Here is a 109,977-nt window from a genome sequence, read left to right on the forward strand (position 1 = left end):
CGATGATTCTTGTTTTGTCTCAATTTTTGTTTTCACTTCAAAGGAGGTGTTGACAGGTTGTTTTTTATTCCAGTCCAGAATGAAAGCAAAATTTCCAAACATTGCTGTGTCTTTTGAAGCACAAACAATTCCTTATCTCACAGCAACTACCGGTCTTTAGGAGGCTGTAGTCCTCGTAGATCCCAGTACAGATAGGCATTTGCCACAAGAGCCCAGCATTGGAACGCTTCCAGCCTCCCTGGGGGCTCCCTGTAGCTGTGCTGTCCCATCTAGATGGGTCCGTGGTGTCTATTTGCCAGGAAAATATTTGACTATATCCGACAGAAAGGTGCAAAACATTCTCTGAGAGTTAGCTTCTTCATGGTTACAGGTGCCTGATCATTAGGAGAGGAATCTCTTCTTGAAGCACTGGGAAGGAAACCACTTGAAATTAAATGATCAATGGTTTGTGTTAAAGCTGATAATATGTCAAGATTTACTGCAGTATGAAAGTCCCACTTTTTTTTTTCCATTACTGGTACTTCATTCTCAGCTATAAATGTCACAGACATGCAGAGTTATCTCTACTAGGATCATACTTACAACGATGAACGTAAAATCTTATTTGAGCTCCATTTATACTCAGCGCTCCATGTGAACACGACGGGGATGTCTCCTAGCGTCAGTCGTGGCTGCAGCCAACAAGGTTCATACTGATCTAACAGACCCAGCAGGACGGCAATGAGGACATGGAAATCACGGTTCAGGTCCCTTCCTCTGAATCACCAGCAAGGGCTAAATGCCCATCTGGTTTGTTGTCGTGCCCCTCTTACTTCTGCCCGCCCTGTATTTAGGAAATTTTGGGCATGTTCTCCCCACAAGTTTCAATACTGACTGAAGCCATGCTTGCTAGTAAAAATTCTTGGATGAGGACAGCACTGCCCAGGCTGAGTATGGGGCATGTAATGAACCACCACCCAACTACACACTTCCCAGGCCAGAAATGAAGAAACACTGTACAGAGTGCTACTGGTTTACAGCCAGCCTTACCTTTCCTCATGAATATCAATGGGAGTTTTATTCTTGACTTCAAAGAGTGTGACTGAGCCCAACATACCACACAGTTGAGCAATTTGAGCAAATGAGAAAACAATTTCATCACCAGGCATTCAACTAGTTTGGCTGCAGAGCCAGCTCACAAGCTCCTGTCACACACAGGTGTTGCCGCAAAACCACAGACACTGCAGCAGTGACCACACCGGAGTGTCAAAAAACAAAACAACAATACAAAACAAACCAGAAGGAAAGAAGGGAAGGCAAATGATGCTAAATGCCCAAATCCTTGAAGTGCTGCAGAAGGTAGTAACCTCAGTTTCCTCTGAGACTAGGTTCCCAACTCTGTCACCACAAAACAACTCGAGTGGAGCAGGACTCATTACCACTTTGATGAAAGTTAAACGTATGTATTTGTCTCATTCAATGATACATCCAATCTAATACTCCTTCACTATGGTAAGAGTAATATGGTAAAAGAGGAACGGTAAGCCCAGTTTTCTCTGCTCGATGCAGACAGACCATATATATGCATGGAGACATTTCAACCAGTGTTGCATCTCCCTCTCCACTTTGCTCTCCATTACTTCATCAAAAGCCACGCGGCCAAGTACCTTACCTTGCTGGTGGATTTTTGTGCTGTACTGCAAAAGCCACACATTTTAAACGCAACAGTGGGTGGAGAGAAGAAAACACCTCCCTGAGGCCATACCTCTTTTACCTTGAACAAGAAAAAGAAAGGCTACAACAAAGAATAGAGCCGCATTGAAAGCAAATTTAAAAACAGACATCACTGAATTCTAGTGTCAACCACAGATAAAGTAACCAACTCTTCAAAATGGGCATGGACAGAAACGCTACAATGGACAGTTAACAGCACTAGTACTGAGCTCCATCCCAACGAGACCCAGTACACACACACACTTAAAAATATACATAAATAAAAATACAGAGCTTGCTTAAAATTTCATTTATTTGTACGGTAAGCCAGAGGATCTTAATCAACACAGAAATGCACTGCTATGCCTCCTTGGGAGCTATAAACAATTGGTGCACTTGTCAAATAAAAATACACAAGAACCCGATGATACAGAAAAGGTACACAGCTCTGTACACACACACTCCTGCTGTGGAGGTAAGCACGCACACACAGCAGTTTCCAGTTTCCTCTTGTAAGAAAAAAGAACTGATAACAAAGCTATCTAAGCCTCCTTTGTAAAATACAGGCAAATAACCTAGAAAAGCTCTCACGTTATATAAATGATGCAACCAAGTGCTTCCCACTCTGGCAGTTCTTTGTTCTACAACGTGCATTTGTAACCTGACACTTTCTTAAATGGCTTTGGGCGAAAAGGAGGTGCTCAGCAGCTCTTAATATAAAGCCCCTATTTATCTATTTTCAGCAAGTTCAAGTATAATATAGCAAATTTAAAACCTGAATATTTGACGCTGATACAGCAAGGACTTGGTTACACACTTAACTTTATGCACTGCATATAAGCCTACTGACTACAGGCAGAATTCAGAGTATCAAATGCTCGCTGGGTCCGGGCTTACCTTCACCTAACCAGGGCACGGCTCCGCGGGCTGCACCCTATTGCTTCCTTCTCCATGTTAAAGGTGATTCTTTGTTATCAACACATGCAGCGTGCTGGAGCGTCTGCTCCTTTACAGAAAACTATTTTGGTTTTCCCTTCTATGTTATGACACACCGCTAAACGTGTTACATTAACAAAGGTGTTTTGGTTACATTATACCGCTGGAAATAACTAAAATATGAGAGGAAGCAGAAAAGAGGATACAAGGTCTATGTAAGTATTTACATATCCCATTATTAAAATAAATGAAGGCTAATTTACATGAATTAGCCACAAGTACGAAATACGAAATGAATGAAAAATGGTTTCTAAATAAGATTAATACTAGAACCAACTACTGTTAAAACCAAAATACAATATGGTTTTGAAAGCTGTAATAGAATATAAATTAATAATTCTAACAACAGCAGAATCAAAGTTACATAATTGTTTTAATACACTTTGGAGAGTTCAAATTATAGCTTTTTTTTTCCCTCTCAGAAAAAGCTCAGCGGGGGGAACTCCCCCATTCTTCCTGCACGCTGATACCGTATGAACAGACTTCTCCATGTTAAAGCATATACTTCATACATTTTAATAGCTGTTGCGAACATAACACAGTTCTTTCTAAAAATAATGTAGCACCTCCTGTAAACATAAAAAGCAGTTTTAAAGTCTAATCATTTTATATGTAATTACGCCTTTGTTTTGTGATTAATTCCATTCCTTCATTTTAACGCAGGGTTTTGCTGAATCATGGCTTACACAATCACAGCCTCCTAAACTTCAGAGACTTACCATCGGTATTGCAACTGTCTGGGCAACAAGACTTTTGCTCTGCAACTTTCTGTGGCTTCTAGATACCATGGAAATGAGAAATTCAGAGAGCCCAGCATGCATCTCATCTATCCTCATTTGACCTACAGGCAGCTTTACCCTGATACTCAAAAATAAAGATCAAAAAGCAAGCTAAGATTTCTACAAGTTCTCAGTATTGCTAGCCTAAAAGGTTTGCTTATGTTAGCCTTACATTAATTTAAACTTTTTAAAACAGCATGCTGAGTTTTCCTTTCATTGCCTTCTGGTTTTGAAGTCTTAAAGGTCCATTTGCATTATGTTTTCAAGCTTTGCTCTATCTAGGAATGTAGTGTTTTTTAATGGCAACTAGAATTTCAGCTGAAATAGAAAATACTGAGGCGAGTTGTGTGAGAGAGCAACATCTAAGCTGAAGCTTCAATGCCTCTCTGGTTCCCATTAGGAAATTCTGAGCTTTCCATCAGAGCAGATGCAGAAGGGCCTCTGTCCTTTACAAGTCAATTTACACTTATGTGGCAAAGACTGTAAGATAATGTCTCTGACTCACAAAACATGCACAAATTGTGGACTGGAATTTGCAGCACAGAAGCGCGAACAGCAGACACGTCTGCGTGTCAGGCCCGCTTAGGGCTAGCACAGGCCTGCAGCGAAATTGCCAGGACTGCACACCCCCTGCTTTAACACCCCCTCTTTTCAGACGATTGGGTAGCGATGCAGTTTGCCACGCCGTGTCATTCACACATCACGCTCAGGGATGTGTCACAGCCACTTTCACACCCCGTGCATTCGGAAAAAGTTTGTCAGCACTTAATCCCGCGTGCAGCCTATCTGGCAGCCTGAGATGCCAGCAAGGTCTGTGTTTTCTCTCCTCTTGTGAGCTGCCACACAAGGAGAGGTATGTGCGCGCTACGAGTACCTTCTGCTGGAGGCTGGTTTTTATGAAGCTGTGCATCTGTCCTGCCTGGATAGGGCAGCAACCTCCAGAAGTACAGTTCTTCAGAAATCCTACTTTTTAACTTCAGAAACACATCCTACCCCTCTTCCACACACAACAGATATTTATCTCTAATAAATGCGTGTTACGTATACAGGATATGCAAACTGTATCCGTTTTCTTTTCCTTAGAGGAAAGCTTCATGCATCTCACCTTCCTCACCCCTCTCCTACTTGGCCTGTGAGACATAAAATGCAGTAATTTCAAGGGTGAATTTCTTTTGCTAAACAGACTTGGAAAGTAAGATAATTTTCTGCTGTTTTCTACATGCTCCCACCTACATGCACCCATTAGGGCTTGCTTACACTTAAAAGATGCTCTCTGAAAGTCTGCTCCTGTATCACTGCTCCTGAGGAATGTCCTTACTTTCTGTTCCCCAGTAACTTCTCCCTATCACCTCTCGGCCACTGCAAGTTTTAATAAGTTCTTGTCTGTGCATATCGTACGATGATCATCATACTTTTGACATCTAAACTAAATGAAGTACTTTAAATAGACATCAAAGCCTTCTTGTATCCCCTTTTCACTTTGAAGCTATCCATTATGATCCTAGCATAGAACCGTACCTCCAGGAGGGAAAGTGCCAGGCAGTCACATTTCTACGGCCCGGGCTTCTGGCAATGCCGAAAGCAGAGGTCACAGCCGGCATTCTGTCTCCCAACCTAGGTACAGAACAAAGGTTCTCCGTGGCATAGCATTGTTACTGCGCAGTAAATAGCGATTAAAGAGGATTAATTAAAGAGGATTGATTAATTAAAAGCAGATCAATAATACCTGATTTTGGACTCTTCATTCACAATATTCTTGTACTGCATCTAAAGCAATGAGCATTACCGAGTTAGGGCATACATTCTTAAATCTGTAGGAGAGTGGAGGGGAAGACCAGGCCTGTACTCCATGTAAGAAAGGATTCTCTTTCTGTTGTGCATTACCTGTGCAGGTGCCACAGCTTCCACTGCATCACCTTCCCATTGCTTGTATGCTGCTTTGCTGTTTATGCTGTAATTATTTTCCATCTATTTCCATTGTGAGAAGCCCTCATAAAACTACTGAATAGCAAAGGGTAAAATTGACAATCACTAGACAAGAAGTGCTGTAAAATAAAGTGGACACTTCTATTCCCCTAATCTTTGTAAGAGAAATCTCAGGTCCTATGTGTGAAGAACAGCAAGTAATATACCTTCAGACAGAACTTCAATTTTAAGCAAATGCTTTCCCTATACTACAGTAAATTTTAACTCATCATGTGACAAGAGTGACCTTTGCTGTAACTTAGCATTTTCATGACAGCCAAGATTATTTGCCTTATCATTTCAAGAGTTATATCCCATACATATTAAATAGCTCAAATTGTCACTTCTTTGTTGAGCTTAAGTTCAGTACAAACTTCTGCACAACTTTAAAAAAAAAAAAGTACAGTGAATACAGCTGTTCTTAAACAAATAACCAAACTCACTGAACAAAAATGAGAATCACCAACTCTCTGTGTGGCAACCAAGAGCAATGTAGGAAGACAACAGAATGCCTAAAAAAGGACAGTTTAGGTGGATCTCTAGGATTTCTTCTGTTTTTGTAGTTTGAGAGTTATTAAGAAATTGGATATGGAAAATAATACATTTTTTTCTGAGTAAAAGAGGTCATATTCTTCATTTAAATGCTTCATGATGTCTGAGTGCAAGAATGAAATACTCCAAGTAAAAAACACAGCTACGTTTAGTATCTGTGGTTGGCCCCCAGGTAGACAATGACACGATTTTCGTACACCTTCTTCATAGTTTTCTCAATTTGCTTCAAAAATACTTGTGGAATTCTCCCACATAAAGTGTGCACTGTGTCCAGAAACTTAGACTGAAGAGGATAGTACAAAGACTGGAAGAGATTGTCTTCAAATGGAAACTAAAGAAAAGAGAAAGAGAATTGTTAGTTTTCAGTAGCTATAAAATAGCTTTTTAGAAGTTGCTGTAAGACCTTTTATAGGGTGGGTGATGACCTGCACCTCACCCTTCCAATGTGCCATTAAACTTCAAACATCTGAAGTCTGGTCCGCTTTAGAGTGCTTGTTTTCAGAAAAGTTTGTCTGGGCATAATACCCGAAACAGTCAGCTTCCCAAAACTGCATTTCTAGAGTCCGTACTTCAAGGAAGGTCGCTAACAAGGCACACTGTTATGAAACACGTTTTAGAATAGAGTTGTACATGTACAAGTGAGGCAGTTACTTAAAGAAGCTTATTTGGAAAGCAAGAGCTGAAATCCTTTTGGATGGAACTAAAACAGGATGAAAACATCCTGCAGGAACATGCTTTACACATTCCAACTGCTAACAGGCTTCCAAGCCCATAGGACCAGTCCCAAGGCAGACTGAAACAAAACCTCTGAACACTCAGACTGCCAATACCAGGTCGTCAAAAACAGTTTGACTTCACAAGTGTGCTCTTATTGTGCAGAGCAACTTGCTGATACAGGCATGGCCTAAATCAACTCAGTCCTCTCCAACTCTCCTTACAAGACAGCAATGGATGGCTATTGCAGTGTTCTTCAGCAGAATTAGGGAACTTCAGCACAAATCCACGTGTCCATGCACATGCAGGTTATGCGTAACTACATTAGTTGGTAACTGTAAGTCTGTTATTTTCTATATGGCCCAGGCAGTCTACAACTTAAACTTTTCCTAATCAAAGACAAAATAGGGACCTGCGTGTCTGTACATGAGCCACTGAAATACTCTTCTGCATTCCCTGTGCCTTGAGGTTCCAGGTACTCAGGGAGTACAAGCTTTGGGCATTGGCATTTATGGACCAGATGTGCCGTGCCAGCAGAAAGAACTCCATTCAAACACTACTTCTACCTCCAGTATCACAGAAAAGCAATTTACTAGACATTTTGATCAGAAGTTTGTTGTAACATGAGGGAAGATTATTCAAATCATCTCAGTAAAACAGGACAGGCCACAGCAACCTCATTATCTGTGACCAAAGGGTATTCATGAATCACAGCTCTGCTCAGCCTGATCTGCTGCAATAGCAATCTGAGTGAGCTGCTTAAAGCCAAAATCTACATGGAAAAAAAAGGACTGCCTCTATCAAAAGAAAGAACTTACATCACGTATCACTTCATAGAGTGCCTTGAACGTAGGCTGTTTGTCATCATGGTAGACACCTCTATTTCCATGCAAAATAGAGACACCTTCTTCTTCTGCACCTTTGCAGTTACTTCCATACATACAGTGGTCAGGCCGGTAGTTCCACTGACACGGAAACACGTAGAGACACTCTGCCAGTGTCAGTTGGGGGATTGGGAGGAAAAAAAGGAAAAAGAAAAAAAAAGACACATTAAATGAGTTACAACTTAAGCCACATTTCTGTGGAGAAGCTGGGACTGATGATCAGAAAAAATCAGTTACTTCTTTTACAAAGATCCAAAGCAAAACTAGACACAGAAGCTTCCCTTCCTCAGAGGATGGCTACGCCCCTCTCAGCACTGCTAGACTGGAACTGATCAGAAAAGAGGGGAGAGCAACGAAAAGGCTGGGTGCAAATATAAACCAAGAGTATATTTACAAGGTTAGAAATGACAGAATCAAACCCAGAGAGTATGAGATATGTGGCACTATTCAGGCTCTTCTGCCACGGGAGGAAGTTTCCAGAGTTCGAGAAACGATGGGGGAAGAGCACAGAGCACAGATAGGTATGCAAAATCCTGAATCCTTCTGGAGACAGCAGGGGAAGCTTGTAAAGTATATCCAGTGTTTGCTGCTGAAGCTTTCATTGAGGCTATGGCAATTTGTTAAGCTGAGACACAGCAGAGCGTAAGAGGCACTGTATTTTATCCATAGTCTTCCTAAGAGTTGTCACCCATTAATTTCAAAGGTCCGGATTATTTTAAAGATCAGATGAATTTCTCAGAAGGGCTTCTAACCTCATTTCCCCTACTGACTTTTTTTTAAGCTTTCTCCATACACCCACAGTATTTGTAACACGCTTACAATGAATCATGCCACTGCCTGTGACCTTTCTGCTACAGAAATGGAGCACAATGAATCATTCCACTACGCTGGCAGGTCGTGTCAGAAGCGCTGAAGATTGAAGTTTCCACTTGGCCTTTCCTAGCTTCCCAAGAAATGTGCAGCAGGTCCTGCATGGTTCTTGAGGAAGCGCGAGAAAATGTTTTTGAAACAGCTCTTCCCTAAGGGCGTCTCTAGCAGGAGATTGCTCAAGAGAGGGTAGATTATAAACGGTCTCCTTTCAGTCTGACCTACCACACATCCAAAATCACTCCTGGTGTTGCTGGAAGGACAGGGAGGGCTGTGATTCCCCAATTCAAACTCTGATCCGGTTAACGGGGACTTTCCAGGAAGCCTGAGCAGATGTTTGCAAGTACAACCGCTCAGCAGGTCACTATGGGGAGAGGATGTCATCAGGTGCTTATCAGCTTCTGTACATGTTACTTGAGTATTCTCGATCTTCTCACCATGATGCTTTTGCACATTTTTTGCTGTCACAGCTGGGCTTGACCTCCAGCTGCTCTACGAGCCTTCAGATACATTAATCATCAGAACAGCCTTGGGAGAAAGGAAGGGGGCAGCTTTCCAGGCCCCAGGTAGCACAGTTCTGTGCAGTTTTAAGCCAATGCATCTATAGAAAGCCATCTGCGACAGTCTCAACTGATTCCTTCTTAGGTCAGTTTCAACAATCCAGCAGTTTAAAACCTCAGGAAAGTCTAGTTTGCTGTTTTAGTTGTTTCCAGTTATTTTGTTTTCTTTCCCTTGTGCAGTCTGATGTTACTTGATTTGTAAAAAGTTATTTACCAGTTACAAGGAAAAGGCAGATTATGGTGCAGAACAGAGTCTCAACATATGGATCTGATAGAGAACACTCATTGTGCTTTTTTTTTTTTCTCTCCACGCTTAAATTAGCGACTTGAGTTTGACTTTACGACCAATCTGGCTTCATCTTTCTCCAGAAGACCCTATTCCCGTAATATTTATGTCTTTCTGGAAATTAATTTATAATTTCTTTATGAAGATTTCTTCCACGTTGTCTTTCCCTAGGATTGAGTCTAATGCACAGTGTATCAAGGACGCTGATGCTTGACATCTGTCTGCAATAAACAGATGTTAACTTCCCGCTTTGCTTTTGCTCTCCTGTATTTTTGGCTGGATTTGAGTACATCCAATTACCTCCACTATGACTCCTTAGAGTAAAAGGAAAGGGGACAGAATAAAGAAAGATAAATCCAAACTTCTGTTGTTCTGATTTCAAGCTCACTTAAGGGAATACAAGGTCACACAGGAAATGAGGAAAACCAAATAAGGATGGATGCTTAGCACATTCCGAAGTGTGAAGTAAGGTTCTCAGCTTCTTTGGAAAGCACCTACTATGCTGCAGTTTTGAAATCCTTGCATTTCTCAGATGTTACTGTTTTTGGAAGAGCTTGAAGTCATTTCTGCGTGATCTTCAAGGGAGCTGAACTTCCAGAAACTGCCTCAGCAGTTGTGGAAAAAAGACACACCCTTTTAACATGAAGAAGCTTTCAGCTGCCAGTTCCTTGGAAATGTACACTCATGCAAGTAAGACTGAAAAACCAAGAGGACGGTAAGGACAAGCCAGAAATGTTGCAAATTGTTTATGGAGACATTGTGCAAGAGTGACAGGAATCTGATATATTATTTTGCTGTGCTTACAAGTATATACTGATTGGTCATGCTAACCCTCTGTTTGAGCCTGGATAGGTGGGGTACGCCGTCTGACCTCTGATAATATCTCGAGAGACAGGAGGTCCTCTAGAGCTCCTCATAGCACCAGAGCAAGCAGAATGTAGGAGGAGTAGAAAACACACAGCTAAACAGCAGAATATAAATGACACCATTCTGGGGCTTGCTGAGGCTGAGTCATTCAGGTGAGAGGCTAGAAGCACGTTTCTAAAAACGTAACTTTCAGTGAAGGAGGGCAGCAGGTTTTAAAGGAGGTATTTCAATGGCTGTTTCTGTTTTCTGTTTATAGGAACACAGTTAGTTATTTGCATAAGTGTCAGAATTCAGCTGGATTTCAGAAAAATAGACCATAATTCTGAAGAATGTTTGGCAACCTCATGCTCAGATAAACATCTGAAACAAAAATATTTTTCAGCTAGGCCCTGGTCCAGTGAAGCTCTTAAGCACATATGCAACTTAATCTTTATTTCTGCATTTGATCATGAAACTAACGTTATACTTATTTTCTCACAATCTCCAGAAGACAAATTTACATATTCATTAGAGCCAAGTATGAGCCTCATTATCCTCACCACTTTCAGAAGTATTTTTATAGGTGGTAAATCCTACATGCACGTTAACATGATCTTCATGGCAGAGTACACTATGCATATCAAAAGTAACAAACAGATTTTTTTTTTTTTAATTTAGTGAAGTCAATACATTTTCTCAGCACAGATAATCATGACTCCAAGAATCCTTACTTACCTGGGTTAAAGTAAAAAATAATATTTAGTAGATCCTGGTCTCCCCACGTAATGTAATTTTTGTACTTTTGGTATAGTGGATACAGCATTTCCTCCCAAGTCAAACCACTTGGTATCATGCTGTTCTGCAGGAAGAAAAACAGAAGCAATGGGTTAATCCTGGGTACAGTGATGTGATGTGTGACTCAGAGCGTGGCACCCACATATTCTTAAGTCTGCTAAGCCATGTCAGATACCTAGAAAAATGAAGAACTGCTAGGAAACATTGACCCGGATAGGGTTGGAAGAGCGGAGCTGACTGTGCTCTGTTAATCTAACTGAACAGGAAAGCAAGGTCTCCTGGGTCTAGCTCTGATGTCAGCTCCTGCTATTGAGAATCTTCCTATTCTGAGCAACAGGAGGGAGAAAATGTGGAAAAATGTAAAAATGCAGGGACGAGGTGAAAATTGAGGTATAGAAGTGAGGAAAACACAAACTGAAAATGATCTTCCCTTCCCAGGGATTTTGATATTAAAAGGAAGTTTGTTTATTTTCTTAAACAAGCTGTTCCTGTAATGGTATGAGTAACCCCTGGCCGTGACTGAAGAACAAGACCACTCAGGGGGTAAATAATGTTTTTAAAGAGATTACAGAATACATGCTCAACAGAGCAAACAAAATTTAACGTGTCAGGCCTTTCACAAAATTGGAAAGATGTCAGTTTAAAGAGGGAAAACATTCCCTTTTCATTTATATCGATTCACAGAATCACTTTATCTGCAGCAGGATACAAAATTTTATTTTCAGCAGATGCAAACAGTTACTAATATAACTGGATATTTACATCAAGCTTCTCAATTTTAAAACAACATAGTGACCACACTGAAGGTCCTTGAATTTCTCCTTTTATGTACCTGCAAAGGGAGAGCGTGAACTGTTGAAGATGATGTTTTCTCTACTGCTAACAGACTGCTTCATCTGCAAGTTCTCAGTGCTCCAGCCCCATGTAGATATTTCACTTGTTTTAGTGATCATTTTCACAATAATTGGGTTTAGTACCCACGTATGCATTCCATATTTTTTAGATTCTTAATAATATAAACTTTATATAATTACCTACTAATATTAATTCTCAATATATCTCTGTTTCACTAAAAGACGTGACAAATCCGTAAATCACTACTTTCTGCAACAGCTGCCTTTCTTCTCACCTTGAACTGAGTGTTGCGTATCCGCGTTAAATTCATTAGCATCACTCCGGAATTGACTCCAGTTGTCCCGTAATACGGGTGACGCGCAAATCGACTGTACCAGCCAATCTTTGGTATTTCGTGTTCTGGGGCCATAGCAGCTAGCTGCGTTGAGTTAAATTCTTTCAGGATGTGCCAGATGTCATCGATGGGCCTCAGGAAGAGAACATCAGTGTCCACATAAAGGAGAGAATCCACATCCTTTAAAATAACCTTTTGGGTTTGCACAGTGAGGAGAGGAAGACAGGAACCAAATAGACAATAAAAATGAAGATTATTGGCAAAAGGTCAGTACTTCAAACTGATCATTTAAAAGAGCTGATTTATCAGCTAAATGCAGTTACATACAGGAACAACAGTTATAACTTGTTTGTTTGTTTCAACTGCAAAGCAAAAGAGCTACCAGACCACAAACGCTGGACTCTAAACTTCATATCCAACAATAATCCACTTACCTCTCAAAAATATCTGCAAGGCCTAATTAGTATCAGTTCAGAAATGAAATGCAAAGAATATATATTTACATAATTTTGTTAGCTCTTTTAAAGAACTGTGCTATGCCTGTACAAAAAAAAATCCTACAAATACATTAACCAGTTTTAGAAAACATGTCATTTTTGCACACTGTATGACAAGGATTCTGAAAGGATTAGTATTGAAAATTATATACCATACAGTATAACATACATCTGCTACTCTGTATGTATGGAAAAGATGCTTTCAGAATCAGTCACAAAACCTAATTTGGATGGTCATCATGCAGTCAGATTGGCTACCACGGACCTTGATGAAACATATAAGCTTCCACCACAGACAGCTCATGTAAAAGAAAGCTTTTCATCTCCATTTGGGATTATGTTTTTCCTATTACAACCTTGTGTTCCTACACAAGGAGAATTACATTCAATATTAGTACATAAAAACGTTTTACGTTAAGACTACTAATCACAGAAATGCATACACATCCTCCTGAAGAACAAAAAATTGCCTGGTGAATAGAAATGTCCTCTTAAGACTTAGCAGGTCACATTCTGATCTCTGTTATCAGACTCTACACCAGGAATAAGCACAGTACAGTTAGTCAAGTCACAGGGGTGTAAATTGTAAATTAGATCCAGGATATTTAATCTATTCTTGTTGACAATGTTCCCCCTTGTGGCTGTCCAAGTGCTTACACGCTCATTCATTAATTTTTGTAGGGCAAATTATATAGTGCTTCAACAGCCTGAGAAAACTGCCTGGCTGTTTGCACCAGCTATTTGTAATGCTGTTTGTTAGGTAGCAAATACCATTAGCTAAGGTTCACCATCAGGTCCAACTGAATTTTTGTTGCTCTTCTTCATTAATTCCTAAAACTGTCCAAGGATTCCTCAAGGACTCAAATTTTCTTACTGTGGTCTCAGCCAAAAAGGCCACTTCTCTCCCTCTCTTTACTTGAAAGGCAAATCCAAAGGGCTATTGATTTACACCAGGCTGTGGAATGGAACCACCAGTCACTCGTCCAACTGCAAGGATACTAACATCAAATTCTCATATTTATGCAGATGTCTTAATACTACCAAAGAAATTGAATTTTACATGAATTGAAACGTATCACAATTAAAGATTACCTGTGAAAGACAGAGGGAACAACAGGATTTTGAAAAAGTGAAAAAAACCTGCTTTTAAGTATGCTCAGCAGGCATCCATTGAGATGCCAAACATGCAAGTACAGATTTGAGTGAGATTTTTCACCTGACTGCACACTTTGGGACTCCGACGGACATTTAGCCAAGTCTAACAAATTCCTGACATAACTGTATGTTCTTCCCACATAGCAGAACAAGCAGGAGAAGGCAAACGTCTGTACATCTGCTTACAAGAAACTGCACGTCAACAAGTCCAACAGTCAGAGCACTCTGCTGTACGGAAGGTTGTAACAATACACCTTCAGGACTTCTTTTTCCACATAAAACAGCATGTGAAGGTACCAATAATGAATGACACTAGCAGCCCAATAACACACTACAGAGCTGAAGTCCAATACTATAAAAAAAAAAGATAAATCCCAAAAAGATAGCTACTTTAAATCAACAGAAGACAGGTAGTTGAAAAGATGAAAAGGATGTTTAGCTTAAGGACATTCTGGATATTGCATGCTATTCTGTAGCACTGACATGCCCTAATTCATAGGGACCCAGTATGTGAATTCAAATAAAGATGAAAATACTAAAAATAAAAATTCCCTCCAAATTTAGTGTGAGACAGGTGATAACATTCAAATATGAAGAGCACGGTAAGAAGCTATTTGCCTGATGGACCCACGGCACACTGCAGACCAAATCAGGATTTTTATTTTTTTTTAATATATATATATATATATATATATAATATATATATATGGTAGAGAGACAAGTTGAGGCATTTCCTAGCAGAGGGTTAAGGGGGGAGTTTAAAGGGTGCATATAGGAACTCCTCTCAAGCATAACTGACAGTGTCAGCACTGCCTCTGCCAGCAGAAAATATTCTTTCAGTAACTGCAAACATACACAGAAATTTAAGCCTGTGGAAGGCTTAAACGGACTGTAACAATTTTCCAATATATAAACGGATTCAAGCAAGTATTCCAGTTCTTTGTCAAGCGGGTGCCTACAGGCATTCGACCCCATGCCTTCCGCCTTGTCTTCCTCCACTTAGATTCACAAGCTTTTCTTTCCTCATCTGTCAAAAGATTGCTGCCTCTCTGCAGTCTGAGGTGCTGCCCTGCAGGGACACCCAACAGGCTGAAAGAAAAGCTGCTCTCCTCCTTCCAAGCCCTTCACACTTTCCTCTTTCGCATGCGAAGTGTTAAGACTTATTTCAAACCTACACATGTCAGTCTGAATTGATCACATCCCTGTCTGGCTGTGCCTTGGGTAGAGGAATTTAATTTCAGAAATCACGTTTGTAGAGTTCCTTGCATAGCTCCCTGGATATTAATGGAGTTACACTGGGAATCAAACTTCATTTAAATACCTCTGGCATTCCCAACATCCCATAGGTTTCAGGCAGCTCTGTACCCAAGCTAAATAAGAGTTTTCAGAAAAATATGTTGTGCTTTACACAGACCTTAAAACAGTATTTATCCTTTACTTATTCAAAAGCAAAGGAGAGGACAACACGCATTTTTGACTGCTGCTTTTCAACATCAAAAGCAGGTGAGCAGCAGGAGGCAGGCAGCAGTAGGAGACCTTGCTCCAGCCGGCTCTGCAAGAGCAGAGCAGCACTGAGCCTGCTGGGGGCTCACCGGGGGACACGCTGGAGAAGATGCACACCCGACCTGCAGCATAAGCAGCACAAGATTGTGTCTGGTACTCCGAGTTTACGCTTGCTAGCACGCACCATGTAGACATACCTGACAGACTGTGATTTTTGAAACGAATGGTCAGAAATATGGGTTGACTGCCTTGTCTTCTTCCTCGCTCTGCTGGCACTTGCAGCTCAGAAGAACTGTGATTATTTTTTTTCTTATTTGCAGCTATACAGTATTCTTAGCAAATCTGTCAAAAAGTTCTGCACAGAACTTGCTATATTTAGCCTGACACTTCACTTAAACACTCAATTAACTGCAATTTGATTTCACAACTTCTGTCTCTGTAGTTAGCAAGGTTGGCAAGTAATAACACACGACTGTGTAAACACATATTGGCGTATCGAGAAGCTGCGTTACCTAATGGTTTGCAACAGCCAGCGTGTCAATTTAGTAGAGCTTTATGCAAAATTAGGGACGAATCACAATTAAGCTCGCATCTCCATGCTAATGTAGCAGTACCATAAAGTTGAGTTACTAAACTTAATTGTAATTAGCAATTAACTCAAGCTACAAGAGAGAATTTTGTCTACATAAAGCCCTGGCCTCTATTCCTAGCGCTGTCACAGATCCACTGGGGAGGTTACTTCAGCATCCTCCAGAGGACATCTATAGAACAAGGATAATGTTAACCTGCCTTAAAAGCTCTTAAGTAGATTCAGTGTTTTGAGAAAGGTCGTAAATGTTAGTTACTATTCGAATTAAAATCATCCAAAAATCCCTTAAGCATTTTATGATACTTCAGCCGGTTGTTTGGGTAGCTCCAAAGCAGCAATGCAGAGCCAGCTGAAAGCCAGCTCTGTGGCACACAGCATTCATGAGAACAGACCACAGTTTTTCACCCCGTTTTAACATCCATGTCAATACCACCAAACGCTTTCAATGTAGCGATTGTGCTCTCAAAGGGGAAAAAAAACCACACAGATATTTAGGATTATCCTCAGTGATCCTATGGTCCAGTCGGACTAACAACCCCCACAGACATCCAGAACACTGAATAAAAACTGGCTTTGGATGATGATTTATTTATTGGAAGGAAGGGGGGGAAGGCAGGAAGGAGAAGAGAATATAACCAACTTGGCTTACAAAGGTGATAGAAGTCTTAGCCTCACACTTTCTGCATGACTTTTGGAACAGAGCATTTCAGGGAATTTTTCAGTTTCCACATCTGTGAACCACACACAGCACTGAGCTGTATCACAGGGCTGTGTTCTGCCAATCTTCCTAACATTGCACAATAGCTGTCTCGGTTTGTATATAGCTGCCAACTGCCATAATGTCCGGGTACCTGGAATTTGATGGCACATGGACAAAAATTCTACTTGATAATGAAGATTTTACCACCCTACCTTCCTGTTACCAGAGATGTCAGGTAGTGACTGCTGAGAGCATTATCCCCCTAGTTTATTTTTAAGGTTTCATCCTGTGCTGATGATGATCCACATCTTTATTCTGCCTTTGCAGAACCCATTGACGGTTTTTTTGAAATACACTGCAGGAAAAGATTTAGACTTGTGAGATCACATGGAGCCTCTGTGAGATTACACAGCAGCCACTTCCCCTGCCTCTATGTAGCAAACATAAAATCAGATGTCACAGAATGCCTCTATAAAATGTAGGATGCCATATGATCTTCCTTAATATTTTAGTAACCCAAATAGATTCAACAAATTGAGAATGTGTCCTTCAACCTGTTACTCAGGGCAGAACACTTCATTACTGCAAGCTGTAGGATCACATCCCATAGGCTCTAGCTTTATCAGCCAGTAAAACCACAGAAAGATTTTCACACAGTTTTCCTTTAACACATTCCTCGCTCCCTCCTGTCCACTTTCACATGCCTGCTGTCGCTGCCGAAGAGACTGCTTTGGCAGGAGAGGCACTTGTGAATCAAAGGCTCGCATTCCACTCAGGCTTCGCATTATCAGGAACAAGACAATTTGCACAACTGAGGGCTCAACAGCTGATCAACTCAACCACTGCTCTCCTGGGGTCCTCCCGAAATCCAGGCACATTTAGAAATGTAGAAAATGCTTAGGGCCGGGAAGGAAGGGAGGGGGATAAAAAGGATATTGACATCCTGTTGATATATTTAAAAAGTCAAAATATTTCACTACACAACAACACTAGATACCCTCTGCTCCCGCTGCGTGCGGACTGGACTTCTACAGCTCTGTCTCATCCAAAGGGGACATCAGAACCTAGTCATGGAGTAACAATAAACGTAACGGTGGCTGAAATTACCCAGAATAAGGTTCTGGCAGGTTGTGAACTTGAGTGCAGAAGGCCAAGTGGACACTTGCCACCTCCGCTCTCAGCACAACTTAGTTTCCTCACTACCTTCACATCAAAGTAGTGTCAGCAGCAACTGCTCTGGGACAACCCAGCCTCCTGAGGGTCAGACACCTCGGCCTGGCCACACATAACACCTTGCAATTGCCCCGAGAGAAACAAACATTTACAGTCAGGCTGCCTCACAGTTTTCCCAAGAAAACACCTAACAGTCTAATCATTCCCTGCAAGAAGTCGCTGGGGACACCAAACTTCAGCAACACACAAGTGACAAAAAAGGAACCCAGAAAGCACTGCCCAGCCTCAAGGAATTGTCATCGATACATAACCCTTTTCCTGTCTTCAGGCGGCTGATGACAAATATAAGCCAGGCCATTTCTGTGACAAGCGTCTCTACCAAAGTGACAAAAAATACCACAGTCACAGGAAGAGCAGAGAATTGTGTTTTCCTAGTGAAAACATCCCCATGGGAGTAAATCCTTACAACTGATCTGTACAGAACAAGCTAACACTTGGGGATTATTTTCCAGGTGATCTAAATATTTACTCAGGGAGCAGAGGATCCCTGCTGAAGCTGGAGTTACTTCCAGCCCATCTGGCCTTTGTGCATTTGAAAATCTACCCCTAAATGGCAGATAAACAGAACTGCTGACAGCACATATTTTCTCACATATGTATTCATAGGCTAACGTATCCGGACGTGCAGCTGTCTCCTGATAGTTTCCATCTGAGAAAGTAGAGATTTCTTTGTCCCCCCATTTCTCATTAGACAGCAATGAAGAAATCTGGACCATGTGAGCAGCATGTCACTTCACTGGAGTCACCCCTGCCAACAGCAATGCACGAGATAATTTGTTGTTTGTTCTCAATTCCACAGAAATTGCTTTATGCAAAACTTCTTTCAATTTTGCATATTTCTGCATATGCAAAATTGTTATCAACACCTTATTTCTCTCCAGCAGCCTTACATAGTTTCCAAGTTTACGACTCTTAAGAGCACACTGGAATTATTACCTTAAGGGCAAATCTTACAGTCTTGGAAAAAGAAGTACAACACAAGAAAAGGGATTCCTGAAAGCATCAGTCTGAGGACTAACATATGGAAAGGGAGATACTGGATAAAGAGGATATGATGACTGCGCGCTGAAAAGAATGTTATTTATGGAAAGCACGCAGCATCTACCCTGAAAGAGCTCTCGTGCTGAGTCTTAAGTGGAAGTTCCACTGAGAGACTAGTGGAACTGCACACAAATAAGAAACACATTTTTTGCTAGCATAAAAAAAAAAAAAAGCAAGGTTGGATTTCTGGTTTGTTGTTTTTAAGTGGCAACAGTGCAGGTTAAAATATCTTTAAGCAGATATTTTAGCCCGAAAATCATTTTAATATTATATCAGCGAAGCTTCCCTTCTGTGGAATTAACCTTTTCTTGAAGCGAGCTACTCAGAAAGCCAGGTGCCTTACCGGAAGAAAAAGGCGCTGGGCAGCACATGGTTTGAATAACTTTTTCCATTCCTGAGCATTTCCTACTGAGAAGGTTATTGGATAAATGTTGTATTCAAACTTCTTTGTGTATGAGGAGGGCCATTCCCGTAACTAGAAGACATGAAGGGAGGAATTATACAATACATGTTATATTGCTTTTCTTTTTTAATATGCATGTGTAATGAATTTAGAAACCGCTTACAGTAACAAAGTACTTACTTGCTACTTGTTGATGTCAGGGTAATTTTGCTCCAGGATTTGCAGCATATAAGTGACTCATGTATTTATTTACCAAATGACAAAAAAACTCACCTTCTTCTCGAATTCTGGCTTAAGGGAATCCTCAGAAAAAATGTGAAAACAGAGCCTCCTGTTGCTGAAGAGAACTGCTGATTTCAGCATGATTAGCGTCTCTTCCAGCCGGTCCCCACACGCCACAACTGCCAGATGCATACATTGTAGAGACGAAGGCTCTTTTGAATGTTTTTGTTCTCCAGCTTTCCTGAAAATTCATAACAGGCATATAAAAAAATACTGAGGTAAACAAGAAGATAATTTTGCACCAACGAGAGATGAGGGTTTTTTCTTCCTCTCCATGATGTAGGGGATCAGAAAGGTTTTTTTTCTGATTAGACACCCACAGAACATGCAGGTGAGAGGCCAGATTTTGTTAATCAAGACAAATCAGGAATCTTAAAATTACAAGAAAAAGAAATACGCTATTCCCAGAAATTTATCTGGGTTTTCCTACGTTTCTGGGCTGGCATAAATCACAGCACTATATCCACACACAAAACTAATTCAGTAGCACCTCAAAGCAGATAATGGCTTGCTAAGTGCAAATGATAGCTTTTCTCTCCAGCTTGGAGGTTACAAAGCCAGAACGGGCTTACTTCTACCTAGCCAACCTTCAAACAGAGTGGAGGTTACAGAACTATATCCAGTAATTTCATTCCAGGACCGTAACTTCTGGCTAGATTGGCACAGGACAACCAATCATATATAAATAAATAACTCACCCATCCATATGCAAATTATTTTAACAGTTAATTAATCTGGCTTTTAAAAATGCATGCCTTAATCCTGGCCTGAAGGTACTGGCGTAGCTTCAAAGGACTGCTTTCCATTTCACTGGATGGAATCCCTGAGATTTTACTAAAATACAGATTTTTTAAAAACAAACACATTTATTTGTCCCAGATGAATCAGTCTATATTCCGCAAGCACTGTAAGGCCAAGCTAAGGGTTTTTCACTTAACACCCATCTGTGTGGATGTTACAGAAATTTCAGCCAGACCGCAGGAGAATCTGCATGTAAAAGGCATATTCAGGCTACTTGCTACTCAGAAAAATCAGAGGTTCCTTTTTGGGACCTGAAGACATTCTGAAAACGGGGCCTTTTGGCTGTGTCCTCCCCCCCGCAGTCAGTACGGAGGTAAAATCACATCCTCCAGGAATGCTGCTACTGTATTGTATTCACATTCCAACACGGATTGCATTTATGCTCCGTTAGATGGATTCATGGTGACAAAGGAACTAAATCACGAGCATCGGAATCGTTCTAGTAAAGTTCAAAAGGCTAATCGTAGATCACTGCCAGCTCCTGACAGACCGCCTAGCACAGGACATCAGCCCCTGCCTGCTCTCTGCACACAATTACATACGTACAATTAATCACTAAAGTTAATACTATAAACAAAAGTTCTAAATAAAGAGAAAAATTACAGTTAATAAAGCTGTCATTATCCTTTCCCACACATTAAAGTGCAGCTCAGTGTAACGGCAGCGCTCTGTACCATGGGGTAATCCACTTCTGCGTTGAGGAATACCAGCCCGGCTAGACAAAGCAACATGTTTCATGAATGGTTTAAAGTCTTGGGCTTTAGTCTTAATTAAACCCCAATTTCATCAGCGTATAAATAATAGAACACTACATCTATGTGAAGTGGTATTTACTTACCAACCTATTAGTGTAAAAACCGCTGAATTATTAAAGTGAATAATTAGCTGCTCACACAGATCCTGCTTCCCCCCATGCTACCCCCATCCCTTTAATGTTTCCTCTTAATTGAGTCTCTAAATCAAGCCATATGCAGGATGAGAACTGCTCTGATACAGCTTGTGGCAGTGGAAGTCACTGGGAGAGGGACTAAAGCTTTGTTTGTGACATTTCCAAACCCTACACCGAAGCGCTACGACCTTTTGCCAACATTAGGCACAGCGAACTCGTCGTTCTGCAGCTGTTTTGTGTTTTGTACTGAGAAACCCCATACACGCAGACGGGCGCTTCCAACAAACAGACTCAGCAGAAGAAGCCCCTCGATGAAAGCAGACAGCCCCATAAGCCCAGGGGAGGCGTGGAGGAACAGGAGGCATCCCGGCTGCCAACACAGACACCGTCCTGGCTCCGGAGCGGAGGAGAAACCTGGGCCTTGCAGTAATTATCAGTCACGAGGAGCTGGACTGAAAGCATTCAGGAGCTTGCAGTGGTCTAAGCAGGAATAAAAAGCCTGAGAAAAGGAGCAGGAGGTAGTGTTTGAGCTACCTCATTAGTAGTCTGGGACACCGAGGGCAACAGTTAGCGAACAAAGCTGCAATGAGGAGCAGAGGGATGTTGGAAGATGACAAATAGCACAAGATTTTGTCTTTTTCTAAGTACAACTCACAGCTTAACGACAAGGCCTTCTCTAAGATGAGATTTCATATGAGGCCCACTCCTGATTCAATGCTGTCCATCTCCTCTCATCACAAACGCTCACCGTGCAGCTACCGGTGGGTGACGCAAACCGACTGGGCAGCCAAGGGTTTTCTGAACCTGCCTGCTCAGATGCTCCTAAACGCTACAAGAAAAGGGACAGACCAAAGATGCACGCTTTGTTTCAAAGGATGCAGCACGTCAAATACTACAGCAAGCAGTGCAGAGGATGCAATTAGTTACGCAAAATAAAAACCAGCTGGCAAGCAAGCAAGATTATACTGCTAGGTTACGTGCACCAAAGACACTCGTACGCGTTTGAACCAGAGAAGTACTCGGGCAGTGGCTGAGGGTGAGCGAGCACCATTTGGGGCTGTTTCAGTAACTCAGCCCCTGCAAAGCTTGGGGTGAGTCGTTAATTCCTCGTGCTTTAGTTGCTCTGCCTGTAAAAGTAGGAACGGCTGTTACAGTACTAACAGTTGCCTACCTCTAGAGAATTCCATACATATTAAAAAGGGCACACAGATCCACAGAGAACCATAATTATTGTTATTAGCAAATTCTTCCTAACATGCACACGGGCTTTCGTTCATTTATAGTCCAACCTACTGGTTACAGATACAGTCTATAATTGGACTTTATGGCCTAAATTAAATGTTTAAATGCATCTAACGCAATACAATGACCTGGTCCTTAAAATTTAATGTTTGACCAGAACAAATAAAGAAATTACATACACTAGGTCTTTGCTACCTTGCTCCCCATCTTCTCATTTCAATACATAAATGTAGTTTGTCAATATATTAGCAATCTAACTAATATAACATTACGTCAAACCCTCTGCTCTGTTCCCTGTTTTACCCATCTGTTCAGAGAAAATAGCTTCCTGCTTTCCCTTTCCTTCTGTTCCCCATTATTATATGACTTTAAAATTAAGCACTGCTGCCTAGGATTACGCATTGCAGAAAGCCTAGCAAAAATACCAGCAGAATAGATCCCTGTGAAACAGCTGAAGCCAGACTTGGTAGGATGTAGCACGACAAAATACTTGTAGCAAAGGTCTCCCACCAATACAAACCAGCTCCTACCCAGATGCCCAATGGCATTTTATTTACTGCATACATTTTTTCCTGACAGGCATGCTTGTTGACATCACAGAAGAAGCCTGAGTGCTCCAGCACAATAGCGTACATTTCTAGGCCTTAAAGTTTGGATTACATGCAATTTTCTTATTAGTCACAGCCAAAGTGTCTCAAACGTAATTAACCCAAAACCTGTCTAAATCAATCCAGATCCATTCAAAATAATGCATTCCCATCTCATTACGGAGCCTCCTAACCCATTCAAACCTTCAAATTTATTCCAGGGAGAAAGATAATGCATGCAGATTCTTACAAAATGCAATATAGTTGTTAGCTTTTGAAACCTTCTTCTTATTATGATCTCATTTACTCCCGCAGCATAAACAAGGTTAGATTTAGGCAATGTATCAAAACGTGATTCACTGTATGGGCTCCCTTCCTGCGCCTCAACACTGAGTCAATGCCCCAACAGTGGCTCCGTTACATGAAACACTCTCTCACACCTTAAAATATAAATCAGAAAGGCTCAAAATGTTTAAAGTTTTCTCACTTTAATGCAGTTGCACAAAACTGACTGTAGTCGCTGACAACCAAAGAACTGTTGAAACCTCTTCCTACCACTCAGACAAAGGGGGGAAAACACTCAAAAGCAGAACGGATGTTTGCATCTTCTTCTTTTATCAAGGGTGCTCTTTGTTAGAGAAGTATGAGGTATTGGGGCCGCCACCGCAGTATTATGGGCCATCAACCTCAAGCCAAACTTGCACGTGTGCACACAGGCTGCAAAGAGAGAAAAAGTGTCTTGACTGGTTGCCACATAAGAGATGTTTTGCTTTGGGAAAGTTACTTCCAGGGAAGCAAACATCCTGGCAGAGGTTCACTTCCCAAGCCTTGCCGCGCTGGTTTAATAGAAAGTGTGGTCACATCTGCCCTTCAAATGTAAAATAACCCTTTTGCTTTTTGATGCTTTGCACACATCGGTCTGGCACGTACTTGTACTTACGCACAGGAAGAAAATCTTACTGAAGGCCCAGGACTTCTCACTTCCGAGAGGAAGGATCAGTAAACCGCATCAAAACCACACTTTCCAAGCTAACCAGAAACTCAAACGTAACGCTTATCTCCAGACTTGCCAAAATCATCTAATGACCGAGGCAGCACACGTACCCCTGTTTCCTACTCCTTGCCAGGTCCCAGCCAGCTGGTACTACGTGGCCCATAGAGCTCTTACCACGGATCACTACTTGCATAAGGAGAAATTTCTTCAAAACTGAAAACGAATGCCTTCTGTTGTTCTCATGAAACTACAGAAAGCAGCATTAGAGACTCGGAGTTAAACTACATTTGTGAACCTGCAAAACTACCTTGCCTGCACCATGAGTGGTTCTTAAAAAACAAACGCGCGTTCTAGACTAGGCATCGATTATTTCTGAACTCAGACCAAAACCTGACTAAACTACACTAATCAACTCAGCAAAACTGAATTTAAACAACTTTTTACATTTACACAGACACAACTTCACTGAGGTTATGTGACTTACTCACACAGGCTGCGTATGAACGCATACACCACGGTCAGACCACAAGATCTTACATAGTCATAATCGGATTTTTTATCCTGCAGGAATCGGCTACATCACACATAGCCTTAAAATAATTTTGTAAATCTCCCTTGGCTTGTAAGGAGTAACTAAAATAATCACTATTTTTATGTTCGGAATGAATTGGCAATAACAACCTCGATTCAGCGTATCAGTTGGATGTGCTTTTCTGTAAGGACATGCCCAAGCAAAGCCTACTAAATGAACGGGAATACCCACTCCTGAAGTCAAGAACTAGTTCAATTATTGTCAGTTTTCCTTGGTCCAAATTCAAGCCCCCTGGAAACAGCCTCCATACAGCTTTCAGTATATTTTGGATCAGACTTTTTACAATAAGCTGATCCTCCCACCCGATACCTTCACCGTGCTAGTGCGGATGTGATCTGTACTAGCGTGGCACCTGTTAGCAGGTGCTGCTTCCTTTCCGAGAAGGCAGGCACCTCCTCGACTTGGACCATGCTATGTCAATGCCCCTAAATTATTTTTGTATGGATACCCTCATCAACTACATTTTATTTTGGTAGTACCTAATGCAACACGGTTTTTCAGCAAGGGTCGTAATTGGGCCCTTAGAATTGTGCTTCTCAGCGATGCAAACTCTTGCTGGTGTCAGTGGTGCAGCATCGCATGCTGCCAACAAATGTGAGAAAAAAACGAAAAAAAAAACAAAGTTGAAGAAAAGTTGAGATACATCACTTCTCTCTTTTGCTGTTGTTGTTCTGTGTTGCAGAACAAAAAAAAAGTTTACAACTTTGGTCAAAAATACTTGCAAAGTCATCAATAAATAATAGAAAAGTCAGATAACGTCAACTTTTGGAACATGAAGATGCTCGCTGAAAAGCTCATTGAAATGGAGCAGTCGTTTAACAGAGTTTCATGCTTTCCAGGCTCCTTCCCTCAGTGTTCTTCTCGATTTCCATGATAATCGCAGAGATATGCCTTAAAGAAAAATGACTTCAGGAGGTACAGTTGCTAGTGGAAATAATCCTGCTTTAATACACGCATTTGAATTCTGTCCATGACGCATTCTCAGGCACAGTAAACATCTCCTGCATTCAGCAGGGCAACAATGCTTGTAAGAAACCAACTGCTTCAGTAAGTTAAGGAATAAGAGCTCAAAAACCAGGAATAGTTTTCATTCAGAACATCTCTGTGAAATCACGAATGAAAGGCACAAAGACATACCAAGTTAATTAGATATATGAGGTCACACTGACCATAATAAAGTTGGAATGCGACGGGGAACACAGTCCTCCACCCACTGAAAGAACACGCTGCCTCTATCTTTTTCTGAAGTAGATTTTTTTTGTAAATATTCACATTTTTAAGCATTCCATCTGTGAGGTACTAGAAGAGGGAGTTGAAGACAGCACGATTTCAGTCCCTTATGATAAAGTACTTTACGTGTAAAGAGCAGTTAAAACAAGACGTGGACAGCTTAGAAGCTGTCGGCGAGCTGCTGGCTCACCCGCCCAGGACACGGCAGGACCACGCAGCAGTCACCAGCCACCTCGCACCTTCCTGCGGCACCAAGCCACCCTCCCCAGCCGCGGTTTCGGAAGTGACAGCACCTCCCCACGCAGCCCAGCCGGCGAGGCCCTCACCGCACCCCACCCCCCCCCCCCCCAACCCCGGGGAAAAGCCTCCCCTCCGGGGCACACCGCGGCTTTACACCCCAGCGGCCGTTCCGAGCACCCCCTGCGCCCCACTCGTGTCAGGGGCAGGCTCGGGGATGGGGGAAGCTCCGGGGCTTTACCTGGCGCCGGCTCCCCCGGCCCCGCTCCTCCGCGGCGGGCTCCGGCCGAGGCGCGGCTGGCGGCGGGCGGCGGGGCGGGCGGAGGGCGGCGGGCGGGGGGCGGCGTGGCGGCCGGCCAGCAGGTAGAGGAGCAGCAGCAGGCCGGCCAGCCCCAGCAGCGCCGCCGCCACCTTGCAGGACAGCCGCATGGCCGGGGGGGGGGGGGGTGGCGAGGGGCTAAGGGCCAGGGCTCGCCCCCGCCGCCGCCGCCGCCATCGCCCCGAGCCGCCCCGAGCGGGGACGTGGCCGCCGAGCCCCGGCCGGCAGCGGGGAGGAGCCGGGCCCCACGGCACGGCGCGGCCGGGAGGGGCCCGGGGCGGGACCGGCACGGGGGAGGCGGCTCGGGGTGGTCCCGCTGCCTCCTCCGGGGGGAGGAAGGCGGCCCCCGGTTAGCGGCCGGCCCCGCGGCTAGCGGAGGAAGGCGGCCCTCCCGTCAGCGCCTGCCGACGGGCTCGTGTCGTCCCGCCCGCTGCACGGGGTGAAGTGAAAGTTAGTGAAGGAACTCACGGGCGTACAACAACGGGAGTAGGAGCGGTGTCTGACTTCTGGGACTTGCGCTGGAGGGACTGAGCAGTCACCCGGCTGTGCGGCATCAGCAGGGAGAGCAACACCGCCGGCTTCGCAGGAGCACCAAGGTTGGGAAAGGCCTCCAACACCATCGTGTCCTGCCACCCTACCACCAGTATCGCCCACCAAACCTTGTCCCCAAGTGCCACGTCCAGCTTTCCTTAAACACGTTGGGCAACCCCCTCCAGAAATAAGCTTCAGAACTAACCTCACAGAAGTAAATCCTGCTTAGGTTTGCAAGCTAATTTATCGCCATTAAATGTGTAGTATGACAGAAACACAAGGATTCTTGCTGCCCCATGGGGCTGGAGCACACACTATTCAAAGAACAGTGGCACAAACACTGGAATAGGGAGCAGGAGCTGTAGCCTCACCCATCCCTCGTGGTCTTAGTGCTTGAGCTCAGACTCGTTTCAGCTCCAGGGAATGCTGTGCCGGACAACAACCGTGAGCTAACAAGCTGCACTGGAGCAGCCCCGGGGCTCATGCCAAACACAGTTCTCCTGCTGTCTCTCACCTCTCTCTGGAGATGTGCTCTCCATCAGGCTACTTGGTCTGCTAGTTTTAAAGTAAATCCTCAATGCTGCTGCTGTAATGTGAAGACCACCACAATGGCTGCAGTGCTACCGGAGGGAAAGCACGTCATCGCAGACAGGTAACCGCAGGCTGTGAGGCCAAAGCCGCTTGAACTTGCGGGTCAGGACCTTACCAAGGTAAGGATCAGTGTACAGTAAATGATGCACCTCACACAAAAGGGTGAATCTTCCTGCTGCACAGCCCTGCTCTGCAAAGTCATATTTACTTTGAGGCTAGGTCTCCGAAGAGCTGGTCCTTCACTACTAAAATGCATTCAGTGGCTGGCAAAGCTACACAGCTTGGCCCTTTTGTACCGATGTCACAACAAGTCTTCACCAATGGTATCCTAAAAAATACTTAGCCTTACTATCAATGGAGATGTGAAGAAAATGTACTGTTTCAGAATTTCATCCAACTTTGATTCTGAGCAGATGTCAAAATATAAATTACTTCATACAAGGAGAAAATAGCAATACTAAATGAGAAGCTACAGAAAAACCACAATGCATAACCATATGCTCTCTTCAGAGAATGTATGTACCACAACAAAACCCTACCAAACTTCCTTCCTAATAAAAATGATTATCAATAGCAATCCCACGAAATCCTCAACTGGTGCAGCGTATGATTTTATACTACTTATCAATAAAATTTATTTTATATGTAGGAGATATGCCAGCAATGTCTGTGTAAAGATACCAGGATAAACATTATGAAATCTGCAAAACATTCTAAGGGATTTTTGAGATTTTTCCCTTCATTTGTGTAATATGCTACAGTTTACACTTACCTGCCTATGTGCACCATTTTCTTTCAAACTTTCATTTGTGAAGATATCAATTCTTCTGGGCTACCAACATGCACTCTCAAACAAAATCAGTTCCATTACCAGAATGCAGAATTCCATGGCACAGCTTCCAGTCAGCACTGCTAAATCCACTGCACTCTCCAAACTCAACTTTGGTGGCAAAGCAATGGACTGGTCACAATGTGTAGTCTTCTTACATGACGGTGGCTATAGAGATAATCAAACTGGTGGCTTAGGTCTGGAAAAAAAAAAACAAAAACAACAACAAAAAAAAACAGTGAAAGCATGCTTTAAGTAAAACTTAACATACTTTAGGCTTCATTTGAATAAATTTATTAACACCAAGTGTGTTATGCATATTTTATATTGCAGCCACGGTACCATGACATCATATGTATTGAGAGGCAAATCATTCAAAGGCCTGTGCTATACCATAAGATTTATTATGTAGATCTGTAAGGAACTAATTTAAAGTACAGTTATATTTTGAGAAAAATTAAATATGGAGCCTTAATAGTCAATTTAACTTTTGGTTGATGTGCCAGTTTCCTTACTGAAATCAGCATATAAATTTTCTTTTACAGGCAAAGTACTACCAGTCAAAAAAGGCTAGAAGTTATTAGAGTCTGAAAAAAATAATTCTGAGGCAGTCTTGGAAAGCGTCAGTTAGACCAGAATGAGCTCTCTGATGAAACTTCTTATCTTTCACCGACTCATCTTATGTGAATTTGAACTTATCTAGAGAGCATGGTGTCTAGTGGTTCATAATTTAGCTTCCTGTCCAACACACTTACCATAGATTGTACTGGCAAGGTCCAAAAGTTAATTAGTGCTGAAGTTCTCTGGAAATGCATCAAAAGTTTCTGAGGCCTTGGTCTAAGTCAAATCAGCATCTGAAATTACATGCCATTAACTTCTTAATACAAAAAATGCATTCTATATACAATGCATCGCCAATTTCTGCATGTGAAAAAATGGGACATGGGAACATTTAGGCTGAATATTAAAACTGTCCATCCGTTTTAGATCATCGAGGAGAACGATCTATTTTGAAGCAAGTATTTGCTTTTTGTGCATGTCAACAAAACACTGCACAGTATTTAAACTGCTGTTTGAGTTCTGTATGAGTGAAGATGTTTTCTCATGAAGAGATGCCAGATCCTTTGGATTTCCAGCAAGAAGATCAATCTTTATCAGCATGGAAGAATGTCTGTCTATTTTGTTTTTTAAGCTTTGTCAGCAGAGGTTTTATCCCTTCAGGACAAACATTTGAATGCATTTCAGAGGGGACAGGAAGAAGAGAATCAGTAGTATTTAAAAATGTAGAGAATGATGTGGAACCAGAATACCAATCATCGTCTAATAACAGAATAATCAGATTAATTTTACATTAAATTCTATATTTAAAGAGTTGGCTTTTAAACAGACTTTTCTGCCTTTATCAATTTCCTTAAGCCTCTTGTATTTTGTCCCAAATGCTGTTTCCTTGGCATCACCAGGCTCTGCCTTTATTCATACAATCTGGTTCACATCTGCCTGCTCTCCTGCGAGACACTTATGGAGCTGGGCATCCTGTTCCAGCAGTACTTGTGGGACTGATCTTCTGTGTTTTCCTGCTCCCCTGCGCTGCTCTGCATTTCAGCTTTTGAAATCACTTTATCCTTAATACCTTAATTCGAATTACATTAGGCCCAAACCTTCCATTCCTACTCACTTCTCGGCTTCCCTCTCTCCAGAGGTATTTCTTCTCACTAGGTGCTGTACTTATACATACAAGCAGTTGTATTCTGAGCCGTGGCACTGGATTTACTTTCAGCAGTCTGTTGTATTTAAGGATCAGTATCTGGCCACGTCCGATGCCAACACTTTCAGCTATCCCTGCGGTGATCAGAGGAAAGCGCTGGGGTGATGGGGGCAGCCTTCCCCCCACAGCACCCCATCCTCTGAGGATTTTGCCACGTTTCTAAGGCTTGCGGCGACGGTAGTTGATGCTTAGGGCCTTAACAACATCAAATACTGCTTTCAGTTGTTGAGACCGTTTACACAACCCCAGAACCAGGACGCCAGGGGCACCAAATCACCACAGTCAGTGCCGTGGCTTCTCTACGGAGAACCGAGGGGGGAAGAGCCCGCGCCATGCTGTGAGGGGAAAACCGAGCCCAGGGCCAGCATGGGAGCGCTCGCATCCCTTCCAGCGCCCTCCTCCGAGGGCGGGCAGCGGTTCGGAGGCGGCCTGGGAAGGACAGCCCTGTGAGGGCCGGGCTTGTGGGGCCTGTGCGGGCCGGTTCTGTGCGAGGCCGCCCCTGAAGGCGGAGCTGCCGCCCGGGCCCGCACATGCGCTGCCGCCACAGCTCGGCACGGGCGGCCTCGGGCATGGTGAGTGGCGGCGGCACGGCCTCGTCGTGCCTCGTCCCGTCCCTCCGGCGGTGCCCCGGGTGCGGTCGCCGGGCTCTGCCCCCGGGCTGCAGCCGGCCCCCGGCCGAGCCCTCGCCTCCTGGGGCGGCTGCGGGAGCCGGGCGGGCAGGCGGGTCCCGTGCGGCGCCCCGGGGGAGAGGTGCGATAGGCAACTGTTCACGTGCGCAGCAGGGCCGGGTTGTGTGTTTTTTTTTTTTTTTTTAAAGGAGAAAAGGCTGGGAAACTTAGTTATTCGGGAAAACCCGGCGTTAAGTTGGAGCAGGCGCTGCTGGGGATGGGGTGGTGTGGGGGGGCCAGCGGCGGCTGGGGCTGGGGGGCGGCACGGGGGGAGCCGCACTTTCCAGGTGGCGCTCCGCGGTTTTTTCTTTCTTAGGTAATTTTTTTTTTTAATTACAACTGTATTCTAAAATAAACCTAAAAAAAAAAATCCTGCATAAGGAAGCTTTCGAAGGGTGAGACAGGTTGTATATATCAGATGGGTAGTACTTTGTAAAGTCGTTCTCTCGTTCAAGATATTTACTCGCCCGTGTACAAACACACATCTGATGCTGTTAGATGACGATTTAAACCTTAAAAACACTCACTGAAGGAGATGCCAAGTACAGGTAACTTAATTCCGTGCAACTTGTTGTATTCAGGTGGTCTTTGGCTGAATCTTCAGGCGGAACTGACATTGAGCTGCTTCCTCAGGATTGCTGAAACTGATCGGAAAACTGCGAACTGATCAAAATAGTAAGTGTGCTTGCCTTGGACGTGAGGAAATCCCGAGGCTGTCAGTTGCTTGTGTTGCTGAGACACCTCTCGTGGCCCGAGCCCACTGCGCAGGAGCACCCCTGACTTGCCCTGCACGTACAGTCCCCGTGGCCTGTGTGGTAAATGTGGCACGAAGGGCAGTACGCTCAGGGTGTGCGCTCAGATCTCTGTGGGGTGTACTCAGTCTGTTGCTTGTGTTCTGGCTCGCGTGCGTGCCACTGTAAAGTACAGCTGTAGTTGTTATAAAATACTGCTGTTTTTCAACGTTTTTAATCGTGGTTTATGGTCAGTTCACTGTGAAATAGTAAACGACGGTTGCAAGAAATTGTCAAGTTTGAGGACTGAACTTGGTGTGCTTTTTATGACGAATGTAGTAAGTACTTTTGTGCGCTCCAAATGTTTGCGTTCTTTTATGATAAGTTTTCGTTATGGTGCAGCATGATGGTACCTTCATACCCTTGATAGGAACACATTTTTTGTTGCTGTTTTCTTGAGTATGTAGAAGATAATTCTGTGAGAATCTGAAATGTTTTTCAGAATTTTCAAGAGACACTATTTACTGTCATAAAATGGAAACTACAACATATTAACCTTTTCTTGTTTTCCTGTTTTGATAGGGCCGTATAGTCAGTGGTCGCTTTGCCTGCGGCATTCACCATGATAACTCCAGCTTTTGAGCTGAGCCAGGATCCGGATTTTCTTACAATAATCATTGAAGTACCTTATGCGAGAGCTTCAGAGTTCGACTTGTATTTTGAAGGGGAAGATTTTAAATTTTATTCTAAGCCTTACTTTCTCAGGCAAGTAGTGGAAACATTTAAAAAAAAAAACTTTGGGCTTCATCAAATATATAAAAGTCAGTAGAAAATGAACTTCATGTGCGGTATTTCAGATCATTCTTTATCTACAGCTCTGACATTCTTGACTTTGGGCAGCCCATCTTTTTGGAAGGAATTGTTTTTATGGATCCGTCCTCTTTCTTTCCAGACATTAAGTCACCTTAAAAGGAACTTAAATAACTGCTTTGCTGAGTTTATCATACAATAGAGCTTTAGTTGTAAAATGACAACACAGTTCTTTGGATCCATGTAAGTGATAGAGAGCCAGGTACAATATATTTGATGAAGAATGTATTTTGATGCCTAATAACATACGGAGAAAAGTCATGTGAGTACAGGTGGTAGGAATTGATGTTCCAGTCTACAGCTTGCAAGTTCCCCGCTATGCTGCAGAAAAGGAACAACAGGCAGTCTCAGTATGGAATTACTAAGGGAACCTTTGGCATGTAAGAGCTGATGAGAGTTGTTAACCCTTCTTGTTTTCTGTTTCTTGTGTTCTTGGATAAGCTTCCCCAATACATGTTAGCAGACCACAAGGGGTCTTAGTAGATTGGTAGAATGCAGTGAATTAGTTACCTCGTGTCAAGTCACTGTGGATTAGCTTGGAATTTTTAAATTACAGAATCTTCCAAATGCTGCATGTAATGCCAAGGATGTTGTTCGTCTCTGTGGTGGCTGTGACCCTGAACTTCACAGGGATTTAGCTTCATGGCTTCTGTTAGTATCAAGAGGAGTCATGTAGTTCAATTGTTTGTGCTGCTTTTGGAATGTGCCTTACGCGTCTGTGTGCTGAGATGTTAAGTTGCAGAATTAGTCGGGCATTCAGTCATCATCTCACTTCTTGCCCACAGGTTGACGCTTCCTGGAAGAATTGTGGAAGATGGCAGAGAAAAAGCATCTTACAATGCAGACAAACGTACGCTTAATGTTCTTAGTATATTTGTTGTTAAGAATGTTACTAACTCTCCAGTAACTTATACTTCCTTGCACTGGCATTGCATTTAGCGAAGTATATGATAATGTAAAAAAATTCAAAGCTTCTCCTATGTTATGTGGTATTAAAAAAAATTGCTGGGGATTTGCTGTACTTAAGCTATCATGAAGCACAAAAGACATTCCGTAACTGTCCTAATAATGAAAAAAATACGTACAAGTTCCCTTCAAGCCCACAGGGGCCAGACATGCCATTGTACAAAGATCATTATTCTAGCAAATCCGCAATGAAGTCAGATAGTACTAAGTACAAATGAGATAATCCTGAGACAGTCTCATAACAGTCTCTTAAGGTGGATGGTGTTTCTGGAAAACAGTATTTACCTTTTGGAATAAACTCATTCATAAACAAAAGGCTTGCAAAGCCTTCATTATGTACTGACTCGGAACAATAATCAGAATGTTGAATAGCTTCCTATGATCCGTTGATGACTTGATTGGTGGAAGGATTCAGAATAAACTCAAGCTTGTTTTCTGTTGGTGTGTTATGCAATGTGAGTCAAGAGACTGCAACTCATTAAATATTCTCTTCCGTGCTTTATCATAAAAATCTTTGATTTCTGTGAAACTTGTTAGGGGTGTTTAAAAACGTGCACAGAGATAGATGCACAATAAAATGCTACCTGCATGTATCCCAATTTCTGTGAGCCTTTTCCATTAGAGGAAAAATGCACATTTTTTGTTTGTCATGGTTATTTTAATATCATAACTATATTCTGACTTTCCTTTAAGGGACCTTGACAATTCGATTACCTAAGGAGAGTCCTGGGCAGTATTTTGAAGGACTGGATATGGTGACATCCCTTTTAGCACCAAAAAAATCAAGATCAGCAAAACATTTAGTGGAGGAGATAGGTAAGACAAAAAGTCTTAGTTATATTATCGATACAGATACATAATAAAATAGTTAGGAAAATAGATCTACCTATATTTATTTTATATATATATATATATATATATATATATATATATATATAAAAGAGTATTTCTACTCTTACCTAGTCCAAGGTACAAGCAGAGTATGAATGAGACTGGAATTACTAGTAAGTATTGAAAGGAATGTCTTGAGTTGAGGAGTTAGTGATGTATCTGTAGGCTTAGTTGTGATCACATTTTTTAAAATGTGTTTACTATCTGCTAATCCTCTGTAGATCTTTGTACCCCTCTAGTGGCTGTATACAGTGGACCAATGATTTCAGACTTTGAGTGAGTGTACTCAAAAAGCTTTAGTTTTCCTCATCTCCATTTTTGAAATTTGTTGAATCTAGAGCAGGATCTGTGATTATTGGTCTAATCATCTGCTTGTCTGAAACACTTTAGTGTCCAGTGAATGTCTTTTTTTCTTTGTTCACTAAAATCCTTTGTGATAGAGGCAGTGTAGTCCAGTGTGAACTGTGATACAGGCACATGCCACCCTTCAACCTTACGATGCAATTGGAAAAAAAAATGGGGCTTGTGTGTGAAAGCGATACTTTTGCAGGTTCCAGGTGACAAGAGTGATAATTTTTTGGAAGACCGCCCTTTGGGGATAGCGGCACAAGAAGTCCAATGAAACCTCACAAATTCTGAACATCCATATTTGGGAATTTGTGCGTTGCATCAACAGAAAAAAAAAGAAGCTTTTTCCTAATCTTTGTCTTTTTGCCTTGTTATCTATGAATCTAGTCTGTTACAGCTAATTTTAATTCAAACTGATTGGTTTATTTGGTAGGGAAGTTCTCAGGATGCTCTCAGTCAACTGGATAAAATAAGGGGAGATTTGGAGTTGTGCTGTTCACGTTTGTCTCTGTCTGCTGCCTCTGTTTTTTCCCCTCTTTGTTTTTCTGGAAGTTACAGCTGACCCAGTGTAGTAAAACATTTCTTAAAGACGTAACAATGAAAAATGCTTATTTTGTTATTGGTGTTTGCCTTTCTTTTAAGTCATATACACTTCCTACACAATAATTTTTTTCCTTTGACCATGCAATATATGCAGGTGCCTCTGCTGCGTTGTCTGAGGAGGAGGAGGAGGAAGAATTTGAATGGGAAATAGAGCAGACCCCTTATGAAGAAACTGCAGAAAGCTTTCCACCACTACAGTACTGCTATGGATTTGGGAATTTGCGTTCGGGGGTGTTCCAGCGGCTGCAGGTAGATGCGTTTTTAATTTTCTAACAAAAGTTCCAGGTAGCTTTCCTGTTGGATAGACTTTCTGGCTCATTCCATAGTCAGGAGGGGATTGTTAGGTAACAGATCTCCATTGTCCCATTCTGAGACATGCCCTTGCATGTAATAGTACAGACAGATCTTTGTTTTTCAGCGAAAATAGAGATGCTTGAGTGAGTTAATTGTGTATCAGAGTTATTTCATATTAGGTGATTTTTTTTAATTGAATAAATATTTAGATTTAAAAAAATGCAGAGTGAAGCCCTTCTACTGTTAGACTTGTAAAATATTTCATGAAGAGGGCAATGCCTAGCTATCTACTATGTTGAATAAAATAAATTGAAATATAACTAGGTGGTATTTACTGGTTGAGATCGTGATTCTTCAAGGTGATAGCCCACCTGGTATCTGTTAGATTTACTAGGGTTATGCTGATGCGCTGGAACTTTCTTTTGTGGATTAGTTGGCAGGGCAGAAGTTCTAAAATGTGGTTACTTTGCTATTGTACATTCAGAAGTTCTTTTATTTCATGAATAGATGGAAGGTAATCTACACCCAGTAATGTGCAAGGTAGGAGAATACCTTTCATAGTGTACAAAGATTTTATTCAAGTAGTAGTTGATAATTTATTTCTTTTTAATGTTCTGCTTAAGTTCTTACACCAAGCAATTTTGGCAGTAGGTGTTTAAATCATATAAGTGTAAGTTACTACTGCATGAATTGTAGGATTTTAAGGCCTTGGAGCAGAATGATTGCTATTTGCGGAGAAAGTATTTGCGTTCTGTTCAGATATATCCACTGGTTTATTACCATGAAATTTCTGAAGTACATTTCCCATCAGCATTAAAGTGCCACTGCTTAATGATATTTAAAAGGGCACTACAATTGCCTGTTAATTAATGTATGGCCACTTCAGAGTGTAGCAGTAATCTCAAGAGTCACAAGAACAATATCTGTGATTTTTATCTTGCCTTCTTGTGGTTGTGTGCTTTTGTTAAACATTACAATTGTCATCATACTGCAAAATAACCTGTCTGCCCGATGATAAAAAGGCATTAATAGAACTCATAGTATTTGAAGCTCCTTAGAATTTGTTATAATTGTAACTTGTTGGAATTTTGACGTTTTATTTGCATAGCAGAGCCTGGATTTGAAAGACTTGAAAGGGAGGTTGGACAGCATCTAGGCTTTACCCTGTAATGCTTATAAGCATCCTTCATAAACTTTTACTGAATGAATCTTGCACATTGTATCTGCAGCTTTGTCATCTCACTATTGATGCATTTTCAGGATGAACTCAGTGATGTTGTAGACATTAAGGATCCAGACAAAACTCCAGTATGTGAACGTAGGAAGAAACGCCTGGCAGCAGAAGCTGCCAAGTTCGATCCTGATCATTACCTGTGAGTACTGATTTATTTTACCTGGTCAAGTAAAAGTATCTCAATTGAAATACTCACTTCTTCTCTGGGTGCTTGGTTTTAAGAACACTTGTGGAAATAATAGCTTTGCTTCTTATCTGCCCCTTTGTCTCATCACAGTAGGCCTCGGTGGATGTTACTGAGAGCAGCCCTGAGGAGAAGGACACGGGGGTGTTGGTTGATGAGAAGCTTGGCTTGAGCTGGCAGTGTGTGCCCTTGCAGCCCAGAAAGCCAATCGTGTACTATGACTTTTTTTTTTTTTTCCCCAGAGCTGACTCTTTTGAAGATGAAGCTATTCAGCATGTTTTGAAATACAAACCGTGGTGGGTTGAGGCTCATGAAAAAATGACAGCCTTGCAGGGAAAAAGTCATCAGAAACACGACAGCAATACATTAGGTGAGGGCGTTTTATATATATATGTGTATGTACGCACCTATTACAGAATAATTGCTGTGAAGCCTTGTTATGTTCTAGGTTATCATCCTTAAAGGAAAAAGTATGGTGTTAGCCTACAATTTTTGGTCTGGCAGACAAGTATTCTGTTACTGTCTTGCTTCGTTGAAGGACGGTTGTATACTGAAATCGGCAAGAGTTGTATGTGGAGCAGTTCACAGTACATTATAAAGCAGTCATTTCATTTAAAGTATTTACCTGTTAGTTTGTGGAGTGTAGTGTGTGATCTGGTTTTGGTCTCCATAATAAATTTGGGAATTAACTGTTCTTGAAGGCCATCTTAGAATTTCAGGTATGTGCAGAAAAAAAAGTTTCCTTTTAAGAGTATGCTGGGACTTTTCAAGATTTTAAAGGAGCTGCCACAGTCAGCAAGTCACAGCGTCTGCACTCAAATGAAGCCTGTCTTTGTGTTGTCATTGTATTAGTTAGAACGTGAGTCACTTGTTTGTTGCTGGTGCTTTTCCGATTTTTCAGGTAATTGTTCCCCTTTTCTAGTTGTGTTTTGAAAGAAGAGATAGTCTAAACTGTATTTTGCGCCCACTTAAAAATGTGGTGCAGACACTTCACAGCAAGTTTTCCAACAAGCAGTTGTGGAAGACTCCTAGCCCTTATCTCTCTTTGATGGTCATGTTTTCTGTGGGATGTTTCATTTATACAGTGCCACAGACGTTCATGGTACTTATTACTTAACTGTTTTTATGGTTCCGAGAGACTTTTTTTTCAAGGGAAAATCTTTGTGTTGGTTTAGAAGCTAAATAGATGACCTTGTAACAGTACTGTTAACAGATAACTGAGATTACCTTTCTGAACACAATGATTGTAGAGACTATTACAAGTTACTATTATGCATATTCTTTTATTGTCCTTTCCTCATTTCCTCTGTAGTATGAAAATCCTGTGTTTCTGAAGCGGATAACGATAATCCCTTTAGCAGAGGTTCTGTAACAAATAAAATATTAGCGCGCTAATAATACCTGCACTTTCACATTTTCTACAGGGTTAGAACAATGGAATTTGGGTAAATGCTGTGTATTTTACTGCAAATGTAATCTGATCTTCATTACTGATCTCTCTTCAGCCTTTGAAACCAGAAATTAATTATATCCACCGTAAGCGTTTGATTTAAAAGGCGTTGGACAAAGGTACAAGAGGCTTGAAAATAGAATAATGAGGAGTTCTTTTGTTTGTTTTTACCCATTCTCTCCTTCGTGAATGAAATATTGATAATGTTTGTGTAAAGGAGTATAATGAAAATGAAGAGCTGCTGGATGATTTTATTGATAAAGAATAATTTTTTATTCCAAATTGAAGTTCTAAAAAAAAAAAACCACATGCATAGCGTTCTCGGACTTCAGGGGAAGCAACAATACAGAAGCTGCACAAAAGCCTGGTGAGCCTGCTAAGGAAAGTTATACAGAAATTGGGACTTCACAAAGGCTCATCTTTTCTCTAAAGCATTTGTTAAAACAGCCTTTTTTTGTAATAAGGATGATCAGAAAAAGCTTAGTGTGGCCTTCATATGGCAGAGTGAAGAGGCTCATGTAGTTTTGAGGATCTTGAGTAAATTTGAATAACATAAGTGTCCATCTGGTGTTTGGGCTAGGTAATGACAACAGGTCCCATGTGCCCTCCAGCTGAGAGCTCTGTTCTGGTAACTGAGTTTGGATGGCAACAGCAGCTAGCGATGGCAGGCAGCAGAACGGGGATCTGAAGCCATCGGAGGCTGCTAAACTGGAATGAGTTGTGGTAAAAGAAACCACCATGAGAGGGAGTACAGGTTCCACTTGAAGTTCTCTTATGTGGAAATAAGGGCAGGAGGGGGTCCAGGCCATTCGATCTGGAATCTGAGGATCAATAGGAGGATTAAAATGTTCTTGTATTGCTCTTACGGTTTATCCAGTCGAAGGGATTGGATAATCTGGGTTACACATCTGGTTTATCTGGGTTACAGATCCAGGAATTCTCACAAACTGGTTGCGATTTGATTGCATATCCGCATTAATATGTTTCCTAGTATGCATGTTGAGTAAATGGAAACGACGCAGAAAACACACGTAGAAGAAATAAGGACTGTGCTGAGTAAAGGACCTTCTTTACTACTTGAGAAACTTTGCATCATTTCCATTAGAAGTGGGGGGGAAATCTGACTGCATTCCGCCAAGGTGTGTTACGTACCTAGAAGGATGCGGAGACGGTCGCTGGTATTAGATGGTGCTTCTAGTAAGAAGCCTCTGAACAGCAACTGAGAGGGTGAGGTACTTCCATGCATACGGCTTGCCAAGAGACTACAAGTTTTATGGTGTTTAAAGCTGTTTACAACTCAGAATAGGTGTGCTACCATGGGCTGAAGGCTGGAGCAGCTGATTGCCAGAAGTCCTGTCTGACCTAGACTGCTCTATGGTTCTGCGAGTCTGACCACTGAGTTGGCTCTCTCTAGGTAGCACGTTATCTCAGTACCACACAGTAAGAAAGCACCCTCATCGTCCTGTTTAGAGATTAAATTGTACTTCACTGACAGTTGGGTACTGAGGAGCAATTTGAAATGTGTTAATGAGAAATGGTAGTTTAAAATAAGTAAATGAAGTGATTAAAAAAGTGAGGGTAGTCTCAGTATAGCAGTAGATTTGTTTATGAGATTAATTTGCACGATTCATTTAGATGTGCGTGTATGAATACACAGTCCTGTTGCAGCAGGAGGAGGTATGATTTTGGCAGTGACAAACATAAAATGCTTTAAAATCAAAGTTAAGTTGCAAATTTAGGATTTGATAAATAGTAGCAGATGCCGCTCTTCAGAAAGCGAATATGGATTGTTGTGGAGGCATCGTTAGATAAAACATTGGTAATGCCAATGGACAAAACACAGGCTTAATATAGCAGAAAATGTAATTATGATTTTACTTGTTCTGCTTACCTTGTACTATACACTTGTATTTTTGAATTAGGAAAACAAAGTAGGTGATGGTTTTGACATGTTAATAATTAGTTTTAGGCCTGGATAATTTATTCTTCAAGATCCTTAAGGAATTGATAGATCTTTATTTGTAAACTTCAAGTATTTTCTCCAGAGAGAAATTTTATTAAGAACACCTGGTACTTTGCAGTAACTAAGTTAATGAACATCTTGTAGCATTTACCTTTGGGATTTGTCTAGTCTTGCTGCTTCTTTGCTCTTGTCTAGTAGACTTTTTTCCGTGTTTATGGTCCAGTTGTATATGTTAAAATGCTTCAAGAGAGTTTGCATTTTAGAGGAAGAGAAGACTCATGTTGCATGAAATTCACAGAATTCACAATTTCTTTGCTTTCTACTTAGAACCATTGTTGACATTTTACATATACCTCTGGAATGTGGATTCTAGGGAATCTAACAAGTATTCAATAGTAGAACTAAAAATGTTTGCTGTCAGTGGTGGGCTGTTTCTTAACCTGGATGAGAGGTATCTCGTTGGTAGCTGTCGTAAGCTGTGAGACAAATGTCCACTTGTAGTCGTTAAGTCACTGATCAAGAACAGTGGAAGGTGAGTTCTCAGTGGTAGGTCCGGTACTTAATGTAGTGAGCATTTAGAGGTGAACAGAAGTGATCCCAATGCACGTCTATCTTGGCTGCTAATTGTAGCAAGCACAGTGAGATGGACCTAGAAATCGGAGAGTGCTGGGGTAAGTGTCTTGCATCCAGCAGAAATTGTATTCTGTGATATAATTCTTTCAAAGCATGAGAATCTTTAGTGTCTTTGTAACAAACTGCTTTACTACTGTAGTCCCTGGAAGTGATTTTAAGCTTTATGAATGTGATCTGACATGGGAGTCTTTGCTTACAGACTTGGGCTTTTTTCCTTTTTTTTTTCATTCAGAATTTCTTTTGCTCCTTTAGCTTTAGTTTCACCTCTGCTGTTTTCTGTTTTTCTTCAGGATGAAAGTGCCACTTGCATATGCTATTAATAATAAATTATGTTCTACTCCAGGAGAGGGTTTTTTGTAGAAGGCTTGCTGAAATTGGAAATGCCTTTTTTCTTCCCAATTGGATCTCCTAACTGTAAACACCCTGTTGTGATACCTCATTAAACCCACCCTACTGTAGCAACTTTCAGAATGGTTTTATGCTGTGTTTTTCAGAAACTAATTTTTTTCCAGTGTGCTACAACATTGCACATATGGTTTTATGGATAATTTTAATATGAATGATGGAGGTGACTCGCTGAACAATCAATGCATTTTAAGAACTTGCCAAGAAATTTGCTGATAGAATATAGATGTGCCATCTATATTGGTGATTTAGGGGATAATACTGAGCTGCATGGCATTAATGGGAAAACAGTCGAATTGCCACAGTCTCACTAAATTGTCATTTTGTACTAGATCATAGCAAATGGAAGAGATCGGCTTTCTTAAGATGACATAAAAGCTGGAATTTTTTTGTGGGAGCTTGTAAATAAATGGAGACTGGCTCGGCTCCAGAGAAATGTTTTAGCTCATAAAGAAGTTTCCATAGGAATTTAAATCAAGTATTTCATGGTTATGAAGCTGATAGAAACGTTTAAAAAGTTCATAAAGAAGAAACATTCAAAAATGTTTTTCTTAATTTGTAATTTGATGCCTGAATACGAGGTGTGTGCATATGTATGTGCCTTTGGTATCACAAACATTTGTTTCAAAACAGTCATAAAATTAGAAGTCTTGTAGAAAGCTCTTTGGATGAAGAAGTTCACATGTCCTACAGAGGGGTAACATCTCTGAGAATGTGGATTGTATAAATTATTGGAGGAGAAACGTCTCTAAGCATCTTTGTGATCATCATCCTTACAATAGAGAAATGAGTAAGGGATGTAAAAAGAAACATGTTTTACCAGGAATTGTAACCTCTTCTCTCTCTAAGCTGCGTTGTAAGCTCTCCCGAGGGATTTATTTGTGTTCCACGGGTCCAGGGCTCTGATATGTCCCAGCCTCGTAACCTTGGCTCACACTGTTGACAGCTATGAGAAAGTCCACAGAAAATTCAGGGTGGTAAAATTACAGGTAAGGTTGTGGAGATGGGATTGTTAGTGGCTTAAGGATTCCAGAGGTAAATGGTGATGTGGAAAATAGGGAGTAGAGGTGGGAATTGCTGGGTTATCAGGTCAAGTTGTTAGTGCTAATGAAGCTGGTGGAAGATGGCAGCTCACTAATATTTGAGGATCTGCCTTGGAGAGCTGCAGAAGCTGACCTTTCCCCTCTTGACTGGTGCCTGGCTACCTGGGACTCCAGGTGTTTTATCAGGGTGCTGAACCTACTAGCCAGTATCACCCCCCCATCCTGGTGTGTTGACCAACAATTGCTTTTTGTTTCGGCGTTTGAATGTTTTGCTTGCAGCCTCTCTCTGCCCCTAGCTAAGTATGGCAGAACACGGTGACTCAAAAGAGAGGTGGTAAAAGAATAATTGAAGAGAGATTTTAATATTGTAAGGTGTTGTTTTTTCTCCTTTCCTCAAATAAATCAAATTCAGTAAACTAAGGGGCACATGATGTATCAACCCTTGCACTTAGGGCTTGTTATGAAGGTGTAACTAGAGCGCTGCATTAGGCTTGTACCCATCTTCTCAGAAATCTCCCTAAATGAATAGCATCTTTAAACTCAGGCTGGTTCCAGTTTTGCCGGTACTCGCAAAAATAGCGGAGTGGGGCTTCTGCAATGCAACAGAGCATCAGCTGGTAACACAGCTTTCTCCTGTTAAGTCGCTTTGTGTCTGTAACTTTCTCTTGTGGTGTGACCAAAATGTGTCCGCCGCATCCATCCGACTCAGTAAATCAGAGCCTGTTGACACGGAACGCCTGCGCTCCATGCTGCCTGGATGAAAGTCTCTTAGCTCAGGCTTCTAGCTGTTTTAATTTTACTAAATGACTTCTCGATGTACTTTGAGTTTGTGCAGAGATGGCTTTTAGTCAGTTATCTCCTTAATCTGTGCTGTTATTTCAAGGTAATTTTGACATCCTTTCTGAAGTGCTTGAAGTACTCTTCAGGAAGTTTGCCATTCAGTATGCTATTTCAGCTATCCGTGCCTGCACCACAGATCCCTAGAGAAATATTTTGATGCATTATCGCAGCATGACTGCTGTGGTGGTGCCTTCCTCTTTGTGCGTCCCAAAGAGAAGGTGCTGGGTGAGGTGGTTTATTGCCTTGGCTCAGTATAGCTGTTCTTAACTAAATGAGGTACGCTGAAGGTGAGCAAAATGCGATGGTCACTGGCAGTGGAAACCATAGCTCTTTAGAAGGAATTGTAGCTTTCATACTGCCATTAGTGGCATAGGATTTCATCTTTCTTTGATCTTCCTTAAACACCAGGAGGATATTATCAGACAGTGTAAATGATGCTCCTAAATCCTGTATCTAGGTCCTGAGTCAAAATTTGATGTTCAGAAATACAAAATTGTATCTTTCCTTTCTTCCTTCCCTATTTATTTAGTTCTTACGCTTTCCTAAAATAAGAAAAAACACTTGTTTTCTTCTGTATTCTCCTTATCCCATACAACATGGACTTAGTAAATTAAAATTTCTCGAGGTCCCGATTATGCATTTACTGCTATGCGAGTTACCAACGCATCCACGGAAATCCTTGGTGCTTTCTGAGGGCTTCAAAATTGCTGGTGTATACATGCAATCCTTTTCAGGGCTGGAATTTCACTTTGCAAAGAGTATATCAGAGTTTAATACATAATAAAGAATGATTTAGGCTTTTTCTTGAGTGATGAGTGACTTGTAAGTAGTAATGCTTCTTTTTAAAGATACTGTCGAAATAGTGTTACCACCCGTTAAATCAAAGTAAATTCATAATCAATTATCCTTTTACTTTATGTAGTTGTCTTCACTGAAGAAGAGAGAGAGCAGCTGAGAAGGTTCACAAATAAATCCTATCTTCTGGATAAAAGAAGCCGTCATCACGTGTATCTGAGCTTAATTGATATCCTTCTGGCATATTGCTATGACATCTGTGTCAATGAAGGAGACCAAAATGTAAGTAATTAAAAAAAAAAGAAAAGAAAAGAAAAAAGGAAGTGTAATATCTCTTAGTAACCTGTTACCAGACCCTGTTCTGTTGTTTGGAAAACTTAACTTTCAAAGTGAACTTGGTTCCAAGTGTTTAAAAACACATAATTGACTAAGTTACAACGAAAGACATTCCATCTCTAGATTGAGCTGTTGGGATGCAATTAGGGATTATTGCAATTTCTAAATACTTCTTCGGGAGCAGAATTTTAGCTTTGGGAGCAAAGTGGAAGGAGATGTGGGAGATTACAGATACTTCCCTTTGGTTCTGATTTGTGATGTCTTGTTTATGTAAACGTGGATTTCATGAAAGCATTCCTATATAGACGGTTCTTCAGATTTTTTTTGACAGTTTCATAATAGATATGTATGCTGATTTGGATTCTGAAAAAGTATGGAAAATCATTAAGTCTGTAGGATTGAGACTATGAATTCAGTGTTTTATATAGGCAATCGGTACGTGCTTTTAACAAAAATGAATTTTTTTAGACTGATTCATTTTTATTTTTAAGCTTTTGCAGTGAGTATGAAAAATGTTTGAGGCACTCTTGAAACTGTTATTAGGCATTTAAAATCTTAAAATCAATACACATTTAAAAACAAAACAACAACAAAGTTTTTTTTCTCCAGTATTCAAATCCTGGGGGGAAGTAGGAAGGCGGTTTCCATTTTCAGTATTCTGGTGTTTCTGTCTCTTGCGCAGAACAGCAGCCAGCTTTATTTTGTGTTTTGTATCCTAGGCTTTTTGTAGGGTATAAAGAAGGAAGAAAATAACAGAAGTTTAGTATGGATTCTGTGCAGTTCTTTGGAAAACTTGTCTTTTTAAAATGGACCTGCTTTCCAGATAAAAATGTTAACATCTCCTCTGCTGATACTAACCAAGGAGATGCTTTCTGTATGCTTTTAATCAAAATACTGCAACATATAATCAAAACCATTCTGTTTTAATCAGACTGAATTGTGAAGCATGGATTTTAGAATTGCAGGCAGAACTGTGCAGACCTGCCTATTGAACAGAGTAATCGCAGGACTCCTGTATCATTTGTTAATGTTGCACAAAGATGCATATGTGTGAGGAACACATGCACAAATCTTCATTGAGCTTTGCAATAGTCATATATGGTATATGCAGAAAACACATTCTGTCTCATTTCTCTTTAATAGGAAGAACTAAGACATTCAGGCCACACAAATCTTTGCGAAAGTCAGGGTTATAGTTGAAGGCTTCCTGGCTTTTAGCCATAATCATCCCCCTAGACCACGCTACCACAAAAATATTACAAATCTGCCACATCTTAAGAATAATGACATTTTATGTGTACTGCTGGCTTTAGGACACCCTCTGAAAGCCAGAAGTCTTGAGCTGTTTTCATGAAACAAGGCATTTTAGCTTGATCTGTATTTATGCACTGTGCAGATTGACGTTTCTGTTGCTTGCTGAAAAGGGACAGAATTCCACAAAAAATAATTTCCTGTGATTGGTGTTGTATTTTAAAGGCTTTGTGCATGGGCTAGATATTCCCAATACAGAAACCATTTAAGATATTTTAACATCTGCACTGCAATAAAACTTTGAATGCTGTCCTGTGACCATTTCAATGCATATAATGTAATTACTCCTTCATGTTCACAAAGGTTCTTAAATTGCTGCAGGAATGTTATCTTAAATAGTTTGCCAGCTGTCTTGAATGTTGAATTAGATGATATTTGTTTTATGGTCTCCACTTAAAATCAGGTTGAATCATCTTGGAATGTCAGGAAACTGAGTGCAACATTGTGCTGGCTGGAGGTGAGTTCAAACTTTTGCTTTACATTACACATTTGCAGTATTATTTGTTCTTGGCATTGTACGTTGCATTTGAGGAAAGCTTACTTGTTCGGTATTGAAGCTCAAATAACTGTCTATCCACTTGTTGATAAATATTAGAAGAAATTGATTGTGACCTCTGGGCTCCCAGTTAGTGGTAGCCCCAAGAGGCTCAAGCATGACCTCTGGTCTGCCTCTTGGTGCTGGGCCTTGCTCTGGACTGTTGTGGAAGAGTTGAGCTCAGGCAGTACAAAAAAGCTGCTTATCTGAATGCTTTTGTTTCAGATTTCTTGCAAAGTTAGCCAGTTGACATATATTGCTTTATTCAATCCCTTCTTTTCAGCACTGTTGTCCCATTACTTGTGGGGATTTGCTAGCCCTTTGAAATCAGCATAGACTGGAGGGAACAAACTGTTTTTTTCTATTGTGTGCTTTCACATTGTTTACTGAAAGCTCACAGACCTCTGTAATTAAGTTGTCACACAGCTGGGAGTGGAAGGGACGTTACCTGGCCTGCGGACGTTTACTGCTCATGATGGCAGCGGGCTAGAAGGGTCTGGCCCTCCCTCGTTCCTGAAATTACTGAGCCACGTCTCAGTTTGCGGGATCGAAAATGAGATTTCTGACAGGCTATTTGGGTTCAGTCCTATGACCACTTCTAGTAGTGGTGAGAGATGTATTGGGTAACAAGAACTCGTGTTCACAACTGATTTTCCAGGTCGGTCAGTCTTCCTTTGTGTCCGGCTGGGTGTCCTGTGGTAGCTAGTCACGGAGTGCAGCTAAAATAGTGATTGCCTTAACTCCCGAATGTTTTCAGATCGATATCCTAACACAAGCAAAGGAGTTTGTTGCATGTGCTCATCCTATAATGTAGCAGTTCTTGGCGCAGCCTGCGCCAACAGTATACTTCACACCCAGGAAATTCAGTCTCCTGGCACCAAGCTGTTAATAACTATATCTGTTATACAAACCATGTAGAGGCGGGTGTTTTCATCAATCTGTAAACAAAATTGCCTCAGCTATGGGTTGTTTGAACTGACTGCCGTTTTTGAACTGATTGTCATGTGTACACACCTTAGACTCAAATAACAAAATATGATTAAAATGCTTATCAGCAGTCATTAAAGTGAAAAACGAGTTGAGGTGGTCATATAATACTAAAAAGTGCTCACTGTCAGCAAAGCACTTTTATTAATTTTAATAAATTGTGGATTCAAGGTGAAATAGGTATTTTTATTTGAATTCATAAATGGAATATTTTGTCTTTTGAAAAGTGAAAGCTGGAAAAGAAATCGCTCTTGTAAGAGAGTATGTAATAACTCATTAATGCCTCTGGTCTGAGTAAATTAGAGGTCTTCCTCACTCATAAAGGAGGACAATGAACTGCTTTCCCTAGGCAGATATATTTATCCTTGCCTCAAATGTCTATAATTTTCATGAAAGGCAGCGTCGTGTATCATTTTTAAAGTTCTTACATGTACACATGTATTTTGTTAATATCATGTGTTTTTAATTTTTCTTAAAAGAAAAAAAATCTTAAAAGGCTTTTTATAGCTTCCCTTTAATATATGTAATAATGTGGGGCAGATGGAATTTATTGCTTTAATCTAAAGAATGACAAAGTCTCAAGTTAGACGTTTTATTCTAATGTTCCCTACTCTTTTTAAATTCAAAACCACTGAAACGCATAGGACTTCTGTTATTCTGCTCTGCAAACTAACTGCACAGTCTTGTTTCTATTTAACATGTTGATTTTCGTGTCTATCAAAGTACAGATTTTAGATGCATAATACATAAACTACTTTTCATCTATGCTACTTCTCCTTATGTGTATAAACTTTTCCTTATATATATAAAAAGAAATAGTAGTTCTTTGTATTGAAAAGTACACAGACTAATTCAGATTTTTCATTGACATATGCAGTGTTTCTATGACATTCATGATGTTCTGGTATGTTTTGGAAGAAGAGTGCTCTGCTATCCACTGCACAGACATTTCGACTTGGTGACACGTGCCTTGAATGATACAGTCATGATACTACAACTAGGTAAGCGTTCAGCCACATTGTCTGTATGTCTGTTTAAAAAAAAAAATCCACACAGACAAAACAAAACAACAACAAAAACAACAACAACAAATACTTCCTAATCTTTTGGCCAGTTTCACCTGAACTTGATAGATAGCCACATTCCTGGACATCTGCTGGCTTTGTGAAAAGGGGACTGGGGGGTGAAGGGAATACAATTAGTGTACTTGCCAGGAAAGAGCCTGTGAAGCACCTCATTAATTAGGCAGCAGATAATGCATGCAGTTGGGGGGGAAATTCAGCTACATTATTCACACCAGAGAATCCACACAAGTGTTATGAATATCTCATCCTCAGAAAAACCTTTGATCAGAGCTAGTATCTTAATAAATCAGTGTAGCCCAACTGTGATTTGTAAAGCTTTAGGGAAAAGGTCTTCAGAGAAAATTACTGTAATTATTAACATAATGTCGAATTCTAAAGTATTTTTCTTTATATTGTATTTTTCTGGTTTTAAAGTTTTTTTTTTTCTGTTAGTAAATAACATTAATAAAGCTTTTTTATGGTAGGTTAGATACTATAATTGTTTTAGACCCTATTCTAAAGGTTTCTTATGTTTTTATTTCTGATATATTTCAAAGCAGAGTCACTTATTGCTACAAATGTAGCAAGAGTTCTGCTGTTTTGTTGTTCTTTGTGTTCAATTGCCTGACTGAAGTCCTGTTGAAAAAGACTAGAAGGATTTCCGATAACTTCCATGATTTGTCTCTATTTAAAGGAAGTTTTTAAAGCATCCTCTTCAGTTGTTCCACCTGTTCAGTTCATGTTCTGCTGATCACAGTTTTGCAGTGATGAATCTGAACAGCTTCCTTAATAGGATTTATTGTTTGGAAGATCAGTTCTTTTAATTTAACCCTTGTCAATCCTGTTAGGATTTTGACAGAAAGGAATTCTAATGTAACATTAAATTCCTGCTCTCCTTGCCAAAGGACAGACTTTCAAAACTGCGGTTATTCCAGCTTCACTTGTGCAGCTGTGCACAGCCACAGTTGTGTACCCATCAGTAACCAAAAGAAGAATAGATCGTGGATGTGCATCCTAACAAGGGTTTGGGATGGGGGCTCCAGCTGCCTCAGCGGCGCTGGAAAGGCACGTGCGAGCCTCACAAAAAGGGATTTGTGCTCGTTTCAGCCGGAGTTGTTAACAGCAGAGAGGAGGGCGATATCTTGAGCCTGAGCAGTGATTATCTCTGGGTGCTGTCCGGGAGGCTGACACAAATACGTGATTTTCTTCGTGTGGCTGTAAGGCTGTTGCGAGGGATGTTAGCGAGTTAGCAGCGTGGTGGTAATTGTAGCGATTATTACTGGCTCTTGTGAAAAGTCTGGGTTTTGTGCATCAAATTGGTCTTTCCTATTACTTTCCTATTATTGTGTGTGTTTAGAGTGAAAAGTGCTATGTTTTTTAAATAGCCAACTTCCAAAGTATTGGGAAAGATTAAAAAATGGCTATAATACCTGTCTGCAGTCAGTGGGGCAGAGGAAAAAGCGTCAGAAGAAATGGGTTTGCAGATAGTGCTTGTACTGCTGAGACCTCTTTGTTCAATGAGAATGTTTTTGCCTCCAGATTTCACTGGAAGTCAAGCCATGCTTTTGAGGGATTTGTTTTTACAGAATACTGGGCAAACTATGCAACGTGCAAAGCATAGCAATTAAAGACAGCATTAAATGCTCTGTTACCCTTCTTGTTTGGTGCACGGGATGCATCATCACCAGCCTGATTCAGCACTGTGTTGCAATGCAGGTGTGATGACTGCAGGTAAAAATGACTGTCAGCTAACAGGTAATGAATGCAGTTAAACAGGACCACAAAACTATTCCTTGCTATGCAAGAGGACAAGTGTTTAACTCCAAGGAAGTACTGGCTTGAGTTGACCACGTCCTTAAGTTTTCTTTTCAGGGTGCTGGTAACAGAAGATGGGATATATAATGTATTTGATAATAAAATCAGGTCATTTTGGATGCAATTTGGCTCAGGTGTGTTCATACATGTATTTATTAATAATGTGCTCAAAATCTTAGCTGCAGATTTGAAATTTTGTGTACCAGGACAGGAATAGTCCAAGTATAAAATGGAAGCAACTTAATAGACAGATGTTAGGAAAGTCATTTCTATTTGAAAGTTTTTCTGTACAATTTTTCCACTATTAACAAAATAATTAAGGAAAGAAATATTCAGCTTTTAAAAAGTTCTCGTATTCTAAAGAAATGAGCACAGTAGAAGAATTTATTCAATAATAGTAAAGAATTCTGATGGAATTGAACTGTTATATGTGAAGCTATTTGATTTTATTTTTTAAATGTTGGTGCTATCTTGATGTATCACTTCCAAAATACAGGGTACTTAATTTTTAAGGTATTAAGGACTTTGCATGTGGTTGAAACGCTTCTTAATTTGAATTATGACTTCCCACCAAAGTGTTAATCATAAGACAAAATGCATTAAGCTGATTAATATTAAGGTCTTTAGCAGATTTTCTCATTCTGTTTTAGTTAGCAATAATACATAAAATACTTCAGCACCGCTGTTCAAACCAGTGTTGTCTAGGATATGTGCTGTATTGTTCTTTGGATAATTAAAAAAGAGAATGAAATAGTGGCACGTACTAGCTACAGTGCTTTTTCCAGCAAAATCTGTATTCTGCATTTATGGAAATATATGGAGCCCTTTTTCAGGAGACTTCTAGTAAGTACGTGGCACGAGCTGGTTCTGTCAGTGTTTACTGCCATTGTGCTACCGTTGCCTAATGCTGAGTTGGAAGCCATCATCTGTGAGCTAAAAATAGGGGACTTATTTATCCTCTGTGACACAAAATATGCTTTGCCTCTTTCCACACAGAAGTTAACGCTCGTAGATTTAGGGTGAAATAATTATCGCTGTTGGCTGCAGGGTAAGTTATTGCCAGGAGATTTTCATTCAGAGGTAGGGAAGAGCCCTTTGCTTGTTTTTCAGAATGGCATTCTTCTCTCTGCTTAATGAGACCGCTGTTTGGTTTGTTTCTGCAGGTGAATATTCCTTCTTGCACATATGGAAAAATACAGGCTATAGGCAAAATAATGTAAAATAAAAGGATGATTTTACTTCTAAACATTCAGTATTAAAGCCAGTAGAGTTTCATGATTGTGTAAAAACAGTAGTTTTGATATCAAGTGGCAAATAGCTGGGGTTGAATTATATCAATTTCAAAAGTCATCTGTGGGAAGAACAGGATTTCTGAAACTATGCACAACTCAAGCTGTGGGCTGCCCCCTGCCAGCTGTTGTAGCAATGAACTCCAGCAGAACCCAGGGATCTGCAGCTGGGTGCTCTGACTTCTGGAACTTCGGCCCTGGGTGCTCAGCCTCTCTGTTCTTCCTCTGAGGCTGCAACTGTCCTCATCGTGTGCCCAACAGCAGTGGGATGATTCTTAAACGTCAGGAAAGGAAACCACCTTTGTCTCAGAAAAACGGTGGGTTAGTACTTAGGTTTGAGATCTCATTTTTACAGTATATCCAATTCCAAGTTGATGTTGTGCTCCTTTACCTCTAACACTGATCCTTAGGCTAAAGATAGAGGGTATTACCGGTTGTATTGTCACACACTTCTGGGTTCTACATCTTTAATTTTAATAGCTTAGAATGAAAAATACTTGACTTTCCATTACAGAAGTTGGAGTCTTTTTATATGTAGTTTTAAATATAACTAATGGGTTTTCAAATAGTCAGAAATAGTATCTGTACTTAAAAGTGGTGTATATTTATTGATCAGTATAATGTAGAACTGTAACTTTACACAGGTCATTCACGTTTTCCTGAGATTATTGAAGTTTCTTGTTCCTGACTGTAAACATTTAGTTCTTTTTTTTTCTAAATAGATTATTTTCCTTCCTCACCCTTGAACTTCAGTGCTTGCCTCTTCATGGTATGGGAAGAAAATGAAATTGGTTATGCTTGATACGTCTTCATGTTCTGTTCCATGGCTTTCTTAACTACAGTGTACGGTGAATTTTAAAAAATGAGAATTCTAGGGCTAGAAAATAAGTGAGACTTTAAAAATTAGCACGTTTTAAGTTTGCTTTGACAGGCAACGTTTCTGTGAGTGGGACTGACATCACTGCCAAAAAATTCCCGTACCTGTTCATCTTTTGGCTTCAGCAGTTCCCTGTTCCAGCTCGCTGTATGGTTTCACAAACGCTGCCACTGGCACATCGCAAAGAGCTGCGCAAAAGCGGGAGGTGCAGGAGTGCAGCGGGGTACTGAAGGCAGCGTGAGCAGGAATGGTGCTGGGTACTGAGCTGCAGCCTGAAAGTTAAGGCCAGATGCCTGCTGGAGACTTAAATAGGCATATCCAAAGACAGAACCTAAAGGTGTGGGATTTCACAAGAATTGGCTAAGAATCATCTGTGTGTTATGGGATACCCTACTTCAAGGCTTAAATAGTGTTTATTCTTCAGTGCTTATTTTTGATTCCTGCGGTAAGGAGTTTTTTAAAGACTTATTTACCAGGGACACGTGTAAGATGCATATTCTGAAAGCAGAAGTTTGTTTGCTGTGCTCTGTGTTCCTCCTGTGTAGTACTCCCTGTTTGATGTATTGCATGCATGTGCATACATAAAATCTCCGTGTGAACGTGTGAACCCAAGCAAATCCATTGAAGAGCCGTTTTTCTTTTCCATTTGCTTTCATTTTGTTTTAGTGTTCTGTCTCCTCAGCTGAAGATCATCATGCGTATGTTGCTGACACTTTCATCTTTTCCCATCTTTGTTACCACATCTGAAAACCATGTTTGTATTCCTTCAGCTATTTTATTGCTGTTGTTGATCAGCAGCGGTACCAGGCACTTGCTCTGAGTTCCCAAAGGCAAGGAGATGTGCTTCTGTCACTGCTCGGCCACCCCCTGCAGGGCTTCGGCTGCCTGGGGAGGAGGAGGGTGGCTGTTCGTAAAGGCTGCTGCAGTTGAGCAAAGGGAATACCTGTCTCCAATGTAACGTAACTGCGCTTGATATAACTTTCTGCTGACTTTCTTTAAATCAGTCTCCCCTGGAATGTCGGGACTGGGATGGAGTTGCTGATGGCAGTGTCACAGAGTCCTCAAGAGCCACATTTTCACCCGTGCTGTTCCCAACCTGCCTTCACCTTCTAGCATTCCCACTCGTGTGTCACTCATACACAAATTTATTTTTTTTATTCTCGTAACAGAAGAGATGTATGATCGTGAGAGGCAACACGATGAAAATTTAATCTACATTAATGTCGGTGTATCTTAGCAAAGAAGGGTTGAGCTGCCAAAAAAAGCAGCTGTCTTGTTTCCCATTCTATCTTGGTATGTGCAATGTGACTTAGTAGAGATCATTTCCACAATCTGTAAATTAAATATAAAGTTATATATTCCCTTTCCAGTGAAAGTATGGGGGGGGGGGGGGGAGACATGAGGTTATAGAGTCAGTATGTTAGTTGTAATAGCAAATTGTCAGAAGAGTCAGAAAAACACCCCAGACCATGAAGACAGACTGTAGTGCCCTGTCTCTGGAATGCTTTATCTGCGTACTTAAAGTCAATTTTGTAACTATAGTGTAATCTTCTGGTCATGTTTCACAAATGAAGTGTCCCGTACTGGTATACAAAATCATATTTTTATTACAAGGATGTATAGCATGTTTTAAATATATACAGGATTTGAAAGTGTTGTTCCAAGGCAGAGGTAAGGTAGGTGGTGGCCTTCACTGAAGTCACCTTTGTACAGGAGATGCTGGGGTTCACCCATGCGTGCAGCTGCTCACTGTGCAGCCGTGGGCTGAAAGAGGAGGTGCCTCTGCTAACCCGGGCACAGCTCTGGGGTTCCCGAATGTCCATGCTGAGCAGGGATTAAGGCTGGCTAGAACTGCAGCCTCTGTGAGGGCAGAGATGTTAAGCTACTGTAAACGAAAACTGTAATTAATGAAGAAGGACTACTTCTTTGTTGAGAATTAGTGTTCGAGTCACTAATTTACATAGGTACTTGGCAGTTGAGTAAATGTAGTGGATGTTGTAAATGGTTCAGGCTGGCAGCTTGACAGCTAGAACCAAAAAGTTGAGCAAAATTTTAATTCCATGTATAATTTCTTTTTGAAAGAGCATACTTCTTTGTAGTCAAAATAGTTTGGTTTGACAGGTTTGGTTTGACAGGCATTGATGGTGATGGAATCTGAAAGTTCATCAGTTATACTTGGGATTGTAATTTCTTCTGCATTCTTCCCTGACTTTTCTTCAGTTGCTTCTTTTCCAAAATAGTACTTTTGATGTACATTTTTTATTTTTGTTTGCCATTGCTTTGTGCTCTCCGTGTTCTTTTTTTATACTGCAGTCTTCCCCATCTTTTCACTTTCTTTCTCTGTCTATGTATTTTTCAGCATGGAATTACTCCACAACAACCAACAAACAAAAATTTTGTGCTCAAACAGCAGGGGGAGTTCTGATCTTTTTTCCTTTTTTTTTTAATTCTGTAAAATGTAATTTCATCCATGTTCAGGTTTCATAGCCTAGGAGGAGCCGGTCTCTTGGGAGAGGGTTATTAGATTCCATTTGCAGTAGTGGCTGTTTTCATTTGAATGTTTTTTTCCCCCATTAAGCAGTGAAAATATTTTTTTTGTTGTTTAGTGTTCCAGCATTTAACCCCTTAGCAACTTCCATCAGAAAACTAAAGGAGGAGATTTTAGTTAATTGGAATTTACATGAAGAAGAGAAGTTACTAATAAGAAATAATTGCATATGAACAGAAACAAACCGACCACAGAAGGATTTCTGGTTGTGGAATGAGGAAATGTTGAAGGCTTTATCTTTTTCTGCATTTATCAACTGTACGTCAAATGGCATTTTCTTGAGCCTGAAGTGAATTTTTCTTTCTGGAGGCTCCCTTTGCCAAGTTACTCTGTAACTAAGAGCAGTAGGAAAAGTTCTGCTTAATTTAAAGCAATTGTTAGCTGTTAGGCAATGGTATCGCTTACATGGGCTTACACAATTGCTGTGGCTTCTGGGTGCCTGATCTTGCTCTGGGCTGCGTGTTTCCAACCTTATTTTTTCCCAATGCAGGTGTTTGTGTAGGCATACAGAGAAATAGGCTTTATGTTTTTTTTTCAGCGGGGGAATGATGATGGGGCATAACCTTTTTGTTATTTGCGAGTCACTTTCCAGCTTGAGTGTTTTTTTGATGTGGTATAGAGCCATACAGTGAGAAGAAAGGAGAGGCAGGGGGAGGGGGCTTCTTGAGCTGTTGAGAATTACACGCATGACTGTGCCTCGAGGCTTTAGTCTTGCAGAGATTTTCTTGCTGAAGTCAGAGGCTCTGCATCCACAGAGATGTGGGAGCCGAGGGGCAGTCATCTGACTGCAATTCTGAGACGGTGAATCAACTTAAAGTTACAAGATGGTTGTAGATAGCTGTTATTAAAGTCTCAAAGGTGGGAAGAAGGTAAAAATTAGTCATTATGATTTCTAGTGAATTACAGAAATAAAAATCTATTTCCAGGAAGAGCTGCGGTTCTGAAGTGTCTGCTGGACATTCACAAGATTTTTAGGGAGAGCGACCCTGCCTACCTCCTTAATGATCTCTTCATTACAGACTACTGCGTCTGGATTCAAAAAACCAAGTAAGTTCTGAACTTGTTATTGACGTGGGAAAGTTTTTTAGCATACTGCATGTAGGAACAAATAATCAGTAAAACCAAAATACACGCTACATCCTATAAATGGAAATGTTTTCAGTCATTTCATTTCGTAACCTTGTTATCCAGGTATTCCTACAACATGGGGGAAGACATCCAGTTCATTTTTTATGTAGTGGCATCACTGGAGAAGGGAGGGAGGAGTTGCATTTCTTTTTTAAATACAGGTGTGAATTTTCATTGATTATTAATGGTTTAGGGGAAAAACAGCTTTAGGGGAATTTTCATGCCATTGCAATCCCAGGAGTAAGAGATTTTAGAGGACCTATGTAACATTTGGAAGATGGTTGGAACGAATTCGAGTTCAGCATTGAATTTACAACTTCTCATAGAATTGACAGCTTCCAATTCAGGTCAAATGCACATGCAGACCATTTAAATCTGTATGAAACAGTTGATTTATGAACTGTAGCAGGTGTACCAATTGATTATTAACACCAGAGTAAGTGTCTCAAATTTGTGTGCTGCATACTGTTGCCCCTGTAGTTGCTTGCCAGCTCACTCTGCCTGGCAATATGCTTTGGCTTCCACTTCTCTGGAGAGGAAACAGTGACTCTGCCACTTCCAGACTAAATCGGGGAATCATGGCCTTACTAATACAAATACAAAAAGTGCCATTGTCACGTTTGATAATACAGCAACATACAGATTTCCTAACAATGGTTAAACGTAGTCTTTGCCTTCTAGTTCACAATTCAAGAGGAGTTTTCTGGGGGTAAAAAAAAGTCAGTGTGCAAGGTACTGGAAGTGATGAGGGGATATAGAGGGAGCTTGGTAATTCTCACGATCAGAAAGGGTAGTGTGCAAGCTGGCTTACTTTTCTTTCTAAGGTTAAAGGCCTTTTGTTCGCAACTGCTTATTGTGTACTAGATGATTCTTACTCTTCTCTATATGTTAAAAGAGATCATGCTCCTGCAGGTGACGATGCACAAAAGCAACTACGGATGTTTCCAAAGTTTTTGATTGATGAAACCTGATTAGTTCCAAGAACAGCCAGTTCGTTCCAGATCTCCATTTCTGAGGGGTCTTTTTCACTCAGGCCTTAAATACAAGTATGGGGAAATTCATGTTCAGGTTGAAGTTGACTCGAAAAAGTAAATGAAAGAGAGAGTTATTTCATGATCTTTCACAAAGAAATGAGTCACAGAACAGTGATATCACTGCTGCCCATATCAGTGAATATAGTGATAAGGAAGTTAGTCAGAAAACCCAAGAATTTCTTTAAACATAGCAGAAGAAAATGTATGGTAGATATAAGTGACTGATACATTAACACATTTACTCCCAGACACATACATTATGTACCAGTTAAGCAGAACTGACAGCTTCTGGAAAGAGGGCAATTAAGCTATCTTGCTGTCATAATGACATGGCACAATAGTTGTCTGTCATTAGGAGAACAAGAGAAAGAGGAACAGTAGAAACCGTTGCCTATTTTTAGGAATGAATTTGCCTGAATCAGGAAAGCATTTAAGCATATGCTTAAGTCATTCCTGGTTCAGTTCAGCAGTGAGGCATGTGCTTGAAGTTAAGCATGTTTTAAGTGAATGGGGGCACTTTTTTTCCCCTTGTAAGTGTTGAAGGAAAGTATCGAGTCCACTTTTCACTCAGAAAATACCTAACAGATTTGGAAATGGTTGGTGAATGGTCTGGTAAGAACAAGGGTTCCAGCTCCCCAAGGTGAGTACGGTGTTGGGATGGGAGGGTGGTACACATGCCATTCCAGGGGAAGAAAGTTGTTACAGCTCTCTGATAATTGCCTCTGTGGGAAAGAGTTTTGGGAGGGGAAGGAATTTATAGGTTTCTTTAGTGGTCTTTTAATGAAATAATTTGCGTGCCCACTCGGTTTGGATACTTTCTCTGTTTTGTTTCTTAGCTATTCTTTGCTCTGTGCAAGCTTTATTAACCTCCTTTGTCTCCATTTTCTCCTCTCTATTCATAGTTGTAGTCCCAGGTTACCCTCAAAAATCTGTGAAGGGTTTTTCTTTTCTTCCTCTCTTTCCATGATATGTGACCCAGTCCTAGTGGAGGTTGGGGCCTCTTTGTTTAACAGTTAAAACAGATTGTAGGTTATTTTTAGTGAAGAATCTGGGCGCTTTAAAAACAGCTGGAAGCAAGATTTTTAGCTTACCTGTACTGGCAGAGAAAACTCTGGGAGTCATAGGTTTAGGGAAAAAAAACTATGGCACAGGCAGAAATGCAATGGATGTATCATATGGTAGTGAGAGAATAGTCAAGATAAAGCCTTCAGGAAGAGAACCCCACAGGTAGTTACTAGCTTTTAGATTTCAGAGTGGAAACAAAACCTTATAGCCAGCAGTGTGTCAATAGTAGATTACAAATTTGGTTTGAGATCATCGTTTGGCTGTGGCTGAATTAGATGAATAAGTGAATGTGTCACTGGGCTGGCAGAAGATGATTTATTTTAAGCACAGTGTGTCTGGAATTGGAAATGATTAAGCTTCTGAATAAAAACAAATGCAGGTGGCTAATAGTCAGTTGGATATGGTGAGTACAATCCAGTTCTTTAATTCTAAGGATTTTTTGAGAAACTGACTTTATTGAGGTACTTGCTACTAAAAGTGAATTCTTGAAAATCTTAGATAATAAAAGATATTAGCAAGTATAGCTGAAGTTTCATCTTTTCTTTTGCAGTCTTAAGTTTAGTTTTATCTGCTTTTTAGATTTCTAGCTTGCTTGTGAAATTAATAATTTGTTCTATGGTATCAAATGGCATGTAAAATCATTTTAACTTCATTGTGTTTTGAGGGAAGGGAGCATGTTGCTCAGCAAAACCTACCAGAAGAGAGAGAAGTAAAGGTTAAAAAAAGTTAACCTGGGTAACAAAAGCTAGACAAAGACCTATGCAGGCAGCCTGTAGTAAGTCTTGGCAGGTGGTGTCAACATTTATGTTGAAAAGCCAGATGCAGCCAGATGGAAAATTGCATCTTTAACCCCTGAGGTCATAATGACATGTCATCACTTCGTTTGATCCCCCTGCTAAGTGAGCTTATCATCCACCCTGCTGTCACTTCTGTTACTACTTTCATTTCCATAATAAAATTAAATTTAATTTGTCTGGTTTGCATGCTTTTCTTCTTTAGGTCAGAGCTTTTTACAAACCGCTATGATACATATGGCAGCCTCTCCAAAGTGAAGTTATAACTGAACTTGTATGACAAGTCTGAGCTTTTCTCTGTCTTTCGCACCATTCTGGTATAAAAAGCAGAGGAAGATGAGGGAGAGGAGATAGAGCTTTGGGGAACCACTGGTTGTCTCGTAGCTACATGTGGGCTGTGAAGAGCGGGGAATCAAGTGTGGGTTTATTGCAGAAAAACTTCTTTCCTTCCTTTCCTTGCTGGAGGATAGTTCTGTCTGTGACCCCATAGGAGTTGTTCCCCTTACAGACAGATGTCAGAGTAGTTCACCCACTGACTCTTGCTGTGCTGAGGTTCCTTTGTGTAGCCTGATGTCTTTCTCCAGTGCTTTGTACTCAGTTTGCACTGGTCACTGTTCGTAGCTCAGCCGTGTGATGCTGCTGGCTGTAAGATCAGTGGTGAAGCGCAGGGCTGAACAGCTTCGAGTCGTGGTGCAGGCAGGCAGTTAAGTGCATGCTGTTCTGTATCCCTGTGGAAGAAAACAATTGAGCCCACGCCGATTTAAAGTATGTTTACCTAACATTTAAATACATGTTTAGGTTTAAACATATACCACTTCATTATTGGTAAACGTATGTTTCCTGTGTTCCTGAAATGGATTTGAAGCTGTTAGGGGCGCTGGCAGTTCTCCAGGGGTAGTTACACGTAGGCAGCTTTATAGTTTATACATCTCCAAAGTTCATGGGTACAAGGAATGCAGAAGAGTAAGATGTTTGATCCCAAATAATTTGCATTGTATTTTCAACAGCACTGTTTTTATCTTACCATCTCATCTCTTTTCAGGATCTGTTCTATTGCAAAAAATTCTGAAGTCGTTACTGACATTGTGTATTGCTGTAGATTTGACTCACAGTAAAGGAGATCTGTTACGTTAAGAGGGATGAGCCACTAAATTGCTTCAGCATGTCCCGTGGAACTGTGCCTGCAACTTGATTTATGACACCTGCGTACAGGCTGCTTTGGTGTGTACATGCTCTGCAGTCACACCTTCTCGTTGCAGAGTGCATATACTTACACCTACGACAAATGTAATCTTGCTAATTTTGATGACTGTAGGTATAACGTGCCAGTTCAAGCATGGACTGTTTGCTTTAGAGTAAGCTTTAAAGAACCAGGATCTCTGGTGTCATTCGTGCAGCTCTGTAGAAGCTGGTATCTTTACTGGAACTAGACTAAAGCCAACTCAATATTCCTAAACATGTTAGGTTTGCTTCTGTTGATTTGCAGGTTAGACATACCCTAAAAGATATCCTAGATTCATAGCTCTGTTTTCCTTTTCATCTCTTTGTTATAATCAAAACCTAGTCCTTGTTACAACATAATTACCTAGTCAGAAGCCAGCAGGGAGTTGCTGCTTGATGTGTAGGGTGTGAAGTTCTCTAAATAAATGTAGGATTAATTACACTCACAGTATGTCATTGAGGTGATGAGATTGACTGTGATTGTTCAGCTCCCCTTTTCTTTTCCCTAGGCTTTGTGAATTACCGTTTTAATCAATACAGTGTATGTGGGCCTGAAGGTTTACGGGCTGCTGTTGCAAAGGCATCGAGGAATACAAGTCTTTCAGAAAAAAGTATGATCAGTGAGATTTAGGATTTTTAAGATTAGAAATGATAAAGACAAAGTGGGGGAATAAGGATCTCAGCCTTGGCATCATAGTTTCAGTCCACTGCTGTGGTTAAAGTTTGGTAGAGGGAAGATTTCTGTATATTGGTTCTGACCTCTTTTGTTGTCTTTAACTGATAATAAATATTTATTTTACAAGTGATCATCTGTTTATATTTGGGAAAAAAAAAAAGGCAGCCTACTAATGTTTTTTTTCCAAACATACATTTGATAATCAGAGTGGTGCTGATAGCTTGCTGTTGGGCCCATCTAAACACACTGTACCATTGAATTGTCAAAAGCCTCTTTTCAGTTTATTTAGCTGTTTGCATAGCTGTATATGTCTGTTATTAATGTACATTAAGTTCTCTACTCTGTGGAGCATCTTACTTGTAGTACTTTCCTTTTGTTTTGTTATGTCAGCTCCCCCATATACTCCCCTGTGCTTGCTTGTAGGGCAAAGAGCGTTTAAAAGCAGATCACGTATGACAGCCCTCCTGAAAGAACTGCTTCAAGCTTCGGCTAGATCTGGGAAAATATTTTTTATAACATATAACATCTTTAAGCTTGTGTAGTCAAATATTATGGTCTTTAGGTGAATATAAAAAGCTGTACGTTAAAAATTATTTGTGAAATCGATCATCTCATCTGCAGACTTAAAATTTGACCCCGTTACTATTTGCTGAGATCTGGAAAACTCTGGAAGGTTGTGTAGAAACTACTTTGTGCCATTTTTGCCTCTGTTTCTTGGCATTTTTGTTTTCTTCAGTGGTTTGGACCTTTGGAAAGATCAAAATACTTTAATAGAGGAAAAACAGACCTTACAAAATCTTTCGGTCTTTGCTTTTTTGCTACTTATAGGGTTAATTTTCATGAAGTCCTGTTCTCTTTTCGTGGCTTTGCAGTGTTCCTAGGAGTAACTTACCTGTAACATCCACCTGAGGACTGTACCCTCAAATGAGGGGTGAGTGGAGTAGATCTTGTTGACTGTGCACATCTGTGATGAAAATACTAAGTTCAGAAAGGAAGATTCAGGAACAAAACTTATCCGAACAGACTGTTAAATGGTATGCTGCTAGCAAGCTAGTTTATTAAATTTGCTGCGTGTGTGTGTCTGTGTGTGTGGGGGGATCATTAGCAGAGAAGAAGTATTAATCAGTGGCTCAAAGCATTCTCATGTTAGAAGAATATGCTAATTTTCAGCTGTTAACCTCTCAGATTCAGCAGCCATGATTCAGAAGAACAAAAGCATAAGCAGTAATATATTCTGGGTGAAAATCCTGTTTCTTGGTTCTGTGGGATTAAACTGATTGGTACGGTATGTTTAAAGCATTTCCTACAGTTAAGATCTTAGGAAGAATACAACTCACAGTATTGTATTTTACGTGAACTACACTTTCATGGTCAGCTGCGCTCTGCTTTGGCTGTAGCGTAGGTTTTACTTACCTTCATTACTGCCCAAATTAAGCTTAGTTTATTGAAAGATACGGTAACTTCAGGTTTGATAAAATTCCAGTACTCCAAGTAGATGGTGCAGAGAAAAGCAAAATTGCTTCCACATTGCTCTAAAAGCAGCCTTGCCATTAGCATCTGCTTTTAGCGTATGCTCTCATGTAGCTGGTTATATTATTTATTAGTCAACAACCTCCTTGCCACCATTACAAAATCCCTCCTTTTGATATATCATGTAGTTAGAGAACTACATTTTTCACTATCCTCCTTGAATGGTATTGTTATTTGGATACACTGAAGCCCCTTAATTCCCCCCCACACTCCATGTAAAACAAAACAACTTGTTGGACTGTGGGTATTGTTCTTTGAAGGTTATTCTTTCCTTTGCTGTTTCCGCTTCATATTACAGTCCATGCAGGTACCAGGGATAAAATAAATCTTGGTGCGCTGGATTGTGATTGCACTTTTTCAATGAATGAAGTAAGAAAGCTGTTTCATCTGGTTTCGTAGACTTCACCCTTACTATCCTGCGATGCCTTGCAGTAGTAGCTCACGATTACAAGCCTCTGTTACTGTATTTCCTTCTTAGCGGGCTTTGTAAGCTGGCATTACTATTGCTGGCAGCTAGTTCAGCATGCAGACTGCGTTTGCTTACTGCTTGAAGTAATCGTGCTGCTTTAGGTTTGCTTTTCCACCACTTCTTTGGTGGCCTGTAGTAGTGTGTTAACTTTCAGATGTTTCAGCTGGTTTTCAAAGTTTTACCAGTAATGGGAGTGGCTGCTTCAAACGGTATCCTGGCAGGCTCTTGAGGTTCATTTTATGCCTGTTTCAGTTTACGTACCACTGACCTTTGGAGTAACTGATGTGTCAGTATTCTAGGAAATACTGGAAAAAGGAAAAAACTGGGAAGGGACAGCATTTTTTGTTTCTTTATGAAATGGAGATCATCCATTGTCTTCAGAGTCTTTGTCTGAGTACTGGCTGATATCTTAAGCAATCTGTAAGAAAATACAGTGTATGTCTCTTTTAGATAAAATTTCTGGTGACATTTAAAATTGTTCTTTTTTTAAAGTAGGGAATAATGATTTGAACAGATGAGTTGCACAGACTGACCCAGATTGGCAACATATGCTTATTTGAACAACATGCATTTTAATACAATCAAGTATAAGATGGCACACTCACAGTAAGAGATTGTAGATCATGGTTATGAATTGAAGAGCATAAGACAGTTGAGGGCAGGAAAAATTGCTTGGGTCATGCTTGAGAACAGTTTGAACTTGAGTACCTATTCATCTCTCAGTAGGTAAGAGCGTGCGTACGGTGTTTCACTGAAGAAGCAGAATGGTATTGTTTAGGAGAAAAGTGGCACAACCTCAGACTGCATCATTTGTGAGCCTGCTAACAAACCGAGTAATTCTAGTGTCTACTTTTAAAAAATGTTGAAAATTGGAGAGAGTTACGGGAGAAAAAGCTCCATGAATGTGCATGTCTGAATGACCTATGTTATGGCAAGAAACTGGAAAACCTTAGTGGGTCATTCCTAAGAAAGATTGATTTTTTTACATGTCTGCAAGTATGCTGGGGCAGAGATTCGTTGTTTAGCCATTGTGTAATACAAGAGCAACAAAAAATTACAACTAAAAATCCATCTAATTGAATATGAAACAGGAAAAATTCAGACCAGCAATATGTTGACTTGCCTCATTCTCCCTAGGTTGTTGGGTGATTTTTGTACTGTTTTATCTGTTTCCATCAAGACAGCATAACTCATGGTTTGTACCTCAAGGCTCAAATACTGGCTATGGATATGGTGCAGAAAGTATTTGAGATTCTTCACAATTTGTTACTAAAATAGGCTTTTCTAGTCTTTTTTTTTTAAAGGGAAATGCTATCATTTGGCACTTAGACCTTAGATAAGGGCTTACCAGTTTATCAGAGTGCACGGGCTGTTGGTGCCTGAATTTGGTAGAGAACCCAAATTTTATTTATTTCCATGCCAAGTCATCTGCTTTTAATCCTTAGATCACAGTTCTTTGATTTAAAAATAGTAACTAAGAATTTGCAGGCACATTATGTGTTTGTCTCATCTTTCACTATTTTGATGTATGTTTTTAATATAGTTTCTCTTTGTTTACTGTCATCCTGAGCTGCCATGCTTCTCATTAAATATTGCATCTTATTTAAGGCCCGAGGTGTCGCTTCAATTGTCTGTAGAGCAGTAGGTGTACACGGAGCACTTTGTAAATAACAATACCCAAGTAATGTAATATACTGACTTAAGAGGCTTAAAGCAAAACAGTGTTTGCCCTAAAGGCTGAAAAATGTGATAGACAGGTGGGTATAATGCCAGAAATTTCCCTTTATATATGTTTTAGCAAGCCCTGTAAAGCATGGATTTCTAACAAGGGATTTAATCTCTCCTCCCAGCTGCTAGCTGCAGTTTCCTTTGATGTTTTCCTCTCCTTTCCTCTCTTGTTTTTTTTTCCCCTATTTATTCCATCACTTTTCTATAGCTCGTATTCCTTCAGGCTGTGTCTGCATGCACCTTGCTGTGGGTAGAGAAGGGAAAGAAGAAAGCCATTTTTTCCCCCTCAGGCCACTGCTTTGATTTCCCAAAGTTGTTGGGAGGCAGCTCCTGTCTGCCTGCCGAAGGGTCAGCGCTCGGTGCCACGTCTCTGCAGTCAGCACATCTCGGCTGGCTTCTGCTCTGACGGGGGAAGGACGGGCTCGTGTAGTTGTTGCCTTTCTGAGCAGGTGGAGCGTGCAGCTGTGATCAAAGCGGGGAGCCGATGAGCAGCCTGATAATGCCTTCCTGTTGTGTTTTCAGCCCTGTCAGTGTTTTGCCTCGATCTCTTCCGCCCGCTCCCACCCCTCGCGGTGATTCCCCTGTAAATCTCAAGACCAAACAGCGATGGCACGAGAGAAACCATGCTGAAGGAGCTGGGATGATCATTTAGCTTGGGGCCTGCCCCCACTATTCTGCGGGGACTCCTTCCCGCAAGGACCGCGGCTGCGGGCTGCACGATGGCCTGCAGGCCTTCGTGTCGTGGTGGGGAGCCAGGTGTGTGGCCATCTCGGTGGGATGCGGCCTCATCGTCACCAAAAGGCGTAGGAGGGGTGATCCTGCCCTAGGGCAGCCCATACGAGGTGCCCTGCAAGCACGGGGTGTTGGCAGAGGAGACAAGAGGAGGCTGTAGTGAGATACTAGATTGTGAGAGGCCACGGTGAAGCCCAAGCTACAGGTAACAGCAATTAAGAAATTTACAAGTGAGATGATGCTGATGTAGAACAAGTGTCAGCGTTCTGTTTCTGTCACACAGCCAACACTTGCTATCGCATCTTAAAATCTGTTCCTTTCTCTGTGTCTGTTCTGTGGCGAGTTCCTATTAATCTTGCGTTATTTTATTTACCATATAGAACTTTGGAAGCCGCGCAGTTGCTGGATGTTTAGGCTGGTTGCAACTTATTGAAGCTATTTTGGCAACACTGAGCTGTTTCTAAACTCAGTTAAAGCATTCTTAAAACATAAACACTGTTCAGTTTCTTTTTATAGTCCAGTATTAATTGTAAGTCTGTTTTTTCTTCTGAATATTTTCGTAGCATCATATACATAAGCTGTCCTTGATTTCTTTTATAATCTATGATATGTTTAGTTTCAACTTATCAAAAGACCAAGTAATGAAAGTAAAATGTTACACTGGAAAGCTTCATCTTTTTTTTAAATATTTATAAATGTGAAGTTCAGCTCATACAGTATTTAGATTCTTTATGAAAGAAATGCTGTGGAACTACAGAATAAATATGGAGGGAAAGTCACTTGAAATACTCAGATTTATTAACATGCAGAAGTCACTTAAATTGAAATGATGGTGCTGCGTTTTATATTTGATTTATGTTTAACAGACTGTAATACTTTAAGCTCTGTAGATAGCAGTTCGTGTTTACAAGACTGCGAGTTGGCTCCCAGTGTAAGTATATCGCTCTTAGCTCAGAATTCAGGCAATGCCCTTTGGAAGCCAGAGTTGCAGGATGAAAGCATTTTCTATTGCCCATAAGCCCGTTGGATTCTTCCACGTCAGCCTTTGTTTTGTGCTCAGGACTTCTGTTTGTCACCTGAAGACACGCGGTGGGTTTCTCTTGTCTCTTCTCCCTTGTAAAGGGAGACGTATTTTCCAGACTTCTTCCTGACCCAGTGCTCCCATTTTTATGGCGTGATTTTCTTATCTTTAAGGTAAAGATTCAGTGAGCAGCCAATACGTTTCCAGTCTCCACTTTGTCTGAGGTCTACAAAGGAGGAAGGGAGGAAAAAAAGTTCTGTAAACTTTGTACAAATCCTGTCCTTGTGCCCTCATTTCGTCTTATCCCTTGACACCTCCATGAGGCAAGAGGCAGCAGCTGGTCTGAGCGCTGGTGGGCTGGTTGGTACAAGCAGTTGGTATGTGCACGCTGTGGTCTCCAACCAACCCAGTACACCATGGTTGTGTTCTGCCTGCCTTTTCTCATGGGGCTGTCTATTTCTGATCTATTTCTGCTTATTTTCATGAAACATGCAGGACTTCAAAGATCTTTTTCAACCTGTAGTTGCTCTTAAATTTGATTGAAGTTGCCTGTTATTTCCAAAATTTGTTATAAAGGAAATAATTAACAGTAAGTATAGAGATAGTATAACTGTGTAGGCCGAAATTATTTAGGCTAAAAATCAGAATCCATTCTCTTGAGAAATGGAAAGAATGAATTCTTACCTGCACTTGCATGAGATACCCTGAATAGACTGGGCGCGTTATTTTATCAGCTGGCTTTTCATAAGGATGTTTATAAACTATGTGGTTTTCAGTGCTGTGTTCTGGAGACTTTTTTTTTTAACCTATAAAGATAGTGGTTAGTCTAGTACTAAATCGTGTGAACAGATGTTGCATTATTTGTGTTGTGTTTACACTCATCTGTCTTTCTTTTGCTGTAGATAATGTAGAAGATTAGTTAAAGTTTAGGTCAATTTTTAGCCGAGTCCTGAAGAAAATGGTCCTCCTTCACAAACACATTAAAGTCAGCTTTGTTCTTAGGTTAGCTTTGGTACGCATTGATCAGAGTTAATGAGATTTTAATGGGGTTATTTATTGGTTCTGCCTCTTACTATAAAATATGTAATAAACTAAGTGCACAGAACTGGTGAATGGTGCTGCTTGAGTTTATCTCACTGCCTGTTAACGATACTACCTTCTCTGTGATTCTTTCAGATCTCCTAAGTCAGGTGGGGTTATGATTGGCCACCTCTCAGATGGTACATCTCAGGAAAACAGATAAAATAACAGTAAAGGTTGGAAAGAGCAACTTAGTAGATGTTGTCTATTCCATAAAGGAATGGCTTCCTGTTTTACTGGTACAGTAAGAGGAATTTTGTGGGTAGATATGCCGTTCTTGAAGAAAGAAATGTAAAATTTTAGACTTCTGAACTTCTCTGCTCGTTAGGAACCTAAGGTATTGTCTGTGTATGGAGAGAGAGAGAGAAAAATAGTATCTGTATTCTTCCGAATGAGTGCATTTCCTTTCCAAGAAAAGGTTGCCCTTTGGCTCAGTTAATGTGTATTTTTCTTTTCCACTTCATGCCTCAGACTTCAGGGTAGTGTTGTTCTGCTTCGTTAAAGTTTTAGCTCTATTTCACAGTAGAGACCGGTTGTGTTCCCAGAACTGGATAAAATCTGTGTATAGTTCCCCAAGCCTGTGGTAAATTGGGGTAAAGGGGTATGTAAGGTAGTTTTCAGTAAAAACCATGTAAAGTTAGAGATTGTTCTTGCAGTTCCTAATAGAACAGAGTGTGCAGATAAGCAAGCTGTTTGTCACTGTTTAAAATTTACCAAGACTACAGACTGCTGTGAATTACTTTCAGAGCTTAGTTTGGAGGGGCGGGGAGGGGGGGGCTCACTCTTCGTGTATGTGTTACTACTGCCAGCAAATAAACACTGAAAAGTCTGGGCTAATTCTGAGCTTGCTTTTTCAGAACCATTTCTCTTTGGTTGGAGGTCACTGCATCGAGGATAAGTTGAAACACTCATTAGGAATAACCTTGAAAGTGGAATAAAATGTGGTGAAATACAGTGTCTCATATAAAACATGATAAAAGGTGATAAAAGGTATAATTGAGTCAGAGACTCTTATCTCCACGCCGATTCCGAGGCTTTAGGAGTAGTTTTGGCAAATGGATGGTGTGCTTAGTGTGAGGAGTTTCTTATGATCGCAGCTAAATGTCCGTTTGTAAGGATTATGTTCCTGGACTGGAGGATTTTTTTATCTAATCTCATTGTTTGACCATTTATGCTTTTTTGTGCATGTTGACTCTAGGTGTTTCTACATTAATGAAGTCTGCCTTTGCATTCAATGACATTTTTGTTATTGCTTTTGTGTTTTGCAGTCAGGGTCAATCAAACCTAGACTTCTTCATATCTTGAATATTTTATTAAAATCAAATCGTCTTTCAGTTCTCTATCATGAGAATTAAATCACTTTGTTTTTCTTATTAGCTGTTTGTTTTTCAAGTGTGGAGGGATGTTCGACTTTAGTTGGGTTTCTAGGGGAAGCATGCTACTCTTGGCCCAAAGCCCTGAAGTTTTAGTCCCGTTAGGGTAATTCAGGAGTGTGTCTCCCTCTCCCACCTCATCATCCACCCCTGGATGTCAGAGTATGCTTTTCCAGTGACTTACCGCGTTACATAAAAGGGTGAGCTCAGTTACCATCTTCAAGACATTCCCTGAAGATCACCACTTTGGTTGCTGAAGCAGCTGTGCAGGCTGGATGGAAGCTGATATCTAAATTTTAGGTGGAGGAACAACACATTTTCTTCTCAAGTGTACGTAAGAATAGCTGGGTGCTTGGTCAGCTGTGTCACTCTTGTATGAACTTTATTTTTGATGTGGTCAGCTGTAACTTACCGAGTCCTCTGCATCAAAGGAACTTCAGGAGTAGATTTGCTGCCTTAGGGAGGTGAATTTTCATCCAGATCATGGCAAAATTCCTGTAGGAAATCCATGTTGGCATTATCAATGGGCTGAACGTTGAACAAGGTCTCTTCATACCCCTTGTGTAGCCACGTAAGCCAAATAGGGCTTGGAAGACAGCGATAGATGGAATCTGGAGAGACCCCCTATGGGCAGGAAAAGGGCCAAGCTGCAGGGTCTGCAGCTTCGGCACCAGCTGACCAGCGACCAGAAGCAGCAGGTACGTTGGATGGCAGCCTGTCCTCTGCCGCTGGGGCAAGGCAGAGTTCCCTTATCCCTCAGAGCTTACCCAGTGTTCAATGTCGTGCAGATACTTGCACCTAGGTGCCCTCTATCTGAGCTGCTGGGGCTCTTCTTGGGTTTATATCTGGTGATGCCTGAGATAGTATTAACTCTAGGGTTGTTCTGATACTTACGGTGCCTCTAGCTAACAAGAAATTGTGGGAAACGGTAAGCAGTGCTGCCAGGTCTGTCATCTGAACACCTTTAAAGTGGTTGTACTGGCTGGGCATGCTGCTTGTTATCTTATCTGTTGTATCTGAGAAAAAGGACGTCTCTGAGGCTTTCTCTCCTAAGTCTGAATTTTGCCAGGCCTTGTCAGGAGAGAGAATTTAAATATAGACTGATAGACTGATATAGACTGATCTCCTTAAACTCAGTAGCTTCTCGTGGAGCCATCCCAGCATATGGAGGAGGTTGGAAGACCCGGCAGACGGGAAGCCTTTAGCTTAACGCAGCAGCTTTGCTGTTAGATGAATCCTAGGTGTCCAGAGCTCCTGTCAAGTGGAGATGAGTTATTTAACTGCCCTTTTTATATCTGTCAGTCCTGCTGGCTGGCACAGCATGCTGCTAGTTTGTCTTTGAATGCATCTCAGGGAACTGTAGGCCTACAGGGGGATGGCTGCTTAGCAATAAGACAGAGCTGCTCTCTTACTTGGTGGAGCCTACAACACTGCAAAGGCAAGTCTGCACTTGAAGTATCTACTATTTCTTTGAGAGTTGTTTATCTTGCCTGTAAGGCTTAAATATAATTAATGGAAATTGTTCTGCATTTAAAACGGGGCTTGTCGGCTCTGTAGAGCCAAGTTAGAGCATTGCTAGGGACTGATGCCCATTGTAACGCAATTAACAGGCCCAAGCCACATTTGAACAGCCTCATACAACAGGACTTGAGTTATAAATCTCGGTTCCAAGACCAGTTAGGTCGCATTCAAACACCAGGCTGGTAACCAAAGCTGTTGTCAGTGTTTTTGATATACAGGTTCCCATGCTTACTTGCTTTTGAGCTATTCTTGCCCAAGTACGACACAATCTGCCATGACTTTGTGCTCTGTGCACTAACTTGATTGTGATTGAGCAGGGGGAGACGAACAAGAAAATTCTGTTGTGTTATAGTTTTGCTATCTGTTATACCTAGTTTACACCACAAACTTCAGAAAAGTGGCTGCTTGTATACATCTGTAAAATGCAAAACCAGGCTTATGATTCAGTAGAAATAATTTTTCTATTGTTTACAAAAACAGGAGCAAGTTAAAGCTTGTACCAGTACAAGAAGACACTCTTCGTTCCGTAGTGAAACATTGCTGACTCCTGTTTTTAAAGGCTGTCATGCCAATTTGACTATTTACTCCTATGTTTGCAAATAGTTTGCCCAGCATTTTAGGTATGCAACTCACAATGCTGTGATCGAGTATGCAGTGCCACACGTCATGTAGAATGAGGAGTAGAATGCTGATTTTCATATTTTTCAAGTTCTTTGTTTTCTTGTTTGTTTGTTTTAAGATAGCCGAACTGCTAAACCAAGAGATTTGGATGCAAGGCAGATACCAGGCAGATGGAAAGGCCTGGCCCGCTAACACTTTTCCTTTAAACCTTTTCCTTTTGTAGTGCTGTTTCTGACTGATGAGCATATTATACAGAAGCACTTTTTTTTTTTACTTAACGTTTGGTGAATACTTGCTTGTTTTTTGTCCCCAAACAGAAAACTGTTTGGGGATCTTAAGTCTGGGTGTATCCCCCCAAGTCCTGTGGTCTTCACCTGCTGTGGCTAGGCTAACTCTGGTAGGTTACCTTTCCTTCCAGCTAACATTAAACGTCCCTGCAAAAAAATCAAGTCCCTGCAGTATGTCTTCCTCTGCGAGACCTCTTCTGGTACCGCCGTGTTCTGGAGATGGCAGCTGTCCTCATTCATCAGACCCCAGTGCCCTCTTCACTCCTTAACAGAAGGTAGAACCAGAGCCCGTCGGGCTGTAGCTGAGGAAGTCACGTCCTGCTTCCCAGACACCCCTCCTGTTGCCGGGCACTGCACTCAGTCCCCAGTGCTCTCGCCTCTCCTGGTGATCATCCTGAATGATCAGCACTACAGGAGGTGTGGGAGGGAGGGAAATGTAGGAAGGACCATCTCTGTTTTCTGAGAGGCCGCTGAGGCAGGAAGTACTCTTACAGTTCCTATACATCGGTGTTACTGTAGACTGTAGCTTATTCGAACTTACAGTTTTGTCTGTTGATTGGACCTTTAGATTGCCATCCTACACCCAGCTTTCCCTTCCCTGCTGCCATAATCCTCTTTTTTTTTCCTGTTTTATCTATCTCCCTTTATTTACTAAATCTCCTTCGATTCTTTGTTCTTTTCACCCCAGTTTTACTCTTTTATAATCTGAGATCTGTGGAACAGCATCTATTGTTTCTTTTAGGCAAACTTTCCTGCTGCCTAGGCAAGGATTACAGTACTTCTGTCATGAAATTTGAATTTCAGACTAAATGGACAAGACCTGAGATGCCTCTGTTGTTACCTGTTTCTTGAAGCTGTACGTTAAACAAAACATGCAACTGATCAGCTTAACCTGTAATTAAGCATTTTCCTTAAGCAACTGACGTCTTGATAACTAATAATTATCTTGTGTAGCACCTTTAAAGCTTATTATGCAGGTTTATGTAAGAACACTATTACCATAATAATAAGATATCATTACCACAATGTGCATACGGAATGAGCATGTCTTAAAGTAATCATGCGATTCCATTAATCATACTTGAGAAAATTAAAGTATTTGCTGTTTAATCTCTAAAATGCTACTCAAAAGATTTTGGAAACAGCAGGACCTATTTACTGCAAGTCTCTCACACATCGTATCTCACTTCTGGTGTCTCACTTCTGTTTCCTGAATTGTTCCTTATCTTTCAGCCAGGGAAACTGTCAGCTCAGAGACCCACAGTATCCCTTGAAAGCATTTCCATGCTCTGATTTTTAAGCCATTTCCCTTGTTTTTTGTCCACAGAGTACTGCCACCTTTTCTTAACGCTGATGTGAAATGCACTCCTGAAATTCAGATCTCCTTGAAATAAGATAATTCCCTTAAACAAGATGGACTGATAGCTAATTGCAGTTCTGTCAGTCCCTTGTACAGGAAAAGTGTGGGGAGGGAATGACACAATGCTGCTGTTTGAGTGCCTTGTCTTTTTTAATGTAAAAGATTGGAAAGTTGGGGAGTGGGGTTTGCAGCTTTTATATATAAATTTGTCAAGAGCACGATGGTTTGAATTTATTTTTCCTATTTGAAAGGTTGAGCTCTGTAGGCTTTCCATTTTTTTCTGGAAGAGACTCGATGACCAGAGTAAAAGTTGGGAGGAAGCATTTCATCTGCTAAGAAATCTGAGTAACTGAAAAGATAACTTCATTAATGCTCTTTTAAATCCAGTTAAAATCAAATATCCAATGCAGCTAAGAGCTAAAAAATAGTAGTGGGGCTTTGAGTAACCTGATCTATAGAAGGTGGCTCTGCCCGTGGCAGGGGGTTGTAACTAGACGATCCTTAAGGTCCTTTCCAAGCCAAATCATTCTGTGTTTTCTATGAAAATATTTTTGTAGGCTTTTCATGGCTTACCAGAAGACTCCTATTCTGGTTGGTGTAATGGGATTCTTGGGTTGGTGGCGGTGCAGTTAGAAAAGGTGGTGCAGGTCTGCATGAAGTCTGCACCGTTTCTTTTTTCTGAAACACGCTCTGGGACCTTGTGCATTGCGTTGGCCATCACGCTGCTCCCTGGGACCCTGTGGGAGAGAACTGAGGTAAGGCAGATCTGGGGAGCAGGAGGATGGGTGGAATTTTGGCCTTTTGCAGGCATTTACTCATTCAAGCAGAATATCGATTTGTGAGGTTGAATCAATGGCATGTTCTGGTTATCTGTTGTAAAGATAAAAAGCATCTCCTCTTTCGGTAGTTCTTGCAGAACTTTTGAGGAAAAAGGAGTACACGTGAGTCTGGAAGCCACAGCTGTTTTATGACTTAATTATCATTATTTTGTAGTCTACTTTGATCACTCAGGAGGAATTAAAGCGAGATGTTCAGAGGAATGCCTTTTGCAGTTTTACATTGTCCAGTAAGACAGATGTTCACCGCTGTCAGGCACCAGCATTTTCATTCATTCTCTTTGAATTCATTGATAAAAACGCATGTGCGTGTAGAGTGCTGAAAAACCTGCTGCTTTAGAGGGGCCATTCTTCTATCTGTCAGTGGTACCACACATCTAATTTAGTAAAATAATGTGTGTTGAATAAAATGAGCATATCGCTGTATATTTTCTTCTGTACCACTTGTCATTGGTAATCTGGAGCACAGTGAAGTATTAATGTAAAAACGTACATGATGCCATACATCTCCTTAATACTTGACTCGGTTATGTGGCATATTCATTTGTCCGAAGTGTTAACTGCATTATAAGAAAATACTAAAAAAGGAGGAAGGAGTTTTTAAGGAAGTGATTTCAAGGGCAGAACATCTTGGAGGAAAAATATGCAGGAAAAATTAGAATAGCAGAAATAAGTAAAAGCCAAAGAATACCTAGAGATACCTACAGGGCTGGGAAACAGTGACAGACATGATAGAAAAGGTTTGTGGATATACAAGACCTGAAAAATTGATTTTCTATCTGTAATGCCAGTAGTAAAACAGGTAGTGAGACTGAGGTTGCTGGAGTTGAAGATGTGTCACCAGAGGAAACTGTGCGTCAATGAAATTAAAAGGAACCACGTATTCCCTGTCACGATGCAAGGAAAACAATATTCTCTGTAACAACACAACTTGGGGTCGTGGGGCTTGTTGTGTTCCTGTGGACAGTCAGGTAGTAGGACAGAAGTAAGTGTGCCTTCATGTTGTTAACAGCTCTTACAGTGGGAGGAGGCACATACACAAGTACGTGCCTGAAGTTAGGAGGAAGGACATGTTTCAGAAGCAAAGGAGAAAAATGCTTTCTGAAAGGGATGTAAACTCCTGCGACTTAGAGCGTAACCCAGCTTCTCACCGGTGTGTTCAGGAAACAAATTTCCCTGCAAGCCAGTTATTCCTGTACAACTTACTGCCGGGCCTCACGAACCTTTCTGTGCATCACTTGGGGTTTCTTTCTGCCTTTCTTTTTACTTAAGGAGTAAGTAAAATGTTTCCTCTGTTACAAAGTAGGCAACTTCTCAGATCCTCTGGAACTTAAATAAATAAATAAATAATCAAGTTCTTGATTTTTTAAAAAAAAAAAAAAAAAGGAAGTATTTTACCTAAATAAATTTGGGCAATGTTAAGTAAGCAGCTTTTTAAAATTTGAAACCCGTGTTTACATTGGAGGCTGTTTGGATTTGTGATTTAACTTTTAGCTTTGGAGTTAAAAGTCCTAAAAATATCATTTTTCTGTTGCTTCTGTTATTTCCTGTAAACACTTAATTCTTGGTTTTCTACTGTGTGGGTTGAGCAAAGGAAGGTTGGTGGATTTCATTCCAAGTTCAGCTTTTAAACGTTGCGCTGTGCCTAAAAACGTGTAAGAAGCTGCATTAAATTTCCCTTCCCCCAATTTTAAATCCAATTCCTTTAGGAGCGGGGGGAAAAAAAAAATGAAGAGTCTATGTTATACTGAGTAATTATCCCCCCTGGGAAATAGAATATAAAGATCTTTAAAATCATTCAGCTGAGAGAACAAGCACTTTAACTTGTGCCTCGCAGGAGTCATGTATTACATTATCAGCTGCTTGCTCCGGTGTCAGCGTGTCGTGCCTTGCAGGTTAGCAGGTTTTGGCAGAGGAAATGAAAGCCAGTCAGTTACTGCAGGATTTATAGTAGACCTGCTGCTGCAGGAAGTGGTGAAAAGTTGATTGATAGTCTGGGGCAAAACTCTGCAACAAGAAACAGGATGTATGCTTGCCATTTTTATACCTGTTTTCCCCTCTGTGTGGTGTTGTCCCCCCCGCCCCAATTCGAGGCATTCCCTTGCTTTTGGTTCTGTTTTTAAATCCACGATGCGCTTTTCTGGCAAAGCACGTGCTGACTTCAGAGCACTTGAGGAAATGGATATGGCTGCTCCAAAGATTAGGAGCTGAGGTAACGTGCCTGCTTTAGTAGTGGTGCTTATCTGAACGGTCCCGATAACTTTTTTTTCACTTACATTTCATCTGTCGTACAAACGCAGGGTAAAGCACAGTGTATTGGACACCTCATGGATGCACCAAGGGAGCTGTGAAGCGAGGAGAATATATCAGAGAAACCAAGTGGAGGATAAATAGCATAGCTGCAGAATAGTTTTCTCAAACTTTCTAATGCAGGAAAGATTGATTCCGGGAGGCCTGGAGTATGGTTATGGATTCTGTCAATATATCCTGAATTTTTTTTGTAACTATTGTCTCGTTTCGTGTTAGGAAATGCATATAACTCAAATCTAAATTGTGTACTTTTTTTCCTGAATATATATACTTTTACACAGATCTTAGAAAGTCTGTATGTGTTTTGAGAGGAGGTGAGATTTAATTTCAAGTAACCTTTAAAAACGAGGATTGTTTCCTCTTTGTAGAGGAGGGGAAGGGAAGATCCACTTCCTCTAAGAGGCAGGCTTTAAAGAAGTCTTCAAAATTAGCAGAAGAGCGGGGGCTGGACAGAGAATAGCAGAGCTTTAAAATGAGATCTCTGAAAATGCTTCCTAAGCAAACAAAAAGTTTTGTGGAGCACGTAGAGTGGAAGGTGGTCACCAGGCGCTGTACAGTGGAGCTAGCATGAACTTCTCAGAGGAAAAACTGTTGTAGTTTCAGTTAAGAGCTGTCATACTTTTTGTTTGGAGTTGCAGCGCTGAAGTTTTCAATACTCTTAAGAATACAACTCAATGTAGTGCAATTACTTTTATGTATGAAATGAATGTCCCTTGGTTGCATTGCAAAGAGGGAGCCGCGTTCCCGGAGTCTGATGATGCTCGTTAGGAGCGTGCCGTTCGGTGGAGTCAGCTTATTATTGACTGTCATTTGTGTTTCTTAAAGAGGTCAGAGTTAAGAGGTGATTAAACGTGTAACCAGTATAAAATCTGAGAACAATTTGAAGGCATCAGATAGTTCTGGGAGAGTTAAAGGTAAAAAATTAAGCATTTAAATAATGAAGACAACCCACTGGGATGGACTTGATCAACTGTGCTCTGTCAGTTCATCTGCATTTAGCAGACATCTGGAAGGGCAGTACAACAAAATGATTCTGCTGCATGTTAACTTAATCCAATAAGCCAAATACTGCAGAGTTCACTGCTAAAGACAGCAATCCTGAGAAGATTTCTTCTGAGATCAGTGTTTTGAAAATCACTGTGAAATCGGTAGTTACTGTGTGTTGCTGAAACAACAAAGCAGTATTTTTTCCTGAAAATGTCACTGAATGTTTTCAGTGGGATATTGCCTAGCCATATGAGAAAAATTACTCAAAATAATAGTAATCACCAGTACTTTGGATACTTTTGTGTATCTTTTACAATTATAACTGAAATAGGAAGTTGTTTGCAAACCAAGTGAATAGTAGAAATGTTTGATTTGTTCTCATTATCAAATGGGAATGTTCTGTTCGTAACATTAAATATGTTTTGTTCTCGTTTAAAGGTCAAAAAAGTTGGCTGCACTTTCTGAATCCTTGCAGAAAACCGCACTGGCTAAGTCCCACCTCGGATTTGAGCTGGAAGAGCTGGAAGCAGCAGCGCGGCTGGTGCAAGAAGAGGAGAGACAGTTAAAAGCTGCTGCAGCAGTTTCCAGGCAACAGCTGCCTTCCTCTGAGTCGGAGACAAGTGACTCTGAAGAATCGAGCAGCACTTCATCTGAGACAGAAGGCTCTGATTCAGATGAGCAAGAGTCCTCAGCCGGTGAAGATGGGAAAATAAATTCTTCACAAGGCGTGCTTCAAGAGGAGGGGACAGCTCCACTTATTGACTGTAATGGATTAAGGCAAGACGCAAACACTTCGATGGTTGAGGTTAGCAATGAAAAATCAAAGGCTTCTTTGCAATCTACGTCTGTTCCTGGAAAATTGATAGAAGAATTAGAAAAACAAATGCACACTGCAATTAGTCTTTCAGAACAGCCCAAAGAACTGGCTGCTGCAAGTTGCTTTGTTTTACGGGAACAAGAAAACCATGTGTCTGAGCCTGACAAGTATTCAGAGGTTTCTACTGGGAAGGGAAATTTCTTGGAGGTGCCTTCAAAGACAAATCCTTTGCTTTTTCTTTGCAGTACAAATGAAGATGAAGACTAAGGGACCCTGGTAGAGCAGTGTGACCCAATAGCAACACAGCTCATTGCTGTAATGAGGTGTTCCCAAGGCTATGCTGGGCTGCAGAGAGAAGTTGATATTTTTCTTCGTGTTGACAGTCTGGAGGACAAGACTGCTTTGAAAAGAATGGATGTGAGTGTATGATAGCCTCACATTTTTTTTATTTTTATTCTTTGGTTTTACAGAGTCAGGTGTGATTTCTGCATGAGGGAATGTGTAATTTCAGTGAACTTAAAAAAAAAAAAAAGTTTTTGTTAAAAAAAAAAGTTTTTGTTAAGCTTGTTTAGTAGAATTATGTCCTTAATCACAACCGAAGTCAGTTGCAGAATCGTTAAAGATACCTTTAGATGTTGGGATTTACTTGGAGAAATACTCCCGTTACGTTTGTATATCATGTTTCCTGCTTTTTTCATTTTGAAATGGTTTGTAGCTAACCACTTCGAAAATGGTTGTAATGTTAAAAATGTAAATTCTTATAAATAAGATTTTTCTATTTTTGTGCAAAAATAAAGGATTTTTTTCAGTGCAAAATAGAGCTTATAGCTTATTTCTGCAGTTCTTAATACATCACAAGTGCTGAAGTAACTTAATTCTTTCATCTAATTTGAAATGTTTCCACATGTGAGCACGGCTACTGCTTTTTAAAGAACACAACTCCTAATTATTTCTTCCTTCTGTGTATGCTCTTCTCACTGAAGTAGTATTAACCAAAATGAAGAAACGGCGTCATGCAGTGGTCTTGAGTACAGGACTGAAAGCAAACCTGCTCTGTCTCGACCTAGCTTTGTCACTTACCTGTTGAACAGCTTTGAGCCAGCTGGTTTGCTCCTTTTTGTCCTCAAAATGTTGAAATAATCGCTCTAGTCTGTATATTTTGTGCTAACTTCTGTGAGTTGTAGATAGGTCCTTGAAATCTGGTGGCTGCTGCAAGTGATGCACCGCTGTTCAATCTCCACAAAAGGACGTGGAGGGGGGCAGGACGGGACATGAAGCACCAGGTTGGGTCCCCCAGGTGGACGGAGCCAGGACCATCACCGGGTGGACAGAGCCAGGACCATCGGATTCACCCCTGTGGAGGAACAAGCAGTGAGTGAGGGACCTGGTCTGGTGGGAGGTGCCCCTGCCTGTGGCGGGGGGGTTGGAAGCAGATGATTTTTAAGGTCCCTTCCACTCCAAACCATTCTATGATTACTTTTCAACCTTTTTATTATTATAAAACATAAAAATCCCATGCTTAAAGACTCGTTCTTCCCCAGTGCTCTATACCCTGCTGGAAAGCAGCAGGCTAGTTCTGCTCAGTTCTGTTCCTCTGCTGACTCCTTTTCGGTGAGAACCGCAGCCCCGATCTGCTGGTATCTTTCATGTCCTTAAATACCTACCGGTCGCTTAATCAGCCTCTGCGTTCCGTTCCCCTGGGGAGGAACCTTTCCCATCATGTCAGGGAGCACTTACTCTTCTAAATGCTAGCAATAAAATCTGCACTGTAGCTGCAATTACGCGGCGTATGTCTGAGTGAAAAAATGGGTTTAAGGGAAAAAAAAAAGTAACCCTCCTTCCTCCCTCCCTCCCTCCCTCCCCAGATTACAGGTGTGAACTCTGAAACTTCCTTCAATTGAACATGGGCTGGAGAACCTTAAATTACTATGAGTTAGGAAATATTACAAATGCCTATTAATTTTTAGGGTGTATATCCTGTATCTTCAGCTCTTTTTTCTTCTCCTTTTTCCAGTTTTGTGGCAGACTATTAGACGTACCCTTTTCCAGTAGTCCCACTTAATTTGTGGGGACTGTCTGCCAGTTAGGGAGGACAACATTTAGTTAATCTACATGTTCTTTGCCCCTTTAAAAGCATGCTTTCCGAATGCCACTTGTGAGCCTTTTGCATGATGTCCGTGTGGGTGTAAATACCTTCAGTGCCCATACGATGTGACACCATGATGGGGTCCGGACGAGAACAGGGGATGCACACACACGTGTTAACTCGCAGAGAGCTTTGATGCCGTCGGGTATGTCCTCACCTTTGAGGTCCCACACAGCTGAGCTCTGTTCCTGTCTCCTAAAACATAATGGTGCCTGTGCCATTCTTGCAGGTCTGCTGCGTGCTGCCTGTCCCGTCTGCTCCTGCTGTTCCTCTGCGTGTCTGCACCTGGGGAAACGTGCTGTGCCGCGGGTATGCCAAGACCCGGTCCCATACCCAACTAACCTCCACTTGGGGTCATTTTGATGTTCATCGCTTCCTTTTTCCAAAATCCTTTTCAGTGGTTGTGGAGCTGATCATGAATGTTGATTTTTACATTGATTGGCAATTTTACAACTGCTGGAAGTGACTTTTGCAGCAGCGGGATGTGAAATTTTTCCTTATTAGGGGATGAGAATTCCCTGTGGTTGTGTTACCCAGCACATCCGTGTGCTCGGCAGCAGTAAGGGGCAGCACGAGCAGCGTGCGGGGCCAGGAGCAGTCCCTGAGCATGCAGATGTGCTTGGGTTAGGCTGGTGCTTGATGTGCTTCAGGACTAGGGTTAGGTTTCTGTGATTAAAGCAACAAGTGGACTACTGGAAACAATCAGATAAAACTTCTTTTCCTCCTCTTTTTTTTTTTGGTGGAGACAATGTCACCCCCAGGACACTGCCACCTCTTCATTTCTCTCCTGAAAGAAAAAGACAGAGCTGAATTGATTTTTCTTTTTATTTTCCTTTTCCTTTTTTTTTCTTTTTCCCTCTAGCCAGCTTTCTGAAAAGTTTATAGAGACTTTGTTCTATATCAAAAGAAGAAAGCATCGATTAGACTTGATTTACTACAGTAAATGATGAATATGGCAAAGAAACTGATTCACAGCCCTGGAGTGAAGGGGCCGGGCAGCCCCCGCCACTGGCACAGCTGAGCAGTGTCAAAGCTGGGGCTGATTGTCTCAAGGCTGGAGAAAACAAACAGGGAAACACATGTCAAACAGATAAATAGCTCTGCTGTTCAGAGCTCTCCGTGGAGGCCATTTGTCTCCAAGATAAGGAAGAATGCACTCCAAAGCTGTGAAAAGATAAGCTGGGGGAATGAACCGGCTGTGGGATTGCTGCAGTCGGATCTGGTGGTGTTACAAACCCGGTGCCCCCTCCCGGGGTGTCCCGTGAGCATGGCCAACGGCCTGGGTGAACTTGCAAGCTTCTTATTAAATATTTCAGCCGTGGACGGTATTCGGACCTCTCTGGTCAGCAAAGCAGATCAGTAGGTTTGAAGGCTTGCTGTCGTGGAGCTGTTTCTCTCCTTTTTCGTGGTGAGTGGCTGCAGGCTGTGGTTATGCAGGCATGTGTGAGGCACGATTTCGCATTGACAAAATAAATTGGGCTTTGTAGAATTGTGGTACCCATAAATCACACTATTTTTATATTCCTAGGCTTTGGAGAAGTGACAGTACGATTTCCACAACTACTGCGTTTGCAGACCTGGCTTAGATCGTATCTGAAATGAGTTTGGTAATGTTGGTTTGCATTTTATTAGATGTTCTCTCGTATTCAGAAGCCACAGCACGGCTCAGCACAGCGGACGGTGCTTTGCAGGATGCTCGAGGACAGGAACAAAAGCCGTGCGAGGGCTCGGGCATTGGCAGAGCTCTGTGATGGGCGGCGGCCTTGACCTGGCAGCCCGCTGCTTCACTGGGAGGTTTCCTTCAGCCGGGTAGTGCCGGGCAGTGCTTGGTGGGGAAAAGCACCCCAGGTTTCGCAGTCCTGCCCCACTTCGTGAAGCCACTTAGGGACAAAGTCCTGCAAAGGTGTCGGAAAGCAGCCCGAAAAGCCAGAGGAGAACAGACATACGCACAGCAACACCCGAAGGCTTGGCCCTTTGTCCCGCTGTGTGTGGATAGATCTGTAAGTGCCCTGTGCCCAGCGGGATGTGTGAGGGCTGGTCACCTTTTGACCAGCACTGTGGTGCTCTGGGGGAAGGTCTGGGCTTCTCGGGCAATCCCCTGCACAGCCGTGCTGCTGTTAATAGGCTGGGATGAACCCCGCTGTGTGTGTGTGAGGCTGTTTGCAGCGCTGGAAACGCCCCCCTGGTGTTTCCTCTTGGCAGACGGAGCCCCTTCTCTGAAGAGCCAAGAAATGTAATGGCCTCTCCAATTCTCAGCACCGCTTTGGCTTGCACCGCTCTGCGCGTAACGCCGTGTCGGGCTCAGCCCCGTGCTCGTACATGGCCGTGTCCTGCGTCCCACGCCTCCCCTCTGCTGCTGGAGGTGGGGAGCCCCTTGCCGGGCTGCCCAAAGCTCCTCGCAGCGAGGGTTTCGCAGCCTCCGGCTGTGCCGTTCAGCCTGGTGCCAGCGGTGAGGTGAAGGGCAGCAGCCATCGCCCTGCCTAGGTTGGGTGTGCGAGGGGCTGGGGATGCAGCACGTAAATAGAAATGGGTGTCTGAGGCACAAATCATGTGCCAGGACGAGAACAAAGTCCCCTGGGCCGTGGCCCGAGCCCCCCAGGCAGCGACCCGCCTGCGGCACCTTTCCTGCCGGTGCCGTCGCCGAGTTGCGCCTCGTGCCTGCAATTTTTGGCAATGAGGCAGCAGCGTCCCATTTCCTACAGCAAATCAATCGGCATTCGTGTTTTGCCTTGATGTGACTCCTCCTACTCTAACATGCTGCATTGTCCACTGATTTGCCTAATTACGTGCATTACCACCGCGCCGGGTAGCAGCGGGGGGCCTTGCGGGAGGAGGAGGAGGGCGACGGCTCCATCTGCTCCTCGGGCTGAAGCTGGGGAGCGAGGAGGGAAGCGGAGAGGAGGAATTACCATCGAGCAGGTGCCTCTGGCAGGGGAATCCCACCGCCAGGTGCTGACAGGCAGCTCTGCGGAGCTCCTCGTGTGCTTAATTACCCCATAGCGAGGCTTCCCCTTTAAAATTAGCGCAGGCGAGTGCGACTGAGGCCTCGGAAGCGATCGGGGAGCGGAGCTGCGCTGAGTCTGTTTCCCTGCTGAGACCCGCACTTCGCAGCCAGCGAGATTCACGTCCCATTCGGCGGAATTTAAAAGCACTTACCTGGAACGAGATGATTAATTTTAAAAGCGGAGTGGAGAAGCGTAGAAGCAGCCAAGGTCAGAGCGCCTGTGCTGGGAGCCCACTTCGGCGATGGTGATGAGCTACGGGACGAGCGCCGTGCTTTGTGCTGTGGGTTGAGGGGGATCAGCAGGATCTGAGCACGGGCTGGGGCTGTCCTCGCTGTTCTGTGTTTGCTGTCCGTGGCTCAGCACCTCCCAGCTGCTTCCCCCTTTCAGGCTCTCAGGACCGCTGGTGGATCGATAGTGCCAACAGGGTAACATCTTGTGCTCCTCTGCTCACCTGTGCTTGGCTGGAGGCAGGCACCTCTGCAGATCGGTTTGTCTGTCAGTCCGGGCAGAAAACACCCGAGGAACAAGAACCGCCCGGTGCGTGCTGAGCGCCCTCGTGACGAGGAGTGCTCAGGGAACCGCGTGCTGGGGACAGCGCACGTGGGAGGAGAGCGGCTGTCCCTGCTGGTCACGGCGTGTCCCTTCATGCTTTCCATCGCCCCGACGCCAGGATTTGGTGTGAAGCACCAGCAGGGAGCTCCTTCTGCCCTCAGGTGTGTGACAGCCAGCTCCCCTGGTCACAGTGCTGCAGGACGAGTAGGGCAAGAGGAAGCAGAACGGTGTTGTCCGACAGCTGGGTGAAGTCTCTGTCCCCAGAAGGCAGCGATGCTAACGTGGTTTTGCTGCAAGGCTGTGCTCCTTCGGGATCTGAATTATGAATAATTACACCGATACGTGTGTCTTGGACCTCTTCTCTAGGGCCAAAACAATAAGCTTGTGGAGCTTTAATGCTGTGCTCTTAATGACCCTAATGAAAAGCCTATTCTATTAGCTGCAAAGCTGCTGGGGTACCAGGGAATACCTAAGCAGTGCAGGCGGCAGAGGAAGCGTGCGTGCTCACAAGTGCGTGTGTGCACGTGCAACACTTCGCTTTTCCAGGCGGCTAAAACCAGAAGCCTGCGGAGCTCCTTGGGTGCCGCTCAGCTCGCTGCCCACTTGCTGTGCAGCCTCCCACAAGAGCCCGCGGTGTGCTTCAGGGCTCGAGTGGCTGGCAGGACTGCAGCTGAGGTGTGAAATACCTTGCCCCATCACGGGCTTCTCGCGTCTCCAGCACCGCGAGCGGGGCCGCTGGGCACCGAGCTGCGTGTCAACGGGGCTGGATGAACGGCTCTGCTCCTGCTACTCGCATCGCTGTGCCTTGAACTTGCGACTTCAATCCCTCGAAATAAAACAAGCATGGAAATGTTATCACATCTTCTTGCAGTAATAAATACGAGAGAACAAAATATTTATAATGTAAATAGATGTTTTTGGCCAGCAAGTGGGATTTGGACGTAACCTTCGTGAATTCTTTACGCCAACATTTTTTTCCCCACTCAACATAGCAAAACTGAACTACAAATAATATTTTTTTTATATTGCTGGTTACTAGCACAGGAATTCTGGGGCTTAGAAACATGGTTTAAGACCGTTTTTGCTTAATGGATTGTCGGCTTTGCTAATTTAGTATGGACTTATATGGGAAAAAGAGAAACTAAGGAAAACAACGATGCACCACGTTGGTGGGAGGCATGACTCAAATTAATCCACGGAAGCAGGCGAGGTCCCAGAGCAGTCCTTTAAAAGAATCGGTCGGATTTGGGCTGTCATGGGAAGATAATGCCCCTGAGCACGCCTGGTAGCCCCTGTGCCCATGGATGGGACCTGGTGCCGTGGTGGCTGCTGTGCGCTCCGGGCAGGGGCAGCTTCGTGGTGCTGCTGTGCGTGGGCGAAAGCAGCCCACAACGACACGGGTGTCGTGTTTGTGGTGGTCCTGTCCCTCCTGGGCTCTGTCCCCAAAGCTCAACCCCGTGTCCTTACCATACTCTGGCATCACAAATCCTACTGAGCGAGCAGGGGGCACTGTGAAGGTGAGAGCACACTGCTCACCCCTCCCTCCCTCACGGCTGGGTTTGCGTCTTGCTTTGGGGAGAGTAGGCAGGATTCAGCTTAATAATCACTGAAAAATAAACAACTGCCAACCTGCGAAACCCACCAAGGAGCCTGTGAAAACGCTCTCCAAGCCACCAGCCCCTACTTGCACTCCACCCCAGCCCCAAAGTAGCCCCCGGCAGCTGTCTGCAGGCTGAGAGGGGCGTGTGGGCCTCCAAGTCAGAAGAGGAGTTTCGCTCTGCGTAAGCCGGTGCTGGCGGCAAGTTCTTGTTCTCTTCTTCTGTTACTTCCCTCCATCGCTACGGCAATTAATTAAGAACAGTTGTGCTGAACCCCATTGATTAATTTGGCACTTGGAAACCTAATGAGGTGTGAACCTGCAGACTGCCGCAGCGGCACCGCTGGCGCGGTGATTTATATCAATCGGTGCGATCGGCGCAGGCCCTGCCTCGCCGCGGTTCCTCCCCGCGACCCGTCCCAGTCCCAAGAGGGGACCTCGGTGCTGCGGCTCTGTTCTGCTGCCCCTGACGAGGAGCATGCAGCCGGTGTCCTGCCTCGAGAGCAGCACCACGGTGAAACCCACGCGTTTCGCTCCGGAGGTGGCTGAGGCGAGGACTGCCCGTTTCTTTCCCCAGGCAGAAATCACCCGGCCGAGCGATTCCTCCGTATCCTAACAAAAAAGCAGCTCAGAGCTTTGGGAACAGCTTTGTTGGTGAGGTGTGACGAGAAACAGAAGGACGTGCTCCTGGGCAGCCACCAAACATGAAAACGTAAACCAAGAGCTCCGTCCCTGCTGCTCAAAAAAGGTGGTTTGTGGGAAAACCGTTCAGATCCATGGTGCTGTTATGCAGGCTCTGGTTTGAAAGTCTTTCGCCTGTTGCTGTAGCGGCTCTGGACGTCCCTATACATGCGTGTTTTGGTCGTGCCCTGGCTTGGGGCAGGGGCTGGCCCAGGCTGGGGGCTGCCGGTGGGAGCTGCAGGCAGGGGAGGGCCAAGTCCCGGCGCGGAGGCGGCCGCGCAGCTGCACGGTGCTTGGCAGAGGGCAGTAAATCAGCCCTGTTAGCGCTGAGTGCTTTAAATCAGCTTAATTGAGTTCGTGCAGCTTGCGGGGAGATGGCACTACTTTATTTTTTTGGCCCGATCGATGGAAAGGGAGGGGAAAAAAAAAAAAAAAGACTGAAACCAGAAACATCGGGAATTAAGCTGCACCAGAATAAACCCATCCTTAAATATTCTCTTAAAATGGAATAAACGGGTTAAATGGATAAATGAAGAGGTCTAAAAAGCAAGGTTTTGGTACAGCTGGGAGCATGGATGTGTTGCAGCAGTGAGGCAAAGCCCCTTCGCTCCCGAGCCCCCCAGTACTGGGGGCACACCGGTGGCACCGGTGCTCCCAGAGGGGCCGCATGGCGCGCAGGGCCTGCGAGTGCCAGCAGCCCGGCTCCGCAGGCAGCGGATGAAGGATTACGGTGATCAATTTGGTGAGAAGGGAGATTTTTCTCCATCTGTCCACCCTCAAGGCTCTATTTCCTCATAAACCATTCCCCGAGACATCAAGAAAATTGAAGCTGTTCAGAAATGGAAAAGATAGTTAGCCCAAAATGAATGAATATCCGATACACTGCCTAGCTTTCAGGAAACGTAACGGGAGCAGGCAGCTGAACCGATGGCTCTCCTGCAGCATGCTGATTTTTTAACACAGAAAAGCACTTCTGCAGCCCGCTGTTTCCACCGGCAGTGCTCATCTTGCATTGCACCGCCCAGAGAAAATCCCTGCAGGGGGCCAAGTCCCCCTCCCCAGGCCGTGCAGGATGGGGCTGGCATCCAGCACCCGAAGCTCAGCCGTGGCATTTGCGAAAGACGAAGAAGAGAAGGCATTTAAGGGTGTTTGTGGAGCTGTTGTGCCCCCTGCTCTGTATCCTTTCGACTCCATCAACACTGCTGCCGGCTGCGGGAGGCAGGAAGGGCCCGGGAGGGCTCGTGCAGGTTCCCAGGTGGGACCCGGGGGCAGAGGGGGGGCACCCACCTCCCTTCCCTCCTGGAGCCAGATCAGCAGGGGGGACACAACCCCACATCCCTGCCAGTGGGTGCCTCGCTCCCTGCCCTGCTCCTTGCAAGGAACTTGGCTCTCTCTCCCTCCTCTGTGGCTTTTTGGGTTTCCCCTGCCTACTGCTAGGACGTGCAGCATTTCTTACCACCCCACTGAGGCTTCTCGCCACCTCCAACACTCAGGCATTTGCAGATTTTTCTTAGTGCATGTTCCCTCAAACAGTTTCCAAGCCGACTGCCAGTTTCTTTTCTTTTTTTTTTTTTTTTTTTGGTCTTCTTTCCCATCACATTTTTGAGCTAATAAGGACCACTGGGCACACGTCTAACGAGCCGCAATTACAGAAGGGTCCTGATGCAGAAGTGGCTTCCAGCTCGGGGGCACTACCTGCGGAGCGGCTTCTCTGTGTGCACGCAAAGCCCGCCAGGCTCCGCGGCTTTCTGTGCTGCTCAGGGCAGGAGATGCCCGGGCAGCCGGTGCTCGCCGCCTCTCCCTTTTGCCCTTTGGTTTCTTTAACGCGTGAAATCTCAGAGTTACCAGTATTTCCAAATGGCACACCCTCAGTTTCTGCTTCATTGCCTTTTGGGGAAGATGGGAGCGCAGGCAGGGCTCCACGGTGAGACTTGGTTTCGCAGTTTTAATTCTGCGCTGCTCGTTGCTCTCGAGTGAACTTCCTTTTTCATGGGGAAATGGGCGATGAGTGGGTCGGAGAGCGTGTCGCGGTGTGTCTGACTCAGGTGCCCGAAATGGGCAGGGGGAGGAGAGCGGGGATGCTGAGGAAGTTCGAATGGGAAATCCAAGGCTGGGCAAGGATTTGTCCAGAAGTGAGGCTGGGATAGAGCAACCAACACAGATAGAGCTGGCGATGGGGATGCGGTGGACAGACCTTTGGTGGATGTGGGCTCCTCGGAGCCGCAGGGCAGCCCTCAGCCTCCCTCCTCACCCTGTGCAACCTGCAGATGCTCTAGAGCCCCAGGAAAGGGGCAGTCCATAATTTTATTTCTGCCTGAAGTCATGTTCCTGCCAGGAAAGCTTCCCCCACGCGTCCTGACCTGTGTCTGTGTGGGCAACCCCGCAGCATCCAATGCTATCTCCCACCGGAGGCCGGGCTGTGGCGGGGAGGCCAGAGCTGCACCCCACAACAGTTGAGGCCGGTGACCTCAGTCCGAGGGGATGAAAACCTCCCGTCCTACAAGTACACCCCAGCTGTGAGCTGTAGGTGATGCAGGAGGGCCGCAGTACAAGGGACAACTGGGCAAGGAGGTGGCGGTGGTCACGGCTCGGGTGGTGCCCAGGGCAGGGACACGCTGGGGACACGGAGGCTGGGTCCTCGGGCATCACGCGCACCGTCCCCGCCAGCCCCGACCCACAACAGGTAGCAGGAGCCCAGCTGTCAAAAAGTATTAGTTAGTCTCAGATAGCTCTCGGGAGCTTTTTGTTGTTGTTGTTGTTTCCTCTAGTTTGGTTCAAGAATGTTGTTGAGTGTGAGAAAACAGGAAGCGGTGTCGATAACGCTGTGGTTTTTTTCCTTTTCACAGACACCCTTTGAACTCCCTTTACTCTGCCTCCCCCCCAGTTACACTTACACACCCTATAAATAACCTTCCACTGCTTTGAAATGCTTTTATTAAGGTTAAAAAGCTCTTTTTTTTTTTTTTTTTTCCAAATCCACCGTTATTTTCTACATTATCTGCAGACAATCTCCGGAACAATTATTATAAATGGCTTTAGGATTTAACCTGTTTCGCTGTGTACGCCGAATGGGAAGGAACGCAGCGCACAAAGCCTTCAGGAGCCCACAAGGGTGATGACTGGTGCGATGTCTTCCTCTGGCCCCTGTCCCCCGGCAGCCTCCCCTGGGCCAGCCCCCCTGTGCTGGGCAGGACGGGGATGCTGGGGGCACAGCCTGCCCCTCTGGGCTGGGTGTTTCTGGTGCTCAGCTGGTTTTTTAGGCTTTTATTTTTTATTTTTTTAGGCAGGAACCCCGTTGGCACTCCTGATTTCCTCTGGCTGCACGCAGTGCTTCGTGTGCTCGCTTTCCTATGGCACAAGGATCAGGCAGTCAGGCTTTGGGACAGCCCTGCTCCAGGTCGCCTCGCTTACCATCGCTGTTACCCTTGGCATTGCAGTGAATCAGTGACACAACCACCCTCACGGCGTCTATTGGACCACATTTCTCGTTTCTCATTTTTTTGTTGTCAGACAACCCTGAGACTGTGTTTAAAGAAGTGCCTGGAAAAAGTTTTGCTGTGTCCCTGGGAGCCGAGCCACTGGAAACCCAGCCAGGCCCATTAGCGCAGCGCTTAACGATGGCAGATGAAGCTTTCTGGAAGCTTAATGAACCAGGAGGTAAGATCACTCCCACCAGCCTTGCAGCCTAAAGAGGGATTTATCTCTGCCTCTTGTTATCTCACTGAATGATGAAAATCTTGCTCGCCGTCATCTATCTTCAGCCTCCCGTAACAAGACGCCGACTGCAGCCCCCGTGGCGCGTCTGGGCGAGGGACGGGGCTGGTGGCACCTCGCGTCCTGACGGACGTCCCTTGCAGGCGCCTGCCGCAGCTTCTGGGAGGTGTGGTGTCACCCTGGGATAAAATGCGGCTGCTCTGCCGGTATCGGGGTGCCAGGCACTCTGCTTCAGTGTTTCACATCTGACTTTTAGTGGAAGATGAAGGTTTGGTGCCAGGGCGTTCTTCACAAAGCATCTGAGCCACTTGTCACCTCCATTGACCACTCTTGTCACCAGCGTACGCCTGGCAATGCATTCACAGTGTCTGGAGCAAAGCATGCCTTTGGCCTTCAGTTAAAAAAACCAAACAGCTGATTTATTTTGGGGAAAAGAAAGGAAAAGAAATGGCCAAGTGGTTGTGCTGGCTTGCAGGTCGCATCGTGTGGGTGTTTCAGGATTTGGCTTCCCTGGCAAAAGTGTGGTTTTGGGGGGATTTATAAAGAAGTCACTAGCATGCAGTATTTAACTTGCTAAATCTAAGCAGAAACAAGGAATGCCGTGTTGTCCACGAGGCAGGACACACGTGCCCGATTCTGACCAAAGCTCTCCCGTGGACGTGTGTGAGTTTCAGAGAGGTTGCCCCATACCAACACCACGTCTTTCCTTTTCATTGAAGACCAAGGAGGTAGCCAGGTGCTTCTCAGTGATCCAGAGGACCAAAGGAGTTTTCACTCCTCTCCTGCACTCAGCTACTGACTGCAGGAGCATAAATAGTCCCTGGCAATGTGATGTGAGAGAGCTCTCCTTAAACCACCTTCTGCAGGGATTTGCTGGAGGCATTTCCTCCCGAGTCTGTGGATGAGGAGTAATGTTTGTAGAGAAGCTTCTTTGCATTACTTCTGACAATAACCATTTTTTTCTCAGCTTCCTCCCCTCACCCCCAAATATCTTCATTTCTCACTGGCTCCAGCCCCTTCCCTGTGAAACTCATAATTTACCATGTTGAAATCAAAGTGGAAGGACAATGAATTTGAAACTCATGAGAATTAAAAAGAAAACCTTTTTTTCTTTTAAATAATTGAATTACTTCTCTCTACAAGCCTTTTCCTTTGCTTTGTTAAGGTCTACAGATGTACAGAAAAAAGAAACAAACTCAACATATAGTGTGAGGTTAGATAGTTAAGTCTTTCTCACAATTTTAAATAGAATACTCTAATAGTGGATAGATGTTCTTTAATGCATTGACATACATTCCTTCACATCTGATTTAACCGTTTTGAGGTGGACGCTTCTGGTAAGGTGAATGAAAAAAAATATATATATTTTGGGGAAAATGTCATTAATGCCTAAGAACAAACCCACTACTTGTGGAATATTTATAAATATGTTGTTGTATTGCTGGTGATGGTGCATTTTGCAGGGACTGAGTGAAGGAGGAATTGTTTTGACCAGCCTGTTGTAAGCCTGGCAGGTCATTTTCTATTCTGTGTGTGGCTTTTGCAGGAGAGTGCAAGCGATGAAGGGCATTAGCTAAATAAGAGATGATTTAGTGGTGATGGCACTGTTGGTCCGCGTATCCCACAGCTGCTAAATTTCAATATAAACTCCATAACTCTGGATGCAGAAAGAAGTGAACATGCACAAGAGACTGTTTCTGAATATATTTTTCCCCCTCTCTCCAATAAAAGGCGCAAATAATGGCATATTTTTCAAAGCGCAAAGCACTTTACGTTGCAAATAGTTGCATTAAATTTACATTTCATGGGTGAGCGGCTGTAGCCGCCTCTTGCCACATCCTCGCCGGTGACAGTGCCGCAGTTGTACATGATCTACCGCCCGGCTGGGCCCGGGCTAACTGGGCTCGTGGCTGAGGGCAGAGCCCTGCCGAGGCAGCACAGAGCCTGCCGCAGGTACTGGCTGCTTCCTCTGGAAAGGTCAACGCGCTCGCTGCCCCTGTTTTCTCCAGAGATAATCGATGCACTGCAAACGCTGCGCTGACAGTTACGGCCACCAAGGAAAACTCATTTTCTGCCTCTCCTCCTCGGGACCTGCAGGAAGGCTGCCGTGACCGCGGGAGCGGCTGCCTCCCGCTATGGGCAGCCTTTTGGTTCGGGTTGGTAGAAGTGATTTTAATTAGCTCCTTTGGGAGCTCACAGGTTGGCATCCTGGCACCCCACCAGCCATGGACAGCTTTTCTGTCCAGCTCCAAGAAGCAGAAAGAGGTAAAAATGCAGTGACCGTGGCAAAAAGAGCTGTGAGGGGAAGGGGCGGCTGGCGCGCTGCAGGGCGGGTGGCAGGGCGGGTGGCAGCGGCAGCCCAGCGCTCCTTTGCTGCCTCTTGCCGTGATAAGAGCATTTTTTTCCTTCTCTTATCTGCAACAGCCTTGATGACTTTACTGGTCAGTCCCTATCATGACCTTTCCGCTCAGCACATTGTTTTATTTCTTGTCTCGAGGTCCATTGTTTGTCGTTTATCTGTGTTGGTTTTGGCACCTGCTAGCCCGGGGAATGTGCCTGAGTCACTCTTTACCTGGCGGGGAGTGCTCCTCGTTGGTTGCTGCGCTGACATTTACCCTCCGGCAGCCTCCAAGTCCTGCCCCGTGCGAGAGGCCAGCCTGAGTCTCAGCCGCCTTCGCCCCGCTGGAAAATGGAGGTGATAAAAGCAGCAGCCCTGCGGCCTGAGGGGCTCCGGGGGGGCAGCGAGATGCCTGCACCTCTGCCAGGTGCCCCAGCCTGAGACCAGCATTGTCAGGGATACCCCTACAGAAGGATGGCGTCAATCCCTGTGGCATTTATCCTGCTGCCACCTCCTGCGCTCACGCTCATGGACCAGACCCTGTCGCAGCAGCGGCCGCTGGTGCCAAGACGTGGCTGCAGCCCTGCACACACCTTTTGCTATTTGCCTTTTTGCATGTGTTTGCAGGCTCCTGGGAGGAGAGATCTCCCGGTTTATGGCTCTTTCTCTCCGCACTGTGCCGTGTGCTGCCTGCCGCGCTCCTGTTCTCCGTGAGCAGCGATGCAGTGGCACCGAGCCGTGCCACATTTCGGGGCCTGACTCCTGCTCTCTGCACCGTGCTTTCCGGAGTGATCCCCCTCTGAAAAACCTCAAATAGCTCCTTCCTAAACTAGTCCAGCACATAAAGCATTTAACTGTTGTGCAATTTCCTGGTGAGCCAGCAGGTCCCCTAATAAATGTGCCAGCGTTGCTCAGGCATCCTCCTGCATTCCCGTAAGCCAGACGGGGAAGCGCTCGCCGCCTTCACCCCCGGGCAGGGCTCTGTGGCACCCAGAGCCCTCAGACCCTTCCCAGGCATGGGGCTGGCTGACTTCAGCCTACACTGCTGCCGCTTCTGACACAACACAACCAGTTTTTCTCCTCCCTGGAGCTGTTTGCCCACAGGCCTGGTGCTGGTTTGTGGCCCGAAATCGGAACCAAAACCTGCTGGGGACCAAGCTGAACCTCGGGCAGTGAGCTGATGTGATAAAGCCTGCTGGTGCTGTATCCCAGCGCCCTGGTTTTGGGGCCTGACTCAGGTACCCAGACATCTGGCAGACGCACGGATCCTGGCAATCGCTGCGTCTCCACCCCTGCTGCTTTTCCTTCCCCGCCTTCTGCAGCGCTGTCACCTCGGAAAGAAGCAGTGCAAAGCCTGGTTTACCGGGCAGCAGGTAAGGCCTAATTTCCTAATTTTGCCCTGTCCCTCACGTGTTCCCCTGCTACATTTTTTGGGCAGCTCTTACTGCGGGATGACCAGTGAAAAAGAAAAGAAATGGGGTTTAAGAGCTCATTACTTCCCAGGCGCCGGTGGCGAGGAACGACTTTTGGGCCAATTCCTTTGGAGGGGGGCAGAAGGGGGTCCCGTGGCCGCAGCTGGGGTCAGGACACTGGGGGAAAACAGCTCCAGGTTCCCCGCGAGAAGCACGAGGCCTGCTGCCGTCCCGCGGGTCGCCCGCCCAATGTGCCGGCCAGCTGATGGAGGCGGCCCGGCCGCGCCGCGTTTGAACCGGGAGGGAGGCAGGGCCGGGATTAAGCTTCAAAGGCTTCGGACCAGTTGCCAAGAATTTCAAAGTGGCAACGCAAGGCTGAAGCGATCCAGATTCGGGTTTTGTTTTAAGGCTTGACGCCGTGTGTTCAGAGCCTTCGGTGGGGAGGCTGGAGCAGGCCTGGCAGCCTCCGGCCGCTCGGTCGGCTCTCCGGGAAGGGGACAGGGCCGGGGACATCAGCGGGCCGGAGGGGGCTCACAGGGCGTGCTGTGGGGTGGCACCAGGATCCCACAGCCTGTGTGTCCCCTGGTAAAACGAGGAGCAAAGGACACGGCCTATGTGCACGGGGCCCCGAGCAAAGTCTGCCGCGGCCGAGGGTTTCTGCTGGCTCCCGGACTTCGGACCCTGCCCGCCAGCACACGGCCGGGCACGGCGGGGAGGCAGCGTGCCCCACGTGTAACGGGGGAGAGCCCGCGGTGTTCTCCCGTCCGCGGCACCTGGTGTTGTGTTTGTTGTTGTTTATTATTATTGCTTTATTTTTTTGTGCTGAAACAATTATGTTAATATGTTTTTATTGGTCAGGCCAGATACAAGCACATGTAGAATCTTTGTTTGTGTTTTTGAAGGAGAACTGCTCACAGGCCTTTCACAGCCTTTGAAAAGGTCTCTTGGATCTGAGCAAGACGTGCGGTTGTGGCAGGACGGTTTTTGTGTAGTGTAACCCGTGCCAAGCCAAGGAAGGAGCATGGCCGTCATGCTCCTTCCGCAGAACGTGCAGTGGAAGGATTTAGTTACCCCCTGCGACTTTTGGTAATGGACATTTGCTTAGCAGGGGACAGCACTTTGGGATTTGGCAGTTCTTATGCTTAACGCACAAGAAGGTAAAATCTATTGGCAGACCTTCCCCCAGAAATGCTTTCAAACCCCAGCTTAATTTATTTCAGCTGGGCACTGAGGTGCATGTCTCAGTCCCATCCATGCTAGTGGGACTTGCACGGGCTCTTCCAGGAAAGTCCATGCCTGTGTTTGCTGCACAGGAAGGTGCCCAGGTACCTGCCCAAGTCCTCTGCCGAGTCATATCGTCACAGCATGAGCTGTGGCCGTAACACCAGCTGGCCTTTTACTCACTATTTGTGCGAGATCTGTATGTATTTTGTTGCTTTAAGTCTGTGTCTTCTCTTTCCAGGCCTGAAAATCAATTCCTTTGGCTTGCCTGTCCTAGAGCCATTTGCTACAAACAGCTTTCATTGTTGAAGGTTTTGCTGGGACACTCCATCTCATGAAGAAATCAATTGCTTTTTTTGTCTGTAATCAGAAGACAACTAGTTAGCCGTACTTCCTTATTTTTGTTTAAGTGGCCATCACATCCTAATTATAGTTTCTCTTTTTTTAACTACTGTACTCAATTTACAGCCTAATTGCCCTTACCTTGTTTGTTTAATGAAGCCTATATAATGATTCCTGTGATCTTCATGAAACATTACACTGGCATTTTATTTTTTACTTTACAAACTGTGTTTTTGTATTAATGTTTTATAACCTCAAGTTTCTAATCATAAACTCATAAGGAGTTTAATTGATTTGAAACTAGCCATGCCCTGAAGTGTGTACTTGTCAGATTGATTCAAATTGATCCAATGTGTTTAAATAAAGCTTGTGCCAAAAGCACGTAGCACCTTATGCTACCAGATATTTGCCCAAAGCCCTCTGGTAACTTAATTATGCTGCCATCTCGGTATAATAAATTATTGACTAGAACACATTTTTCTGTGTGTTTGCTGTACTTTGAGAAGCCAGAGGAATTCCCCAGATCCCACAGGACAGTGCAGGCACGGCTGCGCCAGCCTGTGCAGAGCCATTTGGTGCTGCCACCGAGGCTCCGGCCGGCGTTCCCTGTAGGGCACAGCAAGTGCCTGGTTGCACCTGTGGGTTTTCTCATTTTCAGGTTTGCTCTGACACTCTGGAAAGCTCCTTTTACCATTTAAATAAAAGAATCTGAGGTTGGAGAAGGTGCAGGGCCAAGCCAAAGTGGTGGTGGTTGGTTTCAAACAGAGGGGTCAGCCTGGACGTCCCCTCTACCGATCCCGCCTGCTGTGGCCTATGTTTTGTCTTTGAAGACCTCAGTATTGCTGATGGATTTCTATTTATTCTGTAGTTGCATTAGATTTCAATAAAATAGTTACGCATGTTATTACAGGCAGATGAGTAGGGACAAAACTGCTGAATAGGCTAAAATGCAGCGAAGTTGATCACAGTGACTACTACCGTGCCTGCTAAAAATAATGAAGTCAGTATGCTCAGCAGTTTTTTCCTTCAGGATCAGCTCCTGCTTCCCACAGCAGCTCTGGCCCCGCCGGCTGCATCCTCCATCCCCTCTGTGGGATGCCACCGGGATCTGTCCCACGCCGGGGGACTGCAGTAGGGACTGCTCAGGTGCACGATGCTCGGCTCAGATACTTCACCACGCTCCTCCTGCGGGCCAGGAAACTCCCTGAGATAAAGGAAAAATATATCCAGTGACGAGTGGGTAGAAAGAGCAGGGCAGGTTTTAATTTTTAACCCGTCTTGGGATTATTTTTTAAATAAATTTATGGCCAACAAATTGCTGAGCTGTGATACGAGTTAATGTGAAGAAGTTAAAAAAAATCAGGTGAATGTTGAGGCCCAGTAAATATTTCCTCCCCTCTGAGCCCTCGTGCCACAAGGAGCTGAGTGACTTATCTCCCTCCTGATTGTGGAGGTGAGAGGTTCTGACCTGCAGCCCTCTCTCTGCCCCAGGTAAAAAGCTTGATCTCTGCTGCTGCTGCTGCAGTGAGTGACAAGGTGGATCATGCAGGAAAGCATCCTCGGAGCCGCGGGCCTTTGTGATTTGCTTGAGTCAGCAGGACGGGACAGACAGCAGGGGTGTAGTAAAATGCAAGAATGTTATCATTTAAGCACCCGATTTCCAAGGTTCAAGGTAAATTTCCTGTGCTGCTGCAGGTTTGGTTTTGCATGCTCTTTCCTATGTAAACTACACTAATTAAATGAGCGAACCTTCGTTTTCACAGGCGTGACGGGTAAATTCATAGAACTCAGAAACCACACCAACGTTTGCTTTCTTAAATCTAAATTTGCAGTCCCCTGAGAGCAGAGAGGAGCTGGGTGCCCGCACGCAGCAGGCGCTGCCGAGGGGCTGCAGAGGAGCTGCTCGAGTGTCACCTCTGTGCTGCTGCAGGCAGAGCCGCGGCCTGCTCAGCTGAAACCTCCCTGAACTCAGCGAGACCAGAGCAGCGAACGTAATTCTGGCTTCAAAGAGCGCCACTTCCATCTGTTTTCCATCAGCAGATCATGACTGATGATCCACGGGGGGCTGAACCAGCGTCCTCTGGCCCACGGGGAAGCCCTGTGATTGATGTCGGTGAGAGCTGCAGCCACGTCGGGGCAGGGACCGGGCAGTTTGCTGCTCTCCGGGGAGCGCCTGGGGGTGCTCAGGTGCCGGGAGCCTTGCCGGACAGTCCCCACGCCACGCAGGGACTGGCGGCAGCCCAGCGCCCCGCTCTGCACGAGGCTGAGCATCGCTTGGCGAGCGACGTCTGAGCGGCTCGCTCCGGTGCAAGACTCCAGCCGGGTGCCGCACATCTGGAGGGAAGGCGCAGATGAAATCATTTCATCTAGATTTCCATCTTCATTTCGGAGAGCACATGGAGTGCCGGAGGAAATTGCTCCGCTCTGCTGAAGGTGTTTAAGGCCGTAGTAAGGAAAGATGCAGCAGTGCTGTGGATCTCATTTTTTTCGTTGCAGTGCGTTTTGTCCTGCTTGGGAACATTGCTTTTATAAACGCCTGCCGCTTCTTTAACAGCAGAGATCCCCGTAAGCCCTGTCTTAGATCATCCTCTCTGCAGGCCGAGCAGAGACGTTGTGCATCGATCCCGGGCAGAATTCCCCACGGAGCACTAGTGCTTGTACTGCCCACGTCTAGGTAGCCCTCTGTTTTCACTGTGTAAATCACACATCCCCGCACTGACTTGCTAGTAAAATACTGGAGCTCTGGAAATAATGTGCATTGCTCTCAGGAGGATATTTTTTATCAATTGGCCCATAAAAGTTCACCAAGGAATTATGCTGGTACCGATATATCTCTAACATCCTTCCACTGATGGTAACGTCTCTTTGCTGTAGACGAAATTGAATTTTAATTTGCTCCCTTTCACACGCGCAGTTTTATTTTCCAGGTGTGTGTGTGGTGCTTACACAGAAGAACGAGCCTGCTGGGATTTCGGTTATGTGCATCCCTACTCTTCGTGACTCGGTGGCGTTGGCCAACAGCGAATCCCACAGACTCTGCACGTCTGTGCCCAGCCCGCTCTGTTTGCAGCCTCCTTAATTCATCACGCCTCGCCGGCACCGCTGAGCCCGGGGGAAGGGATGGGATCCCCGGGGGGCCGTGGGGAGCCGCAGGAAGAGGGGCAGCGAGCGTCCCGCCAGTGCCAGCTCCGGCGCTGCGGTTCCTGGTGCCGGGCTGGGCGTGTGTTTAAGCCGCAACCTCAATGTTTGCAGCTGAACGGAGCTGATTCACTCTGTAAACTGAGCACTCCCTCCTTGCCCACGCTGCGGGCAGAGCGCTCGGATGCTTCAACCAGGCACGGCCACGCTCGCTCCTGCGGGCTCTGCAGCTAAATCGTGCAGCTGGCAGGGCCAGGCAGAGGTTAGGCGCGACGGCAGAGCGAGGACAGGATGATTTATCCCGCGGCGCTGCCGGGCAGGGGGACAGCTTTATCTCCACGAAGCCCCGCAGCTGCCTGATGGAGCACAGCTCTTTCTCGCTTGATAAGCGGGCGGGCAGCGTGTATAATTCTTGCAGAGGCTTCCTCCTAGCCTAAACAGAGATCCTGCAAACTTTATGTGCCTGCAAGATAAAAGGTAATGAGACTCCATACATTTCCTGGCCGCCTCTCCTCACCGACCTTTCAATTGCTTCCCAAATGCCCTCTTGTAACCTCTCCATTAGGAATAGATTGGAGGTCTTAATTCTGCTCTCGGCACAGGCAGCGCCCAGGGGAGAGCCCTGCAGAGCCCTGAGCTTTCCCCCCTGCAGAACCCCGTCCTTCCCCCTGCACAGCCCTGTCCTTCCCCCCTGCACAGCCCTGCCCTTCCCCCCTGCAGAGCCCTGTCCTTCCCTCCTGCCCCCCTTGGGGTCTGCCTCCCGGCCAGGCTGGGACCCAGAGCAGCTCCAGCACCGCGGTGCATGCAGGTGGGAAGCAGCAGAGTTTGTAGTCCGCACCGATGGAGAAAAATGAAAGAATCAGGAGTGCATTGGAAACAGACCCTTGTATTTCTGAGGTCAGGCTATTACATTTTATTTATCATTTTAAAATAACGTGTGTGCTGCCCTTTGAAACCTGCTGAAATCCAGCCATGCCCGTGCCCTCCTTAACGTCCAGGAAAGAACAACTGTTCTTTGTTAAACAAAGATGCCACCAGCTTTTATTTTCGTGGCTCAAAGCTGCCTAAATCTATTTTAAGTTACCTGATTGTTTTAAACTAGCTGCTGCTGCTCAGCACCTCCACCTTTCATTTGTCTCTGGCTCTGCGTTCAAGCCTGTGACCAGGACCACGTTGCTGTCGTGTCTGGTGCTGATCCCGAGATCCTGCATCACTTCCCAGCTTCTGCCAGTTTCTAGACCAGAGCTTTGTGATTCCTGCTCTGCGTTTCTGTAGGCAAATAGGCTAAGCTAAGGTAAATAAAAGGGTCAACTTCTAACTACTTTTCACGCCTTGCAGTTGTTCTGGAGCACGTGGTGATGAGGCAGCAGCCAGGAGAAGACCCCAGTCCTCCTTGGAGCTGCAGAAACCAGAGAACCGGTCTGTGTGCACTGAGCCCGTGCCCTGCGAGCCCTCTGCCCGCTTTCCTGACACAGATGCTCCAGGCACCCTCGCTTGGTGCTGGACGGGGCGAGCACAGGAGGGGGTGTGCTGCCCGTGCTGCCCGTGCTGCCCGCGCTGCCCGTGCTGCAGGGCTTGCGGGACTGCTCAGCTGCGAGGAGCGCGGTGGCACCGCATGGGAGCAGATGTGGGGAAGCGAAGGGCTCTTTCCAGCCTGCTCCCTGCTGGCTGGCACCCCATGGGTGGGCACAGCGAAGAGGCTCCTGCCGTTTTGGGTGGATTTCTCAGGCTGTGCCGCTCGAACGCGTCTGTGCTGTGAGTATCTGCCCGAGGCCAGGCTGGCCCTCGCTGCTTTTGCTTGCTCCGGAGACTGGCTCCTCCCAGGGCATTGCAATGCAGCGAGCCAAGTGCCACAACATCACCACATGGCTATTGATTTCCTAGCAGGGTGTCTGAGTCGCAGGCAGGAGAACCGCTCTTTAGCCTGGCTGCATGTTGTGAAGAGGAGAAAGCCAGCAAAGTGTCCTCTGAAGACGCCGGCTGCCCGGCTGACCCCCCGTACGCCAAAGAGCAAGCAGAGCGGGCACGCTGCCTGGCTTTTCTACGGGTCTGTGCCCTCGGGTCCTGGCACAAAGGTAGGCGAGGAGCTCCCGGGGTGTGCAAGGCAGGTGTGCTACCCCGGCTGGTGGGTTTGGGCCATGCCCTAGGTGCGTCCTGCCCAGCCCAGCCCATGGCTGTGGGTTTCTGTTGCCGCCGTGCCGGGCCTTTGGCGCACAAGGGCAGCACCTGTTGCTATAACTACAGCGCTCGTAAATCCAGCCCGCGCTGCCGCACGCGCCTCTCCCAGGCAGCTCTCCCAGCGTGGCAGGGCGCAGAAGGGTTTATTTGGTTTAATATTTATGATATCAATTATGGTGGAATTGCGTCTTGAAACCAAATGCTGGGAGGTTTGTTCCTGCGCTGCGGAGACCTCGGGAAGCGCCCGGCCGCACGGTGCTGGCTGCGTGCGGCTCGGGGGTCCCAGCACCCAATGTCCCCCCCGTGAGCTGCCAACAGCGGGCAGGTTCCTTCCCCATCGCCGTCAGCAGGGGCACTGAAGGATGCTCCCGCACCTCGAGAGCCGTTTGCGTGGCAGCAGGCTTCAGCTCTGCTGCGGAGGTGCTGCCTCAGTTTCCCCTTCATCTCTCCAGCAATATCTCACCCTTACCCCCAGTGCAAACACAGCTCCTCTCCCGCTCTGCTAGGACGACACGGGAAGAGCAGACCTGGCCTCTGGACAGCCCCATCCCTGCTCCTGCGTCCCCTCTCCTGGAGGCCAGCCTGGAGGTGCTGGAAACCCCTGCCTGGGGACGCTCTTCCCCGTGCCTCTGTGAGCCGCAGCAGCCTGGGGAGAGAGGAGGACACGATCCAGTGAAGCCACCACGGCAAACAACACGTCGGTGTCCCCACGGGTTGGGGGAGAGCCGGGCCGGGCCAGGTCAGGGTGGTTTGGAGCCCCTCTGAGCTCTCAGCGTCAGCTCCTGCTCCCGGCTCCGTCGGGGCCGAGGCAGCTGCCCCGCAGGGCAGGAGGCTCACAGCTGCGCTTTGTTTAGGAGACCCGAGGTTTCCGAGGCTAAATTAAGCCCCGGAGTTGGCCGGCTGTACAGCCCGAGGAAATCTGCATCCTCTCAGCGCCTATGGTGAGGAGCTGAGAGGGGTGATGGCTCTGCTTGGCTAACTCAGCCGTGCCTAACTCTAATTAGCAGCCCTTTTAGCTTTGTTCCTGCGTAGGCCTTTAAGTGATTCCTTTGGAAAAGGCTCTGCTCAGCCGAAACATGGAGCCTGTGAACGTCTGAGAGTCTTCCGAGGGCAGCATCAAACGCAGGCAGCCAGCAAACCGGGCTGCAGCACGTGTCAAAGGCTGCTGGCTCTGGCACAAGGGCAGGGAAGGCACGGAGGGCATCAGCAGCTCCATGTCCCCAGGCCTTTGCACCGTGCCCTCGTACATCTCCCGGCTGCACCCTGACTTGTGCCGTAAAGCTGCTCTCGGGATTCACTGCAGGTGTCTGGGGCACGTCTCGTGGCGGAGCTGCGGGACACAAATCCTCCCAGCGAGGGGGCAGCGGGGCCACCGGGGTGGCCGTGCCCTCCTGCGGGCACCAGGGGTGCGGCCGGGTGTGGGTGGCATTAAAGCGTAGGTGATTTGTGCGATTTACGGCAATGAGCAGCTCCCAGATATGAGCCGGGTCCGGTGGTGATGTGATGTAATGTGCTGCAAGCGGGGGAGGCACGGCGGGGTCATCTGGGGACCAGCAGCCCCCTCCAAACACACCAGCTGCCAGGGGCTGTGCTCTAATTGCCTGATGGACACACTGCGACGGAGAGCAAGTGAATTATCCTCTCTCCTTTAAGAAGGGAAACATCCCCACCAGAAGCTCCCGGGCGGTGTGACACACAGTGCCCACGCTGGCAGGGGGGGAAGGAGCGTCCCTGTTTGCGGCATCCCCCCGAGGCCCCACAGGCTGCACAGCCGGCACCTCCTCAGCCCCGGCCGCGAGGTGTGCGCAAGCGGCGCCGTGACGCGGGGATGTGTTCGGGATATAAAATAGTCATTTAGCAAGCCACCAGCACTGGAGGCTAACCGATGTTAAATGGAGCAGCTGTTGGCTCCTATTTTACTCCAGCAGCTTATCAGAGATCATCTCCTCAATCACAGGCACTTAAAAAATCTCTGACAATCAATTCATATTCTGCTCTGCGCCGGGGAGAGAAGAACTACTAATAAAAGACCTCCCATGATTGCTTCTATAATTTCCTTTGTACAAGATAAGTTTAGGTCCCAGTTCGTAAAGTACAACGCGTAGGACATTAAGTTGTTGTTTTATTCAGAAAAACGCTGCCAGCCCATAAAGAATTCAATTTTGTGATTCATTAAACCTTTATTCCACGTCCCTATATCACACCCTTTGAATTTATAATCCCAGACAGACTCGACGGGTAGAGAGATAATCCTATTTTTAGCTTGGAAAAACATCCACACAACAGCAAAGCAAACTTCCAGAGCAGAGCGAGGAAGCGATACAGGAGCGTGCTGCTCTGCGGTGTTTGGTAGAGAAACTCCTCCGGTGACGCGGGATTATTAGGAGAATGCAGGTTCACCAGCGAGCAGGTACCAGGCGAGGGAGATTCCCCCCGTCCAGGTGTTTGTGCTCAGGGTGCGGTTATTCGGATGTGCTGGCTCACATTTTGCTCTGCCCGCTAATTGCAGATGAAGGTAAGGCAGATGTTTAGGGCAGATGCTTAGGGCCGCATTCGGGCAGGCACCGACACAGCTCAGTACCACTGCGGGGGCTGCGAGCCCCACGTGCACACCCCCACTCCCCGCCTCCGCAGCCTCCGCACGGAGGATTTCCTCTTTTCCTCTCCCACACGATGCTTTTTTGGAGGCCGAAGGGACGAGCAGGGCAGTGGGTGTCTGCCGGGGAGCCTGTCCCCACAGCACCCCCGCCCCGGGCAGGCTCTGCCAGCTCCGGACCAGCCCCAAACCCCCCGGTTTTGGGGGCAGGTTTGGGTTCTTGCCCCGGCAGGTGAAATTTGGGAGCGGGCAGCATCGGGTGCATGGGTGTGAGCAGCACCAGCCTCTGGTCTGGGGGCTGCCGGCCTTTGGGGCTCCTTCTGCTGGGACAGGGGTGCAATCCCTCAATCATGGGTGCACGGGGGGTGCCCAGCTCTGCCGCCCCCCAGCCGACCCTCTCAACAACACCCCCAGGGTCCCTGCGCGCCCGTTTCTGCCACGGTTTCTGCCGGGAATGGAGCTGTTTGTGTCTCCTGATTGATGGCGAGCATAAAACCCTCCTGCTGAGCCGAGCGCGCTTTATGGCTCCGTAATTCATCCCCCGGGGGAGGCGGCTGCCCTGCGCCCTGGCCCTGATGCTGGCTGCGCTGATGGACGGCCCGAAGGCCACCGAAGGCCACCGAAGGCCACCGCGTGCCCCCAGGGGGGACGGGGGGGTTGGCTCAGGCTGCTCTGCCCGGAGCCCCGCCGTGCACCGCGACAGGGTGTATGTGGATATAGGCACTCGTACGCAGCCATATATTTATGCACACCCAAAAAGCTAACCCGAGGAGTCTGCAGAAGGGAGGGCCTTGAGTACAAAGGGCAAAATCTGTGCTCTGGTTTCACCGTTGGAGGGTGGAGAGTGTTTTTTGGGAGGATTGTTCGGCTCGAGATATCAAACCGTGTGTCCCCAGAGGGAGGACAGGGCAGGAGGGGCTCTGTGCCCATCCGAAGAGCCTCTCCCCAGCACCCCGCTCGCGGAGGGGGGCTCCAAACCGCCCCGATTAGCTGGGAATGAGCTTCTGGGGCACACCAGGAGCAGCAGCACGTGGGCATCCGCAGCCAGCTCGGGGCAACAGGTACCGCAGCGAGCCCCGCGCCGCCCGCTCGCGCCTGACCTTTATCTGCCCGAGGAAGGAGAGCGATAACTCACCGGCTGCGCTGCCACCAGTGACTTAATTGGTCTCATCTCAGGAACGAAGATAAAGGTCGATCCGTAGCTGAGTTCAGCCAATATGTTCTCCATATGGACAAGAAATGTTGCTTTTGTGTTACCCATGTGCTGAAGCAGGGCTTTTTTTTTTTTTTCTTTTTTTTTTCCACGGGGTTTTAAACTTCAATGTATCTAAGCACCAGTCATTAAAGAATAGCTCCAGCTCCGAGAAGAAGTTATGGTATTTATAGGCAGTTAAAAGAAATCGCTGCTTCCCATTTAATGCTCCGGTTCAGCAAATCACTTAAGTGCCCGGCTGGATCGCAGCTCGTGATGAATCCTCCCCGCGCTGCAGCATGTGCGCGCTCCCCTTTGATATCGGCGGGACCCGCGCTGGCTCTGAGGAGAGGAAGAGCAATATTTATAGGCTCTAACTGGGCGCTGGGTGCTGGGCCGAATCAAGGCCATTTTATTAGCCTGGAGCATGGGGATGTTACATCAAAGCGAGCGCTATTTATAAAGGGCCACATTCCTTTGCTGAGGACGAGACAACTGTGGGGAGCGATCAAAGGTTCGGGAGCGAGGTCCCAGGCGCGACTTGCAGATGGAGAGGGCCGGCACCCGGTGTCCTTGCAGCCGCCAGCTTATCTGCTGTCCGTGCTCGCGAGCCAATATTGACACGGGCTCCCGAGCACCACGCTTAAGGGCACCTCTTGTTTAAACAGCGGTGTTTAACACAACAAATCGGTAATCACGTTATCGACGCTCAACGGCCGGGAGATCCCTGTCTTGGGGAGGCTTCCAGCCCCCGGGAGCAGGCGCAGGGAGGGCCTCGTGTCCCCGCTGCCTCTGGGCAAAGGGGATGCCTGGGTTGGGAAGGGGAAGGCAGAATTAAAATGCCAGCCCTGCGGCAAGGAGGCAACGGGACGGCGCTGAGGTGCAGGTGGCACAGGGAGCTGGGGGCTCCAGCCTCCCCCGGACCCAGGTAACATGTCACTGCCAGGACAGGGCAGGGGGACGCGGGTCAAGCACTCTCTTACCTCTGTGCATTATTAGCAGTGGCTCTGCTAATTACCTGTAACACCGCAGTGCCCAGTGGGCAGCACCGTTGCACTCGGGAGCAGCTTTTTAGGTGTCCGTGGGGGAGTCGGATCACATTTGTGAGCGCCGGGTGTTGCAAGCCCAGCTCGCCAGACCTCTGCAGCCGGGCAGACAAAAAGGAGCATTTCCACTGCCAGCGAGCTCACAGCAGGCTCCGGCTTTCCGCAAACACTTACATGCCTGAATAATCTCAGCTGATCTTCTCAATCCCCTCTCAGGATGGCCAGCCAGCCAGCCAGACTCTGCCCCCATCCTGGCAGGGGCTGCTCCGGAGAGCTCCTGCTTCGCCTTTCTGGCCGCGCATCCTCGGTAGGGCAGGGACGGGGGGCTCCGCGGCACCGTGGCACCTGAGAGCAGTGTGTCCCCATCCCCACGTCCCCATTCCCACCTTCCCATCCCCATGTTCCCATCCCCACATCCCTGGATGCCCCCCAGGCAAGGGATTTGAGGCTCCCTTCTGCCCTCCCAGTGCCACCGAGGTCAGCCTGGGATGCACCGAGGTGAGGTTTGAGCACTCCCTTTGCAGGTGGTGGTCAAGCCGTGACCCAAAGGCTTGGGAATATCTCCAGGTCTTGAATTCGCTTCCCTTCAAACACCAGATGCCAAAAAAAAAAAAAAAAAAGGAAGAAAGAAAGAAAAAAAATTACCTAGATCCCAAGATGTTTTGATTTTGCAGTGCTGGTTTTACTCCACCAGCCTGCTGTCTTTTTCTCAGATCCTGTAATCATTTGTGTTTGATGTGGTGAGGGCCGCCCTTCCCCGAACCAGCTGGGTGGCTGGGGGCTGAGGGAGGAGGTTTTGGAGAAACCAGGCAAAATCCAAGGGTCCAAGGATCCTCCCTGCTGCTCGGCTCCTGCGCTGCTCCCTGGGGACCGGGCACTGCAGGGGGCAGGGGGCAGAGGGAGGGGGCAGCAGGGGCTGGGGGGGGGACACCCTCTTTGGGGTGCTGGGAAGGGGCTGCCTGCAGCCAGGGCCACCCCTCCTTCAGCCGTTTGCTAAGAACTGGAGTGCGGACCCCTTGAAATTCATTACAAATAGTCTTCGACTTCAGCAAAAGTGTGATTTCTTTCGTCCAGGTTGTGAGCAGGGAAGGATTTCAGCTTGGGGAGGCTGGGCTGGATTAAGCTTTTGTGCATGGGCTTCAAACATCTTTCAGCTTCGCTTTAGCTTTACCTGTGCTGAACCAGGAAATAAATAATGGATGTGGGAAGTACGGTAATGTGTTGTGGCACCGAAACCCTGGAGAGGGCTGAATAATAAATAAAAGCCTTTCTCCTTTTATCAGTGTCCTTGCTGACCGAGTATCACGCTGGGCAGCCCGAAGAAATGAGTTTGGGTGGACGGGGAGGTGAGGAGACGAGGATGCCCCCCAGGGCTGGGGCAGGACGGGCCCCGACCCCTCGGAGCTGCATTCAGCAGCCTCCCTCCTCCCAAACCCCACTGTCCAGCCCCATTTCGGGGCCTACCCAGCGAGCACGGACACTTAACCCAGGTCAGGTGTTTGTGCAAAGGCCGTGCCCCGCTTTGCCTGGCTCAGTGCACGTGTCGGCACGTGAGGCACGGAGCTGGGGGGGTCTCTGCCGAGCCATGCCGAGCCTGACCAGGCACTGAGCGCAGGAACTGCAGGAAACCCTGGGAGGGGGACGGGGAGGGAAGGGGGGTCCGGACCCCAGGAGGAGGATTTGTGCATGAAGACCCCCAGCCCTAGATCCGTTTCCACGAAGGCAGGACCCAAATTCCTGTCCTGGGCCGCAGTCATGAGCTGTGTGAGCATCGCCGCAGCCGCCCGCTGCTTCACACAGGGGACGTCCCGGAGCCGAAACAAAGCCTGGGCAGCTACAGGGATGGATTTCTTTTATTTTTGTCCCCTGTCTCTAGACCTTGTACCTGCACTGTTCATATTTAGACTGCCTCGGAGAAAGGTGTCTTCTACCGGACACGTCTCACCTCCGAGGGGTGAGGGCTGGGCCCTGGGTCCTCCTGGCCCCGCAGCTGCTCCCGGAGGCTTTGGCCTCCGACCCCGGGGACAGGCAGCAGCGGGGGCTCAGGGTGCTGAGCCGGCTGGCAGGGGCGGTGCTCATCCTGCTGCTTCCCCCAGCTCCCTGGGGGCTCAGGGCTGCTGGCCAGGGGGTGGCAGCTCCCCACAGAGCCCCGAACCACGTCGGGCAGCTCAGGGAGGCCGAACATCAGAGGCGCGTTTGGACCGGGGTCAGTCGGCGTCCGTGAGACCTGCCGAAACCCACATCGCTTCCGAACGTCTCCGCGGCCGCCGGAGCTAATCGATGCAGTTTGTTTGCCTTTGGGGCAGAGGGTATCGATCTCCTTTGTCTCTCTGCCTCCTTGCGTGATGCCAGGTGTCTGAAACCCGTCCAAGTTGTGCCGGCGCCAGGCCGCGCGGCAGCTGAGCGATCACCTGGGTCACCCGGGCGCTGCTGGAAATGCACAATGAGCTCCCAGCCGGGGGCCACGGAACAGCCAGACAAAACCCCCGGGCAGCTGCTGAGCAGCTCGGGCAGGCGGGACGCCACGGCAGGAACAATGCCGGCACGGGGGAGAGTGTCCGTCTGTCCGCCCGCATGTCCGTGTGTGCGAGCGCTCGGTCACGCCAGCGGCACCGGGAACAAAAAGCTCCGGGGCTGGGGGGGGCCTGCCGGGGGTGCAGGGGAAGAGGCAGGACTAGTATGGGATGCTAGGGGGGACCAAAGGAGGGATGGGGATGGGAGCAGCAAGAGTGAGCTAAGAACTGGGATCCTAAAATAATAATTGTTCTGCTGCTTTATTTCTTTTGCTTTCTGGCCATCGAGGATACACATGAAGGGGGCTTTCCTGGGCAGTGCTGAGAAGTAGGAACAAATCCCCAGAATGATGGTGACAATCACATGGCTGCCGGCGTTGCAGGTTTAGTGCGGGTTGATTATTGGGGTTTCCCAATCAGCTAACGAGAGATAACGTTGCTGGTGCCCTTTCAATACCAGCAGTGTTGGTAAAAGCCAGCTTGCCTGGGCGCATGCTGCTTCCCCTGCCTGGGGAGCGAGGGCTGGTGGTCACTGATGCCATCAAGTCCCAGACCGGATGTGACCAGGAGGGCACAGCCCATGTAACTACAGCTGGATTTTCCCTCCTCGAGCACAGGAAGGACGTGACAGCACCTCAAAGCACCCAGCCTTTGGGCGCTTTGCAGACTGGCAGAGGCGGCTGTGAAGCTCTCAGAAGCGCAGCCTTGACCAGGCTGGGTTCAGCGGGAGCTGCTCGCGCACCTCCGGGAGCAGAAACGAGCGCTGGGGTAGCAGAGCGAGTTATTCTAGCACCACCGAAACCGCCAGGGGTGCCCCTGCCAGAGGCTGCGGAGGCAGGCTGAGCGCCTCCCTGACGCACAGCAGAACCCCACATAGGAAGCAAGGAGCATTTATCAAGCACCTGGAGCACACGCCTCTGCGGGGCTGATGTGAACCAGCTGCGAGTGTTTATACTGCTGCCCCTGCCCGAGGAGCAGGGTCTCGTTTCCTCCGTGAGTGAGTGCTGCGCGAGGGAATGCCTTTGGACCGGGGCTGCCGGGCTCTGGCCTGTGTCACTCGGGCTGCGGTGCAATGGGGAGTTGGCAACGAGTCGGTGCCAAACCGTGAGTAAACGGACAAAGAAAGCTCAGTGCAGGCCAGTTCCTGAGCCACCACGAGCGGAGAGCATCTCCCTGCAGGCATTACACCGGGCTGACTCCATCAGTCTGGGTAGCGAGGGAGATCCCACACCAGGAGGGAATTTTCCCTGCAGCAGCCAGGCTGCTTGGGCTCGTTGCTGTACCCAGCACTGCGCCTTGCTCGCTCCTTTTCATTTTCCTGTGGGAAATAGCACAAAAGGCCCTCCTCCCGCGTCAGGTGGCTCTGGGGAGCTCACGATTTCCCCGTGCAGCTGGCAGCATCTCGGTGCCGCCTGCCATCCCAAACCCCTTGGGTACCCGGGCGATGCGCAGCCCTGGGGAGAAGCCTCTGCAGGTGTCTCCGTACCGACCCGATCTGTGCCGCCTCTGCCTCGTCTCCCCAGCACCTCTGCTGTAAGAGGAGCACGGGGACGAGCAGCACGGGACCAGCAGCAGCCCCGGGCTCGCCCCGCAGCCCCCCAGGTCACCGCGCCTGGCGTCCCGCTGCTCGCCGGGCACGGGCTGCCCCGCTGCTTCGTGGTGCTGGCCTCCCGCCTCCAAAGCCGCGGGGAGCCACGGCCGCTCTCTAGGTGCGATTTAAAATCCCGTGCACACGCTGTTGCCGTTCACCAGAAGGTATTTTGACAGGGCTCTGTGATGCACTAATTAGAAACAGTCACTTAAAATCCACATCTGAAACGCGTTGTGGGGTTGAGGTTCAAGGAGTGCAGGTTTGCTGCAGACACTGGATTCCTAAAGAACAATTTCCCACACCTAAATAATGATGTTTTCCATCATGTTACATCCATTAGCTGGAGCTTGGCAGTTGCATCCATCATAATATGCTATTTCGGGGAAATAAATGAGTGTATTTTTCTCTCTGAGAACCAAGGCAAAAATATCCAGCTGCTGAAATATTGAGCAGGTTTATACAGAGAGACCAAGCGCAGATTATTGCTCTAATACGTTGATTCAGACATTAACATACAGCATAGACTAGTTTGCTTTCTTATAATCCTGTAACCTAAGAACTAACATTTTCATAGTTGCTACTTATTAAGTTTGCTTTTAAACTCCGCAATTAGCCTTCGAGCAATGTTATTAAATGATATCATGACTCCGCCAGAACCAGCCCGGCTGTATTTATAGCTGCTCTCAATAGCCTTTTCAGCCTCCTTGTCTTGGGAGGGTGTCTGCTTTCCCTTTGCTTTTTAAAAGCATTTCAATTTAATTTCCCAGGTCCTCATCGGTGCGCTCGCCCGTCACCGCCGCAGGTCCCTGCTTTTGTTTGCAGACCCGGGGCTCCGCGGGTGCACCCAGCGAGTGTGCGACCTCTCGCACGCCCTCAGCATCGTGTCGGGGTTGCATCGGGCGGGATGAGCCGCTCTGGTGGCAGTAGTGGAGGAGGATGAGCGGGGCAGAGGTTTGTCGTGCTCTCAGCCGTGCCCCTCACACGTGGTCCCTGCCCATCCCTGGGGCCTCCCTTGTTTTTCCATCTCTAAACTTGAAATTAATGTCATTTTTTGTCCATCTTGAACGGTCATCGTGAAGATTAGCAAGTAGTTTGTGGTGCTTGCAGCACGCCAGGTAAATCCTGCATCGTGTCAGCCTGCGGGGCCTCACGCAGCACCTCCGAAGCTGGTGGGACTTGAAGCGAGCCTGCTGGTGAGGTTTTAGCACCCTCTGGAAGAAGGAGCTGGCCCAGCTGGGGCTGATTTAAAGGTGGCCTGGTCTGTGGCCACGAGGCTGCTGGTGTGAAGCTGCTTCTTGCCTGGGAAGAGG

The 109,977-nt window shown here is 45.0% G+C and overlaps 2 protein-coding genes across 6 annotated transcripts; one reads left to right on the forward strand and one right to left on the reverse strand.

Moving 5' to 3' along the window:
• Positions 1 to 1,987: 1,987 nt before the first annotated feature.
• On the reverse strand, positions 1,988 to 28,345 carry GXYLT2 (glucoside xylosyltransferase 2). Of its 3 annotated transcripts, none has more exons than XM_013180290.3 (7): positions 28,314 to 28,345; positions 19,520 to 19,709; positions 19,187 to 19,318; positions 12,066 to 12,317; positions 10,877 to 11,000; positions 7,517 to 7,689; positions 1,988 to 6,315 (listed from the first exon to the last, which is right to left on the reverse strand). In XM_013180290.3, exons 1-7 carry the CDS (start codon positions 28,328 to 28,330, stop codon positions 6,133 to 6,135), a joined length of 1,071 nt encoding a protein of 356 aa, XP_013035744.1. In that variant the 5' UTR covers positions 28,331 to 28,345; the 3' UTR covers positions 1,988 to 6,132. The 3 variants fall into 3 exon arrangements, with proteins under 3 accessions (XP_013035744.1, XP_066859342.1, XP_013035741.1); XM_067003241.1 differs by lacking the exon at positions 28,314 to 28,345 and adding an exon at positions 26,342 to 26,643; XM_013180287.3 differs by lacking the exon at positions 28,314 to 28,345 and adding an exon at positions 21,874 to 21,926.
• A 1,728-nt stretch (positions 28,346 to 30,073) lies between these two features.
• Positions 30,074 to 78,236, forward strand: SHQ1 (SHQ1, H/ACA ribonucleoprotein assembly factor). Of its 3 annotated transcripts, XM_048068470.2 has the most exons (14): positions 30,075 to 30,707; positions 31,385 to 31,478; positions 32,117 to 32,299; positions 33,190 to 33,254; positions 34,064 to 34,186; positions 35,307 to 35,461; positions 36,767 to 36,879; positions 37,167 to 37,294; positions 44,181 to 44,335; positions 46,104 to 46,157; positions 48,100 to 48,223; positions 55,742 to 55,862; positions 77,027 to 77,393; positions 77,651 to 78,236. In XM_048068470.2, the coding sequence occupies exons 3-14, from the start codon at positions 32,157 to 32,159 to the stop codon at positions 77,657 to 77,659; spliced, it is 1,557 nt and encodes a 518-aa protein (XP_047924427.2). In that variant the 5' UTR covers positions 30,075 to 30,707; positions 31,385 to 31,478; positions 32,117 to 32,156; the 3' UTR covers positions 77,660 to 78,236. The 3 variants fall into 3 exon arrangements, with proteins under 3 accessions (XP_047924418.2, XP_047924427.2, XP_047924423.2); XM_048068461.2 differs by having other exon boundaries at positions 30,074 to 30,707; positions 77,027 to 78,235; XM_048068466.2 differs by lacking the exon at positions 30,075 to 30,707 and adding an exon at positions 30,768 to 30,885 and having other exon boundaries at positions 77,027 to 78,235.
• Positions 78,237 to 109,977: the final 31,741 nt, after the last annotated feature.

The sequence above is a fragment of the Anser cygnoides genome, chromosome 10 (assembly GCF_040182565.1).
Source record: "Anser cygnoides isolate HZ-2024a breed goose chromosome 10, Taihu_goose_T2T_genome, whole genome shotgun sequence".
Taxonomy (NCBI): Eukaryota; Metazoa; Chordata; class Aves; order Anseriformes; family Anatidae; genus Anser; species Anser cygnoides.

Bases quoted from the DNA above. Each gene is read 5' to 3' on its own strand.
- SHQ1 (XM_048068461.2), top strand. From the start codon at position 32,157: ATGATAACTCCAGCTTTTGAGCTGAGCCAGGATCCGGATTTTCTTACA. The intron at 33,255-34,063 runs GTACGCTTAATG...CTTTCCTTTAAG, and splicing joins ATCTTACAATGCAGACAAAC to GGACCTTGACAATTCGATTA. The intron at 34,187-35,306 runs GTAAGACAAAAA...CAATATATGCAG, and splicing joins ACATTTAGTGGAGGAGATAG to GTGCCTCTGCTGCGTTGTCT.
- GXYLT2 (XM_067003241.1), bottom strand. From the start codon at position 26,529: ATGCGGCTGTCCTGCAAGGTGGCGGCGGCGCTGCTGGGGCTGGCCGGC. The intron at 19,710-26,341 runs GTAAAGCCCCGG...ATGAATTTTCAG, and splicing joins GCCGGGGGAGCCGGCGCCAG to GAAAGCTGGAGAACAAAAAC. The intron at 6,316-7,516 runs GTAAGTTCTTTC...TCTTTTCTTTAG, and splicing joins TCTATGAAGTGATACGTGAT to TTTCCATTTGAAGACAATCT.